This window comes from Centroberyx gerrardi, chromosome 2, assembly GCF_048128805.1.
Source record: "Centroberyx gerrardi isolate f3 chromosome 2, fCenGer3.hap1.cur.20231027, whole genome shotgun sequence".
NCBI classification, from domain to species: domain Eukaryota; kingdom Metazoa; phylum Chordata; class Actinopteri; order Beryciformes; family Berycidae; genus Centroberyx; species Centroberyx gerrardi.
This window is the reverse complement of record NC_135998.1, coordinates 26742896-26879791: the sequence shown is the minus strand read 5'-3', so window position 1 is coordinate 26879791 and position 136896 is coordinate 26742896. Positions and strand designations below refer to the sequence as shown.

The 136896-nt window shown below is 42.3% G+C and overlaps 5 protein-coding genes across 6 annotated transcripts in view; 3 read left to right on the top strand and 2 right to left on the bottom strand.

Annotated features, from left to right (window-relative positions):
* The window catches only part of adamts6 (ADAM metallopeptidase with thrombospondin type 1 motif, 6), a 45406-nt gene extending 8300 nt beyond the window's left edge, over positions 1 to 37106 (top strand). The window contains exons 8-24 of the mRNA XM_078288726.1: positions 1592 to 1697; positions 3026 to 3172; positions 9834 to 9975; positions 15188 to 15295; positions 17378 to 17523; positions 18600 to 18663; positions 20568 to 20670; positions 21763 to 21896; positions 24369 to 24492; positions 25305 to 25385; positions 27011 to 27174; positions 28068 to 28206; positions 31125 to 31254; positions 32988 to 33192; positions 33295 to 33471; positions 35766 to 35922; positions 36997 to 37106. Coding sequence (XP_078144852.1) covers positions 1592 to 1697; positions 3026 to 3172; positions 9834 to 9975; positions 15188 to 15295; positions 17378 to 17523; positions 18600 to 18663; positions 20568 to 20670; positions 21763 to 21896; positions 24369 to 24492; positions 25305 to 25385; positions 27011 to 27174; positions 28068 to 28206; positions 31125 to 31254; positions 32988 to 33192; positions 33295 to 33471; positions 35766 to 35922; positions 36997 to 37106 — 2237 coding nt within the window. The remainder of the gene's footprint in view (positions 1 to 1591; positions 1698 to 3025; positions 3173 to 9833; positions 9976 to 15187; positions 15296 to 17377; positions 17524 to 18599; positions 18664 to 20567; positions 20671 to 21762; positions 21897 to 24368; positions 24493 to 25304; positions 25386 to 27010; positions 27175 to 28067; positions 28207 to 31124; positions 31255 to 32987; positions 33193 to 33294; positions 33472 to 35765; positions 35923 to 36996) is intronic.
* Positions 37107 to 47491: 10385 nt separating this feature from the next.
* Positions 47492 to 93819, bottom strand: cwc27 (CWC27 spliceosome associated cyclophilin). Its single transcript, XM_071901427.2, has 14 exons — positions 93618 to 93819; positions 91285 to 91381; positions 87572 to 87684; positions 86867 to 87010; positions 86539 to 86637; positions 86334 to 86437; positions 86162 to 86231; positions 85175 to 85254; positions 85047 to 85083; positions 84769 to 84935; positions 76780 to 76883; positions 63146 to 63255; positions 62915 to 63021; positions 47492 to 48126 (listed from the first exon to the last, which is right to left on the bottom strand). The coding sequence occupies exons 1-14, from the start codon at positions 93657 to 93659 to the stop codon at positions 47964 to 47966; spliced, it is 1437 nt and encodes a 478-aa protein (XP_071757528.1). The 5' UTR covers positions 93660 to 93819; the 3' UTR covers positions 47492 to 47963.
* A 2110-nt stretch (positions 93820 to 95929) lies between these two features.
* ppwd1 (peptidylprolyl isomerase domain and WD repeat containing 1) lies at positions 95930 to 99482 on the top strand. Its single transcript, XM_071901429.1, has 11 exons — positions 95930 to 96105; positions 96216 to 96318; positions 96519 to 96622; positions 96787 to 96907; positions 97022 to 97469; positions 97577 to 97767; positions 98144 to 98333; positions 98422 to 98603; positions 98773 to 98854; positions 98989 to 99171; positions 99259 to 99482. Exons 1-11 carry the CDS (start codon positions 95955 to 95957, stop codon positions 99400 to 99402), a joined length of 1899 nt encoding a protein of 632 aa, XP_071757530.1. The 5' UTR covers positions 95930 to 95954; the 3' UTR covers positions 99403 to 99482.
* Positions 99483 to 99865: 383 nt separating this feature from the next.
* Positions 99866 to 110633, bottom strand: trim23 (tripartite motif containing 23). Its single transcript, XM_071901425.2, has 11 exons — positions 110535 to 110633; positions 109419 to 109581; positions 107256 to 107377; positions 106893 to 107171; positions 106617 to 106799; positions 106231 to 106446; positions 103645 to 103779; positions 103345 to 103474; positions 103143 to 103253; positions 102181 to 102305; positions 99866 to 101963 (listed from the first exon to the last, which is right to left on the bottom strand). The coding sequence occupies exons 1-11, from the start codon at positions 110631 to 110633 to the stop codon at positions 101784 to 101786; spliced, it is 1743 nt and encodes a 580-aa protein (XP_071757526.1). The 3' UTR covers positions 99866 to 101783.
* Positions 110634 to 112565: 1932 nt separating this feature from the next.
* mzt2b (mitotic spindle organizing protein 2B) lies at positions 112566 to 117342 on the top strand. Of its 2 annotated transcripts, none has more exons than XM_071901436.2 (6): positions 112566 to 112624; positions 112887 to 113081; positions 113178 to 113335; positions 116036 to 116184; positions 116885 to 116922; positions 117072 to 117342. In XM_071901436.2, exons 2-4 carry the CDS (start codon positions 112900 to 112902, stop codon positions 116179 to 116181), a joined length of 486 nt encoding a protein of 161 aa, XP_071757537.1. In that variant the 5' UTR covers positions 112566 to 112624; positions 112887 to 112899; the 3' UTR covers positions 116182 to 116184; positions 116885 to 116922; positions 117072 to 117342. The 2 variants fall into 2 exon arrangements, with proteins under 2 accessions (XP_071757537.1, XP_071757535.1); XM_071901434.2 differs by adding an exon at positions 114483 to 114620 and having other exon boundaries at positions 116036 to 116922.
* The last annotated feature ends 19554 nt before the right edge of the window (positions 117343 to 136896 follow it).

Below are 136896 nucleotides of genomic sequence, written 5' to 3'. Positions count from 1 at the left end.
TCTTTGTAAAGCCCCTGCAGGCACCACAGTATATCTTGGAGGTAATATTGTGACTTCAGGGGCGGTTTGACAGATTGACCGCATTCGTCACATTCCCCGGTCGCTTTAATTGCCCTGGCATCTGCTTGGCTTCCTCGTTGTCTCTCCTCCCCCCTCCCTCCCCCCCTCCCTCCCCCTGTCCTCCCTCTCTTCTCGGGGATCATGCTCCCAGGTCAGATCCTTGGCCTCTAGGGTCGCCGAGTAATCATGGGGCTGGAGATAATACACAGTCCACCCCGGTGTTAAGAAAACAACTTCCAATGTGGTGTGTGTGTGTGTGTGTGTTTGCACCCACCCATGGCCATGCACATACACGCTCACTTACTCACACACACACACACACACACACACACACACACACACACATACACACACACACACACATTCTTAAACTAATCGCCGAGTAGCCTCCCTCCTTCCTTTCCCTCCCTCTCCTCCTTCTTTCTTCACCTTCAGGCTCCCTCTTTCCCTCCAGTAATGGTTTCAGTGGCCTCCTGATTTGCGAGTCTATTCTTGTTTAGCCTCTTAGTAAAGAGGATACAAAAGCCATGCCACTTTTAGCAGGGAGGAAAGAAGTGCCTGCAAACTACACAAGAAAAACTGTACCGCTGACCACCAAGCCACAGCTACTCCCCCAGTGCACAGGCACATGTGTGTCAGGTTTATGCCCTTTATCAATATGATACATTCTTAAGACCAAGTGGAGGTTCCATTTAAGATTAATTATGTTTTTATACAGTGTGTCCTCTTCAGCTCAACCTGAAAACATCCAAAATGCTAATGTTATCACCCTTTAAAATTGAATTCATTTTATTATAGCATAATTGACATGTTCAGTCATTCACATTTATGCACATGTGGATATCCGCACACACACACACACACACACACACACACACACGCACACACACCTGCTTTGAGGTGTCATATGACACCCTTTCCAGTCACCTGTAGATGTAATCTGTGAGGAATTGCCTCCTGTCTCCCTATCTGACCTGTCAGGCTTAGGAAAAAAGGGGCGACACCTGGATCGTGGAAAGGTTTCGCTTTAAACACACTCTCTTCTCTTTCTCTCTCCCCCCTCTCTCTCTCATTCTCTTTCTTACTCCAGTTGTGAAATGAGGAAAACATCTATATTCTTTGATGGTTTGCTTTTTTGGGTGCGGTGTGGAAGGGGTGAGGGGGTTCTTATATTCCCTTCCTTGGCTTGCATTACTAGGTGGTCCCTTGTTACATGGATTGAAATGTATAAATCTAACCCCTCGTCTAGACATTTTCCAGCAGTGACTGTAGTTTGCAAGGAAAAAAAAAGATGTCTAGCCAGTGATGCTAAACTCAACTCCCCCTGGTGAATCTAGCAGTGACTGGGAGAGGTTAACATTTTCTCTCTCGGCACTTTAAACACAGTGGAGATCAAATGTGTGGAATCCAGCTTTTATGACCATGGCTGCTAAGAATGCTACACCTTGGCCTGACCCTGTGTTTGTATGTTTGTCTGGTGTGTGTGTGTGTGTGTGTGTCTGTTTGTCTGTCTGTCTGTCTGTCTGTCCAGGCTTGGCCTCAGTAGCTGGAATGTGTGAGCCAGAGAGGAGTTGCAGCATCAATGAAGACATCGGCCTCGGTTCTGCTTTCACCATTGCACATGAGATTGGCCACAAGTGAGTGCGGTCAAAGATTGTCTATCATGTCATGTTACCTTTATAATCTTTCTCTTTTCTATAAAATTTGACATTGCTTTACGTCTTCTGGTGCAAGTGCAACACCGACTTTTACTTCGGATTGTCTTTAAACTTTTTATCGCCTCTCTGAGCGTGTGCTCTTATAATTCCTCTTAAACAAACATAGCTTATTCCCTGAGTTTGCCAGGCCTGCATGTAGCGTGTTTTTTTCCCCCAGCAGACGTCTTGAACTGTATCTCCACATATTTCCTCATGCAAATGTCAGTGTCCACATACCTCTGGCTCTTTCTTCCTGAATATAAAGCAAAATAATGATGATGTATTAGTCTACGTATCCCCCTCTCGAGGGTTCAGCAAGATGGCGATTTCCTTTATTATGTCTCATGTCTGCTTCTGTTGTGGGGCAGTTGTAAAAATAGTCTCTGCTTCTAGAGGATGTATAAAAAAAACACTGCAGCAGGGTTTCAACCGGGCTGATTTATTTCCAGAGTAGGGTAAAATGTCATAAACGCCAGCCTTAGAAAAACAGGTTCGGGCTGTGCGATGTGGTCGGGTTTGTTATATACATTAGACCTGATTTGTGCTTTTGGACTGTAAGGAAAAGTAAGCTTTGACTTCCTGCTGTAACGTGAGCTTTTCTTTCAAATGATATTCAGACAGATAAGGTTTTAAAAAATGAATTGTTAAAATGATTTATTCTCGGGCCTCAGTACGAAATAAATCCTTGAGCTGCTTTTGTAAGAGTAACGGACTACAAGGAAGGGAGGTATTTGGGGATTTGGGTGGTTGGGATTGGGATGACTGGGGACTGGCGGTCTCTCTCTTCTCTGGTGCACTGATTCATCAAAAGGATCCCCCCTTCCTTGCTCCAGTCAGCGGTGACTCTCCCTCATGGCCTGCTCAGACCTGCAGGCATTGATTGACAGGCAGGCATCAGAGTGGTGATTAGAACTTTCTCGTTCCTGTGGAGCTCCAGACAGGGTTTGACCCCTGACCCCTGCTCCCCTCCACACAGCTGTTTCAGAGCCACAGAGCCCTGTCTTTACAGCCAGGGCCACAGAGGGAGACATCCAGCACTCGCACTGAAAGACTCAACAGCCTGGCCTGTCGCCGTCATCCAGAGCTGCCCAAGGTTGCCACTTAGACCCTATAGTTAATTGCGAAAGGAGGGTCGCTTTCTGTCTGACACAAAACGCCAACATCCCCTTGAATGGGCTGCACTCTCAGGATGGTGGTTACTGTTGTTCCTCATAACCAGTTGCCTTATTTGAGCCTTCTCTCTCTGTTTTGAATTTTGTGTGTTTCAGCTTTGGGATGAACCATGATGGGATCGGGAACTCTTGTGGTACCAAAGGCCATGAGACCGCTAAACTGATGGCTGCTCACATCACAGCCAACACCAACCCTTTCTCCTGGTCCGCCTGCAGCAAAGACTACATCACCAGCTTTCTTGAGTAAGTGGATGAGGGTCGCACCTCATGGGACTGTCTATATGTGTGTGTATGTGTGTGAGTGTTTGGATTTGTGTGCATGTGTGTGCGTGCAATAGAGGGAAGGTGCATGCCTGTTTCCTGCTTGCTTGCAGCCTTCTCGCTTACAACCCACTGCCACTAACTAGCCCTTGTGGTGAGCCATGAGGTTGTCTTGTATGCAAATTCTTCCCCACCCATTCACAGCCAAGACTCCTGCCAGGCCTCCTTTGTGACTATACATGATAATAATAACTTTTTATTATACATGACAACCGGGTGCCTTGCACCCTCAGGAGACCGCGGCAGGAGATCTTGGAGCTGACATGGTGGTGATGTGTAGGCCCACTTCATGTGGACATTCCTTGGTTTCAACCCACTGCTTGGCTTCAACCACTGTTTCACTGTCTTGTGGGTAAGTCAAGGAAGACAAAGGCTTGGAGTGTACAAATGAATAGAAAAGTATCATGGCGACATTAGGCAGACCTTGTTTGATTTAACTAAAAGCTACTAGCCTGATCCCTGCACATAGTATTTGGTGGCTATAGGCTGGGATTGAGTTGAAGCTGCTTTCAGAAGACCCCTGTGTGACTGAGTAGCCCTCATTGTACTGCTCACCCCAAGTGTGGAGAGGAAATGTTAGACTAATTAAAGTTAGAAAACTCTTGGATAGGTTGCCACACTTATGGGGACAATCCATTCTATGGAGGACAATATCCCTGAATCTGACATCATGGAACATGAGAGCCATCCTGAGCTCTTAAAGCAACTCTGATAGACCCCACCTCAGGTTTCTGGTCAGGAGTGACTGGGTTATACCTTCTCCTGTGAAGGCCATCTCACTGGTGGAAAACTTTGTGTTGGAATGGGAATCAGGAATATGCTCCTCCCAAGCCTGATGACATCTGTCAGGATAAGGAAATGGCTTATATTCCTCCTTGTTCCCTTAGCTGAGAAGCACATTGCCATTCTTCATGCTTACCTATGTACCAACCTTGCCATCAGAGAATACGGCCAAGGATTCCTTCTAATAGTCAGAAGAGGAGACTCCATTGCATTTGCTGGAATGACAAGATCCTCTTGCTAGTTAACCCATTGTACCCTGAGTACAGGAGTAGGAGATAGAGACAGAGAAAAAGGGAGAAAGAGAGAGAGAGTTGAGAAGAAATTGTATACAGTGTAGGCCAGTTAGCCCCTCTAGGCCTTTGCCCCAGTCTTCCCCAGACAAAAGTGACATGCCCAACTGCAACTCTTGTCTATGGTCCCACTGACTACTCCGAAAAGTGCACTGCCTGAGCATACTGCATACTCACCCATGACCTAAGCCATCTACCAGCCTACATGGAGGTCTTAAGAGCTACCCTCTCCCTCAAGAATATGTTTCTGTCATTGGCATCCCTGCAGAACTGCTGATGCAGGGAAGATACCTCTGGTCTGAGTGGGGAACCTTAGTAACCCTTCTCAAATGTATCAGCATCATCAGTGATGATCAATGAGATGATGGCTCAAATAACAATAAGAAGCCAAGAGTCAGTGCCATTCAACGCATTGTGCACTGCAGTAAGACAAGGGTGCTTGGTGCCACCTGTACTCAATTATATCTGTCTCCTATGTGCTTCTGAAGGAAATTAAGGACAGCAAGAAAGTGACAGTAGACTTTAGTTTGGATGGAGACATCTTCAACATCAGAAGGCTCCAACCGACCACCACACTCTCTAGGGAGTGGATCCTTGCTGCAGTATGTGGATGGCTGCGCTCTTGTGGCCCGTTCTGCTGAGGACCTTTAGTCCGTCCTTGCTGTGGTTGTCAGGATTTACAGCTGGGTGTGACTGTCTGTTAACACCATTAAGACAGAAGTGGTCTGTCAATGGAGGTCCAGCCCCCAACCCACAATGCAGTCCCCATAGACTACCATTCACAATGGTCCAATCATTCAAATATCTCATCATTGATCCTGCTATTTAAAACATAGTCAAGCATTCTCTGCTGCCTTTGGGAAAGTCTGGTATTGGATCTTTCAAAACAAGAATGTCCATCTCCACATCAGGTTTGCTATCTATCAAGCCATACTACACCCCTTTATAACTGGGTCACTTACAGCCACCATACTATACTTAACCATACAAAACATCATCTGCAGAAGCACTGAGGCCATGATCACCCAACATCAGATGCATTGGCTTGGGCATATCATTAGAAATTCTTTCTCGCGGGACCTGCACTGCCAACATCATGGCAGCAGGCAGGCAGAAGGCTGAAGGTCCTTTACTAAGGAAGTGCATAATAACACCTGCAGACCTGGAGGACACTACTGCTGACCATAACACACTGGCAACATCACTGCCTGGAAGCAACTCATCGCCTTGAGTAGAGGACTGCCAGGAGACCAAAACACAGGATTCAGTTCTGTTCCCCAGCTGCAATAAGAACCCTAACCCTAACCTAAAAAAGACCTTTAAGAGACAGAAGTGGAAATGTTATCATCAGATTCAATGAACAATCAAAACGTTAACAGATAACCAAAGCAATTTAGTAAATATGCATGTCTGTGTGGTGCATGTTTTTTTGTGAAACTCTATTGATCCCTCAAGAGAATTGATCTTTTCTGGTCCCTTACATAAGGTGGTTAGAGGTCAGAGGTCAGCGCCCTTGAGCTCTTAGGGATTCAATGCCTTGCTCAAGGACGCAGTTGAAAGCCTGTCTCCTTACTCACTGCGCCACCCTGCTGCCCTAATATGCATGCTTGTGCATATGTGTATGTATCTGTGTGTGCCGGTGTGTGTATATGTTGGAGACTTGAACTGTTTTTTTTGTATGGTGGAAATCCATCCAAAAGCTAAGCACAGGTTTATGCAGTAGAGACTTAAAGAACACATTATTGCCATTCAGAGTGTTATCTTTTACTGTACCCTGAATAACAGAAGTATTTATGTATGCTAGCCCCTGCAAAGAAGCATATTCGTAGCGTATTTCAAATATCACGCTTAATTTGTAAGTGCCTCTCAGTATATGTCATGATAACAGATAGATTTCAGGTTTAGAACTTTTAAGTAAATATTCTACTCAGGCGCTTTCCACAGAAAACAATGTTTAATGTCCTTGAAGTCCCTGAACCCAATGAATATGTTTTAGACAGCAGTCTCATACGATAGAGGCAATTTGACGTTAGCTCACAGAATGGAGAGAGTGGTGACTAGTCATGACTAGACTCAAGACACTTAACTCAATAGCAGGCATCTTTTTTTTTCCATCTTTTTAGTGGAGGATTTTCTTTCCTAGTACAGTTCAGCTTGATGGCTCACCGCGAAGACTTGAGTGCTGGTTGCAAATCCCATTGTACAACCATATGGTGAGGTATCGGTATGATGCGGTGCAAGGCTGTGGTGTGTGTGTGTGTGTGTGTGTGTGTGTCTGTTTGTGTATTCAGGTTTAGCTAGCGAGTCCCTCCAAGAAAGCGGATAATAGCGGCCGTGGTTGTCAGATGGTGTTTCCTGCTGAAAGCTGTTAGAGGAAGGTTACTGAACAACACTTGTGACAGAGATGACAGTATAGTATGCCAGCTTCCAACTGGGACACAAAGAGCTGCTTCTCTGCTGCTCTGTTAGGCTTCTGTCATGGGCCGCTCTTGGCTGGAGTGTCCAGGGATGACTAAAGCCAGCTCTAACAAGAGAGAGACAAAGCTGTTTTACTTCTTTGTAAAAATCGATGGTCGCTGAGCTTATATTATATCTCTATTTGTATCAGTCTGTTTCTCGAGTTTTTCTTTTCATTCTGGCTTTATTGCTTTTAGCTTTTATGTCTCTTACAAAAGGGGTTCTGTCTGTAAACTCCAATTATCCTCTCTTTCTCTCCCTCAATCAGATTTTTGGATATCTCACATGCTTCTCCCTGCCAAGTAAACAACTTTGGCTGTGGTGTTGGCCTAGATTCATCGTCTTGCTAGTGTAATATGTGGTGCTTTGTTTGGGTTTTTTAAGAATGGTTTATGAATGCAGTCACAGTTCAGTCATAGTTTATTCTCCCAAGTTTGCATGCCAGTTTGTTATAAATGTCAAAAGGCAGTCAGTTTGGATTTATTTAACTCTCAGAGAGCACATACTCTATTTGTTTGAATTTGATATTCGAATCAGTCTGGCTAGTGCCTTATGATTATTATCTAGTAATTATTCTGACTTAATCATATGCAGCTTGGACGATACCGTCTCAGCCATTGGTTGAGATCCAATATGCATTCTGGTTAAAAGCTACATAGCTTGCGTTGATATGAGTGACCAAGGTCAGAGTTCGGGGATTGCTGATGTTCCCTCTCATTAGAGGAGATTTCCGCTCAGTGTAATGAATTTGGCTGCATCCAGTGGACAGGAAGCCTGTGCGACTATGTCAAATAATAGCTTCTATGTTTAAACTTTTGACTATTTTGTCTCTCTCCAAACCAATAAATAGTGAGGTTTGCTTTAGTGCATAGGGAGTCCAGGGGGCTCAGAGCCTGGTTTGTCTGCCTCGCTCTGATGAGAGGGTCCTCTCAGGAAGAGGAGCCAAGAAATAGGATTATTTCATACAATAAAAAAAGAGTAGGAGATAGAGACAGAGAGAAAGAGAGAGAGAGAGAGAGAGAGAGAGAGTTGAGAAGAAATTGTATACGGTGTAGGCCAGTTAGCCCCTCTGGGCCTTTGCCCCAGTCTTCTTCCTCAATCTATTTTGTTTAGTTCAAGACTTTTAATACTCTGGTGGAAGGGCAGAGAGTCATTGTCCAGCTAATCTTTCATTTACTAGTCTGAGATGAAAAGAGACTGCATGTATTGGATCTCTTGTTTTATCATTTTGTATAGTCCAAAGAGTATGATATGAAGATATAAAGATCATTGGAGTGGGATCTCATTCAAAACAGTGCTATTTTTCATCTTTTACCAATCTGAAATTATTTTGACTTTGGAAAAAAAGATCTTCAATATTGAAACTTCAGCTCTAAAGAGTGCATTCAAGCTATTTTAACACCAGGAGCAGAAGTGTGTGAGAAGTAGACATTTGTCCTCTCAATGCTATTTGGCTAGAGGCAGTAATGTTCTCTTAGTTTCAATCTGATAGAGAAGACCAGATTCTGCTCTTCACCCTCTCCCTGTTTTTTTCTGGGCCCAAGTTACTGTCTGCACAATCATAAAGTGTAGCTCTACGTTTATGTTGTCACCAGGCCCACTTTTCCTTTCGAGGGATGGGAAGCATTCCACTGCATGTTGCTGCTGCCACAGCTGGAAAGAACACAGTGTTATAGTAAATAGTCATAGTCATATTTTGTCTCGAAAGAATCCTCTGACTCAACCTTATTAAGAGAGAAACTGAGTAGCTGCAGTTCAAAGTGAAATACATCCCTGTGTCATTATTGGCGCTTGATGGTGGAATTGTGAATATACAGCTCTTCACGGACTCATAAGACTTAAGGCAAGACTGTGTAGGCTTAACACTGAATATTAGTACACATGCAGTGCCAGAGACAAGGGAGAAACAGTTTGTCCCACTCCATGATTTGTGACTTCTCACTAAAGAACAAATTGTAAACAATAGAAAAGGTGGCTATGGCATTATCAAGGATGATATTTAGGACCATAGGAGTAGATCCAGGCTTTACATTGATATGATATCACAGATTAGAGTCTCATTTGTTTGATTTCTAGTTTTGGGAGAGAGTTATACAATTCCACAAACACCAATTTGGTATTTCTACAAGTTCTTTACAATGCAAATTCGGTATTAGTTGAAAAGAATGACATTATGGGACTTTTTAAGTTGATTAATATTCCCCTCTAACAGTAGTAGTAGCAGGAATGCTGTGTTTTACTCTACTAAACAGTATAGTAGCGTCTCCCTCCTCCAAAAATCATCTCTGAGCCAAGCGTCTGCCCTCATAGGCTGGGAGAGAAAAGCATCTACACAGCAACACAGACAGTTAAATAAGCTCAACATCTCAACCCAGAATAAACAGACACACCAACAAAAGCCACTCTGTGTGCTTCTTGGCTGACGTTAAGTATTTTTATTTTTCAGCTGTGTGGGACGTTGCTTACTAGAATACAAAATTGCTGTGTGTGTGTTTTTTTTTCAGTGAGTTCTTTGTGAGCGCACATATTTCTATCTGACAAAACAGACTAAACATAATCCTAGGGCCGGACATATGACCTATAGCCCACTTCAGATTTTTCCTCTTTCCTGCTCTGTCATTTTATTGGCTCCTCCATGGATTCTATATAAGCTGTAACACAGTATAGTGGAGCACAGAGCCATATAATCAGAGAAGGCTGGACTTTTTAGACAGACAGATAGACAGGCAGACAGTCTGCTCTCTCTCCCTCTGGTGAAATGTCTCTGCCCACGCTTCAATCACCCTCTTCCTGTCAACACCACATCTGATGAAGGGGTGTTGATGTGTAATATCAACATTAATTACATGCCATTAGAGATCTTTGACAACCTTTCTACAATGGTAGTTTGGTGGTAAATGAATCAAACAACGCCAAACAAGGTCTTCAAGAGATGGGGGCCCTGGCTTATATAGTTGTCAAGTCTTGGCATTTCTGATTCTGCTAATCAGCCAAGTGGAGAAAGGTTGCTCTGTGTAAGAAACAATCCTATTGTAGGTTTGTTTTTTTGACAGCTCAGGTCGGGGGACGTGTCTGGACAATGAACCTCTGAAACGAGACTTCCTGTACCCAACAGTGGCCCCGGGGCAGGTGTACGATGCGGATGAGCAGTGTCGCTTCCAGTATGGAGCCTCCTCGCGCCAGTGCAAGTATGGGGTAAGAAACCAGCATCTGTCACGCTGCTCTCCCGCTCACCTGTTCACTTCTCATTGGCCCAAAGTGATCCCCCACAATGTCTTTCACCTGGATCAGCTCATTAGATTCTAGCTCACTAGTTCAAGATCCCATACATATTCAGACTGGAATGAAAATGAGAAGAATATGTGGTGGGTATGATTGAAAGGGAATGCTTGTGCAACATCAGCGGAGTGGAGTCAGTCCTTGGTCGTGGATCAAGGTTGTGCTGAAACACCCACGCTGGACTGGATTTGACTTTGGGAGGGGAATGGGTAGATTGAGATATAATTTAAGGAGGAGATTAGGAATCCGGTGGGATGCAACACGGGACTGAACTAAACCAAACGGGGACAACGATGATTGGGTGGTTGTAATTTGAGTGGCTAGTGGTAATTTGAGTGGCTAGTGGTAATTTGAGTGTGACCCATTTACCTGCCGGAGGGGGAAAATAAGCTTGGAGACCTATGCATAGAGCTGCACTTCGCTGTGGGTAAAGTAGATCAGTAGAATATGAGAATCACTCCTCTTTGAATGATGACCTCCAATATGCTGGTTGGGACGCTGCATTTTCAAATTGGTGTCAAAGTGAGAAGAACGTATGATGGGTATAAGTTAAAGGCAATGCTTGCGGTTAGCCAAAGAGGCAAATGCCAGTGACGTTTGAACATTTTGTCTGTTCAGAGATGTCAAGTTATTCTGACATCTCTCAAGGGGACAGCCACGTAGGTCAGTACTAGATCTTGTCAGGATGGTACAGATGTTTAGCTTGTAGATAGACTGGCGTTGTCGGCCTTAGCGCATGGTAGTGACGTGCAATAATTTGGGCTGTGTGCTACATGGAGATGTCTGCTTGTGCTGACACTTCATAAGGGACAGCCATGTATCTCAGGGCTGGGTTTTTTAGGGCGGTACAGATGTTTAAATACATTGTATGAAGATGTTATGTTGCTGAAAGGTTGTAGATGTCAGCCCTCAAAGCTGTGCTGGACAACTGTCAACGGATCGTCAGAGGAGGCTTGATGATAAAGTAGTAATGTCTTTTGAAATGACAGACCTTGATCGTTCACCGAAGCTGCACAAATGTTCCAATGGAGAGATTTGTGAGTGGTTAAGGGGATAAATGGAAGTATAATGGTGTCTAAGATACCATGAGGAAGTCTTGTTGAGGAGATAACTATCCCGGGCATCCCAGAGAACCCCCCACTAACGAGATGATCAAGTGAAACAGTAGAGAATTTTTTTCATATTGCTCATCGCAGTGGTGAGGTTGAACGGAACAGGTGATTTAAGTATATCTCAGAAAAGTTGGGGTGAATTTGGAAAAAAGCCAGAGTACAACTGGGGCGTTTGGATCTACGGCTGTGCTTGGATGAAGGTAGTGAGAAAAGCAGAAGAATCCTCACCTGATAGGATTTTCCCACAAAACTGTCCGGAATGATAGAAGCAGAGAAAGGAGAGGACATGAGACAGTTCACGGCCAGAGAAGACCACTGATGCAACTGTGCTGGGGACCTAATCCTGGAGGGGAGTGGGAGGGATGAGGAGCTCGAGGATAAGCGATAGGAGCTACTTGGTAAAACCCTCGGGACTGAGAAGCTAAATGGATAGCCGGCGTACTGAGGCTGACGAAGAAGAGGGGGGAAAGTTTGGGCTGCCGTACTAGCTGCCGCTGCTATGGATGATGGATCAGTGGGGAGACTTATAAGTGGAGGGATTAAAGGATGAGCCCGTGGTGCTGCGGATGAGAGAAAGCTAACTTGCAGAGATGGCAAAAAACAGGTTGGAAGCTGCGAGCCGAAAAGGAGGGGGAGGTGAAGAAGGCAAGAAGCTAAGGGGATTTATATTCGGGATGGAGGTGGAGGTGAAGTTGGGGTCGGACCGGCAGCGAGGGCTGCTGTTGGGGGGGGAAAGAAGGGGAGCCGCAGTGGAGAGGTTTACAGGTGGGATGGAGGATGGGGAGACCGGAGCCTGGCAGGCAGTGGAGGCGGCTGTGGGGAGGAGGGGGAATGGGAGCAGACGAGGTACTTCCATGGGAAATAGTAGGCTGGCTGGAGAAGATGCAAGCTTTGACATGGGAACTCAGCAGGGTATTTTTCCTGCCATGGCATGTTATGAAGTAGTTATACACATAGTTATAAATTGGAGGTTTTGAAGAACTGTGTGTACATACAGCTGTAGCCGTTGGTCAAAAAACGGCTACAGCTTTCCATTTGGTTTCAAAAACTGATAGTGCTTCTTCTAACATCTGACATAAGCGGCAGCGATGTACAATGACAGTATATTCAGTGCTTTCTGGGATAAGAAGGAACGGTTTTCTCCAAGCTTAGATTTCCTCATTGAGATTAAAGGTGCAGGATGTCAAGGCAAGGGAAGATTAAGTTTAATTATTGCCTGGGAAATGGAATGGGTTTGAGGCCTTATTCCTATTTTTTCTATCTCCGAACTTCTTAGACAAAGAAATGAAGGATTGAAGGACTCAACACCCCATCATCAGTTTTATTTGTTGTTGTTGTTTTTTTTTGATGATATAATGATTTTGTGATGATAGTGATTCCCCCGCCCTAAGGAATAAAAAAAAAAAAAAACCTTGGCACATAAAGTGACACAGGCAGTGAAAGACAAGGAACAACCGCACAGTAAAAGGAGAGGTTGAAAGAAGCCTCAAAGAATTAACGAACAAAAACGCGATATTGTTTTGCGTTACATAAATATTTGGGCATATGATGCAAAAAAGGACAGAGATTAGCCGAGATCACAGAGTTATTTCGTTTCATTGAAAGAAATATCTGACAGCAGATTATAACCGGCCCCAAATCAAGCCCTGTTATTTTGGCTCTTAAGCTCATAATTGTGGTTTTAGATCAGCATGAAAGACACCCATTTATGAGCGGATAGGATTCCAGCGTGCGCACTGCTTCAACAGAACTAGATTGCAGTTTTTCATCTGGGTGGATTCTGACAATCAGCTCTATTTCATTCAGCCATCTGCTAAAGAGATGTCCTCTGTGCCTGCTTACAGGACAGATGTGACCGCAGAAATGGATAAAAGATCTAATGCATGGAAGAGTCTGTTTTTTGAAGGCTCAGTCGTTAAAATTTACCTTTTGAACTTTGCCACACTTGGTTGAAAATTCATATTATTTCATAAAAATGATATGATGTCACTCTTTATGATTTCTTAGCTCGGCGTAGCTCTTAGCTTAGAGTTACCGTTATTTGCCACGATGAACATAAGCATTACAAGGTTCGTTTTAGTGCTGCAAAAGAATATGGAGAAACAATGGTGAGCAAGGATGGCATGTTTATATATAATGTGACTAGAAATAATGTCACACTGAAGAGCAGCAATGGAAGAACCTCAACATATAGTATATCACCAGTGAAATACCAGTGAAATATGTTGGGGTTCTTTAGTTGCTTAAGAATTTATCAAAGACACCGTTCCTTCAAAAAATATATTTATATAGGTATTTCAACCAAAGCAATCTCTGAAATTCTGAGCCCAAATTGACCTCATATTCATCAGGATCATACTGAAATTTACCAACACAAATGAGCTGATGTAACTATCCCATGTCCCGCCAAACTAGGGTGAACGGCTCTGAAGAAGCCCGGCACGGATCTTAAAAGGAAAAGGGGGGCGGGTCAGAGCAATTATCTCCTCACGGCGGTCACGTGGGCACCTCCCATCACAGATGTTTTGTTGAATGCGGCCCGTGACACCTCCAGGAGGTTCGGCTAAATGCGAAGTTTTCAAAGGTCCTGGAGCTGTGGGGGTATCACAGACATTAGGTCACAGCGTGAAACTGTGTCAGAGGTGGGGAAAGCAACACCGAGGCTGAGAGAGGGAAGTTGGGGTAATTTATACTGTTAATTTAGTATAAATGACTACTTCCCATTCCTCAGTGTTACGCCTACGAGCCACACTGTTTCCCAAACCTCAGTGATGCTGGAAGGCGAAGGTATGAAAAACAAACAACCTTTGATGACTATATTAGAGAGCCCCTGCCCTTTTTATCGCAGGCTTGTTCTTTCTTAGCGTAAATCCATCAGGCCCGCATCCATGTTCGTTTAGGCCTGGGCTGCTGACCTTTTAGCAGGGCCGAGATAGTGAATGGAGCAGCAGGGCGGCTTATTGAAACCAGCTGGCAGAGGGGAGTCCCCGCAACCAGAGAGTGGCAGTTTGCCGCTTTATTTAATCTGGAGAGGCTCAGGGAGCTGCAGGGCCGTGGCATATTTACTGACCCAGGGGTCAGAATCTATGCTTGGGATCATAACTCTTTTTCATGGGCCTGCTCTTCTCCCATACACAGTTGTCCTGTAAAAGCCTTTGAAGTTGAGATGCGAGGCGACCCAGTTGGGTTTAATGGGAAATCTAATGCAAGGTTGTGCAGAGCTGTCCTTGTAACACGCATTCACTTTTATGGTTTTATTTATTTGGGGGCAACTTAGTGCTGTCTTCTCACTGATCTCTCTCTCTCTCTCTCTCTCTCTCTTACACACACACACACACACACACACACACACACACACACACACACACACACACACACACACACACTCACTCCCTTTAGTAATCTAAATGGATTCTCCTTATGTTCTAGACTGAGGAGTGAGGAGGAGGAGAAGATGGAGATATGATGTTTATTCAAACCACTCAGCAAGACAAAAGATATTCGTTAGGCCTACAAGTCTTCTTTTTCTAAGACTTGGGAGGCAATTGCTCACTCGTTATTTCCCATAAGAAGCGAGAAGTGATTTCTTGAGCTGATGTCACGGTCCCCTGTGGTCCTGAGGTGAACGTGAGCAAACGTTAGTCATGGTGTTGATCCAGCTGACTCTTCATTTCTCATAAGAGAACATTAGGAGCACCGGATGACCCTTCACATATTGCTCAAGATGCACCATGATCCAAAGCATATGGGCCCTAGAAAGAGATGCCGCTCAGCCTTCTTGATGTGGTCTCATCAAGCCCTCTCCTCCTCTGATTTGATCTTGAATAGTGCAGATTTATACATGAATTTCCATAGTGTTTGTTTTCTTTCGTAGCTGTCAGAGTAGAGAAGGAAAACACAGAGAGAGGAAACCACCACAGACTATTGATAAATCACTCTCACCCTTACTCAGCAATCCACCCCCAGTCTGGTGAATTGATTTATTCTGACCAACTTGCTTTTGCCTTCTTTCCTAGGAAGTGTGTAGAGAGCTCTGGTGCCTTAGCAAAAGCAACCGCTGTGTTACCAACAGTATCCCAGCTGCAGAGGGGACTCTGTGCCAGACGGGCAGCATTGAGAAAGGGGTAAGTCATCTTATGTCATCTTATTCAAACATTGTACACATAGCCATTCGATATCCGGTGCTGTGAAATCATGGCATGTGCACTCAGAGTACAGCCTCCTCTGTGTGTGACCCAGTGAGCCTTACCCAGTCCTACCTTACTGCCTCTGCTTACATCTATTGCAGTCTGGGAAGGGGTACCATTCCCTGTGTCCACTCATGCAGCGGGTGTGCACGGGTGCTAGCACACACACACATACACACACACATGCACATGCACGCCAGGCTTTAGGTCATCAGTCCACTGTCGATGCCGGCCAGGTTAGGGGAGACAGTTTTAACATGGATTACGGCAGCCATTGTCACCGGATGGTCCGAGGTCTAAAAGGGAAGAATAGGAGAGTGTCACGAGCTGTCACCCGTGATTACCATTAGCTCAGTGGAGCCTTTCAGGACCGGGGCCCACGGACGGGGTCCTGGACAACACAGGGGGCCCCAGGTTGAGCCTGGGGGGCTTTGGAACAGCTTTGGAGCAGCTTTAGGAGAGCCAGTGGCATACCCTGTCTGCCCCTGCCGGGGACAGCTTCAAAGGAATATGAATGTCAGCCATTTCTCACCCAGCGTGTAATGGAGAGAGGCCCTGCCAACAGGAGTGGGGAGAGAGAGACAGGGAGAGATTGGGAGAGGGGGGGAGGGGGCAAGGGGATGATGGAATGAGGAGGTGAGAAAGAGACAGATCGACAGAGAGGGCAAAGTGAGGACTGGGAAAGAAAGAGAGAGGAGGTAGCAGCAGATTAGAGAAGGGAGGACTGTAGGTGTCAGAACTGGCTGTGTGGTCAGATGGACTCAACTCTACCAAGAACATTGAGGTGTTTTCCTCTGTTGTTTGTGGCATATTTGCTTGCCAAGTGAAACACACACACACACACACACACACACACACACACACTGGGACAGAATCTGAAAGGTACTACCACATAGCCTGCCTTTTAGGGGCCATGACAGATAAGATATTTCCTCCGAGGTTGTTGTGGAAAGTAGAGCTCGCGTCTCCCTGGTGCTGCTCCTCCCCTCTATATCTCCGCCTATCAGTTTCCTCCTATTTCATGATCCCTCTGTCCTTCTCCCCATCTCTCTCTCTCTCTCTCTCTCTCTCTCTCTCTCTCTCTCTCTCTCTCCCTCTCCCAGTGTTAATCTTGTTTAGACAGTGTCTCAGGACATGACCCGTGCGCAGTGAATGAGTGAGTGCGAGAAAGAGGACAGTGGCCCAACGTAGCCGGCACCTTGACTGTCCCGGTCTCTCTGGGTTCTTAACCTACTGACACAGTTGGAAAGACAAAGGGCTGTCTCTAATCCCTCTTCTCTCTGGCACTCTGGACAGCTTAGCACAAGGCTTTATACACTCCTATAGCCTCTTGGAGCACTGTACAGTACTTCCAATCCCTCGTCAGCCTCTGAATTCACCTCACCATGCACTGGAAATAACATTGTAAGAGGGTTTAAGAAAGAAAGAAAAACAAGGAGATTCTAAAAAATATATTTGCGTCAAATTAACTAACAAACAATCAAATAAACAAATTAAGATGATACGCAAGGACACAGTTGAATCGGGTCACAGAAACTAAACAACAACAAAACTGAATTAGGAGTATAACAAGAACAAAATGCAGAAATCAGAAAAAGTAAGGCAAAAAATAAAATAACAGGACTAATGCAGAAAATGAAATTACAGGGTAAGTTGTAGACAGATGGAGAGATGATGTGTGTTGTGTTATTGAAGGAAAACTTGAAATTGAAAGAAATTGGTTATAGAAATTGAAATTGTTTAGATGTAGATTCACTGACAATATGGATATAACTCTCCCACTGTTGAGATCCTCTGCATCTTATGGACAACTCTCAGTAAGTATTCTGTCATCTAGGAAGGTCCAGGGTGTTAAAGAATCTGTTATTGAAGTGTGACCCTGTGAACTCAAATGAAAGTAAACTTTACGGGGCAAGGGAAGGGATTTTTGTTGTAAAAAATCGTTAAACCCTACTGTGCAATGACCAAAGTTTCCCTCGTGTGTCCCTCTCTCTGTGTTTCTGCTCCTCCCCGTCCCAGTGGTGCTACCAGGGGGAGTGCGTGGCGTTCGGCACCTGGCCCCAGAGCGTGGACGGAGGCTGGGGGCCCTGGTCCATGTGGGGGGAGTGCAGCAGGACCTGCGGGGGCGGTGTTTCCTCCTCCATGAGGCACTGTGACAGCCCAGCGTAAGTAGGCAAAGTAAGCCACAGCAAGCTGAACACACACGTCGAGGTCCTGCCTACAGGTGTGTGTGTTTGTGTGTGTGTGTGCGCGCGTGTGTGTCTGCTGCGTGCGCGTGTGTCTTATCCAGGTGGAGGTGTAGCCAATTAGACTGTCAGGAGCGAGTTTGTTGTAAAACATTTCCAGGGCAAAACCGACCCCGGCACTGGAATTTCAGTGGATATATCTGTCATTACGCCACTCTTCCTTTAAGTGAAGGGAGGAGGAGACAAGGGTGAACCAGAGGGAAGCAGAAAAGAAAGGGAGGGAGGGAAGAATGGAAGAAGGGGAAGGAGAGAAGGCACCGGCATAATGTGGAACACCTGTGTAAGGTGATCGCAGCCCCCTCAGTCCCAGAGTTAGGCATCGGAGCAGAGAGGGGAAGCGGGGGGAAAACAGCCAGACCAGCCGCAAACACGTTCATTACACCGGCTGGAATGCCTGTCCCACGGTTTTCTGGGGTTGGGTGTGGATTGGGTGTACAGACTAATGAAGGTGAGAAGAAGGGGAAGATGCGATAAGACAAGAAAAAGCAAGCCGTTAGAATTATGGTGTTGTAGTGGAAAGAGGAGTGGAGAGTAGAAGAGAGAGAGAGAGAAAAAAAAAGAGCGAGAGCCAGAGTAGAGAATCGCTCTGAGGTTACAGTCTGAGGAGTAGACTGTAGTCTTCTCTGTCCCAGCTCGAAATGTCATGTCACACTTAAGAGCTCTTAGAGCGGCTTGGATTTCATGAATGAATCATTGGCAAAGTGCCGGCAGACAGGCACACATGTACTAATGCTCAGCAAAGTGCCTTCAAACTGGCAAATGCACACACACACACACACACACTTTTTTCTGGCAGAGGTCTAGAGGCCTATTTCTTGACCCTCTGTCACTGCACTAATATCCTTTGCTGCATCCCAAAGCCATTTCAAAGAGTATTTGTATGAACAAATTGTGATTGTAATTTGTGAGACCTGATGTGATCTGTGAGCAGAAAGACCTTGTCCTCTCGTTTGTTTCAATCTCCCTCTCATTCATTTTTCTCTTGCGTCTCTCAGCCCTTCCGGAGGAGGCAAGTACTGTCTCGGAGAAAGGAAGCGCTACAGATCCTGCAACACCGACGTGAGTTTATGCGGTGGCTTCTTCTTTTCTCTGCCTCCCTTATCTTGCTCTGTCCGCTTGGTATTTGGAGCAAAGTATACAAGCGAGTTGGAAGCTAAACTGCCCTCCTGATGGATGCCCTGCTCTGGTTTGTAATGGTGGTAGCAGCTTGGAGCAGATAGTGGGTCTGTTGAGGCATTCTGACCTGGGATGGATTTGGCCTGTCACAGCATGACTGGTGATCCTCCTTTTCGCTCCACTCTTCCCCTGCAGAACATGTTATCTTAGGCAAGGCTTTACATGGAGGACACCAGCAAGCAGCATCACACAGCCTTTAAGCTTTCTGGCATGTTTTTCCTCCTGGAACACGGGACAAAGCATGCAAAAAAAAAAAATGCAGAGATATCCCTGTGGTGAACTTTGGTTAATTTGCTGGTATTCGATGTTTCTTTGCCCTTTATTGTCCCCAGGTTGTTTTGACATTTCAATTGAGACACTGCGTTGTCAATCACGCTTCTATTTTCCCTGCGCATTTTATGAAAAGCAATCCGTAGACCTTTTTGAGGTCTGGAGCGTTGCTTTAAACAAATATTTTGCATGGCTGCAAGTTCACAACTCTGTTAAACTATTTCTAGGTGGCCTTTTTTTTTTCATAAGGCGAAAATTGAGCCAGTTAGGGGCCTGGTGGATATTCAACCGCAATCTTAAAAATAACAGCTGAGAGCAAGCGCCGAGTGTTTTCTTTGGAAAACAAACAACATCCCAAACCACTATTTCATTACAGTGACCACACCTTGTCCAATGAAAATGTGTGTCAGCACGCAGATGCAGGCACACAGACACAGAGACAAATACCCAGTCACACACACACAGATATTACTTGTTAATGTTGCATCCCTCCCTCCCTGTTGTTACTGCGTCCTGCAGATGGTTATCGTATTATAAATCAGTTTCCATGAGGATAATGGCTGATGAGAGCCACTGAAGGGGGTCTGTGATGGAAAAGAATCATCTTCTGAGTTGAAGCAGGGCCATAAGGCGCGGACAGAGTCAGACATGCAGGCTACATTAGCTCTAAGGACTCAATGGCAGTCACATTTATATGATTATAATGTGATCTTAATAAGTTACTGCTTAGGACTACGAGAAGATCTCCTCATAACGCATGTAAGCCTCGTTTGGCCCCATGCTGTCATTTCAACACACAGTTGTAATAATATTATTCAGTCTCTTCTGACTCAATCTGCATGTTTGATGTGCAAGTTTAAAGCTGCCATGTTGGCTAACACTCGCGTGGTAATGAAAGTCGTTCAACCTCCCCATGGCCCGCTTTGACATGGAACACTTTCAACGTGTGAAATACAGCTTTGACCTGGGCTCACTACGAGTTTTTATTTGTCCTGAGGGAGAGCGTTTCGGGGTTGCCGAGGACCTTCTCACACCAATAACGTGTTTCTTTCCCCCTTTTCCCCCTTCTTACCGGAGTGATATCCGAGCAGAGAGTGCCATCCCACTTAGGCCTAGCACCAGACCCAGAACCAGGTCTGCACCAGCCTCTCCTGGACTTCTGGCTCCTCTGGCAGTGTTTATGTTTCTAATTACCCAGCCAGAGCATTGTGCTCTATTATCCATCACAAATCCACACATGAAAACAAAAGCAATCCCTCCAAACGCAAAACACATTGTTCTCAATTAGGAATTCCAAGAAAGAAGTCTGTGTTTTAGCCTCTGAAAATAAAATGTGACAGCTTGCACAGGGTTTCTGTTTAAATCCAGTCGCTAATAATGTTGTCTATGCAAATAAAAACTTCCCCTGATAATGAAATACTAGTTATAACAATTCAGTTACTCACTGTATAATTACACAGTAATAATATGCCAGCAAGCATCTCAATTTTGAAATACTTCCCGTCTTTGTCTTGCAGGCTTGCCCCGCAGGATCTCGTGATTTCCGGGAGAAACAGTGCGCCGATTTTGACAGCATGCCTTTCCGTGGGAAGTACTACAACTGGAAGCCCTACACTGGTGGTGAGTTCAGAATAATTCATACATCTGTTGCTCAATCCCTCCTTTTTTATCATGGCCTGTGGACATTTAGTGAGCTTTGAAACCCTCCCAAGTCAAGTCACCCTTTTTGCGTCACAAATGACAGCCTGCAGGCCGGCCTGCCTTGTGTACCCAGTTAACACCAACAGCGGGAAGAGATGATGGGTCGAGAATTCCTCAGATTCCTCTAGACTAGTGTTGTGTTTGATGACCCTCTGGTCTTTTGGATCTGCTGCTTGTCCAACCTGGGAGAGTTGGCATTCTGATAGGTCCCATGTTGAGAGTCTCCTAGAGGAAGGACTTGGGTCCATTGGGTCCGTTCTTTGGTCTATTCTGGATCACCGCTATCTGACCATGCCAGAATGGATGGAGATGTTGAATACCGTCTATATAGGTCTACCACAGTTATTGGCAGGAGTTTAGGAGTATAGGTCTCATGCCATTCTCTCCCCAAGTTGCCTTTCTCCTCGATGTCCACAGATCATGGAGTAGATCCGCTTAACTAAAAACACAAATAGCTCAAAGTAAAGTGAACAAGGTCTAGAGAAGGCAGATGTTAAGTTTGTACTCAGCATAAGGGCCCTCTGCTGGGCTGTGACCCCTCATGTAAAACAGCAGATAACCTGCAGTATGTGTGGATGTCAGTGTAATTGTTGCTGGCAGCCTCTGCTGTCTCTGCTGGTGTCAGTGTTACAGTGTTACAGTGACGTCACACTCTGGGTTTAGATCTGAGCACCGCTAACTCTCCTCCACATGATTATTATTATCAACAATTTGGAGAAGGAGATCCCAGAGCTGGCTGCGTGTCATGGGACAAAACTGAACGGTTGAAGGTCTCTACTTATTGTTTATCATTGGCATGAACTTAATTATATTCTGACGGGACAAATACATGTTTACACACCCCTCTCTCTCATGGCTCTTAAGTCGTGCAAATGGATGATGGGAATTGTTAGCTGACAGCTCTTGTTTTATCTCTTGTTGTTCTGTTTGGGATCAGATCAAAGCCTCGTTAAGACCTTATGTCTAATTGATTTCTCAACTATGGACCCTCTCTATCTGTGTGTGATCCAGGTGGTGTGAAGCCCTGTGCATTAAACTGCTTGGCAGAGGGCTATAACTTCTACACGGAGCGCTCCCCGGCCGTCATCGATGGCACGCGATGCCAGGCCGACTCTCTGGACATCTGCATCAATGGAGAGTGCAAGGTAAGGGAACGTCGCGTGGGAGATACACGGCTATCCTGCTCAGATGGCTAAGGCGCGTACCATGTAACCATGGCAACCAAGACCTTTGTTGCATGCTATCGCTTTCTCTCTCCTCAACCATTCCTGCCTCTCTTCACTATAGTCTATAAAGGCAAAAATGCCTAAAAGTAATATATTAAAAAATCCAGATTATCAAATATGGTGGTAAGTTTCTAAAAATAACATACTTGTGTGATAAAGGTGAAAGAGTTTTAACTGTGGAATTGTTGAGTTTTATCCATATTCAACATTTTAATTCCTGCACTGATATGATATGAAGAGTTTTGCTCTAAAGTTATGTATCCAACATTGGAAATGATATCCACCAAAACAATGACAACTACTTATATAAAATGATAGATAACACAAAATGAAGACAAATTCTGGTCGTTTTAAAGGAAAATAAGTAGCTTATTGGGGTTGTTTGACAAAATGAACACTGTTACAGACTGAATCCTGTATATTAAGATATTGAATGATGAACTTGAGGTAAAGATTTTTTTCTGTATTTGATATATAGCATTTTGGAAATTTGGAAAACAACTCTTTGCATGCTGTAACTGGATGCTTTGCACATGTGTGTATTATTTAGATCTTAACCACCTGCCTTGACAACATAATGGCAGAGCCAAGTGGATCAATAAAAAGGCTAGAAACGTAGTGATGATGTGTTGGTTTATGCTGTATGATTTGAAACGCAGTCTATAACCTGTCAGTACATCTCTGTAGCTCTCCATACAGCAGCCAAAGAAAGCCAAGAAAAAATATGAATGGGGCCCTATTATAGGAATTCAATATTTTGAGATTCATTTAAACATGTGATCGAGAATGTTTCATGAAGACGTTGTCAAAGTTTGATTTTGATGGAGTGGTTAAATTTGAAGTTATTGCATTTTCATTTTCATATGAATCAGTTTCAGATTAGCTCCAGTTAGCACATCACACCTGACCTTGGTATCGTTTTGCACATCAGGCGCAGTCGTTTGAATGCTTCCAATCAGGCAGGTTTGCGACATTATATTAGCTGGTACTGTGTGCCAATTAGGATTTCTCTGCATGTGAAAACTCATTCTTCAACTGCAACCAATAAAAACCCTGCTACATTACTTGAAAAACATCATAAAATCCATTATTCCCACCCTCACATAACACATTTGAAAACAAATTCATGAGAAATGAATAAAATGCTACACGCCACGACACGAGACTCAGTGGGGTCCTGACATTTGATCTCGCCCCTCACAGCCACATTATAGCTGAGTCACATATTGCTGGCCTACTAAGTGTTCCTCAGTATTTGTGCCAGTTTTTATCTATGAGAGCATAGTTTACTAGATACTGATTGGGTAAACATGGCTGCCAAAGCACAGAAATACACCATTCACAGTATAGAACAATCAAGCCTTTGAGTCGCTGGCAGCTGATTGTGAATGAATGACTGGCATTTGTCTTCTTGACTCTTATCAGCGCTCTGCAGCCTTGACCAGGATTGTTTTTTGATAAATACAGCAGGAAATTCACATGCCAGATTTACAATTGATTGTTTTGTTTAAATAATGATTAAATGTACGATATAATAGCAAGACAAAATCACTTGTTTATTAATAGGAGTTGGCATTTGATGCTGTCTTTGTTTTATGAGCATAAAAGCATTTGTACAGTGAGATGTGTGCGTGTGTATGTGTATGTCTGTGTGCGTGTGTGTGTGTGTGTGTGTGTGTGCAACTGTTTGAAATAACACTAAAATACTTGCTTTGACACTATCTGACCATTCAAACTAATTCCTGCTTGGCATGAAAAGACAGCGTCTATGCCCGCAACATTACACTGATTATATATTTATTTTTAAAGTGTGTATTTTACTGGGAATAGAATTCAAAGAGGTGGAATATTCCTACCAAAGGAGCAGTACAGGTTTATTTCTAGCCTGAATCCAATGTGTCTTTTTATTCCAGGGGTTTCGCTCTCTGGGTTAACTGCCATACTGTGATAAATCTCTGGAACACCGTCTGCTTGGAGAGCTTTCAGAAACACTCAAACCGCTATGTTGCGCACATGTGCCGAAGAGGGAGAGAGAGAGAGAGAGAGAGAGGGGGGGGGGTGGGGGGGGTGGGGGGTGGAGGGGCTGGGGTGTGGGGGATTACAAATAACAGAGAGAGAGGAGAGAGAAAGTGATTGAGAGCAAGAGAGGGAGATCCAAAGAGGGAATAGAAAGGTTGGTGACAACTGTAATTCTCCCAGTTGTATTGCGCAGGGTCACACACAGCGTTAACACACAGCTGATAAGACTGTGAGCTTAGAGAAATGCCCCCCCCCCCCCCCCCCCATTGATGCATCCTTGTGAAAGTGTGTGAAAGTCCCACCTATATCAAATGGTGCTGTGCATTCCTCAATTCCTCAATTGTTGGCTGAATTTTCTTGTTGTCCTTGCAGCACGTGGGCTGTGACAACATCCTGGGATCGGACGCGAAGGAGGACCGGTGTCGCGTGTGCGGAGGGGACGGCAGCACCTGCGAAGCCACGGAGGGACTGTTCAACGAGTCTCTGCCCAGAGGAGGTGAGACACACCTGTCCCTTATGGCCGGGGACGAGAGCGGCGGACAGGCTTCTGATGGCTCTCTCTTCCCCGCCACTGATGAGTTTGGATGGACCTGGATTCATTCAGTGTGAATGGATGAGCTCCAGAGAGTATACAGTCTGAGCCGATTGTGTGTTTTTGGTGTGGCGACCAAATGCGACAAATTCCAAGTCACCTTCTGGGGGATAACTCTGGATAAAGTAAAATGCAGGAACTCGTTGTCCTCTTGGCAAAGCAGCGTTTGTCCGAGGGCCAGAAGATCCTGAAGCCAGGCAGATAGTCTTTCACTGAAATGTGTATTTTTCAATGATAGAGGATGAGGAATCCTGTTTTGGGGTATTTAGAATTATGTTGTCAAAATATAGATCAAAACACAATATCGTCCTATTAATTACATCATCTAGTGAAGGAATCAGGAGTAGAGATAGGGCTTCATGTTGGCTGTATCTAGAGGTAGTCTATAGAGAGCAAGAGTGAGAGAGACAGAGACAGAGAGAGAAAACATATTTCTCCTTCTATGGTATGGCCAGTAAACCATCTAAAAATACTGTGTGTGTGTGTGTGTGTGTGTGTATGAGAAGGAGGGAATTGTTTTGTCCTCCTGCAGGATGGCTTTGTCCTTTTTCGGTGATCACGTTTGATACCCCGGAGCTCATTCTATATGTGCCCTTACCTCATGCGATATATAACCTTCTTGCTCCTCTTGTGTTGTAGAATATGTCATGTGCAGCACAGTATTGAGTGTGACCGAGAAAATACCGCCTTAATGACTGCCGGCCTTCTCTTCTCAGGCTACATGGAGGTGGTTCAGATACCTAGAGGCTCGGTCCACATTGAAATCAAAGAAGTAGCCATGTCCAAGAACTATATCGGTAAGTGATGGCCTCCAAATGATCAAGCCGCCCTCGTAATTACAATAACAATCAGGGACATGCACGTTTCGAAGTGTTGTGCACGCTTCACTTCTTGACTATCAATCCCCCCCTGAGCTGTAATTCACCGCGGAGTGTGAAAAATAATGTCGAGCAATTTGGGACATCAAGCTGTTTCGTATTATCTGTTCAGTTCTGTGTCCTTGCGTCTTCTCTGCCTTGCGTCTTCTGTGCGGAGAGCAAAGCGAGCGATGCCATCCGCTGGTTTTATCTCCCGTTGCCTAATGCGAAGCCATAAAGCAGCGTTATTTATCGCCTGTCTTATAAAACTCCCTGAATCTAGCACGTGTAATGGCAGTCCTGGCACCGGACTCATCCACTCAGTTCCAGACTAAACAAAAACTATTTGCAACACTGGCAGTGTCAGAATCAAAACAATCAAACAACCGGATTCAATTAGGTTTGTTCTGGGCCCTTCCATTAACACGAGAAAGACATGTGACAGTGTGTTGAATTTATAGCTGATGGCGTTGATGGAGGGCTTAAGTCACACTTTGAAACGGAGCGCTGCATCAGATTTATAGCGCGGTGGTGACAGCTGCTTGGTCCACCAGGATTACGGGGGATATGATGTCTATATATCAAAATTTTAAGAGTGCAATTTTGGCTATTATGCGGACTTGATTCTCCCTCCCAAGCAATTTGTAACTTTGTTATGAATGTCATGTGTGACCCTAGTGATAAAGGGAATATTTTTCTTTCTAACGTTGTGTGAGTCCTTGCTATCTAGGTCAGCATAGTGTGCATTTTTAATGTTCTATTAAGGCAAAACTTAAGCGATCTGTTAAGGTGAGACAATGTGAAGATATAGAACAAGCAGTCGGCTGTCATCTTTTGCTGACGGCTTTTAGGAGTTCCAATATGCACCTGCTCTGCTTGTGTGGAGACTTGTTTAATTTACACTCAGACAATCCACATTGGTGTTACTTTTCAGCACAACTTCTGCAAATGCATATTGGCCACAAACACATCTCACAGATGTGCTGAAAATGACGCATCATTTTTGAGAGCGTGTTGTAATATATTGAGGAGGAGTAAACTGTTGTTCAGCTAATCTGCGTAAATGCTGCGGAGGGAATTCTGCAAGCACGAGCCAGGGAGATAGAGTACAGAGTGGTTGGATCATTTCTCCTCAATTTGGCCCCATTTCAACATGAAGAAAGTGGATATTTTCAGATCTGTTGTGCTTGGAGACCAACCTTTGTTTTGACGACCGGAGAGAATGGTATTCGTGAGCTTCGTCCAAGCTTTCACCTGAAGTGTGTGTGTTTTCTTTCTCCTCCTAAGTTAGACGTATGTGTGTGTGCGTATGTGTTCGTCTGTCGTGTGCGCACAGGCGTACGTGTGTGTTTCTGTAAGTGCTGTTCAGTGTCTATTAAGGGATAGAAAGTTGTCAATGACATCAGGGAGCTTGAAGATGATGATGATCAAGATGAATGATGGCGATGACATCACACCAAAGGATTGCCTCCACCTGTTGTCTTAGCTACCGTTCCTGACTAGTCTGCTTTTGATTTCAGCTGTCAGCTTTTTTAAATGTGTCTGTTGTTTCTGTGATTACCCAGCTTTGAAATCTGAAGGGGATGATTACTATATCAACGGAGCGTGGACCATCGACTGGCCCAGGAAGTTTGACATCGCAGGGACAGCCTTCCACTACAAGAGACCCTCTGATGAGCCAGAGTCCTTAGAGGCGCTGGGAGCTACCACCGAAAACCTGGTTGTCATGGTAATACATCCGTTTTTTTGGGTGTTTTGATTGCGCTACGCACTATAAAAACCATTGTAGGTGTAAGTGTCACTACTGTCATATTCACAAGGCTTTTCTCTTGCTGTTTGCTGTTACAGTACCTATTTGCTAGTCTGGAAAACCATAAGCTCAGTGCTGTTTGTGCTGTATGGCTATTGTCTGCCTCAGTCCACATAAACCCAACATCTGGGTGCAAACCTTAGGTGACCCTCAGCCAGTGGTTTGGGGTTAAAAGCTATTTATATGTGGATATTGAAAAGCCTTTTTTGGCTAAGTATAAACACGCTGTCACTGGATTTGGCGAGGGTGCGTGTTATTGTACGGGGGCGTGTTCGAGCACGTTGAAGTACAAATGCACATACATTTTAATGGGTGTCATGATGACAAGTGTCTCTGTGCGCGCTTGTGTGTGTTTGTGTGTGAGCTCTTGTGTGTGGATGGGAGACAACTGAGCATTTGCTTGCCATACTACGCAATGGCCCTCAGGACCACAGCGGTTTCTGCCTTGACATGAATGCTGAAAATACCAGACCACACAGCACCACTGGAATAGACGAGCAACTGGCCGCTCCACCACCAGCCATTCCTTTGTGGCTTGAACAGCAGTGCCCGATTCCCTTGGTCTCACTCTGCGTCCCATACACTAATACAAACACCACACAGCCACACTGATCCGGACTGTTCAAGCTGCAGTAAAAAAAAAAAAAAAAAGGGCACAAAAATAAATTCTGATTAAGAATGAATGGATGAAGATTGAAAAAAGAAAGACTGTTGTTTTAGTCAGCTCCCAAACTCTCTGTTTTCATGTTAAACTGGAAGATGTCCTTGAAGTGGACTGCAATGAAGGATGAATTTCTCTCCTCACCCTGCAGGTTCTCCTTCAGGAGCAGAACATGGGAATACGCTACAAGTTCAACGTGCCCATCCAGCGCACGGGCAGCGGGGACAACGAGGTGGGCTTCTCCTGGCACCACCTGCCCTGGTCCGAGTGCTCAGCCACCTGTGCCGGAGGTAAGCCGGCTCTACCTACGTGCCGTGACTGCATCTTACATCTCTCTTCTTCTGGAGGAGTCTTGTGCCTGCCCTGATTTTAGCACTAGGCCGTTTTTTATGGCCACAGAAACTTGGCTGGGGCATAGAGACTCAGAGACTCTGTCCCACTGATTGAGGCAGCAACCCGCTGATTGGGGGTTTCCCAGTCACATACAAATCTTGTTTTAAATGTTTTTTGTAACTTTTAGATCTCAGTGCAGCATTTCATAGAGTTGATCACGCAGCTGTACTTGACTGCCTTAAACACTGGGAGGGCATTTTGGACACAGCACTAGACTGGCTCAGGCTTTTTTCCTCCTCCTCCCAAGTCATAACCTGCGGAGTCCCTCAGGGCTCCTGTCGAGGCCCCATCCTCTTCTCCTTGTACATGCGGCCCCTCGGTCATATTGTCCCGAGGCGTAATGTGTCCCTCCATTGCTATGCACACGACACCCAGCTGTACCTGCTCCTGAAGCACAGTGAGTGCCTTTTAGAGCGCTGGATGTCTTTCTCCAAATTAATGACGATAAATCTGAAATTGTTATTTTGCGGTCCTTCTGACTGTCAGAATATAATCTGCAGCACACTGGGTTTTTTATCTGTTTATGTGAAACACAGCTAAGAACCTTGGGATGTTCTCTGACTCCAGTTTAACCTTTGATACAGGTTAAATGGGCCGTGCAGTCGTGCTTTCCGCAGAACAATTAAAAAAATTAAACCACCACTATTCTCCGCTGACTCAGAGAAGGTCATGCATTTATTTGCGTATTTATTTCCTCTCACTTAGATTACTGCCGCTCTGTTTACTCCTGCTTTACCCAAAATGCCTCTGCCACGTCTGCAGCTTTCTGTCTGGTGTCAAGCGTAAAGACCGTACCCTGAGTTTAATCTCCCTGTTAGATTTCGAATCGATTCAAGGATTTTACCGATTACTTTTAAAGCACAGCATGGCCTCCAGCCACATTACTGACCTTTTAACTCCCTACGAGCCAGACAGCACCCTGAGGTCCTCGGTCAGCCCTCCTGTCTGTTCCACAGTCTAGACTGAAGACCAAAGCAGACTGAGCATTCTCCATTAGAGCTCCTGTAACTATGTCTAGCTCAATCAATTCAGTCCTTTAAATCTCTTCTTAAAACCAATTTCTATAAAAATAGCTTTCGGTAACAATTCTTAGATTCTTAATTCTATTTATTGCTAAATAATTAGTTATTTACTATTATTGTCCTGTTTTGGGCATTTTTTGCTCTGTAAAGTGCTTGGTAAGCCGTGTTTTTGAAAGCTGCTAAACAAATAAAGTCAGTTATTATTCAAGTTTATTATTCTATGAGAGAGGAATACTGGATACTCAGTTTAGACCCTCTGGTGAGCTCCAGTGGCCTGTTGCCTTTTGAGAATCCGCAATCCAAGCATTTTGGTGTTGAATGCCATAACACACTGCGGGTGTTTTAATTCTTTTTGAATATTTCTAACCTTCTCAAATATTCGATATAAGTATCTTGTGTGTGTGTGTCATTCTGTAAATCTGCTCCGACCAATAATCCCACAAATGCTGAATAGTGGTGTGGGGAAACCTAGTATCATAATTTGAGATGGGTTTCCAAAATCATTACTTTATAGCTCAAGATTCAGCCTCTAATAAATTCAATATGTATGTTTTCCATATTTTAGCCAGAGTAATGAATATGGTGTAATTTCTATGAATGGGCCGCTCTGTATATCTTCTGGTTTACCAGCGCCGCTTGGGCACACAGAGATTTGGTCGCTATTCCAGAACGCTCGTCCTACAAAGTCAAATATTCAGAGTCTAAAACCGCAGCGAAATGTTGACCATGGCCTCAAGAATGACTAAACCAAACCTTTTAGCCCAAAAGCAATGGGTTTCATGTAACAATAAATAGTGTTTCTTCCCAGTTGTCAAGCGCGGCCTGGAAGGGTTTGTAATATTCTGTAAAAGCATGACTGAATAAGCATGTGGGTTTTTTTTTGAGGAAGGACTTTCGAGTCCACAGCCGAAGTTTGCAGCTATTCCTTAGATGGGGAAGCACACATGGCATTCCAGTGTCGTAAACATGCCTTTGTATTGTTGATCCAAATGATCTAGTTGTGTCTACTGTGTGTCTCCTACCGCACTCTGACCGCGCTGCGCTTTAAATCAGGAAAACATAAGAGTTATTTAATTATACATACACCCATTCAATATAGCTAGGTCAGCTAATCATGAAGTGTTGTTTAATATATCACTGTGGTAATAAAATCTTTGAAAAACACCTTTTGACAGGCTTACAACTGAAGCTCTTTTACCCCATGCTTAGCACTATTCCTGCAAACTATATTTCACTTGCACTAGCACAGATGGGTAGATTTTCTATACTCCAAGCATACACACACACACACGCACACACACACACACACATCCATATCTCATTACATCTGCCAGACAAGTCTGGTGTGGGATATGTCCCATGAGGGTCCAGACAGACCCTTTCTGAGATGGTATGGCATACGCACATGCACGCACACACACGCTTACAATCTCACGCACACACGCACACACAAAAACACACACATGTATTCATGCACACACACACACAGTGGGAGGTGTGACACCGATACGGTAGCCCTCACTCTCTCCATTATAAGCCAAAGTAAAGAGCTCTCTGCTCTGTAAAAGTGATTTGCCAAGATATCCTGCAAAGAATAAGGAATTTACACGTCTGGATTTACTACAGGCTGAAAGTGATACCATCTCCGCCCGAACACAGCACTTGACATGAAGACTGGCTCTGATGTTTCTGAAGTGTTTAATGTGCAAGATCAGCTGAGCTCTATATACTATATGTCCCTGGTTGATGTGTGTGTGTGTGTGTTGTATGTCTGCGTCGCTTGTCTCCTGCAGGTTCCCAGAAGCAGGAGGTGGTGTGTAAGAGGCTGGATGATAACTCGGTGGTCCAGAACAGCTACTGCGACCCAGACAGTAAACCTCCAGAGAACCAGAGAGCCTGCAACACTGAGCCTTGCCCCCCGGAGTACGTAACACTGACCCGGCCCCACACTGCCTGCTCTACAGCTTAGCCTACCCTCCTTGTTCTGGTCTTAATGTAGTCCACACACAGTTTGGCTCCAGCTTGTTACAGATTAAAGAAAATCATTGTCATTTAGAATTGGACCATCCATGAGAATTAGACATTACACATTTTTTATCATCACAGCTTATTTGTGAACCATTTTAGTGACCTATGCAAGTATTCACCTTCATCATAAGTCACTGCCCTAGAAAGAAAAATCTTCCATAAAAATGAGTCTGACTGGTGATATTAATTTGCCTTCAAGGAGCCCTAGTTGTAAAATGTGTTTTGAAGAAAATACTAAAATAAAATGGCAATGATTTATAACTTCATATGTTAACTATTTTCAGTGTTTGCTTTATGCCAAAACTAAGACCCCCTGAAAATGACCACCTGTGTTTAATTGCATTGGCTAGTTTACTTTACGAACCCTCGAGGGATAATATACATGTATACGGTTGGAATATGTATTTGTGTTCGGTGGCCAAATGTGCTTAGCCTCTCCGCTGCAGCTGAGAGCATGGCCAGACAGAGTTCAATCACGTCTGAGACAGCAAATTGGAAAAAGAGGAATTAAATGCATTGGGCTAATGAGTTTCAGGCATCTGCCAATTGTTTGTGTTTGTGTGTGTGTGCTTGTGTGTTGCTGTGTGCGAGTGGGAGAACTTGCAGTTGGATATTGGCCAATCTAATAATCTAAATTCACTGTATAAGTGCTATTGTGTTTTCATACGTTTAGGCCACACTCTTCTGTTTTTTATTTTCACCTCTGCATTCAGTAGATGCAGTCTCTTAGTATCTCATTTGTTTTGATAATTAGTACTTGAAGGCTATTGCAGCGCACGCGTGTGTATCGAATTACAGTGAACACATGGCATTTCTGTCCGGTAGGAACGCAAACACGCTTTCTGCGGTCTCAGGAAACGCTGTCTGAAGGAGATCATGTAAACATAATTGTTTTAGAATACCCGGGATTTTATGGGCTCAAGTGATGAAAGCTGACACAGATGTTTGAACACATTGTTAATTCTGTATACATTCCATTTTATGATGTAAAGTGGATTGCTGCTGCGATATCTCAGGGGCTAGATGTGTTTGCGAGACTGTTGTCTTGACAGTTTTATGATATTAATTCTGAGGTCTGGAGGCTGAGTCAAGTGTTTTGGAAGTCAGCAACTCAGTGGCCTGGCCTGGCATGGCATGGCATGGCATTAGACGCTAAAACACACTCACTCTGCAACACAGTGGTTACAAGTCAGAAGAGTTAATCTGCGTCATTCATGTTTTTATGATGTTTGAGTAAAAGCTGGTAGACGGAGAGAAGAATTCTTGTCTGGGTGATGGTGCTGTGTACAATATATTTTCGACATGTGATCAAGTTGTTGGTTTTAGTACAGTCATAATTTTGCATATCATTACAATTCTTTGTCTAGCTATACTAAAAATTAGGTCACTCTTGCAGTATGACATCGTTTCAATGCTATACTTCATAACAGAGTCACTCAAATGTTGCGTAATGTATTTTTACATAATACTAACTGACCAACTTGAAGAATGAAGTCACCACAGAGAGCATAACACCGGCACACAGAATAACAGCAGTGACCAAATTCATATGGAGTGTAGGATGGAGCCCGGTGTTAGCTTTGGTTCTGCTGTACAAAACAGATTCAGCATCAGTTTCATGCTTCCAGGTGGTTTATTGGAGACTGGTCGGAGTGTGGGAAGACATGTGATGGAGGGATGAGGACAAGGACGGTCTTATGCATCAGGAAGATTGGCCCTGCCGAGGAGGAGACGTTGGAGGACACCCACTGTTTGACCCACCGGCCCATCGAGCGAGAGTCCTGCAACAATCAGTCTTGCCCGCCTCAGTGGGTTACTCTGGATTGGTCAGAGGTGAGAGAATATTTCCCTTTTTCCCTCTCCTTTAATTCTTCATGGAGTGGCCATAAATTGACCCCCCCTCAATTTATCTTCCCACGTGTCCTGTGTCCTCAGTGCACTCCTAAATGTGGCCCGGGCTTCAAGCACCGCATCGTCCTGTGCAAGAGCAGCGACCTGACCAAGACCTTCCCCCCCGCCCACTGCCCCAGCCACAACAAGCCCCCGGTCAGGATCCGCTGCAGTCTAGGACGCTGTCCTCCTCCTCGCTGGATCCCTGGGGAATGGGGACAGGTAAGAGTAGTACCTCATTCAAATCATCAACAGAACGGCTATTAAATATTTAAATAAGGCACAATTTCAATGGGCTGGAGCTCAAGAGATTTCCAAACGCAGTATGCAGTATAATCCTTTTAAAGAGATCGATTGAATGCGTAATAGAAAAAAGAAGCAACAGATAGATTCCATGTGTTGGTGAATGGTCAATATAATTTACACTTGGATGATGTCCTGGGGTTCCAAGCAAGCCTGTGACGTGTGTGTGTGTGTGTGTGTGCGTAGTCCCTCCTGTGTGCGAGTGCAAGTGTTTCGACAGGCCTGGAGTGTGTGATCAGTGGCAGTAATATCCTCCTGGCTGTTTGAAGTTTATCTCTACCTCAGACAAGGCCTCTCTGTCACTTCCAGGAACAAGATTTAGAGGAAGACCAAAGGATAGCATACTCAGGCTCACCCCGCGAAGACTTAGTGCACTCAGCAAAGCTGTTGAACACTTTACAGCGCAGTTGGCTTATGTTGATAAGGGAATGCCAAAAACTGTGCGTCAGAGAAAGTTATATCTATAAAAAGTATGACATGTTATTTTGTGCAATTCATGATAAGTTAGTGTAAAAGGGAATTCTAAACACAGTGCACTCTGATGTTTAGAGGAGGATGGTGCAGCGGAGCGTTTGGTCGCCATGCCTACATGCTGATGCCTGATGTTCTGATTAGACTGGGGGGGACTTGAGGTGATGTCATGGTAAGGTTCCAGGCGGCTCTGTGTTGTTGAGGTCAGGAGTCAGAGGCTAAGAGTCAGGCAGTCTAGGTCACGGCTCTCTGCTGGCCTCTTCTCATAATGGCCACATCAATACACGGTGCTTACAAGTCAATCAGTGCCAATAACCCTCATAAGCGAAGCAGACCCGAGTGATAACCCCAGCGCTGTCCATCAAAGAGAGGGGTCCTCGCCATGCCCTGCCAAGGTTAATGCCTCATGGAGCACAGCTGTGGTCTGCTCTTACACAGCACTTTCTCATGCACTGGAGAGGTGTTTGTAACTCTCTCTCTCTCTCTCTCCCCCCTCCCCACCTCTGTCTGTTTTTTTGGCCATAATTACAAGCTTCGCCCTCTCTGCTCCTGTCCCTCACTGGCCGGCTCCCTAAGCGTCAGAAAGGGGAGATTGTTTGCCAGCTAGCGAGTCCCTGGTCTCCCAGGCCAAAAGGTCACTGGTTCAAATCCCACTTAAGTCCCGCCATTGACGTACACCATCTGTCATGGCCGGCAGCGGGCCCTAATAAAGGCTCTCTAATTGGGAAGGGATGACATGCGGGCCCACTGATCTGAGGCTTCCATAGAGGCTCATTGAAGGTGACGGAAAGCCTGGTAGCTCTCTGGTCAACGGGGGCAGCTATTTGTTGACGGCTGGGTTCGCGTCACACACTTGCGCACGGGCACACACACACACACACACACTCATGCTCACACACAGCGGTGGCTGACAGGTGTGTTGTGTCTTAGTGCTTCCAAAGTAAGCTTAATCATGGCCGCACAGATATCTAGTTCATTCACGGCTATTGTTTTGCTTGGTGTAAGCAGAACACTGATTAGTTGGTTATTTGTAAGCGTTTGTATGTAACAGTATGAGCTGTGCTGGGAGAACGTCCATCCAAAAGACAGAAGACATTCAGCAGAAGACTGAAGAGAACTGTTGACCTTATAATTTCATTTGAAGTGATCTACTTTAGCCTCTTGCAGCGTACTAGTATAGCTCAGCTGATAGTCAGACTGTCATGAAAGAATTAGAATGAAATTCCTCAGGCCAAACGGGTCAACCAGAGCCAAAAAAGAGGCAATTTTCTGTCAATATGTCTGTCTGTCTGTTTCTTTTTACTGTCTCCTTTTTTTTTTGGTTTGTTTTTTTTGTATGGAGAAAAACTTAGTGCCCTCTTCACAGAGCAACAGTAGATCTGGTAACTCTGATTAGAAGTCTGAGTCTCGGCCATGTCAACTTAACTCACTCCGCACAAACTGCTAGATAAGCTAGCTGGGAAACACAGTCACTGACAGCCAGTCGGTTTAATCAGTTCACGAAGAAAGGGCGAGAGGCGAAGGTGACTCTAGCGGGCCATGTCCGCTCCCTGCCTCCGTGCCTGCTGATTGGTTGATTGGATCAGGCAGTGCAGTGTATTTGGAGGGATTACTCAGAATGGCTAGTGTGTCTGTTTAGGGGCAAAAGGGACACTCTGCCCACCACTCAGGGTCATAGAGGAGAGATACACTAAATATGTCTTCCCATGAATAATGTTTTGTTCTAATGTCTCCTGTCACAGTGTTCGGCGCAGTGCGGTCTGGGCCAGCAGATGCGGACGGTGCAGTGTCTGTCTTACACGGGTCAGCCATCCAATGAGTGTGCAGAGTCCCTCCGGCCCACCACCATGCAGCAGTGCGAGAGCAAGTGTGACGCTACGCCCATCTCCAATGGCGACGGTGAGATGACAACACGTACACACACACGCACACTTGTCTGCCGTCACATTTTAATAGCGTTGGCTCGGCTTGTCTGCGTGACAAGTTGGCTACTTGCAGTTTTCATCACACTCATGCAGAAACAGGTTTGAGACTAGACACAGGTTTCTATATAACACTACAAGCTTATAGCCTATTACTGAGGCTATAAGCGGCAGATGTTATAGTAGCAATGTGAATATGCATTGTACGTGCATTGGTTTCACACAAAGCAGCAATTGAAAAGGTTATAAACTGTCTCTATCTTCATCTTCACTCTTCTACTATGACCTAAACATGCTTGGATGACACACTCCCCTAAACTGTGCCAGCTACATTAATCTTTCCAGTGAAGTTGGCGCTCGGTCAAAGCGAAACAGCTCAACCCTCCATATACACTTACACATGATGGATGGCTATTCAGATGCATGGGGAAGGGCCTTTCGATTAGCCTGAATGGAAAACGTGAGCAGCGTTTACAGGCTGGCTAATGGGATTAGCTGTAGGCTAATTGTTCCTTTACGGACAGCAGTGAGGCAACGTCTCGTTTCATTTGGCTCTGTGAAGGCAGGGGCCAAAGCCTAATAAGGGAAGACACTCCGATCGTGATAAGGCACTTAGAGTACTGCCTGTCCAGCAAGCAGTTTGTGTGCGTGTGTGTGTGTGTGCGTGTGTGTATCGTAGGGATGGCAGGCAGCCCGGTCAGTGAATGAGGCCAGGATCTGTCTCAGTCTTAGTCTCTGCGTCCAAGTATAGTTGCAGAGTATTACTCTGCTGAAGCCTGAGGGAGCTTCATCAGCCCTGGTGTAACAGGTCACCTATCAAAAGGAGAGACCTACTGAATGTACTGCAGTGTAGGCATTAGGTGTAGTGGTATTAGGTAGGTATTAGGTATAGTGTTGCCATTTCACATGCATGAAAATGTAGTAGTTATTATTAGTCATTCAGGAAATTCTTTTGAAAGTGTATTAAAACTGCTGCCTTGTATGCTTGTGTTGCATCATCTGTCTTTAACTAAACGCTCTGTCTCTTCTGTCTCTCCCCCTCTCTCCCCAGAATGCAAAGATGTAAACAAAGTGGCCTACTGCCCACTGGTACTGAAGTTCAAGTTCTGCAGCCGTGCGTACTTCAGACAGATGTGCTGCAAGACGTGCCAGGGACACTGACCCTCGGAGTGCGAGAGAGAGAGAGACGCAGCAAGGAGAGACGGAGAGAACGATGGAGGGAGGCTGAGACGGCACTGAAAGGGAGAGAAAAAAGCAGGGAAGACCGAAAGACTCTGGACCAGTGGAAGAGAGACAAAGAGAAACACTGGGGGAAGAGAAGAGAGAAGTAAGGATTGTACCTGTCTCACACCTGCTCCTCCTGCCCTCCATCATGGTGGAATCCAAACCACTGCTCAGCCCATATGCTGACACAACCGTTTTTTTTTTAATTTTCACTTCTGTGAAGTGGAACTCGGAAGATTATTGTTAGTGATGTTATTTTTATTATAATAATAATTATTGATATCATTGTTAGTCTTCCTCCTTGTCATTGGTTTGTTGTTTTATGAATCCAAAGTGCTGGACACATCACACACAGAGGATGCGCCCCGGGGATGGAGGGATGAAGAGGAAGACTCCTCAGTAGAAGAGGGGATGGGAGTTGAAGGTTCACTGTGTGTCGGGCTCCTGTCTCGGGACAACTGTGATGGTGCTATTGGCAGACAGACTTTGGCTTCGGTGCACTTTTGTGTAAATATTTTGCCAATTACCGCTCAAATACTTCCATATGACAAACCCCATCAGTGTACTGTATATTTATTGTACAATTCAAAACATAGTTGAGACATTGTCCTCCTATCATGTTTTTGTCAGATAGTAGCCTACTGTCATGGAAGGGAATGTAATGTGATAGCGTTCATATTCAATGTTTCTGTGCTGGAATGAAAATGTTACATACTGTAAATCCTTACATACTGTAGTCATTTACAACCAGTTACATACTTTAAACCCTTATAAACTGTAGCTACTTTACTGTATGTAAGGATTTGTATATTATATATGATGTTAATCAAGGACCAGAAAATACTAGGTGGTTATAGGAGGAGTTTTTTTTTTTTAATCAATTTTTTTTTTTTTTAAATTTCCCAAGAGGGGTGCCTTAGTTCTTAACACTCTCATATAAGTTCACCCAGTGTCAGTCAGCCCTGACCATTAGTCTAAAGTAGTATGAAGACATTGTTGGACAGTGCCTGGGCCATGTGAAACACTGATCGCTACCAAACTGGCCTTAACTAATCATCCCATGGAGGGACTTTCAGTTCACTATTGAAGGATTCATTTTGAAGGACCTCATTCAGTCATTTGGTAACATGCATTGGAATCACAATGCAGTCACTATACTCTGCTCTTGTCTAGCTGGATAGCATCAATTAAACATCCCTCGAGTATAATATTTTTGTATTTCAGCAGCAAGCAAAGACTCCGTCAGTCCTGATAAGAGTTAAGTACAGGGCCAGTACTAAATACACATACACACACACACCTCACATTCAATGTGGATTTGTTGCCAGACCACGCAGATCCGGTGTGCAGACTACCCCCGGATAGAGTTACCCCCTCATCCTCTTTTCCCTTCCTCTCATCTCCTCTGTCCCTCTTCTACTCCTCTCACCGAGGGAAGAAGAGCAGCAAACGACAAAACAGCCAACTCAATGGTGCTTTTATCCTCCTTTATTTTTTAATTCCCATGGAGTACTGTGTTTACCTCTTCCTTTCCTCCTGTCCTGCTCTGAGGGTATGGCCTTCCCAGGCTTCTGGTGCTATCAAGTGGGCGCTTCAGACCGCCCCCTCTCCAGTGAGCGTAAAAGTGAGGCTGGATCTAAACAATATGAAATAATATCCTTGTCAATATCTCTGTTGGTTAATGCTGGTCATGTTATTGTTTTGTGTGTATCTGTTTCTTACCTCACACTGGGAATTTTCATTGTTACAGTTCATTGTTGTTTGTGCTACCAACAAAAGGACCTTCACCCAGTCGTATTCTGTCTTGTGGTGTCAAATGATCGATGATCCCTATACCCAAGTGACATTGCTGCTGGCTTTGGGGTTGTGAAAGGGAACACCTATGAAACTTCTACATCACACACTTGCTACGGAGGTAGGACTATGGAATCCTTGAAAAAAAAAAAATGGGAGAGACAATGTAGGAGTCTGCAAGGATCACATCGGAACTGTTAACAACTATGCTAATTTTTATTTTGCTGCTGCTACATTTTTGTAGCCACCTTCAGTATAACAATGTTGGATTTCATTGGTTACCAAACCTTGAATCAGGCAATTTGGAAAAGACAGTGCAAATGCTGAACGGCATTTGCAATCTATTGAACTCAAAATGCTGGGCTTCACGACTTGTTTCCGTGTAAATCCTGAAGCTTGGAGTACTCGTCTACTGGCTATGGGATAAGGAGCCTCCAGAGAAAAAGAAATGCTCAATCAAACTGGTACTCATTGCTGTGAACTTGGATGTTTGAATGTCACATTGCTTATACCTGTACCTAAAGTGCAAGAGAGAAATGAGAAGCATCATGTGATTAGTTGCGTATATTTTATATTCAGTATTAATGTTGGTACACTGTTACTAATTTTTTTCAAATGTAAGTTATATGCTAATTTATTGCGTTGTGTCACTTGTCGTACATTTATTTCACTGCATGCAAACTGAAATTTAGCATAGTGAAAAAATGCAGTGAAATATGGCCCTTCACCAACCTTTTTTTAAAGTAGATACAATAAAAAGAGCAGCTTCTAAAGAGACATGGTGTTAGTGGACTCATTTCTTTTCCTGCATGTCAAAACACAACATATCTGAGCAACCTTCATAGTCTTGCACACAGTCATCTGTAAGGAAAACATACACTAAGGATCACATGAGAAGTGTTAGTATTAGGGTGGGTGCTCTTTTCTCACAGGCTTTAGGTGATATATACTCCAGTCTTTTCACTTAACTCTTGGAAAGCACCCACAGCGTCAGAGCAGCTAATGGCCGGGTACCAGGATACCCGTTACCGCCGCTGAACAAGTCCACCCATTCACTTCCTCAGTTTAGGGTGACCAACCCAGATCCAGGAGGAGTGCAAGGTTTGTAAAGGCTTTTGTTCTGCATACCCAACTCTAACACACCAGCTGTAACATAATTGGAGATTCAAGCAGGTGTGTAACTGATAGGGTGGAACTTCAGCTTTTATCGTAGACCGAAGGGAAGCGAGCAGTGTCGAACATCCCTTCCGAATTGTCCCATCTCTGTTGCCATAGCGTCGGCATGGCACTCTCCTTCCTCTCATCCCGGCCCTCGAGTGTCTGGATTCGCTCTTAGGGAGCTGTGAGGTTTCCACTCTCCTTGGTAATTAATTCCAAATAAACAGTAACTAGCCCACTTGGCTGGGAAACGCCACCCTCTCCTTCTAATCCAGGGTCTCCAATTACAGAGGGAGACAGATGGCCTGTTTGGTCTAATGTAACCAGTTTAGAATACCTGTACGTCTGGCCCGGCTTCTGTCTCCCGCGCTGGCAGTCTGCAGGGGTCTGTGATTACATTAGTCCTACACTGCGGAGCTGAAGGGGGAAAGAGAAAAAAAAAGGTGATGGAGTTCAGGCCGAGGGATTCCGCAGCTGCAGGCAACCTGTCGGCCCTGAGCTGGCTGTTAGCGTGCTTCACGCAAACATAAGCACACAATTACATGCGTACATATGAAGATAATAGTCGCTTCTAGTGTGAGCACACACGAAAACAAGCCTTTTTCTTGAGAAACGTGGATGCACCGTAGCCCCCACAAATGCCTCATCAATCCAGCAGATGACGAGGAAGTAAAGCTAAGGACTTGCTGAAGACGGCACTTGATTTGTCACACACAGGTTTATAGATATTTATCTCTCTTTTGCCAAGTGTCTCCTTTGCTTTTCATGGTTTCAGCGCTCTCAGGGGTATTAAGGTACACTGTACAGACATTACTTACAACAAAATGATGGCTGTATAAAAGTACCGTTTTACTCCAGTTTGTTGACTCCAGTTGCCCTGACACTAGTCGAGGGGATAATATTAGTCTCCCTGACATGTACCATGTGTATTAGACTGAATAAGTGATGAAGTGATTGCCCAGTACATTGGGTCGCTGAGGCATGGAGATCACTGGCCGCTTGTGATAAGAGGTGTGGAGAGGACGGGGACCAGATTACTCCTCTACACCCAGGATCCTGCACTTTAAATGGAGACAAAACTAGTGACGGTGATTGAAGCCATTGCTTTTGTTTATCAGCAATAAAAAAAATCCCTCATAAGCTGTGTGCAGAACAAAGCTGTGCAATACCGAGCAAGATAGGCTGGCGATCTCTCTTTCTCTCTCTCACACACACACACATTGTTCAAATTCCCGAAAAAGCATCCTAGAGTGCATCAAAGCTTCCAAGATTATATTATGCTGCCACAGTTAAGATAAAGACCCTAGGCTGGTTATCATCTGCCTCACCTCTTAGCTTGAAACCCCAAAGACCCCGGGGCGTGTTGTGAGATTCAGCTTGAAGCTGGACATCTGCCTGGCTGGGGTGCCTGAGGACATCGCTCCGGACTGTAAGCCATTGGCTGTTTGTGTATTTTCTCTCTAACTGAGGGGGTGTGAGGATTAGCATAGTGACAAACAACATGGCTTTGCACGGGTTTATCTTTCTCAATCAAAGCTGCTGTGGTACCATGGTGTCATCGGTGAGTGCCTGAAGTGTTTCGGACACTCTCCCATTTGAACCAAGTGCAGCAGGGCAAACAGCTCCAGATGGTGTGGCTGGAGACAATGCATGCATGGACCCAGGGGGTCTGACAGGCAGGAATGTTGGCCTGGGATGGGAAGGTCACGGCTCCAGCACCTGCTATCTACTGGGGTCTGTTCGGACTCTGTCCCGTTAAGCCCCACCGCTCTTTCCCACAGCTGAGGCCCAGATTGAACTGCTGCGGACAAGATCAAAGCCCCGAAGGGTGCTGGCTGCAGAGGAGAGGGCAACATCCGCCCCATCACGCATACTGCAAGGATGTGTTTTTTCCTTCACACCTTCAAAGAGGTGAAGAGAAATCCTTCAGCTGTGCAGCACAGCCTCTTTTGCAAGCTGTTTTCTGCCAGGGTCCAGAGAGACTCGTATATTTCCTCATTACAGGTCACATCCTTTATCAGCTGTGAACCAAACAAACTGTTTGTTTGGTACACAGCTGAAAAACCCAAGTGCTGAATAGTGCATTTGAACAGGTGAATGTTTCTTTGTGGCAGGCTCACTGATAAGCCAGGGTCACTGAGAAGTCTTCAGCCTGTGACTCTTCTGGGTTACCTCATGTTCATGTGGCCCAGTGTAGTGGATCGCCAGGTAGCTGGGTCACCTTCAAGGGATGCTGCTCTGTGCCCATAGTGTCCTCTGTCAGCAGGCAGAATGGGAAGGCGGCAGGTAAGTAGATTAAGTGTACAGGGAATCAATAGCCAATCACTTAGGCCAATGGAGTAAAGCCAAGAGCTTTTGCTTGGGTGTGGATGGGGTTGAATGAGATTGTGTGTGTGTGTGTGTGTCCCTGTGCTGTGTTGGGTGGATGGTGGTCTTGAACTTCATCAATGTACAGCATACAGTGAACCGAGAGCGGGGACCTACTACTTAAGGATATCTCTTGGCAAGAACATTATAAAATCCATCAAGAATGAATTATGTAGTGATTTGGCCTCTTCTGCTCCAACTGCCCACAACTAATAAATGTCAGCAAGCTAATGAGAACAAATGATAATGCGGCTTTAGTCACAGTACAGAAAGCTACACTGCTCATGGTTATTACCTTCTACTCAGTTACATTGCAATTCTGTTTTTGTCTTATTTCATAGCCCATGTTTGTTATGGTCCAATCCAATATGAACAGTCCGTCCCACATCATGTCCCGCCTCACCATCCTGTTTAAACCGGAAATACGTCAAAATTACTGCAGCAACACACCATCAAAATGTTTCCTTGTGATTTTACTAAGCAGAATGTTCGACGCAAATCTACCAGTGTTTGGAAAATAACTCCTACGACCAAATGTCAGAATATTATTCGAAGGAGGAAACAAGATGCAGAGCTGCATCAGTACAGAGTGACAGAACCTGAAGCACACCTCGGTGAACGTGACCAATGTGTGCAGGGAGAAAAGCCTGCTCAGAGACAACAGTAGCTTAAGCATGCTTGCCATCAATCTCTTTTATCTTCTTCACCTGGGGCCTCGACCTCCATGTCTGTGCAGCAGAGGTTACATACCTCAGATGCTGCTCTAGACTGGACTGTATTGGAAGGCAGAGAAGGGCAAAAATCAGTAGCAGAAATATGGCTAGAAGTACATGCCCTTTGCACTCAAAAAAAAAAAGGCATTGCATTGCATAGAAGCCGCATTTGCATTTTTGTTTGAGGAACCCCTTGATTTACAAACTACAGAGAAGGTGAGAGAGTGCATTGTCGGTTATGCCTGGTTATACGGTACAGTCTGAATGCATCTGCCGCTGGACAGTCAAGGTGAAATAGAGATGAGGAGAGTTGAGAGAGTGCATCTCAGCATTTGAGGGTTGTGCAAATTCTCTGGCCCCACATGCCCAGACTTCTCTCCACATCTCCTTGGACTTCCAGGAGCGGAGGGGTAGTGGTGAGGGAGGGAAACATCGTCTCTGACAGACACGGGACAATTACTAATTTATCTCCGCTTAGGTAATTTGAGCATTTGGATTAGCCTGCCAGGAGAGCAAGATGGGTGGGTTTTGAACTTCTGAGACAATCTACCTGGTTTTACTACGCCAGATAAAATCAGTCATCACATGAAGGTAATTGAATAGTTTTCAAAAAAGTAATTGAACTCAGACATCAAATGGCAAGAAGGAATGGTTTTGATGTAAAACACAGGTGAAGCATCACAGCAGGATATCTCAGGATAGGTGACGGCAAAATCTCAATCTGATTCTCAATGTGAATCTCAATCTTTCCTGGAAGAGTAATGCATGTTGTTAAATGCAACTAATGCCTTTGGGAGATCTTTGAAGGCCAATGTCATGAGTGGGTTCTGCTGCCTGAACAGGTGCAAATCTTTCCTCTGATGCCTCAGGCAGTGGTCGATGCTTTGGTCAAGACATAAGAGACTCAGGTGAGGCAAAACTTCAGTGGTGTCCATTTCTAGAAAGCAGTATCGGATTTAAGAGTAGGGCCAGATACTGCTGAAATGGAGCAATTACTGTGTATGCACACAGTGGATTCAAGCTCCCAATAGTTTATTAGAGCAATGTCTCCACAAACAAGGTCTTCGTCAGGCAGTTTAAAATGTTGCTTTGATAAAGAAATGGAAACTTGAATCCATTGTGTAGGTATATCTTTTCCATTTATGCTTCATGTCTATTGGCCTAAAGCATATTGGATGTGCGCACTTCTTATCTTCTGGTACAGTTGAAGCTGACAAACTTACTTTGCATGCAACATACACAAAAATTGTCGAAGATCAAATACCTACATTAAACAATGCAGTCAGTTCATCTAAGAAAAAAAAAATCATTAAAACTGTGTTCTTTTAATATGACTGCCAGTAGTAGTAACCATGGCTGCCTGGTGTTAGTTTTGATGTTAAAGTCAAAGAGCCAAGCCACATTATGGCCCTAACAAGCCATATGTTTGTGGGCTCACACCAGAATTCAATATTATACTTACCTACAATACCAATCATTTTCGAGTCATCTCTCAAAATATGGAATAAATTCATTCAGACCTTAAATGGAAATATTTTTACAAAGTCCAACTAGGAGGTTAGATAACAACCATCTTGCATGTAATTCAATGCAAAATATTCATTCAGTCCGAGGTAAAATATTTCTGAGGTTTGCTTTTTTGAGTTTAACCTTGGTCTTGGTTGTAGTCTTGGGCTTAATTTATTGTTTTGACTAGCTTCCCTCTATGCATTCAATTTCTGAGAAATAGTATTCATTCCTGATCAGTCTCGTCCAATTGCTCTGACACTGGGAATTTCATGTGCAGGCCTTGCTTGGACCCAGTATTTGGCAAGACCAAGGGGAATGAATATGTTTTTGTTAATGGTCGACAGAGTCATTCTCTGCATTTCACTGTGCTGCCCCATCTTCTCCTTCTGGCTGCCATCTCTCCTGACCTGTACCCCTCAGTTTCTATCAAGGTGTCTCCAAGTAGCCTTAGTGATACCCATGTTGACCCAGATCCACCAACACCGGAGCAACAAACCTCCGGGCTCAGAGCTTAGTACCACTGCCAAACAAAGAGTGTTTTCTAATACTTTATCATCTCAGGATATCTTAACAAGGGCGCATGCTCATTTTGCTCTGGTGTAATCCAAGAAGCACGTTTTGGAGAATATTGTTCATAGAGGGGAAAAAGGGAAGGAGGGGTATGAGGGGGAAGAGAAAAACCTGGCCTATGAAAAATAAATCTCATAAAGTAGCAGTGAAATATGATCTGTGACATAAGGACATTTATCCAGGTTAACCCTATTAAAGGGAAGGGGGCCCTTCGTCCCCGATTCAGTTTATCTAATCACTCTGTATTAACAGGCTGTATTAACGGTACAGACAAATAGCTCGTAGGCATTGAGGACACCTTCACACGAGAGACAAATTAACTCTGCGCTTTGTCCTTGGGCTTCCACGAATGGCCAACCATTAACCAGGAAAATCTGCTGTGCCTTCTGTCCAAACCATCTTCTCTTTGATCTTGCGAACTCATCAATATCCCTCATATGAACACACGCTAACTTACCCAGCTCTCTCCCTCCACACATTCCCTCCATCTCACCCCGGGGAATTGGCCATGGGGAGAGGACTCATGGCCGCGGTTCAGGGGTCAGGCACGTGGGCCATTCCACAACATGTCGTCTGGCGGCAGCCTCTGCTGCTCACACACCTACCCAGCATATGAGTTACAGCGAGAAAGGAACGTTTACACCTGGAAGTGTGTCCACACAGAGAATAACATCGATATGATATCATTCATTCATTTGTCAGATGAGAATATTTAAATGCCTCCTTGTGTGAAAGAACGTTTAAATGCAAATGCATGTGCCTTTGTGTAGTCATCTCATCTACCAACACAGAGGATATACAGAAATAAAGAGAACAGAGGAAAAAACAATCCCAAATTCCAGAAGTCTGGAAGCAGCCTTTAGCCCCGTCACAAAAGAAGAAGTATTTGAGCGGGTTGTATTTCTAAGAGACGCAAAGGATTAGTTGGCTATATATAGCCCTCACCCAGAAGGGCAGAGGGAGATAGTGGTTGTAGAATAGCATGATAATGCTATTACCATTCCATCTCATCCCTGACAGTCACGTGACCCGCAGCAAAGAGTGGTATTTCCTGCTTTGAGCTGGGCACAGTGACGCTGGGGAATGTTAAGTATTCTCCTGGTGGTGCTGAGGAGGAGTGACATTGTCTTGTCCCACTCACTGGTCCCCCCCCCCCCCTTTAAACATCAATTACTGATTTAGGTGGCCAGGGGTGTCCTTGTTAAAGCCATACTCTTCTGAATTAACTACAGCATCTCTGTGAATCTTGATGACGACAGACATTTAACAAAATATATTGAAAAATATCAACAATTTCTCTCAATGATACATTGGTGGCACATTGCAACATGACCTAGACCCAGAGGGGCATACAGGCAGTCAGATTACTGTATCACCTGTTTTAGATTTGCAGGAGCTCGGGCCGAGCTGGGCTCATAGTGTAACATTAACTCTCCTTCCTGTTCCATATGAAAATTTAAGCATGATCCCAGAAGTGCAGTAAAAAACAGTGTGCTGGCCAAATACAGCTCCTGGTCACACACATGGTAGTGGTAGATCATTTACCCAAAACCACTACAGTAAGGTAAAGGCTTTGTTTTAAATAGTACCATTTTTACAAGCCTAGACTGCTCTAATGGTGACCTGAGCAAGACAATATGACAGATACTGTAGAAAAAAGGGGGGTTAGATCATCACTGGTTTCTACCTCAGCCCAGTTATGTGGACGTTGCGTCAATCTGGTGAAATTGCTATGGTGAAGTGATTGAGTGAGACTAGTTCATATCCGTTGTGAACTTTTTTTAACTGACACACATTGGATCAGAGATGGAGGGGGGCAACGGGCTATTTGGACTGAATCATTGGATTAATATGGGTTTAATACCACTTTGCAAAACTTCTGTTAGAGAGCTCTGTTTTTATGATTCCAGTCATGTGTAATCATACAGTACGGCGGCTGAGCGGTGTCTGCAGTGCTGCAGTTTTAACTCAACTCCAGCATCTCTGGGTCTGCCACTCCTCCTCAACTCACTGCTTCTCACCAGTAGATGAATATGCAGAATATGTAGGGTATTTAACGTACCTTGACATAATGACAGAATAGTATGACTGGTCACAACGGGTGACGATTGTCAGCTACCTGTATTGTGAAGCAGGACTTTACAATTTCGGCAATATAATCTTTTATAGACCCAACACAAAATTATTTTTCCATTCTTTTACTTCTGTGTGTAAATCAGTCTGTAATTTCAAGGCAAACTGTAGAGTGATAACAGCCTGTTTACAAATGTAATTTATTTTGAAGGCTAATGCATACATTCAAGGACTGGACTACAGAATTAATGAAAGAACAGTTTTAACAACTAACATGAAAAAAACCTCAACATTTCATTATCCAAAACCGAACAATCAAATCATAACCATGATCATAACTGTAACCACAGTCATAATAATCTTGACAAGCAACTGAGTGTTGCATTAGGTACAACTGTTCCAAGTGTAGAAGCCTTTCCATCACAGATTACAGGGATGGTATGCACTCAGGTCAGCATCCTCAATCCAGATGTTGAAGACAGGAGACTGTTCAACAAAGGAGGAGGGGGGTGACTGGTTTGAAGTGGTGGGAACGTGGAGAGGCAGGATGCTGTATGACCAGTTCTTCAGTCACATGGCTGGACACGACCTCACCTTTGACCTTTTGACCTCACCTCTTGGCCTTCTTCTCCTTCATGATCTTTTTGCTCTCCTCTCTCCTCCGTTTATTGACAGGGTTGCGTGGATCGTAGATCTCAAAAGTGTCCTCGTCCTGCATGTTGGCATCCTTGACTTTTCTGGTTTGCTCATCAAACTGCAGAACATGGCCCATCCTAAATCAGATGGAGAGAGGCGGAAAGAGTTCAAAGAACAGCAATAGAGTAGTCTGGGTCCACTAAATCACTACGCTGAAGAGTTATTACTTATAGGCTAGGCCCTTTTTGCCTTAAGCAGTTTGATTACAGCGTATTAACATGAGGGAAAAAAAACATCAAAACTTGAGAAACCGTTGCTACCATTCCGACTTCCTGGTAAAATAGTTTCAGCTACTGATCATAATTATCATTAAGTAAAAAAAATCAATACTGAAAATACTTGTGGATTGGCCAAGTGCTGTGCATTCTCTACACCATGCATAGGCATACTTTGAAGGGAATTTGGGTGTGAGGTTTGACATTTTGACAAGGTTTGACAAGGTTTGACATTATATTCAATAGTCAGGAATGTAATGCTGTTCCTTGGTTCAGATGTTAAACCATCCTTCTGTTAAGAACTATATAAACCCAACAGTTATGACTAAGCTGTTCCAAAATTAATAAAGCCCTAACATTTGTGGCAATGCTGAAATGTGACAGGCGAGGATGAGTATTTATAGGTCATGATGATGACATGCGCACTTCAAAAGTTTCCCTCATAACTGTTATCACTTCTCAACATTTAAAACATTTTCTTTAATAATTCTAATTAATTCCAAATTCCAATTCCAAATAACATGTTCTTTTTTCTAGGCTCATAACTTCTGTTTCTATCCAACTATCTTCACACAAATTGTGATGTATTGAATTAAAGCATCTGACAGCAAATTTCGATAAAATGTCCTTCGTATCACAAAACATTTTTATGCTTGCTTGAGCCAGAACAGGTTTTTTTTGTCAATTAAGAAATTATGCAATAAATAGCAAAGGGACTGCATTTGTTGAATAAATACTGACGTAGGCTTGGCATGATCAGCCTGACGAAAAGTTCAGTCTCATTGCACAACAGTTCAAAAGTGGGTTTGGACATGCTGAAATGTCTGTAAAATATGTGCTCACCGCAACCTCCCAGAAATGTTGTACAAGGCACCCATTAGTTGGCCATTAGTTCTTACATCAAAACATTTGCCAAGTACATTTCTTTGTTGCGTCTTGGGATAGCATGAAATATAGCCAACATTAGCTAATACGAAAGAGTAACAACAACTTGCCCAATACTGCTCACTTCTTGAAACACTATTTCCACTTTTCACTGTGGATGTTTTTGCTGATGTAGCTAGGCTTTACCTTTATGAAGCCTATTTATTTGCTTCAACCCACCTGCAGGCAACATACCTGATTTGCTGTTTATTTTTTTCCTTTCTTTCAATAATTGTATTTATGATTACAATAATATAAACGAGGAAAACAACAAAGAAATAAGGCCAACATATAACATTACAGCATATATTATATATGGATTATTTATGGGTGGTCACATAATCAACAGGGCACAAAGTACTAATAGAAGGAAGCCGCCTACACACACATAGACACACACACACACACACACACACACACACACACACACAGTCAGACCAAATGTACAAAATATACATGCATATTATATATGTACACACACATACACACACACAGTATGCACATATACATATCTTATATCTCACATATATACGGTACATGCATATAAACACATGCATACATATCCAACCCAAGTACACATTGTAGCAGATCAGGTTCTAAAATAATATTCACAATGTAACAGATATGGGTAGCTACGTCAGACCAAAACATTTAGATTTCTGGACATGACCACATAAGGTGTACATAAGTTCCAGTGTGCTGTTTACACTTTGGGCAGACTCCAGAGCATCCCACATCATATTTGCTCCTAATGTACGGGGTAGTTTGTAGTCTTTAAGATCTGAATGATCTTAAAGTGGGTTTCATGTATTTTATAGGAGGTGAATTGATCCCATTGGTTAAAACTGATGCTGCGGGTTAGTGTATAATAGCTTGGCCCAGTCACCGACAGAAAACCGATTCAACACATTGAACAGATATCACCATTCAATGCAATCAAACACATTCTCTGCGTCGCATCTAGTAAAATTAACATTGCATCTAGCTGCTTAGTTTTTATATACTGAATGACTCCTAGAAAATGTTTGACATTAGTGTATGATTGCTGTCCTTGAACAAACCCTGTTTGATCAGGCTGGATGAATGTTTGGTAAGATAGGGTCTAATCTTTTTGCTAATAGCTTTGCTAATAACTTGTTTTCCCCATTTTGTAGACTAATTGGTTGGTGAGATGATGGATGCTCTCGATCTTTACCATACATATAAATAAGAGGCCATTTGCTATTGGCTGGTCTTTGTGCCAGGTGATGTCACCACCTGTTGTACTCCACCTGGCTCAAGACTAGCCAATAGCAGATGGCCAGTTCAGTACCCTATTTTTCACCATTAGGCATCAGGCTTCACCGCAGATTTGGGTGGGGTTTAGTTACTCTTTAACATCTTAACCAAAAGAGAAAATATATCTTTAACAAGACTAAAGGCCCATTCACACTTAGAGCGACAACTATAAAGATAACAATAAACTATAACGATATGCTGTTGCTCAAGCGTTCACACTACAACGATATCGGCGCCGAATATTCAGAGAAAAAATGGAGCATGATTACTTTAACGACGTGCTTTTATTTTACTCGCTCTCTAAAGTAAATAACGACATAGCCGAAGGATTTGGGTTCATGCATTGCCGCAAAAGAGAGAGGAGCTGGCAGATAATAATGCTCTTTTACAGCGCTTTCATGACATTATTGTGCTTTGTTTATATGAGAGCTAATGGTACTAATGGTCACCAAGTGAAGCTATTCATTTCTTTATCAGTAGGAGACTCTGAACACCACATCTACTGTGGATCAAAGAGTCAAGTCTCCTGTAACCCATGTTGAGAGAAACACCTGTAACGTCACGATGGCTAAACTGTTTCAATAGGATACTGGAGGGGTATGTTGTTACCTCCCGGTCATATTGAAAACAGCATAATAGCGCATTTGCGGTCAGGTTGGCCAAGAGATTATGCTATTTTCTTAGCATCATGCTAGCAAAAGGTAGTGATTTAACTAGCTTCCAGGTCAATAAACAGCCTTACTGTGCGCTCACACCAAAAGCGTCATGAGCGCCGCTGGGCACTCTGGGCGCTCTGGTCGCTGGCTGCTCGCTGCCAGCCCTCAGCAGTCGTCGCTAGGGGGCGGGGCGTTCAAGCAGCGCTGCAGACATCAAGTTCGGTTGTGGCCAATATATCAAGCTTGTAGTAGAGCTATTCGGCAGGCCTGCTGTGAACTGTGACAAGCATGATCTAATCACGCTTACCAGAAATCCCTACTATCTCTGACACCTTCTTCCATGCATCATTTTTTTTGTTTATGTCTCTATAAACGAACAAGGACGGGTCATACAGCTCCGGGAAACCGGAGACCGCAACAATCAGTTTCTCCTCCATTGTCAGTATGGAACAAATACTTGCTAGGAACTTCAGTAGCCTACATAGGGAGACGTTTACAGCGGGAAGAAAATCAAATCCCGATCTGCAATTGGTTGCTGCTTCAGCGCGTCGCTGCTAATTTGCATAAAGTTCACCTCAGCTCAACTTCAACTCGTCGCTCTGGTCGCTGGCATCGCGCCGCTCGCTGCCGCCACGGCGTCGGACACCTCTCGTCGCCAGCTCCCATTGAAAATGAATGACTGCCGGCCGCTTTTGTAGCTCATGATGCTTTTGGTGTGAGCACACAGTTACCGCTAATCCCAAGAGCTCTTCCGATCCCGACCGGTATGTCACGTTTCTTTTCAACATTTTTAGAGGCGATGGTCTTTGTCAAACAGCGCTGGGTTCCTCTGGACTTCTGTAATCAGTTCCTCAGCAGCAGCTCCATCACTGCAGTGAACTACTGAATTCTCTCACCCCGTCGTTTGTAGAACTTTAGTTTGATTGGTTGAAAATGTTTTATCGTTGTCTCTACCGTCAGAAAATCGCTCTGAGATGGAACCAAGAATATAGTTATAGTTGTTGTTTTGGATGTTTTTATAGTTACAGTTGTAGTGTGAACACAGACATTCTATTTACTTAGAACGATTTCAATATTTTTATAGTTATAGTTATCTTTATCGTTCTAGATGTGAATGGGCCTTAAGAGTCTAACAGCCCTGCAACATTGGAATTTTGTGGAAGCGTCTCTGCCGGGAATCAAACTTGGGTCTCCCGCTTGAGAGTCTGCAGTCTAACTCCCTGCAGGCCACGTGGCCTATAAAGTGAACAGAGTGACTGACCAACAATACCATCCATAGAGCCCCTGCTGTCGCGGGGCTAAAAACCTTATATAGTTCAAGGGGGAACCCGTCAGGACCAGAAACCTCTCTGATGGCATGTTATCTATTGAATTAGTTACTTCAGCAACAGTAATTGGTTTGTTCAAATCATATATTTGTTGTTCTGTTAATGTAGGGAATTCTAAGTTAATTAAAAAGGTTTTGATCGACTGATCATCCTTAGATATCTCCAATGTATATAAAGACAAAAATACCATTCATTTTTTCATTTTTGAGGATGTGAAACAGCGTTTCCCCATTGAGTCTTTAAGGCATGCGACAGAGCTATGGTTATTATTATTGTTTATTATACTGGACAGAAATCTGCCTGGTTTGTTATCATGTTCATAGAATTTTTGCTTTTTGTTAAAGGATTTCTCTGCATGCTGCGAGAACAAAGTATTGAGAGCTGGTTTAGTAAGAAGCAATTTATCCCAGTTTTCTTTAGTAGGAGCTTGTTTATGTCTTCTCTCACATTTTAATAGTTCAACTTGTAAGTTTCTTTGTTCCAGTAACATTTTCCTTTGTCTGGCACTACAAAATGATATAATCAGCCCGCATATAGGTTTTAGTGGTTTCCCAGAGTGTGAAAGGGTCTACAGTTAAAGGGTCTAAAGTTAAAGGAACACTTTGCCGATTTTCAACCAGCTTTGTATCATTACAATGTCGGTAGTATATGCAAATGAACAATGTTTACCTTCCCTCCATGTTGCCTGCACCGAGAGCTCCCCGTTCATTTGCCGGCTCGTATGGCTCTTGATCCGACTGTCCGTGGATGCGGGCATACAAAAATGAGTAAGTACAATCTGTAGTTCGAATAACAGCCATGCGAGCCGGCGCAGCTTCAAAATCTGTTGTTCTTCCGAGAACCAATGACATCACTGGTTCGTGGAAGTACAACAGATTTTGAAGCTGCGCCCCAGAGACACAGAGAACATTAAAAAAACCTGTTGTTTTTCACACTATATCCCGATTTCGGATAGATGGAGATATGGTTGAAAATCGGCAAAGTGTTCCTTTAAGTAATTTCTAATAGAATTGCAAAAATCTGGATCGGAAAGGATCGCTCTAATTAACACTGCAAATTATCTTGAATATCTTGAGCTTTTTTATTTTTCAAAAATTCAATTTCAAAACTTTGCTTAAAATTCACTTGACAGATAGATGAATACGTAGCTAGTGTATGTGACTAACTCAGTCAGCAAATAAAATAAAAGTCCAGAAGACAAATATGGTGTGTTTCACCAACCGTTTGTAGCTAATTATGTGAGCCAGGGTATGGATATTAAGCTTGCATAGGAATGCACAAATCCACCTCTATTTGTAACAGTAATAGGAATGGGTAGCTGGTAACAGCAGTGTGGTTGTACAATAATAAAACACATGAAGATGACAGATGCTGCTCGCCACTGAACAATGGCCAAGGGATTTTATTGTGAGAAAATAAAATGAAACTGGGCAGAAAGTAACAAAAAAGCCAACACCCTGAGGAAGGCCAGCATGGGCCGCAATGAGCCAGTGCAGCTATTCATCTATAATGCCATGCATTAGCCACTAAAATAAAGGCTTTTAACTTTTTTCTAAGACAAGAATGCCTTGGATTTGTTTAACTTCATTGTTCTTCATTAACAAAATGCCTGTCTGCTTTCTTCCCAAACAAGCAGATGTAGATTCTACACATCTCCTTGCTTGGATTCCTCTTGGCAGGGTTGGTAGTTGGCTTGCTGGTCAAACCCCCAGCCACATGGCTAGAAGTTAGGGCTCACTGAAGTGTCAGCCCAGTCCAAAAGCAATCTAGTAATTACAGTGTCCATGAGGCCTTTCTCCTTGGCGAGCACCGGAGCAACCAATAACAGATATTCACCGATTTTGGGGTTATATCATGGCCAGGACACTACACAACCCAAGGTACTACCAAAGTTCAACATCACTTTAAGAATTTGCACTGTGACTAGGTGGCTTTTAACAACACCAATGATATGATCCACACTAGTCGGGTTCCCAAGACTCACAGTTTTGTAAGCATCACAGGATATGGCTCAGATGAACATGTCCATAACCACTCTTCCCAGCACTCTCCCCTCATCTAAGTCACTGTCTAGCCCAGTGACTTAGATGAGGCCAGGTCATATATATCTGGGCTCTTGCAAACATCTCCAGGTTACATTACCACTCACAGAACCTAGCGTGTAGACTGTACCCATAGCTTGTCAGAATCTCTTTCTTCCTGGGCAAGGTGTATGCTTTCCTGAAAGAACCTCTTTCTTCCAGGGCAAGATTTATTCTTCCCTGGAAGACTTTCTTTCTTCTAGGGCAAGGTATATGCTTCCCTGAAAGAATCTCTTTCTTCAAAAGCAAGGACTAATCTCAGATGACTCAGATGAACCAAGTGTCCATGACCACTATTCCCAGCACATCTCCTCATCTGAGTCACTGGCTAGCCCAGCCCATATATCTCGGCGAACACATGCAGATTATATTATCATTCACAGAACTTTTGTGTAGAGTGTACCCATAGCTGTCAGAATCTACTTTTTTCCAAAGAAACAGTTCTAGATGGAGGTCAAAATAATCTTGTTGGGCAGGTCCAACAGGGAAAGTAATAATGTGATCCACCAAGGGGTTCTCCGGCTAGCCCTGCCTTTTGCCTGTGCTTGGAGTTATGCCTAAACTTACTAATTTTCCATCATCTTATCAATGAATTTGCTTGGGTTGGGGTGACTCACAGCTTTAGCAGGGTGAGGAGTAGTTGCTCCTATCAGCTTCTGTAGCTTTACACGGATGAGGGCATCTGTTGCTCTTGTTCTGGAAGTAGTTCCCAATGTATAGCTTGCTGTTCCATGGTTATCCTCAGTAAATTTTTCATAATATCCTCCACACTTCCAGTTTCAGCTTTGGATTACTGCACTTACCATTGTTATTATGCCTGCATTATTAGGGCTGACTTATACTAGATCCAGTGGGTAATGTACGGAGGGACCATACGGAAACTCCAGAGACTCTGGTGGCTTGCGGAGGTCTGTACAGAGAAGGTATGGAGGTTCTATGCGACTCCAAAAAATTATAACCATATGGTGTGCTCCGTATTGCTCCGCATTGTGATGACTGGGTGAGGGTTGTTGGAGGTGGGTCATAAACTGACCAGAACAGATCGGAACCATGAAGGGCAGCCACGAAGGGAACTATGAACAGGGCAGCCACCGTACGGAGTCCCCGGAACTACCATACAGCCCATCCATACAGAGGCTGCTGGATCAAGCATAAATCGGCCTTAAAGGAATGATTTACCCAAAAATAAAAATTCTGTCATTATCCCTGCATGCCAGTTGAAACACAGATGAAGTTTATTTGTCCACATAACGCACAGGGAGATTGCCAGCACAACTCCATAGCAGCCTTCTCCAAAAAAACTGAAGTCAATGGGGACCAGTCCTTTAGAGTTCCAAAAAGGGCAAAAACTGACCACAAAAATTACTCCATATAGCTTGTGCAGCAAACTGTTCACTAAAAAGTGCATTGCAGCTAACCAAAGGAACATATTTTTTGGTGTCAGTTTTCCATTTCACTAAAAGAAATAACAGATCTTAAGCGTGAATTTTTTGTATATTTATTTTCATTCTTGACTTTAACAGTATAAAACAGGCCCTTAGGAACAAACTATTTGTTAAAAATGCAATTTGACAACATAAAACAAAAGCATACTTTGGTTTAATCAAATACTATCAGATGCAAGACCTGGGGGGGGGGGGGTATTATTTTGAAGTTCAACTTCCATGCGTGAGATATGTTTACACAGGGGAAAGTTCAGAACATGCTTTTTTCCATACTTTATTGTTTTTACATTCTCATGAATACATTCCGGGGAGAGAGACAAGACCCACACACACCATCATGGTAAGTCAAAGTATAAGCAGTCATTTTCGTTGGGAGACATAGATGTCAGAACTATCGGAGGCATAGCTTGCATAGCATTCCATGGGTCTGACTTGTCGCACTAGGCAATGAAGTTAGAAAAACTAGCCATGTGCACTTCAATTGGCGCAAGCTTTGTTTTAGCTAGCGTTAGCTAGATTGACAAAAACAGCGACAGTCAGCCACCTTACTACTCACAAGTTTCTCAAACTAGATGATGTACTTGTCCTCTTGCACAGTTGTGCATCTGGGCCTTCCACTTCTCTTTCTGTCCTGGTTAGTTCCAGTTTGCTTTCTTCTTTCAAGACAGTAGTACACACCTTTGTATGAAATCTTCAGTTTCTTGGCAATCTCATGCATGGAATAGCCTTCAACTCTCAAAACAACAATTTACTAAAGAGTTTGTAGAAACCAATACTGTCTCTGATGGATTGGCCAGCACAATCGCATGATCTAAATCCTATTGTGCTTTTCTGGGAATAGCTTGATCGTAAGGTCCATGAGAAGTGCCCTACAAGTCAATCGCACCTATGGCAAGTGATACAGGAAACGTGGGGTGAACCTGACAGCTAGAATGCCTAAGGTCTGCAAAGCTGTCATTGCTGCACATGGAGGATTCTTTGATGAACAGAAAGTTTGAAGAATAGAAAAGTTATTTGAAATAGAAATAGTAGTTTATAACATTATCAATGTCTTGGCTGTATTTTTGATCAATTTAATGCTACCATGGTGAATAAAAGTATCGGTTTCTTTCAAAAACATACAAATTTGTCAGTGATTCCAAACTTTTGAACGGTAGTGCTAGTGTATTCATACATTTATATATATATATATATACACGTATATATATATATATATATATACACGTATATATATATATATATATATATATATATATATATATATATATATATATATATATATATATATATATGTACCAATGCATTTATATATAGGAGCTGAGGAGCTGAGGAAGCTGGATGCCATAGATTTGTAGTTATTGTAGATGGATAATTGGATAATTACATGTATATTTATAATGAATCATTTGTGTGAAATGTGCTTCATAACTGAGTTTGACTTGATCAGTCTTCATAAAAGTAAAGGCTCCAAAATATGTCCTCAGTGCACATGATCCTCTTATACAGAAATGTAGACCAAGTAAGCTTAAAGAAATGTTGAAATGATTAAATTGTAGTTAATTTTTTAAAATCATCACCATCAAAAGAGCACTTTCTTTGATGAGGGCAATCTGGCAGATGCTCAGACTCTCTGTGCACATACCTGCCACTAAAAGTTAAGAGATATGAGGCCTATATTCTGTAGTTTGAGAAGTCATAGCATTTGAAAAATATTGAAAGAAAGCGCTGGTAGCCAGAGAACAGATGCTCATGTGTCTTTCATTTCCCCAGTCAGTCTCTCTTCCCTCAAAGACCTATTAAAGAATCAGGACATTCCTCACAGGAGATATCAGTGTGAGGCACTCCGCAGATAAAACGCATATTCTACCATTGATATGATTTCTTTAGCAGGTGTTTTATGACTATTGTCAGTATTTCTACACAACAAACAAGAAAACAACAAAGAGAAGTGATGAGTCAAGCACAGGCACCCAGTTTTTGCATTGTGGACTATTACGGTCTAATGAGTTGGGTTTGATCGCCTAGTCTTAATGCATACACATTGCAAATAAATTTCACAAGGCATGACAAGCCATGTAATCTACTTTTGTGAGAGAAAAAAAAAGACGAACTAAATAGATCTTCTGTTCTTTTTGAGAACAAAAGTTGGAGAAGGTAGGATAGTACTTTACTATTTAACAATAAAATTACTATTACTATTTAACAATAAAAGATGTACTATTTTTCAAGAGTTGAGTGCCTTTTTGAATGAAAACTGCCCGTACAACAAATCTTATTCCACGGTTCCTTTGCTAAGCTTCACCCCAGTTCAAAGACAGTGAGATCACATTTGACACATAATAACAATTACTTAATTTTTTTTCCGTCTCTGGGAAAAAAAAGTGATTTGGCGTAGTTTTTGCTAATGGAACAAAATAGACAACCATCTAATTTGACATGCCTGTCAAAGCTTTACAGGACAGAAGTAGGCTAACCGCCAAATGTTTCAACCTTAATCAACCAAATTTTTCTAATACACCTAGACTGAGAAACAGAGGTGGAACAGAAGTGTGATCTAAAAGATCAGCAGTGTCAGTCAGAGAGTTGTTGATTAAACTCAGAGTTTGTTGCTATAGGGAGGAAATAGAAGTAAAGCACGGAGTGAAAGCACAGGCATAACTTCAAGAGGGTTAAACAAGTCACTGTTGTCCATCAAGTGAACACATCTGCTCAGCACAGTGGGATTTGTACTAAGGTAACATGTATTTGAGATCGACAGCCCACACCTTTTCAGTTTTTATGAAAACTAGGCCCTTCACAAAGGCCAAGGGAAAGCAAATAAAGGAAAATTAGAAAGAAGCGCAGCACGTCTGATCAGCAAATTCATATTAATGGTGAGGCTGAATAAATAAATAAATACATAAATAAATAAAGCCAGTTGGCTTTGGGATCTGATGGCATACATTTACTATGGAGCATCATGCGGAGATATCACCTGGCTGTCAAGGGGTGATTGTGCATTTAACTGGTTTAAAAAAAAAATTCTGTTCTGAAAATCAAATGAAAAATCCCCAGCCCACATGGGTTTATGAGGCACAGTTATTCAAAAAAAATAATTAGAAGAAATAAAAAGAGAATATCTTCAACCAGGATTGTTGATACAACTGATATTCTAATCTAGAGTTTGGTTTAGTTTTGGTTCAAATTAGTAAAATTTGCTTTACAGACTAACTTGATGTTCCATCCAGTTAAAGTTGATGATCAACAGGTCTTTCTTATCTGCTAAAGAAATCACATTTAGACATGTCCTTGTATGAATAGGCGTCTTAGTGTTTAGTGTGTAGATTGTGCCTACGTGCACAAGTGTGTTTTTATTGAGCTTCAGTGTATCAAACAAAAGAAATTCATGAGCGCGTTAAACAAAATATTTTGTGTTTGATGCCTTGTCTAGTATGGATAACATGTGGTATGTGTCTGTCTGCCCATTTCTCTGGCTGTGTGCACAGGCAGAAAGTGTGGTTGTGTTAGTGTGTCAGTCTGTGTGTGTAAGTGTGTGTTGTTTTGCCTGTGTGTGCTGCGCACTCTCTCCTCCTGTGTTCATTTGAAATCGGCAGGAGTTGTGACAGCTCATCTAGAATGTCATGGCTAGACTCTGGCAGACCCTGAGGACTCCTGCCGTGCGAGCGGGCCGCCTCTGATAATTTGTCTAGCAGTCTTAGTGATGACAGCCTGCCGGCCATATCGCCCATGGTTATACAGCCTGAGACGGGATCTAGAAACCCAGCATTCAGGGCTCCCCGCTTATCAAAACTACTCTCTGCTGCCATGATGCAAGGCTACAGAAGCCTTTCCTGAATTTATTTTTCTTGTACTTTTTTTTTCCTCAAGTAGGAGGTGGGAATTAAGGTAGGGTACAGAAGGGAGGGTGAGTGCAATGGGGGGCTCTTTGCAATGAGAGTGTGGACTTTTGCAATGAGAGTGTGGAGTTTGTGTGTGTTAGCAGAGACGGGGGGGTGGGGGTGGGGGGATGTAGTGGGAGAGTTAGAATTTGTAGACACAGACACAGATGGAATAGTTTACCTCCTCTGGCCCAGACTTGACTTCCAGTGTCTGACCTGTTGTAACCCACATTCTGTTCACAGTGCTCCTAGAGTGGCACAGACTTCCCACTGGTGTTTTTCTAGGACTGCTATGCTACTGCCCCTGTCCCTCCCTCCTCCCCATACCTGGCGGGGGCGGCACAGTGAGGTGTCTATGGCTGGGAGAGGCTCTAAAGGCCAGCCAAGGGTTCTCTCAAATTCATTAGGGCCCCCACACACAGACACACAGACAGACTACTTCAAGGGGGCTCCTTGAGACTAATAGCAACTACAGGTTTTGTTATTCTAAATCTCTCACACACAGACACTTTCCTCGAATTTAAACACATGGTATTCATTTCAAACCCCTACTCTATATAGTTAGACTTTGAGATCTTTGGTGAAAAACAGAATATGAGAGGAAAACACAGCGTCAGGGTTGATTTCCTGATGGCCAATCTGGTGGCTGTGGGCTGAAATCCCAACTTGACACACGCATGCACACAACTTGAACTTTCACACACATTTATCAGTGTTTGGAGAAAGCTATGGATCTGATCAAGGCCAGGTCCATCTTCCCCAGTCTGAGGTGGAAATTTTTGCAGTTACAATTATCATGTAGAATCAGCATTACTTTTGACCGTGTGATTGTCTCATCTATGCTGCTCTTACTATAATAATCCAACTTTTGCTTTTGCGTTCACCATGTTCCATGAAGTTATCAATAGCAATAACAGAATGTAAACTGGGCAGAAGCAAGTGAAAGAGGCCTTCAGGTGCCAACTCCTCATGCTTGAACTTCCCAGTCCACAAAGCAGCGCGTTTGCCAAACTGTTTCCTGACCTCTCCAGGAGCAGTGAGGACTGTGGTGTGCTCACATGCTGTTGAGTGCTGCTACTAATATTTGCAACAGCGAGTGTCTTGTGATTTAGAGCTTAGCAAGATCGCTGACAAGGCAGTTATTTTATTGTCTCTTTGGTAATCCAGTGTAGCCCCCCTCGTACTTTCTACACTATAACAAAGTTTAGAACATGCGTCACTGCAGGCTTCTTCACTTAACAAAGCACTACTGGCACAAATATCCTGCTAATTTAGGTTGGTATGAAATTACATTAATTGCAGAGAAAGGTCATTCTAAAGTAAAGTAGTAACAGACAGTTATACTCATCAATCTAACCTAATAGGAAGAATATGAAAAAACAACTATATACAACAGCCCAATCATTTTTTTTTTATCTGTGTAAGGTTCAATGTGGTGAAAACTGAAAACCAGGCCACAAAGCATCAGACTTACCTGAGAAAGAGAAACTCCAACATGGCTATGCTAGTGATAGCTATCAAAAAAAAGAGTGTTGGCCAAAATTGACTCAGCCATAGCTTCACTGTCAAGTGAGCTTCAGCAGAAGATGGACAGTCTTTCTAGTGAACTGCATACTGAAATGCTGTTGGTTCCGAATTAGCCAAAACAATCACGGAGCTCTTCAGCGAGAATGTAACAAGACCTATTAGGTTGGCTAATGTTTTTAGCCACATGCTATTCACATTGCTGGGTAGCCAGCTACACTATGCTATACTGCTAACTGTCTATCTAATTAGCCTAGGTCTTGATCGGTATTGTGCACATAACTAAGAAAAATGTGTCGCATACACATTAAACTTTAGTATCTCTCCTTTTTCATGTTTGTTGTTGTTGGAAATTCAACTTTACACATATAAAAACCATAGACGACCCAATAGCCATCATTTCTTTATCTGCCATAGCTTATCAAACTGATTTAGTTATACTTTGTGGCTTGCAATGCGTGGTGAGCTACTCAAAAGCAGGCAGGGAGCTAACTTTACTGGTATTTCATGAGCTAACATTACTTGGTTGGAGACCCCTACGTTAGCTAGTTTTTTGTGCTGTGGGTTGCATTGTCACATAATGGTAACGTTAATGTTACTAAGGTGAATTATATTTTGGTTTTAGCTAACAAGCTAAACCGATATTATGGAATAGCGGTAACCAGCTATAACAGTAAAGTTGGCACATATCGGAGCTAGCAGTAACTAGCCAAGTGCGTGGAGTACAAGGCTAATGCAGCTGTAGGTAACGCTAATTAATGTTAGTGAGGTTAGCGTTAGCAACAAAATTTGATATGGAGTTCTGTGTGGGTTGTTATCAATTTTGATGAAGCATTTAACGTTAATAGCAAAACATGAGAGAGAGCATGAAAGAAAGGCGAGGTTCTTATGTGAAAATATTATTTTTATCATTAGCTAACTGTAGGTGACCAGGTAGTTTGTACACCTTACACAGCACAGTTAACATGAAGGCACATTGCAACATTGGACACTTCTTCTTCCCTTCTCACATCTCTCCCCCTCACTGATGCATCCATTAATAATTACACAATGAATCAGGCTTCTAGGAACAGCAAAGCATGCCACTTGGGGTGGAAATGTTTACATGGCATCCACCTGGAAGAGCTATGCACTGACAAAAACAAGCATTTCCACAACTGTTTTGTTGTTTATTTGTTTCAATCTTTTTTTTTGTTTTGAGGTGAAATGTTTTAATAAATTCCATAATCAGAATTCCAGAATTTTTTTCTGACCAGCACCAATTGCGAAAAGTACTTTGGATGTGCATCCGCACATTATTCTACTGAGATGTTTTTACAATCCCTTGTTTTTTAATCTCACTACATAAATTAGTATGTTTTTCCCTTTTATTTCTGTGTTTGTATCTTGGTATTTTATCACTATTTTATTATTGCTTCACGTTTATGTTAACATCAACAGCAAACTGCATTAAACTAAACTTGAGAATGTTTTGGTTCTACTAAGACAAAAACAAAAAGGCAATTTATATTCTCATATGATATGGAGCCCACTGACCATCCTCTGTCGTCATCCTCTCCAAGCTCATCCACGTCCTCCTCCTCAGGGGCTTCAGTGATGGCTGACGACAGCTTGGACTTGAAGCGATCTAGTAGGGCCAGTGTCTATCAGACAAAAAGGTCAAACATTATTAACGGATATGGGCCATTGTTAACTGTGGCCATTCTGTCCACTGAAATAATTTGCAGTACAAGTGAAGTGAATAATGAACAATTTGATTTCTTTTACCTGCTGTTCTCGGGTGGAACCTTTCTTCAACTTTTGTTTCCTTTGCTCTTCGTACTTCTTCCTTCCCTCCAGATACTCTGCCACAGCCTCATTGGATGGCTTCTTATCACCTGGAGGGACAAGAGAGAAATTACTATACAAGATATACCATATACTACATGGCCAAAAGCATGCAGACACCCCTGCTGTTATTGTGAAGTGGAAATGTCTAGGAGCAACAACAGCTCAGGCGCGAAGTGGTGCCACACAAGCTCACAGAACGGGATCGCCGAATGCTGAAGCACGTAGTGTGTATAAATCGTCTGTCCTCGGTTGCAACACTCACTACTGAGTTCCAAACTCCCTCTGGAAGCAACATCAGCACAAGAACTGTTTGTCGGTTGCTTCATGAAATGGGTTTCCATGGCCGAGCAGCTGCACACAAGCCTAAGATTAGGAAGTGTCACCTGGAGTGTAAAGCTTGCCGCCAATGGACTCTGGAGCAGTGTTCTCTGTGTTCTCTCTCTGGAAACGCGTTCTCTGGAGTGATGAATCACGCTTCACCATCTGGCAGTCCGATGGACAAATCTAGGTTTGGCGGATGCCAGGAGAACGCTACCTGCACGAATGCACAGTGCCAACTGTAAAGTTTGGTGGAGGAGGAATAATGGTCTGGGACTATTTTTCATGGTTCGGACTAGGTCCCCTAGTTCCTGTAAAGGGAAATCTTAACGCTACAGCATACAATGACATTCTAGACGATTGTGTGCTTCCAACTTGGTGGCAACAGTTTGGGGAAGGCCCTTTCCTGTTTCAGCATGACAATGCCCTCGTGCACAAAGCGAGGTCCATACAGAAATGGCTTGTTGAGATTGTTGTGGAAGAACTTGACTGGTCTGCACAGAGCCCTGACCTCAATCCCATCAAACACCTTTGGGATGAATTGGAACGCCAACTGCGAGCCAGGTCTAATCACCCAACATCAGTGCCCAACCTCACTAATGCTCTTGTGGCTGAATAGAAGCAAATCCCCACAGCAATGTTCCAACATCTAGTGGAAAGCCTTCCCAGAAAAGTGGAGAGTTACAGCAGCAAAGGTGGGAACAACTCCATATTAATCTCCATGATTTTGGATGAGATGTTTGACGAGCAGGTGTCCACATACTTTTGGCCATGTAGTGTATGATAAATCCTAGACGGCAATGACGCTATCAAATCAAGAAATCATAAAGCATTTCACAAAAATATTCAACACAACATGATTGTCAAGTATATCAAATTCAGTTTATTTACTGTCTACACTCATTGTGGCTGCAGGCTTGAAAATCACTTGAAGAGAAGTGGAGCCAAATTTACTGCTAGACATAATCAAAGATGGCTACCAGACACTATTACTTCTTGGTCGATTGTGCCATTTGCAACAAAGCATCTGGCAGCTATCTCAGTAGTTACGTTAGTTTAGCTACATCAAGCTCTGTCAAACATTTTACTACCAAATGGGGGTACCATCTGAGGAAATTTTGATATTTTCCAATTTGACACAAAATGGTAAGACGTACAGATAACCGTGGGGAGACTGAAACCTACGATCACAATACATATTCTCTTGATATATGACCTCATTGTGGTAATATGAAAATAAATTATGTTTTTTGTAATTTTCCTTGTGGTCCTCAGACCACATTTTGACAAAAACTGAGATATACCGTGCACTACCACTGGAAAAATGTAGTCATCGTAGATAGCTAAACCTATGAATATGTTTTATATGGAGGGCTTTAAATTTTACATCTTTGACCATTAAATACGTACATCATTTCATATCAATCTATCATATGTATGGTTTCAGAAGAGCACATGGACACACGTTACAATAACTTTCCAGCTCTATCTCAGTGACTTAGTCACTGTTAATTTCAACGTTTTTTTTTTGTTTATACAAGGCCTTGCTTTTTTTTTTTTTTAGCTCACCTGCACAAATGTGTATTTTTTCATTTTCTTTGTGTTTGTACTGTGGGATTGTATCAGTTTATCATTTCACTTCTATGTTTTATCTGTGCAAATAAATTACACTAAAGGTTTTGGTTCCACTATGATAGCTAAGCAAAGTTGTGTGAGGCCCAGTTCACATACACCTTCTAGTGCCATCTTAGTGACTACATGTTTTTTCTTGTCCCCTGCCAAATTCAAAATTGATCATCCCTGGCCCATAGTAATACAAGCTTTCACTACAAGAAGGATTTAGCCATAACAATAGTCTGAGTACATTATACAAACACAATGATGACCCCTTAAACAAAAAATAGCCCTGGAGGGTTAGCCCCTCAGCCCCGGCTAACGGCGCGAATTGGTAGGGCTCTGGACCGCCGTGGTCTTGGCCGACAGTAGGTCACTCCGGAGGCGACAAGTCCTCCACTTCATACAACATTATGTCGCGAAAGTGTTTGTGCTGCTAAGAGACTCATTAGGTATGTTTATGGGACATACCTGCAGCCCACAGCTGCAGATAGGTAACCTAGCTAATCTGTATGTGTGTGTTTTTTTTGTTGTTGTTGTTGTTTGTTTTTTTTTGGGGGGGGGGGGTCTAACGCCGGAAGTTTAATTTAGCTTAATTGTTAAAAATATAACGTGTACAAATGAAGACATTCATTTTGGTTGGTTATTACATAATGCACTGTATTATTACATTTTCATCATAAAGAAAGTGCAGCTCCCGCATTTTGTAATAACCACCGCAGTATGTAATAATTTATTACAAAATGTGGGAAAATTTATTACATATTGCGTTCAGGCTGTGTATTACAAAATGCGGCAGATTATTACAAAATGCGGGTGTTATTACATAATGAAGTGAAAATGTATTACAATTTGTCGTGTTATTACATAATGCGGTGTTATTACATAATGCGTTGTTACAAGGCACTTCAGCCAAAACTCTGGGGTTTAGTTACTCTTTAAATACTGCATAGAGACATTCAAGTTCTCTGGTGCTACAAGTGGACTACGTTTAGAGAGAAAAAAAATTACCACTGCTTCATCTCTTTTCAGACACTTGACAGATGAGCAGTTAAGAAAATGAGCGGAACATGATCAGAGAGAAAAGATAAAAGGAAGTAAAGCTTGTCAAGCTGTGACTGTTGCTGCCATACATGATGGGAGACATGATAATATAAGAGGTGAAAAGCTGGGGCGAAAACAGCCCGGTCTTCTCATCTCTGATTGACATGCTCTGCATGAATCCATACTAGAGGCAACTTTCACAAAGATGCAGCGTACAGAGGCCCTAACCTTGTAACCCCTCACTTTATCTTGCTCAGAGGTGACCTACATTATTGCAGCGATTACACACCTAAACCTTATATCATTGATTACTCCCAGGCAAGGAAAGACACCATCAAACCTAAACAGAGACAGGGAACAGGAGCATATGTGCACTTCTTTCACTTGTTTAAACTGTTTAATCACAAGTCAGAAAAAAAGAGAAATGTTGGCCACCAAATAGATGTGACTGAAATATAGTAATGGATCATGGTATTTTCCTTCTATTTCCACACTCTTTCAAATTCTATAGCTTGAGCATTCTAGAATACAAAGGGTCTGTCTTACATAGGAGCATGAGGGCCTAAAATGGAAAACTGAACAGAAGTACACTACTGTACACTGGTACCAGACATAAAGAGGTATGACCAGCAAGTCGGCAAATGTAGGTGGAGAGTAAAGGCACAGGGTCGATGGCAATGCTGGGAAAAGTTTTCCACCACACTGTCCTCTATGTGCGAAATAGTCTCTCACCAGGGACTATAATGAATGAAAGGAGAGACAATCAGCATGTTGACATTGGTGTCTGAAGTTGTTAATGTGCTTCTGAAAATCTCCCAGCTCAGACGCATAGGCTGTGAAGTCACAGAGTGGCAGACAGTGAGCATAGTCTGCTGGCTGGTAGCAGTCTTTTTTTTTTTTTTTTCCACAACAAACTGTGATGTCACGCACAAGCCCTGGGACAGCTTCACCTGACTAGTCAAGCAATGGCAATTCTGACTAGCTGCCATGACACATTCAGTAGGACAAAATAAATGATGTAACATAGAAGTCCAGTGTCTGTAATTTATTAAGGGGTGCCATGCTATGAATGTTGCTCTACTTAACAGTGGAGCATTATCTCGGGAAGGGCTGGTGTGAGAATAGTGGGAATACTGGTGTGTACAAATGATACAGTAGTATCATTGTAATGTAATCGCAGGCTAAAAATCTTTCAGCAATGCATCATGCAGGTAATCTCATTTTACTACCATATTCGTATTGATTGTAAGTACTGAACAAGCAGAGAATATACTATCTTTTAATTCAAACAAATCCGGCTGCTATGAAGCCGAGCCTTCTTGTACATAAATGATCAAGCAGCAATTGTAGAGTCTGGTATTCAAAAGGTTCAAGCTCAGCTGAGTTCACACTCAAGTCTCTGTATAGTATGTTGCTCTGAAGTGGAAATGTCCAAAAGGTGCAAACATTTACATACTAAATTTGGCAATGTTAGCTTTTTTCATTACTATTAGAACAGCACAAGGTGACATTTTCAAATGGTGAAATATGGTGTGGTAACTGGTTGTCCAAATAAATGGAAGTAAGATTTCCTCTCTAGACTGTTGGTTAAGTACATGATAGATATTGATACCAAACAGTTGAGAATGCTCTTCTTTCATCAACACAAATAAAGAAATGGAAATATAACTAACAACCTTATAATATCAGTGCAAAAATTAAAGGATAATTCCAGTGTGTATTGGAAAGTAGCGCTCCCTCCAAACGACAGGTACGTAAAGCTCTACAGTGAAGTGACGCAATTTTGAACACAATCAATCATCATGATGGCAAAAGCTAGGAAAATAAAAAAAACAGAAATATCCTTTAAGTAGCAATTATTTATTTCTTATAATTAACATGTTAAGTATTTCGATTACACTTATGGTCCTGCCCATAGCGGAAGGTACTTCACTTGTGGCATAAGTTTGGTGCATAGTTCCATAACTGTTATGGTTATGATCAGGACTACCAGCTCTATCGTGGTATGGCAACAACTGCTATTGCTGCCTATAATAGTAGTAAAATTACTTGCTTAGGAGAAAGAAGGCTGTTTTTTGGGAGAAATTGTAAGTTCACCTCAGGAGGAACTTAATTGAGTGAAAAAAGGCTTAAGTCCCACAGGGTGTTTGGAGTGGATGGCTATCATTTCAGTCCAGGAAACCACGCAATTACTCTTGTTTCACAAAGCATTTAGGCTATGAAGGCTCCAAATACTGCGCAATCACTCGAATCCCTTAACACTACCCTGAAAAACATGGGTGCCACACTTTCCCCACTTCCCTGGAGTCAACACGGAAGTCTGCCTTGCTGCTTGAGGTGCAAATCTTTTCCCTTGATTTATGAAAGCAAGAAGTGATCTCCCTCCATCTCTCCCCCAGTCACCTCTCATGCTCTGCCTCCTTGTTGCAGCCTGTGACATGCAGGATGCTGAGTGATGATGCCCTGGGGTCCTACATGAGGAACACACATCACCTTCTCCAGCTGTTGTCACTAAGTACTATCTTTGAGTTTGATGGCCTTTCTAACTACATTCCTCCCCTCTCCTGTCACCTGGGCTCAAGAGAGCTACAAATCACACTGCTCATGTTGTAGCAACCGAGGATTGTTGTGGACGACAAATGCCTCTTCTTCTGGGGAGGAGGCTGCCTTTCCCCTTTCAACACTCAACACTTTTTCCAAGAAAAGTCAAAGCAGCATGGCCCAGAGCAGCGAAGCGGCACTGTTGTTCATCATCAATCAACAGACACATCAAAAATAATTTAGACAATTAGTGTTTCAAGGTCAACACCCACTATCTAAATCCACCACTGTCAAATGCAACCAACTAATGATTCAGACTGCAGCTGTGATGCAAGTAATTCTGCATATTGGCTCACGTTGAAAGGGCTGCATTACATACAGGTGTAACAAGAATAAACATTCTAATAGTAGTGGGGTTACTGTAATGCACTGTATAAATATTATAATATCCCATTCATATTAAAATGTTTGAGTGTCCAGTGAGAGTTAGCTGTCCCCCTCATCAAAAGCTGTGGAATATGTTGAGGTGAAAGCACAACAGCAACATACATGCTAATATTAATAACAGGTAAATTGATGTTTCAAATATCACTCTTTGTTACAAAATGTCTTCTAAATCAACAATATGACTGACAAGGCGCCAGTGAAATAAAATTCCCAAAGCACACAGGCATAACCTGTATAATATCTAAGTGGTATAAAGAATGTTGCCACATCATTTAGGGTGGGTATTAAATGGACAGTGTTTTAGAATGTCTCTCTTATTTTTGGCTCTAAAAACCAATAGTTATGCCAAGAAAGAGAAAACCAGACTAGAGGAACATGCTATAATTTATGTGTTGAAAATTGAAGAGATGTCTGTTGAAAAAAATAATTCAAAAAGGCACAAATGTACGTTTTAGCTGTTGGTGAATTCTGAAGAGTGTATTTGCTTTTCACCCCAATTGCGTAGGACGCCATGCACATGCCAGACATATGGGCAGCTGCTGCTGGAGCAGGATGAGAAACGGGTTTTTGTGATTCCATACCAAACTGTGGATGGGATGGTCAACAATAAAGATATACAACAGATTGAGATGAGAATAGCAAGCTAGTCCTCTACACTACTAATCATCTATCTGATATTACTCATCTCGGGCATGGTCCTACTAGCCGTGTATTTTATTTGCATGAAGACATTATTACATTTACATTTTAGGGTTTAAATGGCATTTTTATAGAGTCACTTACAATAAGGCCAACAACAGAAAAAGTAAAAATTCCTAGATTGCCAACGAGTAGAAAGGCATGCAAGGGTCAAGTCCACAGCATCCAGACAACAGATGTAACAAATATTCCTGCCCCTCAAATGTTCATGTATAATGACAAGTTTTGGGTTTACAAAATAGCATCCAGGCAGAAAAGGTAACATCTGAGAGAAGGTTATTATTAATAGTAGTAGCTGTGAAAGTGGTAGTAGTAACACTTGTGGTAAATTGTATTAAACTGTAGTTATATTGATCTCACATTCAAAAAGAAGGCCATTTTATGACCTTAAATGCCTATGGGCCTGTAGGATAAACTCAATCAAACAATTATCTTTTTGTTGGCATTAGACGACACAAATAGACACACTATTGTTTTCATAGACGGTCGAGTACAATGGCAACCATGCTGGTAATACTTTTTAATAACCATCCTTAATAAATTGTGAATTTATTACTTAACATTATTATTTATTTTTTCTTTTGTTAACTATCAAATTGTTAACAATAAAAAAATAAAATATTGCTCAGTTAGCCAGATAACTGAAAAATAAATGAATGTACTTGTTGATGTTTTGAAAAAAATGTCAAATTTCAGTTATATATGAGTTACTTATATAATAACCAATGACCTGTCATATGAAGATCCACAATCATTTTTGGAATTATCTGGCTGAGTAATTCTGCTTCAAGAGAATCCACGCAGAGGGCCAATTCAATAAGCAGGGTCACCAAGTCAGACAGATAACTGAAGAAGCTGATGTCACAGTATCTTGATGCTTTTGGAATATTTGAAACTGAAATTTTAGCCTTGAATTTTATCTAGTAATCGATTTGGGGCTTTTTAGTCACAAGTATAATTGCTTTTATCATTTCATTTCCCTTAGGGAAGTCTGTATTTCAGTATAGCATACTACTTTTTAACCAGCTCGGGTAATTTATGCTAGTGTGAATACTGTTGTGGGTGCTATAATCGATTTGGCATGGTGTTTGTTTTGATGTTTTATTATCCCCAAGTGGAAAGAAGACAAAGCTGTAATAGTCAACGTCAGATTATTCCCTTCGTGACTGGAAAAGCCGTCGGGTTCCTCTGACGAAGAGAACTTTCATCTTGTTACATTGCTAACATGCAGTTTCGTCTGCCTCCTGGTCTCAAGCATGGGCCATCTCTTTTGTTGAGAGGAAAAAATTTAAAAAATGTTCTTATGTATGCATTCTGTGCTGCAGGCAGGAGCATCATGCAGGCAATAACTTATCACTCTCAAGGATTGTAAGAGGTATTTGAAGTCTATCAAAATACATCCTTTTTTGGAATTTTTGTTTATGAATAAAGAACCAAATTTGAGAAGTTAACCACTATTTCAACGGATTTGTTTGCATGGCTTGAGTAACAAATAATGTCACTAGCTGTGAATTCATAGTGGCTGCCATCAAAATTGTCAAAAATATAATTACAGATTCCCTTCCAAATGTTCTTTACAGTACTGCACTCTACAAACAAGTGAAGAATGCTTTCTCCATCTCTCAGCGACATCAGTGAATTTTGATAATGAGGAGTTACATGGGTAGATATTATGAAGAATTTCAAAATGAGTTTTGTTTATCTTGTTCGGGATATTCACCATTTGGGAATCAACCAAGTGTTTTTTTTCCAGTCTACATTAAAAAGGTAGCTCCAGAGGAATTTGCCTCTCTGGGTGAGCCTATTTTTGGAGTCGAGTATTCTCTTTATATATATATTGTCACAGGATTTATCAAATAGGCTCACACCCTCCAAGGAATAACTACGGAAATTGAACTCCTTGTGAGGTACAGGGAACTCATGGGTAAAAAATAAACTGTTCATATGATAACATGTTTCCTTGATTATCAAACACATCTAAAACAAAGATGATGTTTCTATTGTACCAACTAGGGAGGAACAGTGACTTGTTCTCACTAGCTATATCCCTGTTATTCCACAATAGAGCTCTTGGGAAGCTCTATTGTGGTGGAAGCATAATTTCCATGACAGCCTGTTGATGGAATCTTGATGATTCAGCATCAAACATTAAGCATCAAGGGCAACTGATACTTGTTCAAGGGCAATTGATACTTGTTCTTTGTTCTCTAGGAAGAGAGTGGTATCATCAGCTAGTTGTGAAATTGTAATCTCTATTGAATATAGATAAGCTAATTAATAAATTGCCTTTTATTAATTTGCATATTATATGGACTTGCATCATTGCGTTGTTTGGTCTTTAGGCCTATAATAGGCTAATCTGTGTTTTTACTTGATTTGAATTCAATACCAATGGCTATCATTTGGAAATGGCTTGAGGCCTTGCCTATATTGAATACAATATCAGTTAGGCTAAATAAAATAAAGATAGTCATTATAGTGAGTACTGAAGGCAACTAGGGCTGCAACTAACGATTATTTTCATTGTCGATTAATCTGTCGATTATTTTCTCGATTAATCGATTAGTTGTTTGGTCTATAAAATGTCAGAAAATGGTGAAAAATGTCGATCAGTGTTTCCCAAAGCCCAAGATGACGTCCTCAAATGTCTTGTTTTGTCCACAACCCAAAGATGTTCAGTTTACTGTCATAGAGGAGTAAAGAAACCAGAAAATATTCACATTTAAGAAGCTGGAATCAATTTTGACTTATTTTATTTTTGACTTATTTTTCTTAAAAAATTACTCAAACCGATTAATCGATTATCAAAATAGTTGGCGATTAATTTAATAGTTGACAACTAATCGATTAATCGATTAATCGTTGCAGCTCTAAAGGCAACCCTAATCAAAAACACAAGGTGGCCACTGTACTTGTGCCACCTTTTCTCCAGAGCAGACTCGCATAGTAGAAAAGAACATATGTTGCGAGTCAGAATCCCAGAGATGTCGGGGAACACCTCTTTTTGGGGAACTCTATCCCGCACACATAACTGCTCGAGAGGCGCCTAGTGAGAGCTTCACAACCAACTCCTTCATCTTTCTGATGTTGACCTGCAGGTGGTTCTCCTTGCACCACCTGATGAAGCTCTCCACTACACTATATTCCTTGATTGTTAAATGTGAAGTCATATGTATAGAAAGTGAACAAGAAAGGTGACAGTACAGTCCTCTGGGGTCATCTGCACCATGTCCGACACACTGCCCCGGAGGAAAATTGCGGCCTGCACATGAGGTAATCAGTAATCCAGGATACCATGGTATTGTCCGCCAGCATCACTCTTAGCTTCTCCCCAAGCAGGCAGGCCTGGATGATGTTAAAAGCACTACAGTGCTCAAACTTTTGTGCATTTCCGAGTCATAATTCACCCACCAGAATCCAGCATAAGCACAAGCTCTGTATAAAAGTGGAACTGCATGATTCATTGATCTGCTGTCTGACTTTGATTCCCTAGTAAGAGAAAGATTTGGCCATTTGTGTCAAGCTCTGAAATGTAGTCTGACACTGCTGATTTTTCAGACCTCAAATTATCAAATTATATTTGCTTACAATCTATGAATGACAATAGAACAAGAGAAACTCCATTCTCTGACTTGATCTGGCAGCCCTCTGCCTTTCTCACAGACATGTCAGCAATTCCGGCACAGGTTCTGAGTGAGCATGGGTGGCTCCAGACTTCAAATAGCTTGAAGAAGTCTGTCCTAGCTAATGAGTGTGGTGTACATCTTGACAGCGTTGTCAAACTGGCCCAGTCGGTAGACTCTAACCAGACAAATCTTAGAGAAGGATTTGCCTGCCTGGCCTTGACCACAGTCCTCATTACTTTGGGAGTTGAGTTGAGTTTCTTCTCTGTCTGCCATTGTTTCCTCTAGAGGTTTTGCTCTGACCCCTATGCATTTTCTGAGTTGGTAGGGTTTGTGGTGAACGGGACAGCTCTTTCTTGGTCCACCATTATATTTTTAGTACTATGCTGCAGGGTTCATGGTCTGGCCAGTAGTGCTGGGGTTTGACCAAAGTCTGTGTGGGGGTCTTGACAGCAGTCAGCTTAGGGGGTGATGCATAGGAGTCCAGGAGCGACTCTTTGGTAGCTTGATATGCTGTCTGCCAGAGAGCATGTATGGGTTATTGTCCATTGGGGTTTGCCACGTGATAAGGCTTTTATCAGCATGAGGTGGTGATGGTAAGCTTACCCTGTGATGTGGAATGCCTTGAAAAAATGTCTGGCTGTCCAGTTTAGACTGCGCTCTGACATATTCACTTGTTCATTCAGCAATGTCTTTTTCTGACAATGATTTGCTTACTTTAGCACAAGGCAGCCCACCATCCAGTTCTATAGCTGCCTCCGAGGGCTCTGTCTGTACAAAAGGCACAGCTGCCTGTATCTGAAGAGTCAATGCTCCTATCTGTGTGTCCAAGTTAGGCTTTTCCATCTGCAGTTTTTTTTTGCATCCCTCTTAGCCTGTTAAATTTTTAGTTTTACCTCCTTCTCTACAAATGATGCATGTGTCCACACCACCTCTGCCCTGGAATGAGCACTTGTGTAGTCTACAAATGTAGGGACACCACTAGAGCCTGACACAAAGTTATCATCTTTGTGGTTTATTAAATTTTCTTTCAGATACCCTATACTTTATCCGTTAATTTAACAAATGCGAAACAAACTGGCCTCCTGCCTTGTCCTGTCCTACTTTAGGTGTTGTAACTGCAATTACCTGGCCAACCTTTTGTGATGTTCACTATAAAAGGATAAGCATTTAAGTGCATACGTTTTGACACCTTAGTGTTGAATTCTAAAGGAATAACCGATCAAATATGCAAATCCATAAAATGAGTGCAGAGTCTATCAGAATGTTGCATAAAGCACATGAAAATGGGGCTAACCAAAATGCTATCATGGAGATAGTGTCCATAGATTATCTGTGTTACAACTTACTTGCTTACAAAGTACTTACTTACAACATACTTAAATATTTACAAAGTGCTTAATAATAGATTAAATTTACAAAAAATGTTTGCTATAGCAAAACAAAGCATGTCAATGAGATGAGATAGTATGTTTCTGGCTCAGCCGAAAGCTGACCACTTGCAGTAAAATGTGCCGTTTACTTAATGTGTATAAAGGAAGTTGCGTCAAGTATGGCCCATTCTCATTGATTTGATTGCTTTGCCACACTTTCCCTCATGGATCAATCAGCGACTAAAACGCACTGATACAGTTACCTAGGTATACTGACTTTGTTATATTTTTCAATTAACACTAGGTCATTTTGGATGCCAAATCTTTATCACCATTTAAGGTATTCAGCGTGGGGCGAGGTATATGTAATTTCATGTATAAGATTATACTGTATTTTCCATAAAAAAGTAAGGTCATAGGCTTTTCTGTGCAAAGCGCAAATCTACACAACGCTAATGCCTCCCACAAAGTATGGCAAAAACCTGAACAGCTTGAGAAGCATCTGAGTGAAATGAGACCAGAAGCTGACCTTCACAAAGAGGTCAGAGTAGGACTGGGAGAATGATTTAAGCTTTAAGGGATGGCAGAGTCAATGTGAGACTTAATGTATGTGCTCTAACTGCTGCACTGCTTATCCAGTGGGATGAGATAAAACAACCCTCCACCACAGTGTTCTTCTGCGGCTGAGTTGAGCTTCAAGATTTACAGCATCTCAGCAGACATCCGTCTCCCCTGCAGTGGCCATTGGCCCATGACATCTAAGAATTCCATCTAATGGAATTAACTTTCTCTTCCAACACAGAAATGTAATGGGGGGACTCTTAAAAGAGACTCCTGCCTCTTGCTAAGCTGCCAGAGAAACACAAAGCAAAGGTCCCTTGGCAGGGTTTAAATGCCTTGCAAGATAATGGAGGAGCTTAGGCTAGTTGCCACTCTGTATAACAATGTAGGGCAGTTACTGTTACAACACATTAGCATGTAATTGAACCTATTTAGTGAAGGTGTGGGCCTCTTTCCACTTGTGATATTTTAAAAAAGCAGCTGAACTGATGCCGTTAGTGATATCTACCAACAGAATCTTGGTTAGCTGGGATATTCATAGCCATATTAAATATTGGACATAAGTACAACTTCATATATTTTATAGTGTGTTCTTTGACCTAAAGTCTTGAACCAATCAACTACAAGTCAAAAATGGGCTCAGTCTGTTTATAAAATGATAGAGGTGTCAGCATTTGTGGAGACAAAAACAGTGTTTGAGAAACAAGAGCACATCGTGGTCCTCAGTAAACTTTGGCTGGTGACCTCCATAGTTAGGCTGATTCTATAGAAACCCCATGAACCATTTTGTTTTGTTGCACAACAATGTACACACAACCTCAAGCTAACCTCTAGCCTAAGTGTTTTTCGTAATTGCCAAAAATGTGTTTCAGCATGAGCTAGCAGACCAACAACAATCCAGAGATTGACTGCATTATGACAGACTGCAGAGCTGCAGTGTGGTGAGGATTGAGGAGGTTTGGTGCAGATTTTACAGAATCACTTTGGCCAAAGTTGCTAACTAACAAACACACAGGGGTTTGATGTTCAACTATGGCAGCCACTCAACAATTTGTTGTCGACGCCAATTTCTGCAAGCTCTAACGCAAAAATGCAGACCCTTGGGGAAAAAATAGATGGTGTCTGTAGCTAATTGACAAAATCAGAGGGTTGCCTGTCATAGTGTCCATTAGCAGAGAATGTAGCATGGACCACCCTCTGTGAGACTTAGGAAAAAAAGGTTTTTCAAATGTCATTATTAAGCTAGCTGAAAAACAAATACTTGTGATAAGACAGATAAGCCAATAAATTAATGATGGGTAACAATACACATCGTTCAGCACATGCGGGGGAATATGAGCTGTTGACTTACCCTCCTTGACTTCATCTGCCACAGGTTTTGCACTTTCCTCTTTCCTTTGCTTTATGGCCTGTAGCTCCTTCTTCAACTGGCGCGCCTCTTTACGTAGTTCATCACTGTGAAGGGAGAAATGGGGTTTGAGAATTTAAACAGGCTAGCCACAGAAAAAGTTAGGTGATGGTAACAAAGTCCAATATCATGACAAAGCTTAAACTTACGTATATTGAATAAATGATTTTTGGCTGCACTGGCTCATCCTGGCATGCAAGCATATATACATCCATTTAAAGGTTTTCCACATCAGTAGCCTATTGTAGCTGCTCTTGACAAACAAACGTTAATTGTTCTGATATACTCCATGCTTCTTAAAACAATGTTCACGGCTAATGAGTGTGGTTATGTGGGTATATAAAACAAGTAGAAAACACTCTATACAAGTGTCAGAATGAAGAATGTACATTAAAAGCTTGCTTTGCACTAATAAATTTGATGGCGCCTCACTGAGATGATTGTTCAGCCCTCCTCTCAGGCAGTCATGGGGCCTGGAAGAACTAGAAGGGATGTTGTGGTTGAGTGGATACAACTAGTTTAAAGATTCTCTCTATATTTCTTGCTTCAAGATTACTAAGCCCCAGTGGAACATATTTACTCAATAAAGCACAAGATAAAGGGAAATGAATCTGAAAGAAGATTAAATTTGAAACCCATTATTATTCACCGCTTACACATTTTGCCATGCTGCAAAATGTTTTCAAAACACATTTGTGTGAGGAAAATATGTAACCTAAATTACACAACCCAATTGCAGGAATAAATTATCTTGGCAACAACTATGAAAAAAATGTTTCAAATAATATGATGTTTTGACTGACATGTAAGGCTTTTAAATAGGTTATACATTTCTTTGACAAGAATCATTTTGATTAGTTGTATATATGTACAGCTGCATGTGCATAGCAGCACATACTTTTGAACATTGTGTGCACAGAAGTACTCTAATAGAACCTCTAATACATGAGATACACAAAAGGCAAATACTCTAAGTGGCACCTTTAATGAAAGACTTCCTAACACTTGCTCTAGATTAAGTAGTAAAGGAACTGCTGATGTCCAGTCACCCTGACAGAACCTTTCACTGGATGGCAGAGGCAGGCCAAGGCAGATCGTGGCTTCCTGGATGTGAGGTAGGGTCCCTTCTGGCAGGTGGCCCAAAGCCCAGCTCATGCAAGGCTAAATGCTATAAGTCTGAATCAGTGCCAGCAATGCTGATTATTGTTCCTTTTCACATGATTGAGACTACTGCCAGTTGTAGAGCAGATATGTTATGTTAGGAAATGATAATATTTTTGTACTGCCTGACAGCTCTGTTTTGGTCCCATTCTCTCGTGGAGCCACAAAGCACAGGTAAGCTGCACAGTCTGGGCCCCTGGCCCAGAAACACGTGAGGCATCTCCAGACCAAACAATGGCTGCCTTTGTTTCTTACATCTGCTTCTCTGAACCGACATTCATTTTTATCCTTTCCTTTCTTTTTATCTGGAACTTTCATTCCTTTGTTTGTAGCTTTCCAACACTCATGTTACCTTCATTTAGTTCTCTGACATTGTCTGGGGCAAAGAATTGAGGCATCAAACTTGGTGATGTCTGATATTTTAACCATAAGTGCCTTAGCAAATATTAACTATTGTGGCTGACTTGTGTCTTGCCATGTGTCTTCCATGTTAGCCTCGTTGCTGCTCCTAGGGACACAGATGAAGAATCGGTCAGACATACAGTGGGTTAGTCCTTCTCTCTTCCCTGCAGAACAGGGTCATAGCTGATTCCAAACTGAGTTCCAAGAGCGGAAGTGGCAGGCAGAGCCGGCCTGGGTCACTGCTGGAGAGATCTGAAGGAGTCGCCTTCTCAGCCCATAGGAGCAAGATCAAGATCTAGGACAGCTAGATCCTTTTCTGAGGTTCACATTTTTATTGCTGTATAGTAAAGTGGACTCAGATGTAACAAACCACAGGTGGGCAAAATAATGTAATAATTCGATGGCTATTATGAAGATATAAATATCAATCAAGTGGCTGCCAGGTCTTGATATTTTTTTTCTGATTTTATCATATTGTATAGTGACTGAAGAGGCAAACTCTGGTAATTTATGTACAAGTGATATTGTTTCTACACTATGGTCCAATTCAGACATGCTGCCTTCTTGTTACTGGTTAAGTTATTTGAGGAAAATAAGTATTAACCATAGTGCTATTGTTACAGTAAAACAGTAGAGCCCCTTTTCCAGGTCTGAGATCTGTGAGGTTGCAATGACGGACAGGCCTATATACTGTATATACAGACAATATATTCTACAGCAAGGAACACTTTTGACTGAGTGATCATTTTCTGCCTGCCTTGACATGCTGCCATTTGGAAAACAAGAGACATATCCAAGGCAACAGCCAAACAATTGGCTCCACAGCCCCAGTGCCAATAAAGAAAGAGAGGCCAGAAAGGACAGGAAAAGACCCAACACCACCTGTTAATGCACACCTTGGGGCTCAGCAAATTCCTCCCAAAGCCCTCGCATCGCAACACTACAAATTCTTTTGTTTCTACACACCTAAAATCCCTCCCTTATATGTATGCAAGAGGAAAGAATATTTTTCAATGCGAGACCCCAATTTTTGACTATACTGGATAAATCCGATTTTGTTGATCTATATATTAAGTAGACTATTCATATTATTTCAAAGACTTAACAATTATTCAAAGATCATATATATTCTAATTAGACATCATCATATTTAGGCCTAGGTCTAATGTCATAATCTTTCACAAAAATTAGGATATACAACCCTGCTATGCCAGATCAAATATAGATCTGATGTTCAGGCTTGTTTTCAAATGGCAAAACAATCTCAAAAAGCCCAAATTTGATATTAATGCCAAGATAAAGGTTTCATGGTTAAAATAACAACTTGCACCAAGGTGTTCCCCATTTCGGACTAGGTTAAGTAGGTATTCATAGCAAAGGTTAAATAAATAATAACATTTTATTCAGTACCAGTGAACAACAACACCTTGTGTTAACAGAGCTATCTTAAGTCTCTGTGCTAATGGAAGAAGAGGCTTTGGAGGAGCTCCAGAGTGTGCGCTCTTCTTGTGACTCGCTATCTATCCCTTTTCAAACAACCAGGGAGAAGATACATCCATCCATCCTTTCCTTCCATCCCTCCATTGCCTCCATTCCCAGCACAATGCAGCCACTCAAAGGGACTCTCCACCTGCCAGCAGGAGAGGGGACTGTGACTGTCATCTCATAAAATAAGGCCCAGCAGAGAAAGAAAAGGCACTCAGATGTTGTCATGAGTTGCCAGACAGCCCAAAATAGGCAAAGCTAGATACTTTACAAATCCTATGCAGAGAAAATGCTTTTTGTGACTCCCCAGTCCCTGCGGCACTGGTCTCTAAGGGGCTGCCAACTATTGTCGCTCTTTTAGAAAATTCAAAAAAGTGAAACCCAGAGAGCTGTGGATGATTAACTTTTCATAAAGAAAGCACATAAAGTGATTGGCAATGGACCAAGAACTCTCTCATGATTCAGGACCTCGCATTTAACCCTCCAATGTCTGGCAGGACTCCGAGGCTGACACAGGAATTTGACAACCTTAAAATAGCAGTGATGACTACGGTTCATCAAAAATTCAATCATTTTTCTAAAACGAACTACCAGGCTGGATTGGATTTCTCTGTATTCCCATTTTCCAGTCTCCAAGTAATGACTGAGGAAATGTAATTAATGATTAAGTTAAAATGTGTTTAAGTTAAATGTATCCACAGCGTAGTGGTATGAGGAGTAAAATGTCACACCTTCGGCTTACTTAGAGTACGTCCCCATACCATGAGGATGGCAGCGGCAGCCTCTCTCTGCTAGGGTGGACTGAAACAACTCTTATGACTGAGCAAGTGATCTGGATGAATGTGCTAGAATAACAAGATGGCTGGGTGAACTCCCCTCAGGGGGCACTCCATGGCTTGGTCAATAGCCAAGGAGAACTGTGAGCTAGAGTGGAGGAATCCAACCTCAACACAGGAATTTGCATGACTTTGCAGAGTGATCTGGACCAATCCACACACATTACCCACACAGTGGACTGAGGTTCCTCTTTTAGAATGGTTCATCTGCCTAGCAATTATTTACTAGATCCACTGGCTTTCTGTTAGCTACCCATGATGGAAGAAGGAGTAAAAAAAAAACTTTTATAATATCCTATACATTTCTTCATATTTAAATCATTTATTCAGCTGTGAATTGGTCATTCCTCGTAAATATTTTTGAGAGCTAATCATCAAGACAAAGATATACAATAAAAGTTCACACTCAAAAGTTCACACTGTTCACACTCCAAGTGAATTTACACAGTTGTTTCATTCCTCTCAACTATTAAAACATATACAAAGTCTAACCCACACATGTTAGACATGCATTGTTGTCTGGAGCCATTTCCAGTGAGCAAGTACCCCGTATGGGGTAGACATGCTACAGTGGGCCAGAGATGTGTAAACCTGGCAGTTCCAAAACACACACAATCCCGCTGCCAAGAACTGGATTATCTCTAGCGGTATTCTGCACAAAAACAGCGTTGAATGCTTTCTTGATCTCTGTAACCTTTCCCTGAGAAAGCATTGGGTTATGACCGATGACAAGAGACAGGTGCAGCCAATTAATACACAGTGACACAGTGTCCAGGGTATGGCCACTTGGTCAGGATAATTAGTGCCTGGTGTCCCATTTAAGTGTGAGTTGCATTGTCCACAAGGCTGAAAGAATGCCTGCTTGAAGTGCTATGCAAACTGTCACTGTACTAAAAAGGAGTTCAGAAGGTACATACTCTTTAATCTGTGAAGACACAGAAATATGGTCAAAGTGGCATAAGACAGCTACACCAGCTATCCAGAAAAATGTAAATTAAGACACAGGGCAGAATGCCAGAAGGATCAACTAACTGTTTCGTCACTTATAATAAAATATACAACCACAACTATCGCCTACATTCAAAAGTATTAGGCTACTAACCTTATGCAACATAATGCAAATGACAGTATAACATCCTAACTAACTACCTACCATCACTGTACATATACTGAGTAACTTTGTCTAGCTTAAAGCGTCTACATTTTCACTAGCCCCATACTATTCAGTGCAAGTGTTGATGACTTTAACATTTCAGAGCGCTACAAGACTTTGACAACAACCAGGGATCCTATTTTGGCATATTTAACATAACAGACCACAGTAATGATGCATCTTAGGTGTTTATACAGTGCCTTACCAGAGAGACCAAGGTAACGAGGGCGCAAGTTAAGCAAAGACTTCAAATTCTGCCCCCACACACACATAGACCACCCTTGGTCGGCCTCTTTATTTGTTAAAACCCCATCACTGCCCAAGTCTGGCTTTGTTGTTCATGACATGAACATCTTATAAGACACTGTCAAGGGACATCATGTGGACAATGTGATGATCAAGGTGCTTTCATTGAGTATTTAAGGACTCTATTGCAGTCAATCCACAAGTTTTATTCATGTCTGCTCTATACGGCAATGCCAGAATTTCTTTTTTCACTGTTAGGCATCAAAAAAATCATGTGATAACAAGTGATAAAAATAACAGAAAGTACAATTCTGTCATTATCATAAGCCTGCTATAACTGAAAAGCGATGACCAGAGACAGAGAAGTGAGCCAGGGCCTACTGGCAGAAGCAGCTAACGCTGTGTCCCACAGCCATATGGAAGCGTTTTGCTTCCCCAGTCATGCCCCGTCGGGTTTAACAAAAGTGGCGACTACCACATACACTGCTTTTGGGACTTCATTCAGTAGTGTCTTTTATAAAGCAACCCCCCTAAAGAGGCCCTGGATTGGCCTACTTCAAACAGAGAAAACCAGACTTAATCAATAGTAATATAAAAGAAGTGTCCATATATGAGCATTCAAGTTTAACCAGAAGCACCAACACCAGCTAAAAGTCAAGAAAAACGTATTGTAAACAGGATATGTTTTGACAGACAGCAAAATTCTATATACTCTTTATATAACTTGACTGATTTTTAAGTTAAAGTCTAACAATTTCTGGGCCCAGGTACAATACACCATTATTTGGGAAGTCCGATAATTTTGCAATCTTGGAATATTGCTGTGGAATATCATCTGGTTGCTGGGTAGCAATGTAAGATAGTCTTTTCAGGAAAGATAGTCGCCATTTTACCTTTCCCCAACTGAAGCCGGAATACAGTGGAGAGAGAGAGAGAGAGAGAGAGAGAGAGAGAGAGAGAGACTCACTGCAGGCACACACAGCAAACCAGAGCACTGTCCTTCACTTACATCTCATGCATTTGAGCATAAAGGAAATAAACGGAAGACCAAATAACAAAAGTCCTGCTAAGGCCGGCATCAGTAAAGCCAATCAGACAGAACTAGGAAAAGTGAGTGCTTTTAACATCCTCTCCTCTTTCCCAGGTGACTAGATAGCAGTCCATGTTCCTCCTTGCGTCCAGAGCAGCTGAAAGCCCTAGCAAAGCAATGGTGGGAGAGTGGGGCTCACCCTCCAACAATGCCCCCTTTGTCCCAGACCAACACTGTACCTACCAGCCTGCTCTTTGATTCCCTGCCAAGACAAACCACTGTGTTGGGTTACAGTTCTTGTAGCAAAACAATCTGCGCTTGTGTTTAATATACTACAGTCTGCCTGCATTGGGCTGGCTGTCAGTCAGAGCACACAACTGACTGGGGGCCCACTCCTTATCCCATTAGCGCTAATGAGAGAAGGGTATGTTGATTAAGTGTGTTGAGGGGTACCTGCTAAGAGGATACAGACCGGAGATAACTGGCCAACTGTAAGCATCAAAGAGAGATGAAAGATAAATCACTCTCTAAGGCACCGCCACCTCTTTCTTCCTCTCCATTCTCCCCAGGTCTCTTTCATACTAACTTTGTCTCATACACTATCGCCTCCCACCCTCATCTTCATTTCACCGACACTGTTGGCTCAGGCAGGGGTACTGTTTGCTTCTACTACAGCAGAGTAAGTAATTTGGTTTGAGTGCCAACATTCCTGTTTCACATAGCAGGCCTTGGCGGCTGTGTCCAGGTCCATTGATGTTGGTCCAGTGAGCTAGAACTAAGATGTGTGCGTGTGTGTGCATGTGTGCGGTTGAGTGTGTGTGTGTGTGTCAGGCACAGTGCTGGAGGATGCTTGGCTGATAATGGCAGTAGGCATTGACACACTGGAATCAGGTAGACCGTTGAGCTAGGTTCAAGAGAACCATAGCCACAAAATCATATTATTCTTTTTTTTGACACCTACAAAAATGCAATTATTTGGTATTCAATACGAAAGCATACACATTTTTACTAAATGTATGCACCATTCATTTCTGCTGACTAATTTCAAGAAGGATGTTTTAGGTTTGACCGCAGGATTTTTTCTGTCCTCATATCTAGCCTACCAACTTAGGCTGCCAATCCTGCAGGAAGATTTGTTAATTTGGCTACACAGTAGGGGTGAATATTAATTTGGATCATGCTCATCTATTCTTCAGTTACTGTCATCTTAAAAGATGTAAAGTCTCGAGTCCCGTCTCTCTCTCTCTTTCTCTCTGGGTGCAACTAAATGTTGCTGCTCATCACAATAGCAAGGTATGGGTAGCCTCATCAAAGCATCAGAGCCTCATCTCATTAAAGAAAAAAGTTGTAGAGGCCGCTCACAGTGCTTGACCATATTTCCGATCTACTATGCAGTTCAACAGCCCCCCCACCAGGCTGCTTCTCTGTATTACATGTAGAACAACTTTACACTGACACTGCCTGAGCTGCAAGTGACCAAAGCATTAACCAAGTATTTGTAAAGCAAACCTGCCACCTGTTGGATATACGTCAAAAACACCAGGGTTCACATTTCTGCTGTAGAGGGACTCAGGCTGCAGCTCAGACCATGGGTCAGGGACAGGGACAGGGACATTTACCTGCGACTGGTCTTTTTCCCATGCTCCTCCTCACTGGGCTCCGTCTTTTTATCTTGCCCTTTGTCTCTCTTCAGCTTTTTAGAGACGAGTTCTCTCATCTTCTCTTTCTTGTCTGAGTCATACTCTTCATCCGGATCCATGCCCTCTTCAATGTCATCATCGTCCGTCTGACAGAACACATGGAAATTTACAGTAAGAGAAAACCAACCATGGGAAGCGTCCAGGGGCAAAGATATGGAACTGTAATTTTTTTTATGCTCACATTTTGTTCCACCTACCTCAGCTGTATCTCCAGATGCCCCTTTCTCATTTTTCCTTTCAAGGTAAAAGGAATATGGGTCAATTTAATATTGCATGGACAGGATATGATGAGGATCATCAATGTAATGTTTATTATTGTACATACTTATCAACTGCTGGAACAGAGCTCAGTCTGGGGTCGTCTTTCAGTAGGTCATGGCTGCTTTTGCTTTTTCCCTTTAGTGTCTGATGAAACAAGAACAATGTGTGAGCAAATAAAGTAACCGTTACCCTTTTTACAACATTTAATCTGTTTTAATGCAACTTTAGTATGGCAACAATGTCAGTGGAAATATCGTCCCTCATTAGTTTGGATGTAAATACTGTTGAATCTGCACATTGACTAAAAGGTAGGAAACCTTTAGCACAATTTACAGCCATCTTTGACTGAATTTTGTTATTAATAAATGTTGATATTTGCTCATTTTCTGTGTTAAGAAATTGTTTTAACAGTATGTCAACTAGTTAGACAAAAGGTTGCATCTAACCTGGCTAGTAGGTAGATGTAGGCCTACCTAACTAAAGGTTGTCATTTTGTTTGGAAAAAAAAAAAATGATTACAAGCTTGTAACAGCAAAATAAAAGATAGGCTTTTCTTGTCTAAAGCTCATATTTTACTCACTCTTCTCTGTTGTAATCAAAGTTATGTAAAATGGTCAGCTGATTTGCAGCCATCTTTGTGGGTGTTTTGCGTGACTGTGAAGCTGGTGTGTTTCTTTCCATTTCTAGTAAGCAAAACCCATAATTTGTCATAATATCAGTATTGCCTTCTCACTGAGAGTCTCTTGTTTAAGTGGATGTTATGTTTGTGGTCAAACAATGTGTTCTTCATGTTGTAGGTAAACACTGCAGGGCCACTATGGGGTCTACAGGGCAGATAAAGGAAAGAGCGCTATTGTCAAACCAGTAAGTGTTATCGTCATTTACTGTACCTCAGTGTGACTGGCATAAGAATCACCAGCAGAGAGGGCCAATCACAACAATCCAGTGAATTGTAGTGAATTGATAATGAACTCTTGAAACCTAAATCCTGAAGAATTACATGGCTATTTAGCTGGCAGTCAGCCAAGAGACTAGTTTTGAGATTTCATACCTGGCTGACTTGATTCACCATCTCCTCCTCTTCTTCAGCTTCCTCTCCAAATGATAACAGACTGAAGTTCCTATAAATATATATGTTGATTTTAAGCAAAAAATAACAACAACAATAATAGTAACAGTGTCAAATTGGGAGTCTGGTGCAATCACAAAGACAGAGCACTCACTTGGTGGCTTTTGACTGTGATTTCTTTCCCTCCTCTTTGTCTTTGTCCTTCTTGGCTTTCTTAATTTCACGAGGAACGATGTCATCAAAAGGAGAATGTAACACCTTGAAGACACAATAGATTTTTACATCAGTGATTTGAATTGCAGATGTGATAATATATAAAGTAGTCAAGTAAGTGGACTGTGCTATGGCATAGGACATACCTCAGTAGTCTTTATCTTGTGGGGATTCAAAGGTCTTTCCTCATTGTCGCATTCGACCTCTGCTAATCTGAGCATATTATAAACTGTGTCTCCGGTGACCTGCATTGGGGATTGTTGAAAAAAAGCACTTAGGGTAGTAACGTAAAGGATAATTCCTGTTATCGCTTTTATTTTGTGGGAAATTACACAGGTCTGAGAGGGGTACTATATGTAACTTGCGGTTTTGTTTGCAAATTCTGCACACACAAGACCACAAAATGCTCTTATCTTCATCATAAAGAATAGCAAATATTTATCTGAGTCACAACAATTCTTACTGTAGATTTACCTTGCCAAATATGGTGTGTTTATTGTTGAGCTCATCGGCACGTCCCAAGGTGAAGAAAAACTGACTTCCATTATCATGTGGCCCAGAATTTGCCATGGCAACCAATCCTCTCCGATTGAATCGCAATCTGGAGTGAAATTCATCCTAAACGTGGCAGCAAAGAAAAACATATTTGAGAGGCATTTCATCTGTGAGATCTGTGAGAATAAAGTTAACGGATTGTACATGAAGACATGAAGGGGTTGATATACTATATATTGATGTTAATAATACTATGTACCAAAAAGTGATTCATTCTAAACTTTTTTGTGAAAATTAAACAGACTTCAGTCTTGAGTCTTTATCATCAAACCCATTAGAAACCCTATTCTACTCACAATTGAAGAAAAAGTAGAAAAACCAACCAACCAACATTAACCAAACCATATCAAACAAATTAGAAATGGTTAGTGTCATAGCATATAATGCATCAATAGCAGATTCATCCTACTGTCCATCTAAAACAACCAATTAGCCTAATGCTTTTTACTGGGACGTGGCAGAAAAACAAGTTTCTTTGCTTTGATTTCTCACTTTTTACATGTGAATCTTGGTATCAAATTTAATATTTGTGAGATATCCTCTAATGCAGATATCCTATATCAACCTGATTTCTGCCTGACAGAATGATGAAGTAATATTAATAAGTACAGACAGGAGCCTGACCTTGAATGGCCGGCCGTAAACGGACTCTCCACCTGACCCTGATCCAGTGGGATCTCCCCCCTGAACGATGAACTCCGGCACCACACGGTGGAACAAGGTGCCATCATAGTAACCTAGAGGAGAGAGAAATGCCATGTTAGAGACAAGCTGTCTACAGTAAAATTAAATTATGCACAATGCTTTGTTTGCGAGAGAAAAAAGCATATCTATTCATTTCACCCACATTTGACATTTTTATTTACTGAAATTTATGCATGGATAATCAAACTAGGGGTGTGATCAGGACTAGAAGCCAAATGATTTATCTGAGAGAAAAAATATGATTATAAGCAGATTTCTTTCCTCTATAGTTTAGGGTTAGGGTTAATACCATACCAAGACAGAAATGTTAAATTGGAATTTATTAGAGTAGATCAAATAAGAATAACATATTTTTGCTATTAGGATGTCAATGTTTGACATGTCTCATAGTTTGGACGTGGAGCACTGCAAGTGAACTAAATAAGCTTCACAATGTCTCTGCATGCAGGTGGAGCAGAGGCTGTGTATGTACTGAGCTCTAAGTGAGACTGGGCAGTGCCAAAGGGAACACTGAAGCATGTGTGCTTATTTAAGGCAGAAATATGCCCCTGATAATACTAATTATGATAGCTAGAATCACTAATAGATTTACCGGACTCATGGGAGAATAACCGCAATTTGTATGATTCCTTAATGGATCACAGAAATGTCATGCCACCAAAACATACACACAGAATGAGGGATTCAATTAGTGCTCGTACAGTGGCTGCCCTGACTTTAGCTAGTCAAAACTTTCCTGTGGAGAAGACACCACAGAAGCGTTCCAAGCTCGTATTGAGAGGCAGTTCTTGAGAACAGCGCCGGGGAATGCTATTATACATAGAACGTTATCAGCTGTAATCTGCACACACATCCACTAATTACCGATTATTAGTATAAGGTCTAATCAATCCTAATTGATTGGCCAAACCGATAATTCAGTCAACTGCTAATTAGGACAACACAAGAAAGCAGGAAAAGAGGAGAAACGAAGGGGAAAATCATTCCATTATTTCTTCCTGATAGTGAATCAGATAATCAGACATATGGTATCCAGGTAAAAATCCAGCCAATATTCACACTGCTAATTGATAGTAATCAAACATTCACAATAAATAATTGGCTAATATCAGATTTTTTTATCTGTCTATTAAAATAGAAGCCATCTCTGCTGCTGCATAGGGTATTTTATCATGAAAAAGTTACATAATGTAGCTTTAACAATGCACATCTGCACTTCTGCATCATATGTTTCCTGCTTTTGTAAATCTGAACATGTAATTAGGTCATTTGCACATGTGGACACTGTACATATGTTGTCCCATTTGTGCTCAATGAAATGTGAATACCTAGCAACGCACTGTAAATCCAATGCTGTAAATCCATCAGCGAAGATGCTGTATCTTTATATGCTGTATTATCATCAACATGCTCAGTTTTGTAATTATTTGTTCTATAATCTTCATTACTCTGTGCTTGTATTATTCTTATCTACATCCTATTCTCTGTGATTACCCAATTTCCCCATGGGTTTCATTAAAGTTTCACCTAATCTCACTGACTCGTCTGTAATTGATAACTTCTTTCTTATCTTCTGATGCTGTCCTCGCTACATATCATGCAGTGACCTAGATTCCTTTAGTGGGAGTCCTGTTTTTCTGTAAACTACAAACCTTTTTACTCAATACAAAATAGAAACAGGTGCGCTTCTTCCAAAAGGCTACTTTGTAGCTGGGTGCTGGACTTCAATGATAAGAGTTAAGAGTTGAAAGAAAGCAGCACACCAATAATGAAAAAGAATATCATAATATAACGAAGAAGACGTCACCTCATTTTCACCAATTTATTTTTTGGCCGTGACTGCTAACATGTTTTGGTATTACACCTTCATCAGAGCATCAAGGAAGGTGTTATATTCTTTTTTATTATTGGTGTGCTGCTTTCTTTCAACTCTAACTTTTTACTCAATACTCATGCATAATATCCTGTATTTTATATAGTTTATTCTCAACTTTTCCATTTAGACCATCTTGCGCCATTTTCCCTATCAGGGTCAACATTCCCTGTTTTCAACATTGCCCGCTGATCTTTTCCTTCCTTGGTTGCCTGACCTACCCAGACCAAACCTTTCAGTCTTAAGTCCTCCCCAGTTACAGAGCGATTGATGTCCTGCTAGCTGTGGTTTGCTATCTGTCACTGGACTCCACTCAACTGACTCAAGTGTAGCCGTAGCTTGCTTGCGGTGTCTACGGCGTTTATAGTTCTGCGCTGGTAGTTCTGCGCGTAGACCGCCGAAACACTAGATGCCAGTGTCATGCTTTGTTGCATTCTGTCTAGATGAAAAACGGAAGTAATCATGTTTACATTCACTGAAACAGAACGGTAACAATGGCGGCTGATAGTGATTTGGAACTGGAAATGACTTTGTTACCACGTGGGTTAGATGAGGAAGAATAGCTAATTTGTCTATCATTATTGAAAACATTCGGAGGAGGAGAAGATGGTCTCTCTTCGACCTGCTCCATGTTGTCTTCACCATCAGTGGAAATCAACAGGAAACACGTAGGGGGAAATATGAAGCGGCCCAAGCGGACCAATCACAGTTCTTGCATCGCCCCAATGCAAATTACATTATTGGAGAGATGCATGCAAGCAACAGCGGCAGCCTCTGCAGGCAAAGCCAGCACCACAGATGCCTACAGCATAGCTATGACGATATTTTGACGTTGAACCATAAATAAGCCTTGGGTTGATGAACTTCCAAAGGAGTATTTATCAATGTTTATTGTTTATTATTGTGGGGTCCATGCACTCCCTCTATCAAACTTCTCCCCTTTCCTTGATGGATTTATGGCCCTATAAAGCCCCTTAACCCACTGCCAGACACAAGATTAAACCTGGAGCTCGTATTCTGCTCTCCCTGCTCTGTATCCATGTGAAAGGTGTATTCTCTGCACTTCTTTATAGCTTTTAGGGGTGTAACCAACATGCTGAGTCAGCCATGGATTCTGCTACCATGGTTTGCCAGCTCAAGATGGCCCCAGGAGGTCTGGTGTAATATTTCTTGTAATATTTAGGGTGAGCACATGCATAGAAATTTAGGTTGGATGTTAGAGAAAAGAAACATCTTATGGAAAGATGGCAAATGAAGACAGACGTTAAACATGTTGTAACGATTATGAAACTATAATGAAATATGATACAATATCATACAATATTGATTCCTAAGCTTACTGTATAAAGGGTCTAGATAAGTCTAACAGTGACTGGAAATACTTTTGTGCATTCTCTGTTGCCTATGTAACGTTAATACATTTTTTTCATTCAATATTAACCCATATCAAACATGACTGACTGTGCATATCCTTGCTTATTAGTTGGTTGAGAAACATACATTACATACACACATACATATTCACATTAAACTGAAGTTCTATAAATCTCAGCTTGTGTATTCATGCACAATGTTTAGTATTTTTGGAGTACACAAGCTTTACAAATTAGATTTCCTAAGACTGAGGCAGACTGGGTTAGGGTGACTGGTTTTGCCGTCATGAGCAGTCTTGAACAGACTGGTGGGTGTTTTTAGTTTTACGGAAAGTCTCCAGCATTAAGAAATACAGCAGGTCTGTCAATAGCCATTAAGTTATTACCTTCCATGCACAGCTGCACAAAGTTTCTGCATGCTTTAGGAGCCTCCTTGGACCACAACTCAATGTCAATGTCACCTGCTGAGGTCTTCAGCAGGACCTAAGAAAAGATCACAAAGAAGGCATGTCATTTAAAGATTAGAGCACTTTTTTTTTCCATTTTCCCCACATCAGCTAGCCAACAAAAAGAGCAAACAAATATCTAAAATTCAAGTGCAATCATTCATCTGAAACAAATAGCTACATACAGTAAATGCACAAAATATTTGGGATATCTTCACATCTTGGTTGTCTCAAATCTTAAAAATCCTTCTCTAACTTGTCAGCTTTTCTATATCTACATCTCCTCCTTTGTTATTGGTATATATCTAATAATGGAAATCAATAAGTGATAATGCAGCATACTGCATGTAAAGAGTAAGTGTCCCTAATGTTTTGCACATTCAGTGTAGGTACTTTTGATAAACTCTTGTAGATTAGGGCCACTGTTTGAGTGACACTGTAGCTCTGGAATAAGTGACATTTCAAATTAGTCAAAGATCACCCTGTTGTTCCTGCCAAAGGAAGTTCACCTGTACAAAGTGTACAGTCACTCAATATCCAGCAATACCTTGTTAAACCTGGAGATTATGCAATTTCAGACTATGGAAAAGTTATTAAATAAATCATTGTGTTGTACTGCACCTTTAAAAGATTTATATCACCCAATATTTAGAGAGCCCAAAACTTTGTAATGACACTCCAAACACAAGGCTGTCTTAAAGGTGCAATATATAAGGTTGATCAATACCAATGACTCAATGATTACTTCGCCAGGTGCTGAGATTTCTGGCTTTCAAAACTCATTTGCCAGCCTGTACTCTGTTTTGGAACAACAAGTGTGCTAGCACTTCAAGGTGCCCCGGTGGAGGGCTGGGCAATATGGTTGAAATCAGTATCACAATAATCATATGGTGTGTTTTTTTGTTGCGATATTTATCACGGTATGGCTTACATGCAAAATCACGTTAAATAATCAAATTGATGTTCATCACATTGAACTGCTTAGTAATGTTAAGTGTGATGCTAAACAAAACTCTGAAATTTTCAAATAATGTTCCTTAAAATGTTTCACACCTCATTTTGTCAGACTTTTTAAATACAATTTGCTTGTATCATCATGATATGATTGCACTGAAAGACGCAAACGCTAATTTTGAATTATAGACTCCCCCAGCCATTCAGAATTGATTAGGCTTTTCCATGGCATAAAGATCTTTGTTACAGCTGATGTGTAGCATGGAAAACTATCAGCTTCCTAACAGAAGAACATAGAGAAATCATTTAGTTCTTAAAGTAAGTTATGCTGAAAGTTAAGTTTCCACATCTAACAAACAAAAGTAGCTTACTATAATATTATGAGCTAGTGAAATATATAGAGGCATAACGTTTGACTTTCGTTTTTGGATTCGATTTAATCAGTAACCTTTAAACATTTATATATTCATTGATAACTGTGTCTCTGTTTATCTTCTGCACAACCTGAACTGAACAAGAGAGTCTCTTGTTCAGTGGACAAAGAGGACAAAGACAAAAAGAGATGAGGGGAGGAGAGAAATACGAGTAGGCAAGAAAAGATGAGTAGTGAGAAGACAGACAGCAAACTGACTTACACAGACAGCTCTTCAAAGTGTGCTATGCTACTATGCTAGACCTGTGTATGTTCAGTCAAAGTGCACCAGATGTGTTTTTTTAATTCTTCAGAGGGAGGATGCCCTCAGACCCCCCTACTATGGTTCTTTGGGCTAAGCCCCAAATGATCTAAAATCCTAACAACGCCTCTGGATAAATGGAAGGGGGCACAGGAGCATCCTTGGTTAGGTAAACATTATCCCCTGCCCCGCCAAACTCCAACTCAAGAATCTGGTAATTAAATGTTGCCTCAATGAGATTTCTACTTTTGAAACTGGTTCGCCATCATCTTCTTCCACCAAAATACACCACAGTGGGCGGTGATGGACAGAGTGAACTGGTCGGTTAGAAAGGTTGAGATTTTACTGGAATACAGTGCCGCTTGGTGGATATGCCAAATTTACCAGCATATCTTAATGATTCGTAAAGTCTTAGAGTAAGATAAGCATGGCCACATGAAATTGCTACATTTTTTAACGGAGTTCAGCGTGACGTACTTTCCATAACGAGAGAGAACGGAGCGCGCCGTTCTGCTTCCCGCCGGGCTAAACGAGTCTACAGTCTCTCAAAGTGAAGTCTGCATTTAAGGCTCTCGGTGGATAAACATGACTGTCGAGCCTGAGTAACATATTGTGTTAGCTCAAATTGCAAAAAGTCGCGCTCACCTTTCCATTTGTCGGTGGCTCTTGGATATAAATATTGCTCATTCCGCCGCTGAGGTTGTGTTTTTTGTGAGCGCAAGAAAAAAAAAAAAGTCTCTTATGCTGACACTTAACGTTATAGTGCGAGAACAGAAGAAATACTGTTTGTTATGTTAGCTTGCTTTACAAGTGACAGACATCATACTTTGCTGTCTACAGCCATATTGGCAACACACGTGAGCTTATTGTTTACTTCGAGTAGATGGGGGAGACTCATTAGGAATATTGTTAATCTTTATGATTTACTTTCACAATGATGGTTACACGAGTGTGTCTTCTGTTCAGAATATTTACTGAGTCATTTATTTAGACAGTTCTCAATTTACCAAGTGTGTTTGCGACAGACCAATACACCGTTATAATTAAACTCCCCTAAAATCCTCTTTTGGTTTGTCCCAAGTGTTTCATTATAATCAACCCCTAGAAACAACAAACCAACATACTTCCGCTACAGCTAACTTGTGTAAATTACATAAAATGTGAGAAACAAACACATTCTCAAATTAGAGAATAAGAATTGTTCAGGATTGACAAGTACATGTTTTACCAGACATTTTATTTTCACTAATCCAGCCGACTCAACAACAAAGTTTGGCGGGACACGCCAAATAGCTGCCATGGTAGAAATGGTTGTTACAACATCACATAAATATCATATTTCTTTTTTTTATCTTTAGTTTACTGTGCAGTTTGTTTAATAAAACTATGGATGGCTCGCTGTGGTGTCTGCGTCTGGTCAGTAGGAACTAACGTTAGCAGAAATACGACTTCCGCGTTGTTTCTTCAAAATAAAATTCAGAGCTCTTATTTTGAATATTTTGAGTCTCTAAACTGGATGTCTTATTTCCAGTGTGACACTTAATAGATTTGTATACTTATGTGAAGTGTTCAATATTCATGCAAACAATTTGTGAACAATAACCAATAAAAGTCTGTGACAGTCTGTGCATGCTTCTGCAGATCCAGAAGCATGGGAAATGATGTGCTCCTTTGACATCAATTCTGGAAACCACTTTCTGCCTTTTTGCACATTTTTTCCACTGAATTTGGTCAGATAATTTTGTGGGTTGTATAGAGGGCAGCTCAGATAAATAATTAAAAAAAAGACTCCAATATTTGTTTTTTCTCATTTCTTCACTGTGCAAAGTAATAAAACAAACTCTTGGGTGTTACATAACTTTAACTTCGAAATACATCGTAAAATTTGGGTTGTGTGTTCACTCAAAGTCCACTAATAATAATAATATTATATTTTAATTGAGGATCTCATAACAGTCAGTGTCAATAAACACATACATAATACATTTCACAGCACTGTCTATTCAGATAGGAAGTGACTTGGGCCATATAGTCCGCACCATGCCATTGGACTGGCTGGATTTTGAAGACAAAGCATGTTTCTGATAGATTATTATGTTCAGTTTTTGGAGCAGTAGCCTACTGCAGTCCCAGCTGTTCTATAAATTGTTGTCCAGAACATTTGTAAAGTGAATGACTGTTGTATGAATCCTGCAGCTCCTGACATCACAACACATAATCACATTTAAAAACAGCAATCTAAACCTGTAGATTTATTCCTATGAGAAATGTGTTGAAGGTTAGACCCTTCCTTAATGTCAAAGATAAAGAGAACTGGATTTGTCATTGAATGTGTTGATATGGGAATACAGTCACATGGCTGCAGGCTTAATCCTAATTATGAGTTCAGTTCAGTTTGAGTTGCGTTGCATTGATACCGGGTGTGAGACTTGCTTGGGACTTTTACTTGTTTTATGTGATTTGAACAAGGGTGACCTGTCTGTACCTGCTGGCTTATAAAGTAAAGTGGAAAACTGGGGAATGATCTGAGATGTCTGGTAGGAACTATGTGGTAATGCATACAATGTGAAGCGCATTGTCCTGCATCAGCATGGTGTTTGGGTTTGCCCTAACAAACCATCAACGTGAGGCCAAAGATGAGGTGAATGGGTACATAACCTTGATACTAATATTTAGTCTGACACTCACACTCTCAACATGATTGAGAGGAGATTGTATACAGTTAAATCTGAAAGAGCATATTGCTATCAGAAGACAACTGCTTTATGTTTCTGTTTCAGTTTTTACAGGACTGGGAAAAAGAATATGAGTTTTTTCACCACAACGTAGTTTATTTCCTCGATTCATACTCCAATCCAATTGGCGGCGGTAATGCACCATAAAGTGGTTTGCCAACCGGCCAAAAATAAAGAAGAAGAAGAAGAACGTGCGCAGCGCAGCGCGCGCCGAACGGACGTAGGACAACACGGAAAAGTTGCAACAATGGCGGAGGCTGTAACCAATGTGGATTTAAAGCGAAAAGTACACGACCATGAGGGTGGCGGCGGAGATGGAGGTGGAGAAGGAGCTGGAGAAGAGGAAGAGTGGGTCGGACCCATGCCGAGCGAAGCCACACAGACAAAGAAAAGGAAAGGTTGGTTCTGGAGTTCAGTTCGTCAAACTGTCGCCCACATACAACTCCTGCTAAGGCCAGAGCGAATAATGCTAACATAACAACATGTGTGGCTGTTTTGTTTTTGTCAGTGTTGGATTATGAGCGCGTCTACCTGGACAACCTCCCGTCAGCTGCAATGTATGAGCGAAGCTACATGCACAGAGACGTTATCACACAGATCGTTTGTTCCAAGTAAGTGTTGCTTCAAGTAACGTGACCACTGCCTTGCACACTTGTTTCCTTTACTTCATTCAATTGATAGAACATGTAAGTTTAATAACAATGATTCAAATCCCATGTGCAGTTCAAATGTCATTAATGATTACATCGTATCATGTTCAAGCAAGCTGGCTCCTCCTGTCTCTGATGAAAGTCTGTCTTTCCCCTCTCAGGACAGACTTCATCATCACAGGCAGCCAGGATGGCCATGTCAAATTTTGGAAGAAGAAGGAGGAGGAGGGGATCGAGTTTGTGAAACACTTCCGCAGTCATCTTGGTATGAATTAAATTCATCAGATATTATTTTGGCAGTGGGTCAGGAAAAAAAAGATAGTGGCCTCCTGACATTCAGGCTTTCTGGTGTTTGTACAATCCAGTGTACACCCAGATAAAAGATGTATTGTTGGATGGGTAATGAACTTGTTGTTGCATTTTCTGCAGGTGTGATAGAATGCATTGCTGTCAGTGCCGAAGGGGCCCTTTTCTGTTCTGTTGGCGACGACCAGGCCATGAAAGTATATGATGTTGTCAACTTTGACATGATCAATATGCTGAAGCTGGGGTAAGTTTGAATGACCCAGGTTGCAGTGTATAAGCATGAAAGACAGAAATGGATATTTGGTCGTGCAGCGTGACATTATTTAATATTCTCTGATATGACCATGTCTCTCTGCAGCTTTCACCCAGGCCAGTGTGAATGGATATACAACCCTGGGGACGCCATCTCCACCGTGGCCTGCTCCGAAAAATCCACAGGGAAGATCTTTGTTTACGATGGACGGGGAAGCAACCAGCGCCTCCACACCTTCGACAAGATGCACTCCTCGCCGCTCTCCCAAATCCGCCTAAATCCCAAATTTAGGGTCATCGTCTCTGCTGACAAAGCGGGAATGCTGGAATACTGGACTGGCCTCCCAAACGAATTCAGGTTCCCCAAACACGTGGGTTGGGAGTACAAAACGGACACAGACTTGTATGAATTTGCAAAACACAAAACCTATCCCACCAGCCTCGCGTTTTCATCCGACGGGAAGAAAATGGCCACTATTGCCTCTGACCGGAAAGTCAGGATCTTCCGCTTCCTGACAGGGAAACTGATGAGGGTGTTTGATGAATCGTTAACGGTAAGTTCTAACAAATCTTCTCAGCCTGGATCACTGCTGAAGTGGCTAATTCACACAGGACCTGAGCTTTATGCTTAATGGCACCTCCTTGCTTTATTATGGATTAGATGTTCACAGAGCTGCAGCAGATGAGGCAGCAGCTGCCTGACATGGAGTTCGGGAGGCGGATGGCTGTGGAGAGGGAACTGGAGAAGGTGGACGGTATCCGCTTGACCAACATCATCTTTGACGAGACGGGCCACTTTGTCCTCTACGGCACCATGCTGGGCATCAAGGTCATCAATGTGGAAACTAATAGGTACATCCTAAATGGCTGCGTTCACACAAGGGTTATAAGGCTTGTTATTAATTTTCCTAATTCCCCCTAATGGACACACCCCATTCATGCACTGGATGCAGAAGCTATCTTGGAATTAAAGTGTTGATCTGATCAATTTGCCTTATCAATTCATATGACCTGCCCACCTACTGATCCTAGATCAGTAGTCCTACTCTTAGAAACTTTATGCACAGGCGCCATGGCTTTTCCAAATTATAATATGAACAAGAGGTGATGCAATTGCTTAATGTGTCAGAATAGCGTCTTGCTATTTACTGGCTATAGTTTCCAATGCAGTGATCCTCAATAAAACTGTTGATTTGTTGTTGACCCTTTTTCTGGTCTTCCTTCCCAGATGTGTGCGGATCCTGGGGAAGCTGGAGAACATCCGTGTGGTCCAGCTGAGCCTGTTCCAGGGGATCGCCAAGGCTTCGAACGTGGCACCCACCATTGAGATGAAGGCATCTGACAACCCCGCCTTGCAGAACTCCGAGCCCGATCCCACCATATTCTGCACCGCGTTCAAGAAGAACCGCTTCTACATGGTGAGATAGCTCGACGTTCAATCCGAGATGATACAGCTAATATTTTTCGTTGTGCTATTACATATCTCAATGCGTTGTTTTGTTTTAGTTCTCGAAGAGGGAACCGGAGGACACCAAGAACGCAGAGTCGGACAGGGACATCTTTAATGAGAAGCCCTCAAAGGAAGAGGTGATGGCTGCCACGCAGGCCGAGGGCCCCAAGAGAGTGTCCGACAGCGCCATCATCCACACCACCATGGGAGACATCCACATCAAGCTCTTCCCTGTCGAGTAGGTTCCCAGCATCACAGCTTTGTTCATAACTACTCATGCAATTATTAGTATCCATCCAGTTTTTTCCTCTGATGCCGACTATGCTTTGGAGCGATAACTTTAGTCTCCTGTTGTACACTTTACATCTCAATGTATGAATCGTTCTTCGCTTCCTAACGTTTCTTAGATGCCCCAAAACTGTGGAGAACTTCTGCGTTCACAGCAGGAACGGTTACTACAACGGCCACATATTCCACCGAGTTATCAAGGTAGTTTTATCTTTCATCAGTAACTCTGTTGTTGTTAGTGATGCTTATTTTCTTCAGTCAATAAGTAAATATCTCCAGACATGATGTCTTGGAAGCCCTGTCTGAAGCTTTGTGTCTGTGATGCTTGCGTACAGGGTTTCATGATCCAGACGGGAGACCCCACAGGCACGGGCATGGGAGGAGAGAGCATCTGGGGAGGAGAGTTCGAGGACGAGTTCCACGCCACGCTGAGACACGACCGCCCGTACACGCTCAGCATGGCCAACGGAGGCCCCGGCACCAACGGCTCACAGTTTTTCGTCACTGTCGTGCCCACTGTAAGTCGCCTGAAACACTTGCTGACCTGCGACATTTTTATTCTATTTTGAATTCTCTGTATCAACATGTGCTATTGTTCTTTTCAGCCTTGGCTCGACAACAAGCACACTGTGTTTGGAAGGAGCGCAAAAGGCATGGAGGTCGTCCAGAGGATCTCCAACGTCAAAGTCAACCCCAAGACCGACAAACCGTATGAAGACATCAGTATCATCAACATCACCATAAAGTGATCATGCTTCTTTGTCACGTCCTGTACAAGCTGTTTTTTTACCAAATTGTGAGTCATTAAAAATGCTTTCCTGAGTCTGTATTATACGTAACATCGTCTGTATCTGTCCACACCTCAAAGGGAAGCCTATTCAGAATGAGTTGTTGGTTGCTTCTGTCTTCACTGGAAAACTCCACAATGATTTCTTACTTCAAGACCAGGACAAGCTATCACCATATTTCAAAGTTTTTAGTGTGCTTGTCCTGTTAATAAGCAAAGATTGAACATATGTAATATATAGCACCATATTCAGTTGCACTATGAAAACAATGCATGAGCCAAAAAAACACTAGTTTGCTAAATTAATCAGTACAAAGACCCTTTGAAAGATATGTAAGTATTCCCCACTGTCTCCTGTAGAGTGTAAAGCAGCAGAATCCAGTGGTGCGGTATTACCGTAAAGAAATAGCAACTAACCAGTCACATAAAGTCAATTTATTTTATTTTACAGCATCACATTAATTATGAATAATTTACAAAAGCCATTATCAAGTCCACTGGTAACAAAGGTTTTCATGTGCACTGTGCTTCTACATGTTTCAAAAACAAATGGACAAATTTCACAAATTGAGAAAGTATGGAAAGGCTTTTCACGCATGCTTTTTTTTTTTTTTTACATAGACAAGTATTAAACATTACATAGCAATGAGAAAAATTAATTCAAAACCAAATGATGGCTCCTCAATAACTAGCAGAAGACAGGTGTCGGTGTTAGGTTAATGCTCGACTAAATTTCACATCTAAATTGATACTGAAGTCTGTTAATTAAAGGTGTAACCTGTCATAAGCACTCCAGACAGATAAAACAGGACTCATGAGATAGATGTTTTCACAAGACATTTTTGCAGTGAGGTTAATACTTGGAGTCTACTAAGAAACAGCAGATAGTTCATTTGCTTCCAAATGACAAGATGTATTGAGGCAACAGACAAGTGCATTCGACGAATCCTGCGTGCAAGATACTCCACAAAATGGAGGCAGAATTGGCGCATATAAACTCTTCATTTCTCACAGCAGCCTCATTTCAAAGTAACTTCCCCCTTCCCACGCATAAATAAGTTCAGTAAACTGTTTGTTCTGTAACAGAAACACTACATTCAAACCGAAACAATGTACATACATCAACCCAAAACCCAACTGGTGTGCCATGTCAAGACCAGCTGTGGCATTAAATAAGCTCATACACTCAAAAACTTGTACAGAAAACTGAAAGATGCAAAGTGTTCCCCATAAAACATCGATTCCTATTGCTTACATAAGACATCAAGGCAGAGTGAGAATGCAGCCAAAATCAGGATATTTGACCGTTAGTCTAAAACCATAGAGCAGGCATTGATCTGGCCAGCTGGAGGCAAGCCCTCTGGCTTCATTTACCCCTTAGTGAATATACTGAACTGAGCAAACAACATGTCCATCTCAACTACCTGCAAATATATTGGATTTCATTGGAGGCCATCTGTAAATAGTCATTTTGTAATTATCACTTAGGAATATTATCTTGTGCTGTCCAAGTCTACTAAAGAACGGAAAAGGTACATAAATGATACTGCCTCTAAAATACAGACCAGTATGCATTTATGATCCCTTGGTAATAAGATTACTGTCACATATGGTGGTTATGATGAGTAACATATGGGATACAAAATACAGATACAATTCACTTTGTCAGGGCACAAGGAGCTTTTCTAACATTTTACTGGACTTAAGTCGACTAACTATAGATGCCAGATGCGCAGCTCATCTCCTAAAAGGGTTAGTCAGAAAAAGAAAGAACAAAAGTAAGCAAGGTGTTAGAGCATGTAAAGCTGCCTTATAAACTTAGCTTTGTCATGTGGGTGGGAGTATGTAGTCTTAACAAGGTTAATACGTTTCCAAGAATCCTTAATTTTTTTGTTGGGTCAGTGAGCTCACTTCCTGGAGGTTAGGATCCACGTGGCGATGGATGGTGACGGGGTGAAGGCGGTAGGACAGACTTTGCCAAGACAGCCTCTCAGTTTGTTGTGATGTCGTTTCATTCCATGCTCTCATTTCTCCCATTCAATGCAGCTGGATAAAGAATGTTACTTTTTTTTTTGCTTGCACTCACCACGTTCTTCACAATGGTGAAAGTACAAGGAGAGATGAGGAGAGAGGGCCACTGTAGACAACTGAGAAGATCTGGTTGATGGAAAAAAGGATGGAATGCTTAAAGCCAACAGTCTGGATGCCTGCTCATCTGAAAATTAAGGGGTTGGATGTAGTGAGAGAACTGGTAGGGGAAGGGATCTCAGGTCGGGGGCTTGGTAAGTTAAGTCATCGGGGAAGGAGTGAAGACCAAGAGAGCGATGAGGAGGGAGGAGACATTTAGGCTACGTCAAGCACACCGGCGGCCACCAGTTGTCTGGACAGCCAATCCAGCCCCTCGTGGAGGCCCATCCCACTGCGGGCGTCGCAGCCCTGGATGTGCCAGCTCCTCCCACAGCACAGCTTGTGTAGGCTCAGCAGCTCCGTCATCTCCTCCACAGACACAGCCCCGGGAACATCCTGCAGAGCCAACAAGATGCATCTCTCAATATGAGCTCTTTACTGATGCCCAGTTCTGTCACTGAGCTCAACCATAGTCATATATTACAAATATTCACCCTGAGATGCTGCATCTCTATCCTATGATTCCTCAGCTGTATTGTGTGTATGAGAGTATAAGCTGTCTCACTGTAATTTGTTCTTGCACAATGTATGGCATGGGATTTTTGTGCAGTACCTGCTTGTTTGCGAAGATGAGCAATAAGGCATCTCTCAGCTCCTTCTCTGTTAGTAGCTTGGCCAGCTCACTGTGGGCCTCCATCAGCCTGTCCCGGTGACAGCTGTCAATCACAAACACCACCGCTGCACACGCACAAGAGATAGCAAGGAGAGGTTCAACATAAACCTGTCACCAAAACTAGCCACCATTCAGTGGGGTTAGAAATTATTAAATGCCTCCTCCATGAATTTTTAAATGTGCTGCAAAGTCATAAAAGTGTTCTATATTCTGTTACAATAAAATGAACTTATGAAACTAGTTTGAGAATTGGGGGAAAAAAAGAACAAAACAAGATCATTTTCAAACAGACATTCACCCAATTTTTTAAAAGATAATTTTTATGGCATCTCTGCTTTACTAGACAGTACAGTTGTTAGAGACAAGGATCGGGGAAGAGAGAGGGGGGATGACATGCGACAAAGGTCCCGGGCCGGGCCCCAGACCATCAAATTAATAGTGTTTTGCAGCCCGTGGGGCTATTTCTACTTATTGAAATCAAGGATATAATTCATTAAAAAAAAAATTATGCATGTTATTCAATGTCCAAAAACTTTGACAATGTAGTAAGATGTGGGTTGAGGTCACAGAAATTTCCAAATATCCACATTTTGGAATAATTTTGTAGCCCATCAAAATGCAGAGTTGAGTCAATGTGGATATATAATGGGGGAATATGTCAATAGGGAATATGTCAGTGACATATATAGAAAGACAATTTAGAAAACATTCATATTATTCATACGATGTCGTATTATTTTGTTGTCATGTAGTTTCTCTTTTTTGATTCAATTGTCGTGACTTATCTTGATTTGCTGTTTGTGAGATGGCTTTTTTGTATCACCTGCACAAATTAGCAGTTTTATTTCTTTCTGTGTTTTAACAAATCATATCTAAACTAGTAAGTAAAGCATGGGAGATACCTTGTGTGTTCAGGTAGTAGTGTTTCCAGAGAGGTCTGAGCTTATGTTTTCCACCCACATCCCAGATGGTGAATTTCAAGTTCTTGTATTCAACTGTCTCCACATTGAAACCTTGAAAAAAAGAACATTGAGTTAAAAAAAAAAAGAAACCTAAAGAAAACAACAATACAACATGAATTGATGTTATTATGAATGTATTTACCGATGGTTGGGATGGGCTGCATGAACTCGTCTTGTTTCAGCTTGAAGAGGATGGTGGTTTTTCCAGCTCCATCCAGTCCTAAAGTTACTACGCGGATCTCCATCTTTGGACCAATGTGGACCCGGTTGTCCTGCAAAACACAACATGTTTTGACTGTAGTGCTACAGTATATACTGGAACAAACTCAAGCCCTTTACATTTGAGTGAGAAGTTTCCACTTGGCCTCAATGCAAATTTCTAGGCAGCTGCACCGAGGAGTAAACATGATGTGTGTGTGTGTGTGTGTGTGTGTGTGTGTACCTTAGTGAAGGTGACGGGGATGCCAGCGTCCAGCTGAATGTGATCTGCCAGCTCAGTGAACTGGTGCTGCTGCTTCTGAAGTGTCTCGAGCAAACAGTTGATCTCCTGCTTCGCCAGCACAACTCTGCAGTCGTCCTGCAACAGAACAGAGGATAAAAACAGCTAAACAAATAACCCTGCATTGCATGCATATTGTTTCCAGTAATATAACCCCCCTATTCCAAACCTTTCCTTTAACTGGGAAACATTTTACTTGAAATAGTGTAATTAAAGGACAATTCAAGTTATTTTCAACCTGGGCCTTATTTTCCTAGTTTTTGCCATCATGAGGATTGATTGTGTATTTCGTCACTTACTTCACTGCAGACCTTTATGTACCTTCAGTTCACCTGAAGCGCTGCTCTCCAATACACACTCCAGGGCCAAACCAAGCTCCAACTAGCCTGGTGGCCATTCAGTCTGAATATCAGGCTAAACTCTAACAGTTGAACCCAAAACGCGATGAAATTACATCTTTTCATGTTCTGAGAGGGCCTTTGAGCTACCATACGAGACCCAGCAGGCTCTCATGTTTGGCATGGTTATTGCTAAAAGGGTTATTTTGAGAGTGGAAATCAGCCTCCCCTCCTCGCTTCAAGAATTGGCTTAATGACATGGTTTCCTGTTTATATTTAGAGGAGATAAGGTACACACAGCTAACTCTCACTCGAGGTTTCTGAAGATCTGGGGACCCTTCATTGATCATATAAGGGGGCGGGGTGTTTGATGTGTGCGCTGATGACTATGCCCCATTGTACAATTAATTTGTTTATCTTGATCTAATCTACTTTGGATTTATTATTCCATTGCATGTTCACTGGTCATCCTCTGACCATGGTTATGTATGATTTCCTCTGACCTCAGGACAATTTTGGATGTGGTGGACACACTCAGTTCTGGCAGCTACGGACACGGTTGACAAGGACTAATCTAGCACGCATGGACAATGTTATACATTTGATTTGTAATCTGGCTCTTTGTTTGTGTGGGTGTAGGGAGGTGTTTATGTGTTTTGTTCTTACAATTTTTTTCTGTGTGTTTGTATATTGTAAAGAGCTCAAAATAAATAAAAAAAAAGACATCTTTTCAACACGATAGGGAGGTAAAGTCAACATCACATCCGGTATAGACCTTCCTACTTTATACAGCATAAATTGCAAAATATAAGCAAATTATGCAATGTACTGTTCTGACTTCCCAACAATGTCACAGGATTTTGGGATATGTTCCCACTTACAGAATTTGAGGGCAATTCAACCACAAATACACAAGATTTGATGTCTTGAACATCGAGTACAACTTCATTTCCCATCATACACTTAATGAATCCATCTCTTCCTCTGCTTGACATCCAATGTAAATCTATATAACCAGCAATTATTTTTTGCATTATAATGGTCGCAATCAGGTATAAAACACACCAGGTCAATGGGGTAAGTCTACTTTCGCCTATCTACCCAACATTGGCAACCCGGACGATAGATGAAGTTTTGGTTCCCAGTACGCATCAACAGAGAACTTCAGGATGGCTGCTAAAGCTGCATCCGATACACAAAGCTGTGACTTGTCTGTACCTACAGCATTTTTTGGAAAACACAGTGAAAAATCACACATTGTTTATTTGTTAATGATGCGGAGCATACAAAATTTAAGGGGACAGAGCAGTATATTGTGTCATTTGATTATATGAAGATCTACTTCTTGGCATCAATGATTAGCCACGCTAGCATAGCTAGCAGCTCTATACTGGATGTGGGTTTAGCAAGACTTCTGCTTAACCTCCCTATAACACTCACACTGAAATGGACTTGCCTACATCCGATTTTCCATTACCTGAAACCTGAAGAAAAGTGGAGCAATGAAAGCTAGAATGAAGTAAGAGACAAAATTTTGAACACAATCACTATGATGGCAAAAAAATTACCATAAGGCCCAGGCTGAAATTAACCGGAATTATCCTGTTATTGTTCAGTAAAGAAGAACTATCCCAGCTGAAAACTAGGCGTAAGACAACCAACTTATTCTATATATTTTTATCTGTAAATATCAATTGAATAACTTTGAATATGTAGATAGACATAAATCTGCAAATCCTAGAAATTATTCATCATCTTCTACCTTTATGCAACTATGCTGCAACTTTTTACAACTAGTTCAAAGCACAAGATATAAGAGTCTGATACTATTAGTACAACACCATCACTCACTCTGCCTCACATGCATACAACAGGAATAACCGATATTACACAAGAGAACCACACTAAGCAGTGGAGGATGACAGAAGCATCTATATGGATATTGTAAACTATAATAGTTTGCAAATGCTGTAGGGGAATTTATTTCAAATGAATGATTTCTAACATTAACAACGTGAATACATTAAGATCTCTAGCAGTTAATGCATACCCAATACCCAAATAAAAATCACACATTTGCTACCATTTCAATTATGTTTACAAAGCCTGAAAAATACAAGTCAGAATTGACATCCCAGCACATATCAGTTGAATCTAGTGCAGTGAACACAATGCTCATCACCTCTCCTACCTGTTGCAGTGTTTTCTCACAGTGCAGGCAGGCAGTGGAGACCTGAGACAGCAGGATGGTCATGTCCTCCTGCTGCTGCCTCAGCCAGATCAGCCTCTCCCTGACATGAGCGTCCACCACACTCAGCGCCATCTCCTCCTGCCGGCACAGAGTCTCATGGAGGTCCGCAAAGTAGGCCCGGACACAGGAGCGGGCGCTCTCCGCTGTGCCTGGGACCTGGTGGAGACACGCAGAAGATGTTTATGACAGAAGAACAGCAACATCATGTTTTGGGTGTCACCAATTAATACAGAAATTATGCGTCAGATATTGGTGGAGAAATAAAGATTATTCAGTCAGCTCCTTGGTCATTTTTCCATAGTTTCTTAATGCATTTCATCTCTTACATGTTCGGTGTGCGCCATGCCAACCCCGTCCTCCACTATCTGCTCTCCTCCCTCGATCTGCTGTACGATTCCCACCAGCTTCCTCGAGTACTCGGACACTTCCTCAGTGAAGGTGCGGATGCAGTGGGCCATATCCAAGATGGATGCACGGATCTGATTCGCTTCAGTCTCGAGAACTGCATGCTGAAAACGGGAGGGGGAGGGGCATTGATCATGTCTCTGATTTGATTGGGGGGAAAAATCTAATATGAAACATGCTTTTAAGTACTTTCATACCTTATGCCCCTGGTGCTTGCCATACTCCTTACACACACAGCACATGAGTGGGCCGGTCTGACAGGGTTCCTCCAGACAGACAAACTCGATGGCGTGAACCTGATGCTGCGGGCACAGGGTCTTCTCATGAGGCTTGTCAGCCAGGGGCACACGACGGTGTTTAGCCAGGGTGCGGGTGGAGTGGGTGAGCTGGGAGCACTCAGCACACAAGTGGGTGGCACACACAGTGCAATACATGGAGGCTGTGTGGCTCTCGTCCTCGTCACATCGAATTATACACTAGAAGAAAAGTTCACGTGAGGATGATGTGTCACTTGTCAAGAGTCTACAGGCAAAACCAGAGTAATATCATAACCGTCTTACTTCTCCCATGCCTTTCAGGGCATCCTCCGCCATTCCTGACTGGTTGGTGGCGCCATTCTGGAGTCGCTCCAGGAGCTCAAGCAGAGCAAAATTCTTCTTCAGACCCCAAACTCCAGAGTCCCCTGAACAAATTAGAAAAAAGAAAAACACGTCAAGACACAATGACACAGAATTGTAAAGATTTTCACCTTCAATAAAGAGTATCTATGAGTCAGAAAGAAGTGAAAACCCATACACAGCGCCATAATCGCCTCCTCAGAATCAACTGGTTACACCTTTAGCAGCAATAACTGCACCGAAATCCTTTCCTTTAATAACTGAACAATTTTGGCCCACTCTTCCATGCAGAGCTGCTTCAAATCAGTGACCTTTATGTTTTTGAGCTTGAACTGCATCTTTCAGGTCCTGCCACAACATGACAATGGCATTTATTTAGGTATGGACGATACAAAGTATATTGCAATATTTTCAGGATTCACAATATGCATCACCATTTTTTCTAAGGCTATGCTGCAATTTAATGAAAAGTACTCTATCTGCAGACGATGGTTAAATGCAAGTTAAATAATAATTTAAAGATATTATGATCAGTCCAAGTAGGTTTTCAGACAGATTTTAATGCATTCTAGTTTCAAAAGGTAAATAAGCACTGCATAGCTTCCATCATTAATACATTTAAAAGTAAGACTCAAATATAGCTCTGACATAGACCAGAGGCTAAACTTAAGGCTTACTTGTGGTAAAACATTGTAGTTACACCTTTATACCAGCAGTACTTCTCTAGCAAGACTAGCAATGTCTGTTGCTGCCTTCAGTGCTCATAGTAAGCTCCAACTTCCAAGTTCATAAATCCCTGTAATAGAAGTAGTTCTTCTGGTGGATTTTGTTTTATTTTAGATATCAGACAGTACAGTGCCAGTAACAGAATTAGGCAGATTTGCACATCATGCAATTGAAGTTTAATTAATGTATTCAAAAATATGTGACAACTAAAAGTTAAAACAAAGACTGAAAATAGAAACACAATACTAACTATTTTGATACAATAACAGTTGTTGAAATGGCTTCCATGCTCTCCACCCCTTAAATGTCAAATCTCAACAACTCTGCTATGATAGAAGATATTTATCCCTTTGTTGCACTCAACTCATCATTATATTTCTCACAGCACTTGAAGGAATCATTGATGATCCCTTTGGCTGTTCTCAACAATGCAGTCGGGCAAGATGTTGAAATGCAATTTTAAGCTTGCAGTTTAGTAGGAAAGTTACAAAGTGACTTGGGTGAAATGTTTTCACCATGTTGGTAAAAAGTTCAACTTTTGACCCATCTGTCCATAAAACACTGTTCCAAGACTCCTGAGGATAATCCAGGTGCTTTTGGGCACTTTAGATGAGCATTCAAATTTTTTAAAGTGAGCAGTGCTTTCTGCCTTGGTCCTTTGCCATGAATCCCACGTTCCCCAGCTGTCTCTCTGATGACGGAGTCATAACACTGACCGTAGTCAAAGGAAGAGAGACCTGCAGATTCTTGGATGAGGTTCTACGGTTCTGTGTGACCTCTGGAACTTTTTCTGCCTTGCTCCCCGAGAGATTCTGGCAGGACGGCCAGTCCTGCAAAGCTTCACTACTGTCCCAAACCTTCTCCATTTGGACAGTGTCTCTGACTGTTTCTGTGGAGCCCCAAAGCCTTGGGAACGGTTGTGGAACATTTTCCAGACTGACAGCTGTCAGCAACATTTCTCTGGCGGTCTTCAGGTATTTCTTTTTATCTTGGCATGAGACTCCTCTAGAACCGTTGTGCCTACTGTATCACTGTAATGCTCAGAGCTTGTTCATATTGGGCAGGGCTGGCCCAAATCAGGCCTGATTGTTGACCACAGTATTATCCCTTTAGGTTGAGTCAACTGAGGGGGTGATTATTTTTCCACACCTTGAGATTACACGTTTGATTACCTTGCAGCTGCACATCAAACAAATAATAGAAGCACTATGTACTAACTTTGGTCTCATTTTCTTTTCTCCCAGAGTCCCTTGATAACTTAAAACAACATGCAAAAGGACCTGATCTGACTGCAAAAATGGAGGAGGTGAGTACTTTTTCATGGTACTGTACTATCCACTTAATATCAGGCTGCCCCTTACTGTGAACAAGGACACTCACCCAGCTCAGTGACCTGCCTGTCAAAGGGGCAGCGGACCGCTCTGCCATGGAGGGGCAGCCGGGTCAGACAATCATGGCACACTGTGTGACCGCAGAGCAAAAGACGGGGGACCTTGTCCCCTTGGAGAGAGAAGACGTCCTCACACACACCACACTCAAGCACCTGCAAATGAATACACAATTTGATCAGTTGATTAGCTTGTCAGAACTAGATAACACTAATATCAGTTGTGCCAGGCTTTTCTATCAGTCACGCTGCTGGATTAACAGATCAGAGACTACTCTCTTGATACTAGGAGTGATAACCGAGGAATACTCAATAGCTGCCACCTATTCCACATTTTTTGTGTAAATGCAGAGGGATTCTATACATTGGGCCAGAATCAGTCAGAATAAAGGAGAGTCAATTAGACTAAGAAAGACACATCTAACATCACATGTAAAACACCTATGATGAGCATCAGCTACCCATTTGACGGACGGGGAGTCTGTTTCACTGCTGTTCAAGTAATTACGATGCTTCAAAAACCTATGCAGTCACCTTGACTGATAATTTCTCAGCTGTTCGACCCTCCTTGGTCGCTGCTCCTAGTCTTGGTATGGGACATTGAACAAATTATTTGTTGACGTTTATACACTATTCAGAAACGGCATGCACAAAAAATACCAACGTTTGAAATTGTCAAGTGAAGTTGCTCACGTCTCTGAACTAACACGCAGGAGCTGCAGTGCACCTCTCTAAACTGGCACATCAGCGACAGCTAGTACAGGCGCCTACTAGCGATGGTTACCCACCGACAGTGTTAGCATGTTGCGGGCAGGGAGGCACACAGGCCAGGCGTGGACCGGACGGCATTACGCAAATATTTAGCCATGTTTACTTCGTAATAATTGCATGGTTTCGTCGTAGCAATTATTATGATACAACTTTTAGAGACAGCATTTTTTTAATTGCAGGCAGAATGACTATGTTTGGCACTCACTGACGCCAACGCAGCAGCATTCACCCAAAGTCAGAAGCCACGAAAGCAAACCTGCTGTCGACCGTTCATGCAAGCTGATAACGCAATACAACCATTACAAACGTTAACCTATTTATTGAGGTGATATTACAACCTTGACTGTGCCTCCACCGGCCCCCCTCCCGTGCCGAACACACGGCTCCATCGTCGCTACGGCTCCCTGCTTGTTTATCCCTGCTGCAGCAGCGGCCATTCTCCGACTACAGCAGAGAGGAGCTACACGGCGAGAGCGAAATGTCGCATTTACTTCCGTCTTTGCTTCGATACATTTATGCAGACAAGACAGCCGCCGACCAACAGTGGGTCCAATATGTTAGATAGACACGTTGGATTTCGTTATCGTATCCCAACATTTAGTTCCCTGGTAAGATACCGATAGTGTAACGCATATTAGAAGCATCTTCCTTCGAAGTTGGCAAAAAACAATCTAACTTTGATTAGCAGTTGCTCCTATGACGCGCATGCGCAATACCACAAAGTCCGACGCTGTTTAACGACTACCTAACTAAAGCCAAGAAAAGTCACCACAGCGATTAGCACTCATTGGTGTAAATTGTTATCAGATGTATAAAATCTAAATTGGCCATTGTTTTTTTATGTAGCTCATGTTGTTTGTATATACCGGTAGGCTACATATGCGTATGAGATCGCCTCGGACACGTTTATGCCGGAGGAGATTATTTGATTTTCTCATGTTTTATAATATCTCTGACTACAACGTGAGTGAGAGCCTTTTGATTTTCGTGTTTGTTTTTACTTCTTATTTTACTGATATAAGGCAGGCATCTCAGACATATTGTTGCCCAGGAAATCAATTGATTCTTCACAGCATAGTGAAATTGAAAACTAGCTACTTTAGGTATAACTGCCATAGTGTCACTTCTCATATCTGTATTTTCAATTAAATATGAAGGTCATTGAGGGACTAAAGTGGCACCAAACCCAGGTATGGCAATGCTCAAATTCCATATGTGAAGAACTAAGTATGCTCAAATCTAGTCCTGTGGTTCAACTGGTAGAGCAAGGCACTAACACCGCAGGGTTAGGGGTTCAATTCCCACTTGGGCCAACCATGCTAGTGAGGCATGCACTCATGAGCTGCTTTCAACAAAAGTGTCGACCAATTAGCCTGTTAAATGTTAAATGCTTGGTAGTAAAACCTTATGTCTTAAGGTTATGTTTTATAGATCTTTTGTCTCTGATGACTTTAATATGCCACTTGGAGGGAGCAAAAACACTGGAAAAGGATAGATTCTGTATCTCAGAGTGATCAATCTTTAATGACAATTTATGATCATTTTTCCTTTCTGGTACTGTCTGCATGCATGCAGTGCAATATTTTGGATCCCACTGTCTTTATGGGTCAGACCTGCCTGCAGTACATAGAATTCAAAACATTTGGATTGGTCTCTAGTGAACACTGAGTTTCCATTTAATTAATCGCTGTGCCTTGCTGCTGCATCCCCAGCAACTTACTGTCGTCTTTGTCTAGAGACCAGACTGTCCAGAGAGACTTTCATGTCCTTGGGTTCCCAGTAGGCTACTACAGTGCTTCTCTTGCACATATGTGACCAGGTCAGTCTGCATACATACTTTTGCTGTTCAGGCTTCACGGGAAACCCAGTCACCTGCAGAAGTAGAGTCAGATGTTTCTCTCAAAGCTTTCAACAGTCAGCAGGTAGTCAATTTACACTATAATTTCATACTCTTATGCTGTTCAAATTCAAATGGAAAGGAATGTCTTGCATTACATTTGAAAAAGCTCAGATTGAAAAAGCAAAAGTTGTATGCAAGTAGAAATTAAGCCAGGGATAGGCAACCATGTGCCGATAGTACTGGAGTGTCTGCAGGTTTTCATTCCAACCAAACACTACACCAGGTGATTCACTGATTAGTTCCTCCTCCCTGGCTGAAGGTGTGTTAATTAATAACCACGTGATATCACCTGGTGTAGTCTTTGCTTGGAACGAAAACCTGCACACTACTGTCCCTCCATAACACATGGTTATATCTCAGTGGCTCTGTCAAGCATATAAAACTGTATAAGCTATATTATAATAGCTATATAAAGCTGTCTCATACTGATGACGTAATGTTTGTGCGTCTGCCTTGTTCGTAACTGCCGAGCGCGGAGGGACAGTTCAGGGGCCGTTCCACAACACTGCGGCCACCGCCGCATTTTAGGTAAATGTCTATTTTACATTTTAGCAGTTTAAGCAAAACGGTCGCTTGGCATGTTCTCGTTTTTGGATAGATGCGGTTCGTGTGGAATAAAATGCGAGGCCTCTCTGTAATGTTTTCAGAGGAAGTCGAAACAAGTCAGCCAGTCTTCCTCTGGGCGGGCAGCTCACTTGGAAGCCGCACAGTCGTATTTCTATGGATAACTGTTTATTTTTTTGTATTTGAAATAACGTCATTCCTTCTCATTCCTCTTTCCCACCGCCAGGTATCCTTTACCGATGGCTCAACAAGCACAGCAGCCCGGGCCGCTGCCCACCGCGCCCGACTCCCCCGCGGTAGTGGTAACCAGTAATGTGCAAAAATATGCCATGAAGAAAAAGAAGATCCTCAACGCAGAGGAAAGTGAGCTGTTTGAACTAACTCAGGCAGCAGGCATCACTGTGGACCAGGAGGTCTTCAAGTAAGTGTGAAGATAACCAAGAGAAACATGTGACTGTATTATATCTGAGGTAAAGAGAGAAAACACATTCTCCCACTCGTCTTCTTGCCCTCCCAGGATCATAGTGGACCTGCTGAAGATGAATGTGGCTCCTCAGGCAGTCTTCCAGACTCTGAAGGCTATGTGCGCGGGCCAAAGGATAGCTGATTGTAGCGGAGAGGCTTCAGCTGCCTCCCACCCTGCCAGTACCACCGCAGCACCCACAGAGCACAGAGGTTAGTGTCTGAAGTCAAGGTGGCACAGCTATAATATTACACTCAAACATCAAACACTGCTTATCGACTGCATGGCCAATGAGCTTCAGCAACTGATCAAATGCTAAATGTGATTGGCTGCTTGTGCAGACTCTTTCTCATCTGTGATCCAGAGTAACACTCAACACAGAACCAGGCTAGTACATTAGAAATGCCTTTTTTTTTAGAGGACTACGTTTACTTTTATACTTCAAGTAAGACCATGCCATGTACTCTTATACTAAGGATTTGAAATGGTGCTTCAACTTTTACCAGAGTATATTTTTAGATGATTATTTGCACTTTTACTTGAGTAAGGCATTTGTGTTCTTCTACCACCTTGATCACACATTAGAGATGAACAGTTAATTGAAGAAAAGAAAAAAAATCAAAATCCCAATATGAATTTCTGCAATTTCCAAATCGCAGAGGTTGCAATGAATTTCTTAAGAGAGAGGCATCTAAAATTGACTTATAAAGAAGATATTTTAATGCTCAGAGTAATCTTTGGTCCATGAGGTACAATATTAGTGAAAACCTTACTCAAACTCGGTAAATCCTGCACACTGACGTGTTTTTTTTTTTGTTTTGTTTTTTAACAAAATCACTTTAAGCAATTTTAAAGTTCTAAAAATGAAGACGAGACATTTTTGATGTGCTGAGTGTTATGCCGAGATGTTTCAATCATCTACAACTGATTAAAGGTTGCATGATGTTTGAGCATAGATTCTCTCTACAATATGAAAGTGTAAAGAGCTCCAGGTAACCTGTGATCTGCTAAGAACCTGCTGTCAGCTGGTTATAGCTTTCAGAATTGTTTTAATGTCTTTTTGATGGACCTTGCCTTTCAGCCTCTTCCAGCCATTCTTCCTGTACTCTTTGCTTCCCACTTCCCCTTTCAGGCATGTGAAACAATCACATCCCTCACTGCTGTTTACACTAGAAGTTCTTGTCCTGCAACCGCACCACCTAACCCCCCCCCACTAACTCAGTTCCCTGTTCAGTTCACCTGATAGTGTTGTTTTCCACTTAAATGGAAATGGAACTGAAGACAAATGTCACGTTGCTTTCTAATTCCTCTCTTATCCCCTTGAATCGTATTTTGTGTGTGCCTTTTTGTTTCCTGAAGAAGAGGATACTTTGGTCTCTAGCAAGAGCCCCAAGCCTCCTGCAGCGCCCCCCTCGGCGTCTGGCCCCAGAGCCACAAGGGTCAACACTAAGATTGTGGTCTACGGCCCCCAAGACGCTAGCTCTCCTCACTCTCAAGGTCCCCTCTGCTGCACTGTGTCCTGCGTCTCCGTCTATCTGCCTGCTTGCCGTTCTTTTTAGATGCAAGTGTTGTGTACATGTACTTGTAACACCAAGTAGGACTGAGCCAGAATGACATGCTGTGTTTTCTTCATTCCATGATTATGCCGAGGAGTGGAGCCTGTGTGTATGCATGTGTATCTGCATGTGTGTGGACTAGAGAGATAGAGCCTGCCCTTGGGTGTTGTCAGACTTCATCATTGTCATGTTGTCACATACAGGTGGACATATTCACTCTGTATTTTTCGTTTAAAGTGGCTAGAAAGTAAAAAGAGAAAAATCACAAACTTTTACCACCTTTGAACATATTTTCACTACTTAACCGACTAATATCTTTAACTTACTGGTGGCTTTATGAGTTTTTGACGGAACCTGGCTGATTGATCCCATCTAATTTATAGGTGTTGATGGAGCAGTATGCTCCTTGTAAACATATTGTAGGGTCTTTCCCCCAAATAATATCTGAACCATCTTTAGCTGAGGTTGGTTGATATTTTACAAAACACTGTTGGCATTTGATGATATTGCAATGCATCACCAACTGTAGTAAATGGAGCTGCCAGGCATATGGTTGTATGTACAACAAATGGCTAACATTTGAGTATGCCCAGATATCCCAGTTTGTGTGGGACAGTCCTGGTTAGAAGCTACATGTCCCAGTCTGCCAATAGATCTATGATATTATTGTTTTAAGTTTTTACTATGGTGCCCATGCCCTTTATCTTGGTGACACTGTAACTGTTTTGCAACTTTCATTTGCATAGATAAACATTTGCCTCATTAGTGATATGATGGCAGACCTGCATGACGAGTGCAGATTCATCAAGGTAGTAGAATACTTGTTGATTTCAACAGTGTTATCTAGTGAGAGGCATATTGACAAAAATTATCTGAAATAAACGGGACACTAGTGAACGTTTCTAAAACCACTGAATTATCAATAAATATGACACAAATAACTTGAACGACTTTATTGTAGAATGTGTAAATATTCGGCTTAACACTTTCTAGTCACTTTAAGATTCATGCTACAGTCAGGTGTGCAATATTTGTGGATGTGTACTACTGAATGCAATGCTTTTGACTAAATAAAAGAAGGTGAGAAATTGGAAATGGCCTCTCCTCCATATGTGAAATGACAGTTATAACTAATCCTGCTGTCTGTCATCCTTCTGACACAAAGTGTTCTCATGCCGTAGTCTTCCATCTTTTTTTTTTTTTTTAACCATCATATTAGAGGTTTGGTCCATCTGTGAAGTCACCGTGTTGCCTGGAACCTGTGAAGCAACGTTCTTAAACACTTATTCATTTTTTACCATTTCTACCATTCCTCTCATCCTATCGTTTGTGTGTCCTGTTGTTTTGTGTCGGCAGTGCGCAGTAAAGCCGGAGTGAGCCACAGTGAGAAGAGCAGAGAGGTCTCTGGCCAGAGAGTGCAGCGGCAGCCCAGCGCCACTAGAGGGCAGAAGACCAAGAGCTCTGGCAGCAGTAGTTCCTCCTCACAGATAACCTCTGCGTAAGACGTAAGGGGAAATTATACTTCTGCGTCCAACCTACGCCGTCGTTATGGTGTAGCCCGCAGAGGCTGTCGCCGTAGCTTACGTGCACCTATCCAAAAATGGAACTACGCATAGGGCGACGCAAGACTGCAAGAACGGTGATTGGCCCGCTTCGTATTTCCTCCTACCTGTATCTGGTTGATGTCCGCCGATCGCAAAGACAACGGAGCAGATCAAAGAATCAAATATATATAGTATCATATCAATCAAATACATTGATTTGTAGGACACTTCATCCCCAAATTATAAAGACTACCAGCTGTCACTGAATTCATGGTGAGAAACATCCCAGAACACGAGCTTCAGAGAATGTAAACACTACTACTTCTTCTTTTATTACTTCCGTGTTAACAAAGCACGCCACTGCCGTCTAGTGTTTCGGTAGAGTACCACACAATCAGACGCAGAACCATAAATGCTCGCACCCGCAGTTCGACGCAGAAGTAGAATTTTCCCTTTAGACATACCAAGGATCTTTTGTAATTCTTTTATTCTTTAATTTATTCTATTTTAATGTGTTACCTTCTGACAAGCAGGTTCAAACGTTCCTCCTCATACTGGAAGCTGTTTTTGAGTGAGCAGAGCCTTTCGTCCAGTTGCCACATTTTCAGTTTGACAATAAAAAAATGCACATGTTCAATGTCAATTTTTTTTTTTTACACAGATGAATCTTCATCAGTGATCTGTCTTTTTACTCATTATGTAAGTAAACATTGTCTGTTTTAACATGAAAGAAAACATTGTCTTTTCAATGTCACTTTACAGTACTTATAATATTGGGTTCTCTCTAAGATAGCTGTCATAGTCTTATAGATTTTACTGTCCTGTAATTGTGAGCAGTTGTTTTTCAGATGCAGACCTGTGAGACATGGGGTGCATGTGCTTAAAAGTTGGACTTTGATGATCCTGAATCTCCTCTGTGATCCTGAATTGGTTTTCTTTTATCACATGGGGGCAGTAGAAGCACATAGCAGTTAAGGTTGCCAGATCTGGCCTATTTGGCACATTTGGTTTTTCAGCGTTTCAGGTATCTGCCTGGTGCTGTTTGGCATCATTAAATAAAGCAAATCTAAAACTGCAAGAATTGTATATATGTATTTTATTTTGTGTGTGTTTTAAATAAAGCCTCTACTTATTTTAAATAAAGCCTCTACTCATTCACAAACAAAATGAGAGTGTAGCCCATTGGTGGTGCAGAGTGTGTGTGTGTGTGTGTGTGTGTGTAATTGTCTATGAGCCAGGCTGCAGGGCTTTATGTAGCTGCAGGTCTTTTATGTGGCCGTTTGTCCTGTTTATGTGTTCCTGCCTCTCCTCTCCTCTGTGCTCTGCATTGATGGCAGTGTGCCTGTAATTGATGGCACCATATTGCTGTGGTGTAGCAGGTTTAATGGGGCTTGACAGAGCAAGGGAAAGCAGCATGCAACCAGGGAGGGAACTTAACCCTTTCACATACCCCCCCACCCACCCCCACCCCTCATGGCCATTTTTCTGGAAACAGTCACATACACGTGCGCATGTACACCCACTCACACGCAGCGTCTCTCTTTCCCCTTTCCCCCCCGTGCACATCAATGCATGCAGAACACAATTGAGAATACAAATAGGCCCCCGATGATTAGTTTGTTTATGATTCCTACTGTCATCAGTGGCCATGGTAATAGCAGTTTGGTTCATGATCAAGGAAGCTCAGACACCCCTCTGACTCCACTTCCAAAAATACCTCTCACTGCCAGCTGTTGGTGTTTCCCACTGCTTTGCTTGGTGGAACCTAAATGTGTTTGACAAAGGTAAATGGATGGGAGTTCATTTCTTCAGCCTGCTGCCAGACTGCAATTCCCGATTTGGCCTGGAGGGGCCAGTGTGGTTCCAAGGTACCTGCGAGGCCTCCCGGCGCCTTGGATTTCTATAGGCATCCGCTCCAGCATTTTGTATGTGTTTATTTTGTTATGAGGGAATTTCATAGCCAGTATAGACTATTTCATTAAATAGGGGAGTGTTATCCTTCACTCAGGCACGCCGCACACACTCAGGCGTGTGAATTTGTACGCACGCGCTCGCACGCGCACGTACACACTATATGCACCATTAATCAATAGAGACGATGAAATGATGCTATTGTGTGTGAGGCAAGGCAAACGGCACATTGAAGAATGAGCTAGTCAAAGCTGTTGGCGAATCATTAATGTAAGGTGTTGGTCTAAACCACGTTCTCACACTCTTTCTGTGCAAGCTGTTCCCAGGTGACAAAAAACTGTGGAGAGACACTATTTTAAGAGCTGATATCACACCTCTCCTTTTTTTTTTTTTTTTTTTTTTTTTTTTTACCCACATCACCTATATTCTCTCCTCAATCTCTTTCCGTGTGAGAGTACCCGGGTGGGGTGTGGGGAATATCATCATGTTTTCTTTCTCTCTGTCCTCTCTCTCTCTCTCTCTCTCTCTCTCTCTCTCTGTCTTTCCTCCTCTGGCGTTATTCTTTACCGTGAATTCTTTGTCCACATTTCTCTCTAAATTTATTGGCCATTTTTCTCACTTGTTGTCTCTCTACGTTCGCTCTCTCTCTAACCCCTTCACTCTCTCCATCATCCCCCCCCCCCCCATCACCCTCCTTGCCAGGCTGGCTGTAGATTGGCTATTTCCTGCACGCGCCCAGTAGAGCCCTTATCAGAGGTAGAGTGCTGATTGTTGGTCTGTCTCTCAGGCTGACTGACAGTTCAGGCTTCGCCGCTGAAATGCCTGATTTGGTCAATGTTTGTCTGTGGGGCCTTATCTCCAAACCTTATATTAACTGCCTTGACAGTATGTGCAGGCAGTCTCTCTCCATCTTGTTGCACCCCCCCCTCCCTCCATCCTCTGTCTCTATCTCCATTCACTCTCTCTATATTCTCTATATTCACTGCCTGCTATAGCTGTTCAACCAGCTAAACATTTTCCTGCTGATCCCCCTCTTCCCTCTTTCCTTCTATTGTAGCTTGAGCAACCTTGTGAACACCATATACCTCTCATACTTCATTTTGTGTTATCATATTCTTTTTTATTTTTAGTTATTTATGGGGTCATTTAATGGGACCTACATCCTTGAATGGGACTGCACCATCCTATCTTTGGTTCTGCTCCCTGTTTTGGTTTCTATGATCAAATTAATTACTCCAGTGTAGTTATTTGTGTTTTGTGCAGTTACACCATTCCTAAGCTGGCTGGGCAACTTGGACCTAAGCATTATTACCAGTGGTAGCCTACTTATTATGGCAATCCCGAAACCAACATATGTGTGACTTAGTGACCCTAATTACAAAGGCAAACGTACACACTGTACAGACACCAGTTAAAGTGACTCTGAGCACTTTCCTCAGGAACCAAAAGCTGCTCCTGCTTTTTGTGGAGTAGCATTAATCGACAGAGACTGAAGAGGTAAACATGGCCTCTTAAGCGTTATTTATTTATTCACTTTATTAGCAAGAGGCTGTTCATTCCGTCTGTTAATGGCAGCTGTGGGAACGAATAGAGTTCACACTCACTTGGACCCCTATTGTGTGGCAGGCTGTCAGGTTACACACACACACACACACACACACATATACACACACACATACACACATAAACACAGGAAAGACACTCTGCCACAGCTGCCTGTGAGTTGTAGATGAATTTTTTTTTTAATCACTGCACTCACTATAGTGCAGTCTTGGTGCTAGTTATGTAAGGTGTGACATGACTTATTAGCCAGATGACTTTCAGATTTTGTTTCGATCATTTCTGTTTCTGTTGGAGCGATGTGGAGCCTGATGCTCCAGCCCAGCACAAAATGGTTGGTGAGACTGAACTATGACTACAGAGTGAAGTCAGTGTTATGCTGCTCTGCACAGCGCTCTCTCTTCTCTTGTGTTGTGTTTTTTTTCTACATATACCCCTGTAGGCCAGTTTGGCTATATGCCATTTAAAGGTTTGAAAGCTGCTTTATGATCTCCATTCTAAGTATATTGTCACTTCGGGAAGAGCAGCAGAGAGGGGTGCTTCGAGGAGGGGGAGTAACAATCATTGTGCTGTGGATTATGAGCTGCTAATTGTAGTCTAAAGAATAAACAAGGAGGAAAAGAGGGGTTTAATCATTTGCCAATTAAAAGACATTTCCAAAGGTGTTCTGCGTGCATGTGTGTGTTACAGTGCTCCACATTCCTTTTAATTAAGACCGAGACAGAGAATACCAGTCTATCTTTGTCTCAGTTGTATTTCAGTATTCACCTTTTTAAAAAAAAAAAAAAAAAAAAATGAACAAAGAACTGTGAAGATTTGAATTGCCTTTAATTATGCATATTTAATGAACGCACGTTTAGTCTGCAGTATACGAACTTTTAAACCTGTTGAGTTCTCACAATTTTCTAGCTTTCTTTTTTTTAATATATTTGTTTGCTTATGAGATACAAATGAATATGAGCTGCAGAACAAACACCAATTAAGGAGCAGCATATAAGTTCAGTTCTTTTCAATTTTTTCATTTTATTGTTTGTTGACTGAATACTTTTTCTAGATATAAGAGTTGTTCTAAAGGCCTCTGTTTCTAACCAAGGCGGTTTGTGTGTGTATGCATGCGTCGGTGTGTGTGTGTGTGTGCATGGGGGTGCGGTTGCATGTATGCTTACATATATGTGCAGCTGTGTGCATATATGTGTATATGTCTCCCCAGGTGTGTGCATGAATATAGCAGATAAAGAAGCCAGCGGTGCTGCAGGACCCGATCCCCCCTGAGGAATCCATTGTATGTCAGCGATGTTATGTCATGTCATGTCACTTCCCTGACCCCCCTGACAGAAGCAGACCACCATGTGAGTGTTCTGCATATGTGTATGGACAGATTACCCACATTTCTGAATTTATGAATATCAGTGTGTGTGTGTGTGTGCACATGCATGCGTGCGCGCACATGTGTATGCACAAGAAGAGGGTTATGTTAGTGTCCTGTGCATGTGTCGGCCATGCACCCTAACAGACTGCTGTGCTGCTTGCCCATTGTGTTGGCTCCTATCCCTTGCCTCCTCACACACTGGCTTGCTGGAAAAATGCCAACAACTACCCCCATTGTGCCCACTCTGAAAGGAATGAAAGAGCACACACACACACACACACACACACACACACACACACACCTGTCTATCAAACCACATGGCAAAAGCCATACAATTACCCCGGTATAACATTGTGAATATTTACATACATTGCTGATCCTGGTAAGTTCAAGGCCATTTTCATTTAGTTTCTTTTGTGCCTTAACGCTCAAAATATGCCTATGTCATTGCACCTGGATTCATGGGTTTGCTGTTGACAGTTTATAATTAAAGGCTAGGGCGTCCTGGTGGCTCATAACACCTTAAACCAAGATGTCCTGGTTTTGAATCCGGCCTGGGACCTTTGTCACATGTCATCCCCCAATCTGCCCTGTTTCTCTCTACTGTTTCTATCAAATAAAAAGGCCCAAAATAGTAAAAAAAATAAATAAAGGTATACAGTATATGTGCATTGTTGCGTGTGTGTGTTTGTTTGTTTGTGTGTATGTATGGGGGGGGTGTCTCTGTAAGCAGAGTAATGTACAACTCAGCTTGGTATGATGGCATGGTGTGACACTGTTATTGTAGCGTAAGTATATGATATGTGATTGCGAAAGTGGAGGTGCGTGACTGTAATTTTTTTTCAAATCTTCAATCTTAAAAACAGATGTTACTTATTTTCTTTTGTCTTCTCTGTCTTTAACATTTCTGTTTCCCTTCCTTGTTCCCGTATTCCTCTGTCTTCCACTCTCCATTTTTTTTCTACCTCCTCCTCTCTCTGTCTCTTGCAGCCCTAGCTCCCTCATATTTTGTCTCACTCCCTCTATCTCTGCACCCCCCCCTCCTCCCCGCACCCCCCCTCTATACACTAACACCCCCACACCCTCCCACTCCCTCTCTCCCTCTCGCTTTTCCCCTGGCAGGCTAGTGATTGACACTTACAAATTACCCGGCGGCAGTGGCATTGTGTGTGACCCCTCTCTCTCATCTCCAGCCCGCCGCCGTTTTGTCATCTAATTACTGTGAATCCCCGGCCTGCTCCCCACTGCTGCATTTTTAATGTGCCTGCCTACCCCCCTCCTCTCTCTCTCTCTCTCTCTCTCTCTCTCTCTCACACACGCACACACACACACACAAAACCCTTCCACTCCATCCTCTTCCATTCACCTGCAGCCTACTTTACCTGCTTCTCTGGCCGATACTTGGAGCTCGACCATCTTCTCCATATCCTCCCCTTGCACCCTCCGAGTGTTATCCCTCCACCATCGCACCATCACCTCTCCAGTCTCCACCTCTCCTGCCTCCTCTCTCTCTCTCTCTCTCTCTCTCTCTCTCTCTCTCTCTCTCTCTCGAGTGCAACTCCATCCCACACCCAGACCCGTCCATGTCAATCTCTCTGTTTGCATGTGAGTTTTCAGTCGTGTCATTTAGGTGTTTGATAAACATGTTCAGTTCAGATGATCAATAAACACTAATGAATGCGTTCTTGTCTGCAAGCTGTTACAGGACCGGCGTAGATGAAGATTTTTCTTTTTCCTTCCTGCCTGCTTTTTGATTCACCCTGACAGTGTTTGAACTCATTAACTTTTTTTTATTGCATTGTGTTGTTTATGGTGCAGATGTGTTGCACCTTTGGTAAAATGCAAAATGTTTTGTTTTGTTTCACTATATCTACAGGCAGTGTATCTGTTTAATTAAAAATTGTTAAGTGAATTACAGTTGCTTTGTTCATCATTTGTAAGTGTTTGTGCAAAAGGGTTAATAAACATCTCAAACTATAGAAAATGTTCATATCTACTGTGTGTGTGTGTGTGTGTGTGTGTGTGTCAGAAATCAAAAGTAACAAAACAGACTCATTTCATCCTATATAAAGCTGTGTGAATGTTCCGTCTATTTGCTTATAATTATGTGCGCTTTTCAACCCTCAAATTAAAGCATGTATGTGAAATATGAAATAGCCAGTGGATTCAAAAGCAAGGGGTGATGCACCCAAAACGACAAAGCCAGCCATTCTTTCACCCGTACCTCAAGGCCACTAATGTAAGGAGCATGTTGATAGAAACCTATTAGTAATAAAGAGATTTGAGATTGCGATAGAATGATACATTTTACTGCAATGTTTGTATAACTTACAATAGCTGTTATTTTCCTCCCCCACACACAAGCGGTGCCACCTATAGACGCAGATGGAGGTTTCTCCATGGTCACACGACACACACAATGTAATGACTGTGGTGTGACAAGGTGAGAATGTCCACAGACACATAATACCCACAATCCCTCTCATACCTGGGCCTCAGGTAGACCTACTACCTGTTTCTTTGTGCGTGTGTGTGCGTGTGTGAGTGTGTGTGTGTGTGTGTGTGTGTGTTGACTCCATGGCTCAGCTGCCCACAGCCAGACTGAGCTCCCCCGCCGCTCCCCATCTTCCAGCTAGAAATCAGCAGAGCATAGCAGACTGCTGCTACAGCACAGCTACAGAGGAGGGAGGGAGGAAGGGAGAGAGAGAGGGAGAAAAGCAAAAAAAAAAAAAGATAATAGAGAAAGAGGGGTGCAGGAGGGTAAAGCATGGAGAATGTACATTTTGTCAAAAGACTGATTTGTCTTTGGGGTGGAGTGTTTCTATTTCTTTACTTTCATTAGTTATGGAGATCAGAAAAGTTTCATTTAGATTACACACACTGGCAGTATGGCTGAAACAGACGTACAGCCAGCCAGGCAGGCCAGGAAGGGGCCGCCCTGCCCCACGGCCTTCTGAGGTAGCTGCAGGGCGTGGCGGGGTTTAGCATGGCCTCATTACCTTGTCATGAGTTAGGAGAAATATGGGCCTCCTGAGAGAGGCTCAGGGACGTGGACTGATGAAAAGAGAAAAGGAAGGGAGTTGACAGCAGACGCATGGAGAAAGCAAAAGAAAAACGGGAGGGAGGAGGTGGAATGAATGAAAAAACGAGGGAGGCAAAGAAGAGAAGTAGGGTAATTGAGAGAGAAAGGGAGGAGAGACGTTGGCAGAGCAAAAGAGAGAAGGTGGGGAGGGACGACGGCGTGGGACGGAGAGAGAGAGATGGAGTGAGGGGGGGGGGGGGGGGGGGAGTGGCGAAACTAATGGTCCTGCCTGGAGAGATAGCAGTCAATCAATCATCTTTAAACAAAAGCAGCAGGCCCAGGAGAATATTTAAGAAGTGCTTATTTAATTAAAAGTCCCTTTGCTCATATTTATGGGCCATCCTTCCTTCAAATATTAACCTTCCAGGTCCTGGGAGGCTTTGGACGACTCGGCCCAGCATCCCAGTAGCAGAGCTGAGCTTGGAGTGCAGCTGGTCAAAGGGGAGACATGCCCTCCACCTCCATCCAGGTACCACCACCAATCCCACTGCCATATTTCCCTGCTTTACAATGGCAAACCTCTGCATCAAATATTTATAAAACACATATTGTCGCGGATTATGCCTGAAATCACGTGCAAAGTCGTGTCCTTAGTTTCACCTGTGGAGACGCTGTGTGTTTATTGTCTGCTCTCTACTATCTGCTGTGCAAAATGTGTGACAGCCGAGCCTCTCTCAACACTCTGCACTTCTTCTTTTTGTGCTCATATTGTCCTACCACGATCAGGTCAATAATTACAGTGCACTGTCTAATAGATTCAGTCGCTCACCTGCCGCCGCCGCCTCCTAAAGAATCTGTCGGTGAATTGTCAAACAATTGAAGAGAAAAGTCTAGGAATGGAAATCAATGAGCCGGCTCCATAGGTGTAAATATACCCGCCTTCGAGGTGCATCTGTGACATGAGTGTCGCCGTGCGGTATTCAGCAAACATCTCTTCAGCGTTCTCACTTCACACGTGGCCGCGCGGTTGTAGCACATACAATATAAATCAATGCTCCTCTCCACTATCCGCTGCCACGAGCTTCTGCATCTTCGAGGAGCGGGCTTCACATTCAGTCTGCCTCAAGTCACCGCAGTTATGAGCCGATGTTTGAGATCAGGCAGAGGCACAGACTTGCTCCAAACCTCGTCCCCATTCTCACATTATTCTCACACATCGTCATGCAGCAGACTGCAGGGGATATCAACAGTTCAGAGTGTTCTCGGTGTCTAATGAGGACGAGATCACAGGTAGTGTTCACTTAAGACCTTCAAAAACACTCACTTTACATAACTGCTTTAAGAACTAATGCTCACTTCATGGAGGCGTCTCGCTATGTTCAAGCACCCACTATATCCCGTGGAATGCTGGTTCATTATGTTTGGCGGTGCTTCTACACAATGCTCACATCACTTTCACTCGTACATGTTTGGCATCTTGGTGTATATCTTGAACTGATGTATTTATTGCATTCATCAAAACCATATAAAAAGGTTTTTTTTTTTTTACCTCATTTTGAAATTGACACTAGTGAGGAAAGGGAGAAAAGTGGGGCATTGAAAGTTGCTTATTGTGGTTTTGCAGCATGTGCAAGAAGATGGCAAACCAGATTCTCCCTCTGAATCTAGCAAGTGTGTGTGTGCGGTGTGCAGAGTGTGTGTAGTGTGTGTGTGTAATGCGTCACACTGCAAAAGTGGATATAAGCTGGATTTATCGACAAATGCAGCTGAAAAAACAATCTTCACAAGCAAACAGGTTCCCCCAGGTTTATGCAGGATTGACAATTAAGATCTCCATCATCTGGGAGACAGAAATCACAGTTTACAAAAACAAAAACTTTAAGAAACTCATGATGAGTTTTGAAAAGTATTTTATGATGCAGTCAGGTAGATACAGGTGTAGGGCCTCCCTTAGGCCTGTCAGTATCATTTTATAAATGTTTGATTTCATCAGCATGAGGGAAAAAAATAGTTTTCGCAACGGTTTTATGAGGGAAGAAAATTATTCAGATCATAGATTAGGTACCAGCAATATACTGACTGTCTATTTGGGTGAAAATTACAACAAATTCCTCTTGGTCCTTTGGAAAACTCCATTGGATCCTTAACATTATCTTCTTATATTATTCTTACTTTATAAGTGAATACCTCAATCTTGCTGTAGGAGTTCATACTTAACCCATGATTTAGCATCTTTTTTGTTTTTAAGATATATTTTACACTGATTCATTACTGCCATAGCTGTTCTGTATACCCAAAAATAACACTGGGTATAAGTTGTTTGAAAGTATGGCTTTATTATCTCCAAAATAAGATATTAAGTTAAAAATGTATCCTGTTCCATGGAAATTCGTCCCTTTTCCATAAATTTGCTGCAATGTGCCACTATAACCGCTTCTTATTGCTTTCTCCTCTGGAAATCCACAGGTCAAATATGGATTATGACACAAAGAAGCAACCTTTCAGGAAAACATCCAACTGCTTAGGATGACTTTTTCCAACAGGAAAGGTCATGTATTTTAAGCATGGTTTCATATTCATGTGATGTGTTATTTGTGTTGCAAGCGTATATATATTGTATGTGATATTGAAAGGAAATTCAAATGGATCGCATTGAAACATATAGAAAGGAGAAAGCACTGGAAAACAGACCAGAAAGGCAGACATAGTCAACAATACAATCACATCCCAAGAGAGAAATGTGTGTATGAGTATTTTTTGTGTGTGTGTGTTTGTTTGTAAGGAGAGACAGACAGACAGAAAGAGAGAGAGAGAGAGAGAGAGAGAGAGAGAGAGAGAGAGAGAAAGAGGGAGATAGAGGGAGAGAGAGAGAGAGAGAGAGAGAGAGGTTATGGCTGGAAAGCGTGAAGACAATAATGCAAACTGACACTTTAGAAATGAGACGCTGGTTGCCTTGGCAACAGGCCCTGGGCTGCGGGCTCCTGGGAAGGGGTAAGGGTGGGTGAGGATGGGTGAGGGTGAGTGAGCAGGGGTGAGGAGAGGGTTGAGATAGAGACTAAATTATGTTTGATTAGAACCGCAATCATTTAAAAAAGAGCACAGAAAAGCCATTTGCCTGTGGTGGGGCGTCCTGCAACCAGTAGGAGATGAATGTGTGTCTGCATGGCATGGATGCTGCATATGCTCTGGCTCCAAGTGCACAGACATGGCTCCAAAGGCTTGTGTCAAGTGTCTTCATTGGTAACTTTTACTTTAATCAGCATGGGAGCATGTTCCAGGCCACAGAAAACAAATAATCTGTGGTCTAATGACACCTGGTGCTGAATAGCACTGGGAGTAATCCAATACTGTGCAGCTCTTTACTTCACTTTGAGTATCACTCTCATCGTTGGTGTTAGCTCATGAAAAATAGACATGGGATTCATTTCGGAAGTGGAGAGAGAAGTCTATCTGTGACATGCTGGTATATATGCACACATGTGGACAATGTTTACATTTACTGTGCTTTAGTGAGGCCTTGAACCCAGATACTGTATATCACATGGTTATTGTTTTCCTAATTGGCTCTCCTGTGGTCCACCAGCAGTTCCAGTGGTGGTTCAGTGGAGACCTGCTGCTGATAAAATGTTGACAAAGCTAAGTGACTGTGTAGACAGCTCAGCTGCAAACCGTTAATAAACAGTAATATATGAGACGGAGCAATGCAGTTGATGTGAGGCCATGGGGCCATTTCCATATTTAGCAAACCTGTTCCAGCAACCAGTAACGCTATTGCACAATCTTCAGTTTGTTGTTTTTATACAACCATACTGTGTTGCCTGTATGATACTGTATGGCTGAGTAGCAGTGTTTGAAAATTTCAATTTAGACAGAATGTGTTTCTTTTGAAACTCCACGGAAAATGTCACCCAAACTTTCACAATTGCAATGCACAACATGAGAGAGATGAGAAGCTATCCAGCCAATTCAGTTTTCAACTCTTCTTGCAAGAGGAACGGATGCAGAGGCAGTTAAGTGTTATTCTACTGGCAAAACCCATGTCTTCTGTCATATTAGCTGCCATTTATGCAAAAAAAATTGTGGTGCCACAATTGTTCAAACTTGAGCATTTGACCGGGTTACATTCTTTTATGTAAAATAAAGTTTACTAGCTTCATACAAGAAAGTCATATAGCAACAGACACTACACAGATAATGAAACATTCATTGTGAATAATGCAATTAAACAAATAAGGTTACAATACGATTCAGAAGATAGATGATTACAAGCCTGTAAACTACAAATGCAATATTCTTGCATCAACTGAGCTTGCGCTTCTTACATATCAGTGGCTGAATTAGTCACAGCTCTGCCGTCAAAATTGTCCAGTTTGCATCTTTTACGTCTATTTGACTCCCATAGAAATAGTCAGAGTCGGATTTGTCTCCAGAAATCTCACAATCATGTACCAGCAGCTGCACTGCCTTGGGCATTGTGCTGCTTAGATCAAGCATAGTTACATTTAGAAAGAGAAATGATTAGGTAACTCACTCCTGTACCGCTGCTCTTGGCACTCTGAGAATGGAACCAGCAGCAGTGTGAAACACATCCCACCATGTGATGAGCGCCCCGCACCGTCACACTGGCAAGAGTGGATGTTGACGTTTCAGTGTTTTGCGGGCTTTGCACTGTAAGACGAGTAATTACGCATCAGTCCAGGAGGCCACCATCATTATGCACCTGGTCCATTTAGAGCGCTGGTTGCATGGCAGCCATTGTTTTTGTTTACTTCCACAACCCACAATCCACCTGGAGGGGGGGGTCTAAACAGGTACAATAAACGTCAGGTCTACAAGCTGTATGGCAATTTGGGTCTGTCTGTGTGTATCTGAATGATGACGAGCATAAGAGAGCTTTGTCACCTTCATCATGTCAGAGGATCTGGCTCCACCTGGATAATATCATTTCTTGTAGCAAGGACATGCCGTTCAGAAGCGATGCAATCCTATTTTTTAGCCTCTGGAAGTGCTGCCAGTGAGAGCGCACACAACAGTGTTGGATCTCCTCACCTTTGATCACAGCGTAGACGATGTTATTCGAAACCCTTTAAAATCACAATCCAAGTGCAGTTAAAGGTGATTTAGTGTCAGTTCGGTGCAGTTTGTCTGTGCAATAAACTGCTTGAAAATAAATCTGAAGCAAACTTGTGAAATACCTAATTAATATGTCATTTTAAAACAGATTTAACTTGATTTTTTTGAATGTACCGACCATAACATTTTGCATAATTCCGAAAGTAAATATTTGCATCATCATATGTGTGCAGAGCTTATAGCCTAATGAATGGTGCATTGCCTCATCCAGCACAGCGCACGTGCACACGCACATGCATGCCACATATTGGTTCACATATGTACACATAAGCGCACGCACACACACACACACACACACACACACACACACATAGACATGCACAGACACACGCGCGCGCACCCACACACACACTCACACACACACACACACACACACATATAGAGGCAGCAGAATTGAATGCGATAGGGAAGTGAAAAATGATTAACCCGGGGTCAGCTCTCAGCCTCAATCTCGGCAGCGCTCAAAGAACATCCTCGCCTGATTTACACTCGTCATGTTCCACAGCACACATTTGCATATATTTATTAAATTCACCACGCGTTGGAGAATAAAATATAACAGGGCGGCGGGGTGGGAGCGGAGGGAAGGAGTGGAGGAAGGGAATGAGGGAGGGGGTTATTTAAAGGAGGCGTGTTTCTGATAGATTTGCCTTTCATTCATATTCATTTGCTCTCTCTCTCTCTCTCTCTCTCTCTCTCTGTTTTGTTCATTAGTATGGAGGTCACTGCAGGCGTGAGATGTGACTACTCGACGCTTTAGGGAAAACATTGCTGTTGGTCAGCCTATTGAATTGACCTTGTTATCATAGTGACAGACTATGTTATTTATCAGTTAGCTAGATAAGGTAGCATGGAGGATGGTGATAGTCTTCCCTATGAGAAGGAGTCTTGATACCGGATCTGCAGTGTCAAACACAGCTGCAGGGTGTTTCCACATGTGCTGCTTTTGCACTGAACCAGACTCAGTTGTCTTTAAGTGTGCCAGAAAGTGAAGCGAGGGAAAATGAACAGAATTGTCTTTAAAGAGGAAAATGTTTTCTGGTTCACCTCAACTCTGCTGACATCACAGTCTACTTTTCATTCATACTTTTCAGATTCAGATTCAGATTCAGATTTATTTATTGCTCACATGAGGAATTTAGCTTGGTACATTGGTGCGGACGAAAACAAAACAATAAAAAATAACAGTAAAGTGGCATCCAGTGCAATATGCAGACACAAGCAATTGCCAAATAGTCAATAAGTATATTATTCAAGCAGTGCTATTTGCAGTTAAAAACGAAGAAAAAATGTGACTGTAGTATAAAAATATACAATACGATGAATTAAATAGATTTAACCTCAATATATGCATAAATATATATACCTAGTACCATAGTCTTCTTAAGCTAATCATGCTTAAGAAACTACCCTACAAGGTGTTTTTCATTTAGTAAGAAGGCTGACTTTTGCTCCCAGTTAATCAATAAAGAGCTTCCACTAGCAGGCTACAAAAATGAACTGGGAGTAATTGATGCTCATATACGCAAATGAAGTGAACTGCCATGTGGACTCAAAAGTAAACTCACAGCACGTCCCAAGAAAGCCTGAGTCGGGTCTGAGTCGGACAGTTAACGCCCGCGGAACATGCTGATTAATCACTCCGTGTTCACTTAAACAGTTGAAATGGGCCAAGTGTGGAAACATCCTTAAACCTTTTCCCCCCATAGTCTCTATCCCATCTTATCTCCCTCACACCAACTGATGTGAGCAGCCATGGCAGGTGAGATCAATAGGGTTGAAACCTGTCCAGAGCTTTAATCCATCAGTGGTGAGGTAGGAGAGGAGACAAGGCAAGGAAGCCATCAGTCAGACAGAGCCCGAGGCCCCTATTCAATCTCACCTGCTAAATGGGCATCTGGAGAATATTATCAATCAGCAAAGTTCCTTTAATTCACCTAAATGCGTCTGTATGCTGACTCATTGAATTCTGTTTGTTACTTTGAAGTGCTTTGTGGCCGCTTCTATTTGAGCCAATGGGTTTATAAAATAGCACTTGCTATTTCTCACCCATAGGAAATATCTGTTACTTAACATCACTGCTTCTTCATCTCTGGAGAAATACAGCATATCTCAATATTGCATTAATTTAGGGTCATTGATATTTGAATTCTTTCTCCTAAATCCCCCCTTAGGAGCAATGAAGAGATGCACATGAGAATATACATCCGCATTAATTGTAAGAAGCGCTGGAGACAAATAAGAAAAACGTGATATCTCATTTGTAGATGCCACACTCACAGATTGCTGATAGATTTCTGAGATGTTTGTCCTTAATGACCCATTAGAGACTTAGAATAGCATCAGTGCATATTGAGACATGTGAGGAAGAAAAGGAGGAGCATGGTGTACCAGAGAGAGACAATCCAAGGCTTGATTCTCAGGAGCAGAGTTTCAGAAATATGAGAAAATGGTCAAAATCTCACACTGATTTTAAATAAAACTCATCTATGCCTAGGAGAAGTAAATGAGAGGAAGAGGAGATCTTGTTTAGGATATTGCTTTCCTCTGGGTAATTATAATGTGACATCATCAACAACAATAATAATCTACAACAATAATAAAATAATAAAACAATAGCTCTTTTTAATACATTTTTCTGTTGTTTTAATAATAATACTAAACTTATTTTATTTGTATAGGAGGGTATCTATCTATCTATCTATCTATCTATCTATCTATCTATCTACCTATCTATCTATCTATCTATCTATCTACCTATCTATCTATCTATCTACCTACCTATCTATCTATCTATCTATCTATCTATCTATCTATCTACCTATCTATCTATCTATCTATCTTCTCTCTGTGTCTTTGTCTCTGCGCCTCTCTCCACACATACATACACATGAATACACATATGCACGTATGTATATTTATATGTGCTATTGTATGTATAAGTGTATGTATCTGTGTCTGTGTATAAACACACAGCAACAAACAGACCTGACTGACAAATAAAAAAAACCAAAACATTGGACAAACTCCACAGCTCCGGTGGGCCGGATGCCAGGCAGCCTGCTTCCCTGGAAGGCCCCCGTCTGATAGGTAGTAAAACAATTGGCAAGAGGGAGGTGCATCTCTCTCTCTCTCTCTCTCTCTCTCTCTCTCTCTCTCTCACATTCACACACACACACACCCACACACACACACACTCACACATAGGGCTGTGATGGCAGAGGACCAGCAGTCTGTGCCAGTGAGCATAGTGGGACTGGGCATGCTGGGACCAGTCTCAGGGGTACGACTCGGTGAACTACAGCTGCAACCAACCCAGCCGTCGACGGAGCAAGGGAGAGCAGCCATGGGACACATGCACTAACACACTGGTACAGATACACAGACAAACACATACGTTCCCCTCCATCACACCCCTACGCACACACACACACACACACACACACACACAAAGGCGTCTGTCTGGTCCTGTGCCATGTGTCTCAGCTGTGCCAGCACTGCCAGCCCCCCCAGGCCTGGACCTCCCGCGTATGCCACCCCTCTCCACCCTTCTCTCCCTCCTCCTCCTCTGCTCCTCCCTGCCGGTAGCCTTTGTGGGCTAATTAGCGGTGAAATTGGTGAATTGCAGGCTCGGGCACACACACACACACCCACACATACACCCACACACACACATACAGTCAGTGAATTGCAGGCTCAGGCACAGCAGTGCAGACACTTCAGCATAGCCAAGCGCCACTTCAGTCCCTGAAAAGGCTCTGAAATGGGGCACACTACACAAAGAGAGGAGTGGAGAGGAGAAGGAAGGAGAAGAAAGGAAATTGGGGAAGAGAAGGAGAAAAAGAGAGTGTAAATGAAGACAGAGGAATACATTTGCTTCTGCTTCTGCCTCTCCCGCCTCTAAATTTCTACCTTTCCCTCGTCATGGTTGTTCTGGTCTTGTGTTGAGCATTTGTTTTGCGGGTTATCTGCCGCTCACCTGCGTGTCATCAGCGTGTGTGTTTTGCTAAGGGAGTCGGCGAGTGTTTCTTTCTCTGATGGAGTGAGGGTGAAAGTGAGTTTCCAGCCTCTAATGATTTCTGTGATGGACGACACTCATTCCATCATCCCTCCATCCCACCCACACCCCATAAATTACCTCCCATATTAACAGGCGGTATTAAAACCATGCAACGTGTTAGGGCTCTCATTTAAAATTAATAAGTGGTAATTATGGAGGGAGGGAATCTGATGAGGAAATGGGGGAGGCTGAGAGACGAATCCACCGCTAAGAAAGAGATAAAAATGAAAAGAATAAAAAAGCATGAAAGAATTGTACTGTGCTGCTCTTAAGTCTACAAAAACATCACCAAATTATAGAAGCAACAAGTTATTTGTAGCCGAATGCTTTGAGCCCACAGATGTTTTGATTGAATGGCAGACATTACAGTCACAGAAACAACATGGCTTCCCAGCTGAGCAAGTAACAAGCCAGTCCTCAGGATAGTGAGTGGACCACTGGAGTGCAGATGCAGGGATCCCTGCATACATTCCTCCACAACCTCTAATCTTGCTTAGTCAGCACGCTGAATACTTCCTAGCAAACCACTATAACTGTCTTTATAAAACCTCTATTCATCCTCTTTGCCTTTTCCACCGTTCGTGACCAACTAGCTAGATCTCAAGTTAACTGTATCTCTCTGTATCTTTCTGCCACGCTCTGGACAGACTTTTACACTTGCCAACATTTGGTGTTTGCAAAATAATAGAATTTAGTATCATGACAAGAATGCTTGACATGATAGCACTTATTTTCTTTGCTGTATCCTATTATCTGCCGATGCAATGACTCAGTTTCCCTATGAGGATCATTAAAGTTTCATCAGGAGTGTGTAACTGTGGTCAGACAGCTTTACAGATACTCTTGCTCAGTCTCCAACACCTTTGCTTTGAGCATGTGAGCAACTTCTTGACAGTGGGAAAACCAGCCAACTAACCTTTTATATCAGTAGTAACAGAAATCTCAAAGGCCACTTTTTACAGTTTTTTTTGATTGCTAAGACACATTTCTTGAAATTATGCTCCATTTCCCAAAACTCTAAACACAAATGCATAACTGCACACTCATCTTCACAAACTTCAAACTTCCATGTCAAAACCAAACTCTCCACTCAAAACCATGTAATCTTACATCTAAACCAAACTTTGCCTTCAGACATCACACAAAAGCCATCAAATACACGTACACTACAAAACAGCCATTACACACTGGTGAGATCAATTCAAAACACTACCGTAAAAACCTGTTACTGCAATGAATAATGGTGCTTATGGTTTTCCCCCAGAACAACCTCTTTACATGATGAACACAATATAAAGACACAACACATGTATACATTTTCAAAATTTTTAATTCCTCAATGTACTGTAGTAAAATAAACTGAAATTGAGTGAAAAAGTAAATGTACTGTAAAAATATGCAACTGATAAAGAACGTAGAATACAGTAAAATAATTTCCATGTATTTACCAATATAAACCAATGAAAAAAAAACAAACAGTTTGTACATAAAGAAAGAAATCACATTTATTCTGCCTCAGCATCCCGTCTCTGGTCTGGGTCAGGCCAGAGATTCTCATCAACGTCACATCACATCACAAAACAAGGGAACTGACCCATGGCCCTTTTATTTATCTATCCTGAGGTTCTGATTGGTGTGTGAACAATTTTGACTCTTAGTGTTTGCACCTGGGGAATTGTGTGTTAACTGGGTTCGAGCTGTGATGACTTGAGTTAAAGATATTGAATGCCAGTGCTTTCTAAATGAGCACATGGTGCAGCCGGTGATATATGAAGGGATTTGTGTGTAGAGTTTTTCACAAAAAGTTCAACAAATCTGAATCATGTGTGGAAACAGGGGAATAGTGTTTATAGTTTTGGGAAATGTGTCTGTCTTTTGGTAGATGGCGTTATGGTTTGGGATGTTTAGTTAATAGGCCCAGTTATAGTGTGTAAGCGATCGAGAAAAACTGTAATACATCTGCTTAATATCTTCAAGGCCATCAGCAGTTATTATTTTAAACTAACTGGCATTATTATACTTGAAGAGAAGAAACAGAGCGGTGTCCATCGCTGTACTGTCCTCCACATCCCTCTTTGCCCCCACTTTCCCCCAGGGACACATTAGTCTCTTAATGCTTTGTCATCACCACAGGTTAATGGACCTCACAGCAGTCTGTTAAAAACAATACTGATCAATACACAGTGTGTGAGAAAGGGATAAGGTCCAAAAATAGAGTGACTGGATTTCTTTTTTTTTTTTTTTTTTAACAGTGATTAGTTGTCAATTTTAGAAACTCCCGGGGAAAAACCCACATCCAAAAGGTGAAGACTAAAAGAACACACATCCTGCCACCTACTGATGCTCAATGTACATTTGTTCTTCGTTATGAAAATAAATAAATAAAATAAATACTCATAATCAGGCTAATAATCCAAATGATTCAAGCATATACTCAAGCGCAGCAACACTGCACACCTGTGAACGAACAGCCGCTGTGGCAGTCACACTCACAGTCGGCCAGCGCCTGGTCACGTTTATTTGGGGGTTCAAAGACAACAATTGGATAGATTTGTGTGGGTGTTCCTAATGTGGCGTGATGTGCATGCATTCTGCATGTGCGGCTGACAGGGCCGCAGTGGAAACTACAAAGCTTGGCAGCTGTAGTCAGAAAACCCACTGGAAAATCTGGATGACTGAAATACGGGGCAAATAAGGAATTAAAAAAAAAAATTGGGAAATTGGGACCTTCAGTCACCGTATGCAGAAATAAAGAAGAAAGGCTGTGAGGAGAGAACAGTGCTTTTTTTTAAAAATGGTAACAAATCACTCTTTTTTTTTTTTTTGGTCGTTATATGTTTTGACATTAGTATTCAGGGTGCCTCTACTTGGTTCATCCAGACCTCACTAACAAGTGACATAAAGTACGGAGCGGTGGGGGAAATGCTATCGACTGAAGCATCTGTGCACTAGTTAGCACTTCCAGAAGTCAAACTCATCAGCGAAGCAAGGGCATGGGGGGACAATCAACACAGTCCAAACACTAAGTAAACAAGCTAACACTTGTATGAGCATGGCACATGGAAGACCACTCCTACACACACACACACACACACACACACACACTCCATCCCTCCCATCATCCTTATTTCCTCGTCCTCCCCGCCTCTCCCCGTCTCCAGCAGAGCCAGCCCCTGGTCTGCCTCTGAGCGTCTGGCACCTCTTGCCCAAATCTGCCTCGAAGTGGGGCTGAGAAGAGGGGGCAACGTGAAAGAAAGAGAGGAGGGAGGGAGGGAGGGAGCGAGGAGGCAGCAAGACAAGGCGTTAACACCCTTTTCGACACCATAGCCCCCTCGCACGGAACCAAGTAGTGGGAGCCATCTAATTGTTAAGGGGTGTGTGTGTGTGTGTGTGTGTGTGTCTGTCTATGTGTGTGTGCGCTCGGTGTGCATTTCAAGGTTTTCTCTCTAGTTGTGAATATTTCTTTCTTTGCAAAGCAGAGCGGCTTCTAATGTGGGCGTTTTTCAAGGCATTAGATATACCAGGTTTCTGTTTACTACGCTGCATCTATCTGGAGCTTTAGACACACTCTCTAGTTTCACATCTTTGGATGGGGTCATTTTTTTGTCCCCCCCCCCA

Excerpts from the sequence above, each read along its gene's own strand:
- ppwd1 (XM_071901429.1), top strand. The coding sequence starts at position 95,955 with ATGGCGGAGGCTGTAACCAATGTGGATTTAAAGCGAAAAGTACACGAC. Across the intron at positions 96,623-96,786 it reads ACACTTCCGCAGTCATCTTG|GTGTGATAGAATGCATTGCT; the intron begins GTATGAATTAAA and ends CATTTTCTGCAG. Across the intron at positions 97,768-98,143 it reads ATCAATGTGGAAACTAATAG|ATGTGTGCGGATCCTGGGGA; the intron begins GTACATCCTAAA and ends CTTCCTTCCCAG.
- mzt2b (XM_071901434.2), top strand. The coding sequence starts at position 112,900 with ATGGCTCAACAAGCACAGCAGCCCGGGCCGCTGCCCACCGCGCCCGAC. Across the intron at positions 113,082-113,177 it reads GTGGACCAGGAGGTCTTCAA|GATCATAGTGGACCTGCTGA; the intron begins GTAAGTGTGAAG and ends TTGCCCTCCCAG. Across the intron at positions 113,336-114,482 it reads AGCACCCACAGAGCACAGAG|AAGAGGATACTTTGGTCTCT; the intron begins GTTAGTGTCTGA and ends TGTTTCCTGAAG.
- cwc27 (XM_071901427.2), bottom strand. The coding sequence starts at position 93,659 with ATGAGCAATATTTATATCCAAGAGCCACCGACAAATGGAAAG. Across the intron at positions 87,685-91,284 it reads TGTGCAGCTGTGCATGGAAG|GTTACTATGATGGCACCTTG; the intron begins GTAATAACTTAA and ends TCTCTCCTCTAG. Across the intron at positions 76,884-84,768 it reads GGGAAAAAGACCAGTCGCAG|TGATGAACTACGTAAAGAGG; the intron begins GTAAATGTCCCT and ends CTCCCTTCACAG.
- trim23 (XM_071901425.2), bottom strand. The coding sequence starts at position 110,633 with ATGGCCGCTGCTGCAGCAGGGATAAACAAGCAGGGAGCCGTAGCGACG. Across the intron at positions 103,780-106,230 it reads GTGAGAAAACACTGCAACAG|GACGACTGCAGAGTTGTGCT; the intron begins GTAGGAGAGGTG and ends GTTCTGTTGCAG. Across the intron at positions 103,475-103,644 it reads TCCCCGTCACCTTCACTAAG|GACAACCGGGTCCACATTGG; the intron begins GTACACACACAC and ends TGTGTTTTGCAG.